The sequence below is a fragment of the Hippopotamus amphibius genome, chromosome 12 (genome assembly GCF_030028045.1).
Source record: "Hippopotamus amphibius kiboko isolate mHipAmp2 chromosome 12, mHipAmp2.hap2, whole genome shotgun sequence".
Classification (NCBI taxonomy): Eukaryota; Metazoa; Chordata; class Mammalia; order Artiodactyla; family Hippopotamidae; genus Hippopotamus; species Hippopotamus amphibius.
The window spans coordinates 87,958,388-88,095,095 of NC_080197.1; the positions used below are offsets into that span (position 1 = coordinate 87,958,388).

General features: G+C 50.0%; 8 protein-coding genes and 1 non-coding gene across 18 annotated transcripts; 5 read left to right on the plus strand and 4 right to left on the minus strand.

Annotated features, from left to right (window-relative positions):
* Positions 1-11,345: 11,345 nt before the first annotated feature.
* Positions 11,346-14,432, minus strand: WNT1 (Wnt family member 1). Its single transcript, XM_057704011.1, has 4 exons — positions 14,299-14,432; positions 13,316-13,569; positions 12,357-12,622; positions 11,346-11,870 (listed from the first exon to the last, which is right to left on the minus strand). Exons 1-4 carry the CDS (start codon positions 14,400-14,402, stop codon positions 11,382-11,384), a joined length of 1,113 nt encoding a protein of 370 aa, XP_057559994.1. The 5' UTR covers positions 14,403-14,432; the 3' UTR covers positions 11,346-11,381.
* A 6,793-nt stretch (positions 14,433-21,225) lies between these two features.
* On the plus strand, positions 21,226-27,320 carry WNT10B (Wnt family member 10B). 2 transcript variants are annotated; one of them, XM_057702778.1, is made up of 6 exons: positions 21,226-21,478; positions 21,837-21,956; positions 22,844-22,963; positions 23,086-23,348; positions 25,136-25,509; positions 26,128-27,320. In XM_057702778.1, the coding sequence occupies exons 3-6, from the start codon at positions 22,890-22,892 to the stop codon at positions 26,584-26,586; spliced, it is 1,170 nt and encodes a 389-aa protein (XP_057558761.1). In that variant the 5' UTR covers positions 21,226-21,478; positions 21,837-21,956; positions 22,844-22,889; the 3' UTR covers positions 26,587-27,320. The 2 variants fall into 2 exon arrangements, with proteins under 2 accessions (XP_057558761.1, XP_057558762.1); XM_057702779.1 differs by lacking the exons at positions 21,226-21,478; positions 21,837-21,956 and having other exon boundaries at positions 22,751-22,963.
* Positions 27,321-31,907: 4,587 nt separating this feature from the next.
* Positions 31,908-51,084, plus strand: ARF3 (ADP ribosylation factor 3). Of its 3 annotated transcripts, XM_057701349.1 has the most exons (7): positions 31,908-32,125; positions 44,162-44,401; positions 45,228-45,338; positions 45,572-45,696; positions 46,262-46,419; positions 49,173-49,227; positions 50,954-51,084. In XM_057701349.1, exons 2-6 carry the CDS (start codon positions 44,254-44,256, stop codon positions 49,195-49,197), a joined length of 567 nt encoding a protein of 188 aa, XP_057557332.1. In that variant the 5' UTR covers positions 31,908-32,125; positions 44,162-44,253; the 3' UTR covers positions 49,198-49,227; positions 50,954-51,084. The 3 variants fall into 3 exon arrangements, with proteins under 3 accessions (XP_057557332.1, XP_057557331.1, XP_057557333.1); XM_057701348.1 differs by lacking the exon at positions 50,954-51,084 and having other exon boundaries at positions 49,173-49,357; XM_057701350.1 differs by lacking the exons at positions 46,262-46,419; positions 49,173-49,227; positions 50,954-51,084 and having other exon boundaries at positions 45,552-45,687.
* Positions 51,085-53,569: 2,485 nt separating this feature from the next.
* FKBP11 (FKBP prolyl isomerase 11) lies at positions 53,570-60,173 on the plus strand. 3 transcript variants are annotated; one of them, XM_057701346.1, is made up of 6 exons: positions 54,385-56,294; positions 56,480-56,545; positions 56,885-56,972; positions 57,269-57,302; positions 57,647-57,717; positions 58,222-59,926. In XM_057701346.1, the coding sequence occupies exons 1-6, from the start codon at positions 56,166-56,168 to the stop codon at positions 58,332-58,334; spliced, it is 501 nt and encodes a 166-aa protein (XP_057557329.1). In that variant the 5' UTR covers positions 54,385-56,165; the 3' UTR covers positions 58,335-59,926. The 3 variants fall into 3 exon arrangements, with proteins under 3 accessions (XP_057557328.1, XP_057557329.1, XP_057557327.1); XM_057701344.1 differs by lacking the exon at positions 58,222-59,926 and adding an exon at positions 59,935-60,169 and having other exon boundaries at positions 54,723-56,294; XM_057701345.1 differs by lacking the exons at positions 56,480-56,545; positions 58,222-59,926 and adding an exon at positions 59,935-60,173 and having other exon boundaries at positions 53,570-56,294.
* Positions 60,174-60,528: 355 nt separating this feature from the next.
* On the minus strand, positions 60,529-68,358 carry CCDC65 (coiled-coil domain containing 65). Of its 2 annotated transcripts, XM_057701342.1 has the most exons (8): positions 68,045-68,358; positions 67,291-67,458; positions 63,538-63,707; positions 63,005-63,143; positions 61,979-62,176; positions 61,557-61,775; positions 61,039-61,191; positions 60,529-60,925 (listed from the first exon to the last, which is right to left on the minus strand). In XM_057701342.1, the coding sequence occupies exons 1-8, from the start codon at positions 68,174-68,176 to the stop codon at positions 60,608-60,610; spliced, it is 1,497 nt and encodes a 498-aa protein (XP_057557325.1). In that variant the 5' UTR covers positions 68,177-68,358; the 3' UTR covers positions 60,529-60,607. The 2 variants fall into 2 exon arrangements, with proteins under 2 accessions (XP_057557325.1, XP_057557326.1); XM_057701343.1 differs by lacking the exon at positions 67,291-67,458 and having other exon boundaries at positions 68,045-68,335.
* A 20,737-nt stretch (positions 68,359-89,095) lies between these two features.
* On the minus strand, positions 89,096-89,229 carry LOC130834204 (small nucleolar RNA SNORA70). Its single transcript, XR_009048595.1, has one exon. It is a non-coding gene; the product is annotated as a small nucleolar RNA SNORA70 (small nucleolar RNA).
* A 6,298-nt stretch (positions 89,230-95,527) lies between these two features.
* Positions 95,528-102,215, plus strand: RND1 (Rho family GTPase 1). Its single transcript, XM_057702673.1, has 5 exons — positions 95,528-95,730; positions 96,545-96,632; positions 99,297-99,406; positions 100,273-100,407; positions 101,114-102,215. The coding sequence occupies exons 1-5, from the start codon at positions 95,611-95,613 to the stop codon at positions 101,357-101,359; spliced, it is 699 nt and encodes a 232-aa protein (XP_057558656.1). The 5' UTR covers positions 95,528-95,610; the 3' UTR covers positions 101,360-102,215.
* Positions 102,216-105,581: 3,366 nt separating this feature from the next.
* On the plus strand, positions 105,582-121,645 carry DDX23 (DEAD-box helicase 23). 3 transcript variants are annotated; one of them, XM_057701796.1, is made up of 18 exons: positions 105,594-105,659; positions 106,275-106,396; positions 110,668-110,876; positions 111,299-111,409; positions 112,793-112,886; positions 112,997-113,062; positions 114,967-115,105; positions 115,393-115,526; positions 115,666-115,778; positions 116,023-116,166; positions 116,264-116,489; positions 116,796-116,941; positions 117,303-117,480; positions 118,223-118,465; positions 118,905-119,056; positions 119,285-119,393; positions 120,150-120,324; positions 120,742-121,645. In XM_057701796.1, the coding sequence occupies exons 2-18, from the start codon at positions 106,340-106,342 to the stop codon at positions 120,963-120,965; spliced, it is 2,520 nt and encodes an 839-aa protein (XP_057557779.1). In that variant the 5' UTR covers positions 105,594-105,659; positions 106,275-106,339; the 3' UTR covers positions 120,966-121,645. The 3 variants fall into 3 exon arrangements, with proteins under 3 accessions (XP_057557781.1, XP_057557779.1, XP_057557782.1); XM_057701798.1 differs by lacking the exon at positions 106,275-106,396 and having other exon boundaries at positions 105,582-105,659; XM_057701799.1 differs by lacking the exons at positions 105,594-105,659; positions 106,275-106,396 and adding an exon at positions 108,221-108,239.
* Positions 121,646-122,538: 893 nt separating this feature from the next.
* CACNB3 (calcium voltage-gated channel auxiliary subunit beta 3) lies at positions 122,539-135,050 on the minus strand. Of its 2 annotated transcripts, none has more exons than XM_057701801.1 (13): positions 134,875-135,050; positions 127,692-127,814; positions 127,346-127,468; positions 126,768-126,883; positions 126,411-126,475; positions 126,190-126,209; positions 125,911-125,991; positions 125,640-125,698; positions 125,362-125,471; positions 124,914-125,065; positions 124,608-124,703; positions 124,334-124,483; positions 122,539-123,913 (listed from the first exon to the last, which is right to left on the minus strand). In XM_057701801.1, exons 1-13 carry the CDS (start codon positions 134,914-134,916, stop codon positions 123,599-123,601), a joined length of 1,452 nt encoding a protein of 483 aa, XP_057557784.1. In that variant the 5' UTR covers positions 134,917-135,050; the 3' UTR covers positions 122,539-123,598. The 2 variants fall into 2 exon arrangements, with proteins under 2 accessions (XP_057557784.1, XP_057557783.1); XM_057701800.1 differs by lacking the exon at positions 134,875-135,050 and adding an exon at positions 131,481-132,090.
* Between the last annotated feature and the right edge of the window lie 1,658 nt (positions 135,051-136,708).

Sequence of the window (136,708 nt, forward strand, 5' to 3'; positions counted from 1 at the left end):
GTTTCAATCCCATCCTGACACTGATTTGCTGGGTGACCTTAGGCAAGTCACTTCCCCTCTCCAGGCCCTGTAATATGTAAAATGAGTGAGCTCTAATGTCCATCCCTGGTGTTTTGGAGTCCTTGGGGAGGCTTTTAACTCATCCTCCCCTCCAGAAGCCAGGACAGTTAGGAATAAGTGAATAGAGTTTGGGAGTCCCTGGGTGGCTTCATTAACACCTGCATTCACTCTCAATTCAAGAGACTGTACAGGGTTTGCAGAAGAGCTGAGTAAGTGGGCAAGGGCTCCTATTCCAGTCTCTCAGGTTTAGGTGTAGGATCCCCAAAGCAGGGCAGGATGGTGGCCTTGTCACTGTCCCTGGCTTGTGGTGGCCTGAGCTGGGGAGGGAAGGCACCCAATGAAGCAGCTTGGGACCTCTTTAGGCCTTCCCCTTTTTCTACTCCCCAGTGGTCCTTAGTGATGCTCTGAATAGTTACCACGATTTCCCACTCAGGTGGTATCACCCATCTGAAAGAACCCTGAGAATGTCTTGCATGTCTGCCTCTTCCAGAAGCCAGCCAGGGAAGGAAGAGGGAGGCTGGTCCCCAAAAGCCTGTAGGTGTGGGGTGTGATACTCGCTGTAGCCACTACGGGGCGCGCGCAGGTCGCGGATTTCCCTGGTAGCTAGTCCGCGAGTCCCTCCAACCCCGGCACTGCCAGTTAATCAATTGCTCCCTAGTTACTGCGCGCGGGTCCCCCTCCTTGCGTCTCCAGCAGTGCGAGATCGGGAGCAGACCTCTGGCCTTGCAGACCTCTGGAGCGCGCGGAGCCCCTCTTTGTACTATCACACCAAACGGCTTGGGACACAGACGCTGAAGTATTTTTTTTCTTCGATCTCGGACACCGCCTCTGTTCTATTTACTAGCCATGTGAACTTGGCCAAATCACTTCACCTCCCTGAGCCTCAGTTTCCTCATCCGTCAAATGGGGGTTTAAAAACACCTACCTCGCAGGGTTGTTGTGAGGACTTTATGCGATAATGTATGTAAAGCGCCTTGCACAGTGCCTAGTACACAGTAGGCGCTCAATAAATCTAAGCTTCCCTTTGTCCGACCTCGGCATCTTCTTCCTTTCACCTACCCATTCCCCATAGTGTCCCTCCCCCAGAGCTCCTGCGCTCCTTCCTGCTTGGTGGGCTGTTTAGGAGACTCCTTTCTTTGATGGAAACTCCCGGCCCACCCCTGGCTCCCCCAGTCCGGACTCTCCCTTCCTTGCCCCCCACCCCACCCCCGCTGGCTCTTCCCATTGCCCTGATGCACTCCCCCAACCCCCCATTCCGGGCAAGGGTTGAGTCAGCCTGGGTAAATTTAGCCGCCGACTAGGCAGGCGCGGGGGCTTCGCTCAGACTCAGTCGCGAGTCCTGGCCGGGCCCTCGGCCCCGCCTCTGCCCCCCACCCCCACGGAGTCCTGCCAACTCCAACTCAGGCTCAGTGTTCAGATCCCCAGCCCCGCTCTCAAACCACTTATAGTTTTGGTCTCCAATTATCTCAGTGTCACTCCCCACCCGACCCGGAAAACTGGGCAGGACGAGGAGGGGGGAGGGGGCAGGGTAGGGAGGCTGCTGGACGGGCTCTGGCCTTGGTTTGTGGAATGGGGCGGGGGTGGGGGGTCGGGGGGTGGGGGGCTGGTCCTCTTCTGGCTTTGAACCTAAATGGAGCACATTGGTCAGTCACCCAGGAAGGTCCTCCCAGAACCTGCCTGGAACCCACACTGCCAGGTTTCAAGTTAGCTCTTACTGGAGGAAGTAAAGTAAGTGGGGTTCACCTTGGGCAGAGATAAAAGGTTCCTGAGTTCTGTCTCCCTTCCACCTACAATTCTAACTTCTACCCATTCTAACTGCTATTTACTGAGCACCTGAGAGGAACCTGGCACTGAATTGGGCTCCAGGAAAAAGATGAGTGAGACCTGCCTGACAATGGGGTGAAGATGAAGACACACAAATAATGATCGATTGAGCAGTGGGTGTTAAATACTATAAGGAATCAAACAAGGCAGATTGTATGGATTTTATGAGATCAGGAAAGTCTCCACGGAGAGGTGGCATCTGAGATAGAATTGGGGGGAAAGGGTTCCAAGTAGAGGGAACAGGAAAAATAGAAGCATGGATATAGGTAAACAGAGTATGTTTAGGAAATCGTCAAATGATCTGGTTCGAATGGAGTTAAGGATACATTCAGAGGAGTTGTGGAAGATAAAGACAGGAGTGAGAACTGGGGCCAGGCTGGGGTGAGCCTGGTCCCGCTGAGGGGTGCGTGCCTTCGACCTCCGGGCCTGAGAAGAGGATGGACTTCAAGCTAGGAGGAAGACTGAGGAAGACCAGGGCAGTGGTGAGAGCATCTGCCTCGATTTTGCTGTAGCCCAGGGGGCTCCATGGCTCTGGGGCTGGCAAGGAGAGGTGAGCTGCATGGCAAAGTGTAGGGACTGGCCCTGTGAGGTGGACACCACTATGCTTGCTGCCTGGGCCTTTTAAAGGCTGAACACACAGGAGGCCAGTTTCTAAGATCTTACCCACACTGCTATCCTTGTTAGAGAACTATGGTAGTGTTGCATTCAGAACATGGACTCTGGGACCTGGCAGCCTGGGTTTAAATCTTGCATTTACCTCATACTAGCTGTGTGACCTTGGCAAATTACTTAACCTCTCTGTGCCATGGTATCCTCAGTTATAAAATGAGGTTATTAATAGTGCTTTTTTTCATAGGCTTGTTGGGAGGATTAAATGACTCAATATGTAAAGCACTTAGATCAACACCTGGTACATAGTAAGTGACATGTAAGTGTTAAGCTCTGATTATTATTTCTCTCTAGGGCTATTTCATTAGTGTTGGGATATCAGGCTAGGAAATGGGAAGAGAGAAGTAGAGGTAGGGGAAGAGGAGAAACAGGCAGTAGAGGCCGAGAGGAGAGGGGATCACTGGGGTGGAGACAAACAGCCCCTTGAATGGGTGAATGATGTACTGGGAGCACTTGGGTGGTTAGTGCGATAAGATGTCAGTGCAGTACCCCCTCCCCCAGGACTTCCTCCATTTTTGCCTAAAGGTGGAATCAGCACCAGCTGCTAAAGATCTGGGGAGAAAGGGAGAGAGAGAGGAGAAGAGGAGGAGCTAGTGCAGGTCTGGGGGCCAGCCCTTGGTGAACCATATCTCAGACTGGCCCTGCAGGGCCCTGTGGGTGGGAGGCTGGAGGCTCCCTGCTGTGAAAATGACTTCTAAATCTGGCTGTGTCTGCCAGCCAGCCAGCCTCAAGACAGAGGCCACAACTACCTCCCCCCCGCCACCCCACCTTGGGACAGCCTCATAGGTCAGGAGTAGGGACGGCAATGCTAGAGGGTGTGTGTGTGGGGGGGGGGCAGCAGCCCTCAGGTTAGCACAGGATGTTCCTGCCCTCCCAATAGCCAGGTTCTTCTCAGGGAAGCCCTTTTCTGAATGCGTCCCAGTTAATATGGCTTTACAGGAGCTAAGAATCCCCTCCCCCTTCAGACTCTCAGGAAGGCCCTGGGACGTCCCTAGATGGGCCACAAGTGGGTAAGTGAAACAAAGAACCAGGCCGTAACTCTGGAGTGTGTGTATGTGTGTGAGGAGAAGACACAGAGAGATGGCTGAAAGTGAACACGTAGGTAGTGGGCAAAATGTGTCTATGGGGAGGAGTCGACATTCACTCACTTATTCATTTATTCACTCACTCACTAAACACGTATGCAGGCTCTAGGGACACACAAGAGACTGGGACACATTACCTATCCTCAGGGAGCTCCCAAATCTAGGCTGTGTGTGAGATAGGGGAAGAGATGTGCACGAGGAAACCCACAGAGTCATCACAGTGCAGGCAGTACAATATACGTTGATGAGGGCATTCTAGAGGGTCTAGGGGAGCATGAAGGAAGGAACAGCTCCCAAACCGTGACTTCTGGGGAGTCAGAATATACCCAGGCTTCTGGGAGACCAGTCACTGAGGGTGCACATATTAGTGAAAGAAGGCTCAACCTGGACATGGGTCTCTCCTCTGCATGTCCTGACATGGGGTAGGCTCTCTCCCCTGAAGCCCCTGGTACTACATAGCCTTTTGTGAATCTTTTTAGAGAAAAGTTGTTTCATTCATCCATCGATCCATGCATGCATCCATCCATCTATACATCCCACCCATCCATTTATCCATTCATCCACCAACCTATCTGTCTTCTTTCCATCCATGTATCCATCTCTTCATCCATCCATCCATCCATCCACCTATTTTAACTAGGGCATATGATGTGCCTAGCTCAGTGCTGCAACAGATGCCAAGATGAACAGAACAGAGAGTCCATGTCCTTAGTAAGCTAGAAGCCAATAGGAACATGAATAATATACACAGATAGCCACCCATGGGACAGCCAGTGTGTGCTGTTAACAAAAGCCCTGCCAAGAAGGTGCTTCAGGAGGCAGGGCCGCTTTGCCAAGGGAAATTAGAAGAGCTCCAAGAGGAAGGTAGGTTTGAGATGGATTTCAGCAGGGAGAGATAGGGAAGAGGTTCATTCCAGGGTGTGGGTGAAGGTAGAGAGGTGGAAAAGCACACAGCTTTCACTGGGAACAAAGGCACTGGGGAAGGCAGAGTTGCAGAGGGATGGGATCCCAGAATGATGTGTGGGAGCCAAATCATGAAGTGTCCCTGGAAAACAAGGATAAAAAAAACATTCGAGCTTTAGTGAGAGGAATTGAGGGAGAGGTGAGGGCAGAGAGTTTTTGTAGAATTCCCTACTGGGCCATGAGCTACGCATGCATGCTTAGTGCCTTTGATTTAGCGCCATGTTGCCTACAAGCTTGGCCTGGGGCAGGCTCTCAGCAAACGCTGGCAGAACGAAGGAACAAATGATAAAACTGTGACACAGGAACACTGGCACAACAATTCAGTGTCAATATATAGGGGGAGGGGTTGCTGCTGCCTGGTGTGACCATCCTCCCACCCTCCCCTCAACCCCCAGCCCCACCCCCCTACTAGGGAGGGACGACCCTTGCTTCCTTTGCTGGGGTCTCTCTAGGAGCGCTCCCAAGAGGCACCACAAGGTGGCGCTGTTCCAATTGTAGCACTGAGTCCTGCCAAGGTCCTCGACATCCGCAGCTGGTGAAGTGCCCATTCAAGAACCGCCCCAGGAAGGTCAGAACTTTCTTTCAGCAAGTCCTGAGGCGGAATGAAGAGTCTGCGTGCAGCTACGGAAGAGTCGACAGATCTTAACCCCAATGAAAGTACAGTCCTCACCTATCCATTCATTTGACAGGATTTATTATGTGCCAGGTACAGTGTTAGGCTCTTGAAAAAACAACAGTGACCAAGACACAGTCCCTGCCCTCAAGGAGCTCACCATCTAGTCCTGTCCAAATCTTCCTTTGCTATCTTTCTCTCTCCCTCTTTCTTTCACACACACAGATAAACACACACCTGTTCCCCAGGGCCAATCCCTTTGACCTGGGAAGCCATCTCCATGTGAAATCTACTCTTTGGCACTGCTTACCCCTTCAAATCTAAGTTTCTCCCTAAGGTTATTGCACGGCCACGTTAGCGTGAGCCCTGGATGCTCCCTCCTGGGATGGCTCCCCTTGCTCTTTCCCTGAGCTCCCTCACTAGCTCTTTCCTATTCTTTCTCCCCACATCCCCCATCATACCCACACTACTCCGCCAGCCCTGACAGCTTTAGGGACCTCCCTAAAGTACACCTGGCATGGGATAGGGCCTCCTAATACTCTAGAGTGCTGAAGGCTACAGGGACATGAAGGTGGATCCACAGAAGGGCTCTGGGAGACCCTGGCGCCACCAACCCAGAGGTGGGGCCGTTGGAGAGCCCAGAATACCAAAGACCTCAGAGACATGCCCCTCTGTGGCTTGAGGGCTCTGGCAGCCAAACCCATCCCCAGACAGGCTGCCTTCTTTTCTGGCCTGCTTTGGAGGGATCGGGCCTCTCCCTAGCTGCAACTGCATACTGGTTGGGAGGTGAAGCATTGTGGGACATGGTCCACTTTCCCATCATGCTCCAGGGCTCCACTTAGCCCACGGCGGGTTTGGGAGAGGAGAGGAGGGAGGGTTGGTGCGGAGAGTGGGAGCCAGGCCCATCGAGGTCCCGGGAGTGAATACCGCATTGTTGGCCAGGCCAGAGTCACAGATAATTACCTCAATTAGTGACAATGGGAGAGTAATAAATACAGGCTTAGTGTCTCCTACCCCACCAGGGCTCCAAAGATTAATCCAGGCTGACGGGCGGGCCCTGAAAGGCGTGATGGACAATTCATTAAACTCCCCAAATGCCGCACAACCTGGGCGTGAAGGCTGAGTTAGCCCCCTGGGGGCTGCGCCTTTGTCCCGATTGTGTGTCTCCGCCACAGCAGAGCCGGGCAGCCCCCAGAGAGCGGGGAGGTGAGTGGGGCTCCCCCAGCCGGGCCAGGCGGCGGGGGGATTAGGCCTCGGTCCGGCCCTGGTTGCCCTGGCACACCAGCCCGGCCGGGCTGGAATGTCCGTGGTGGGGAGCGCCGAGCGGAGGGGCGGGGCCGACAAGGTGGGGTATGGGGGGCGCACAAAACCGGGGGCAGGAGGAGTTAATTAGACGCCAGCCGAGGAGGGCCAGGGGCCACAATAGGGCTGAGGGGCTGCCAGGGACGGCCCCTTCACTTCCGAGGATTAATAGGGAGGAGAGAGAAGGGAGGGGTTTGGCTATGGGGGAGGAGAGCTGGGAGCTTCCCAGGGTGGCACTGCCCCCTCTTGCCCAGCTTGGCACCTACTTGGCAAGTGACTGGGAGGCAGGAGGCTCTGGCAGCCTGGGCAGGCGCCCCCCAGCATCCCACAGAGTGGCTCTTTCTTCCTTGTGTGGCACCTACATTGGTAGGATGACTGGGCAGGGAGGAGAGAAAGGACCCTCTCATTTGTCAGGGAAGTAGTGGAGGCAGGAATGTTTAGGGGCCCTGTTTTCAATGTCCCCCCTCACCCTGCCCAACTTATTCTGAGAGAGAACCAGGAGCCTGAAGCTTTACCCTTCCTGATGAGGCTGCCAGGTTAAAGCCAAGAAGTCTGTAGGACGGGCTGGAGCTGGTGTGAACGTATGGGAGTAGGGGCTGCTGTGTGCATGTACATGTACGTGCATATGCTTGTATGTGTGGACATGCTCATGCACAGGGCCTGGCATTCAGCAGGCCCTCTGTTAATATCTGTTGAGTGAATGAATGAACTTTGGTATTGGGTGTGAGGAGGAGAAATGGCACTGGGCTCCACCATGACACAGAGTGAATGGACTTGGGCCCTTTCATTCTGAGCTTCCAGCCACGGCCCAGGGAGGATGGGGAGCCCACCTCTGAGCAGATGAGCAAATGTCCAGGAAAAATGAAGTGGCAGTGGCTCCTTCCCTTTGAAAAGGGGGGGAAAAAATGCAGTAGCCTCTTGGAAGCCCCACTTCCTCCTAGGCCCCAGGGAACAGGGCAGCCCTGGCTCCTCCCTAGGAGCCACCCCACCCTATACCCTCCCAGGGGATGACAAGGGAGCGAGTTGGCGGCAGTTCCCTGGGCATATTTATAACCTGCTGCTCGCTCACCAGCGTCTGCTTTTAGCCCAGACGGGGGAGGGGCAGGGGGGTGGTCTGTCTCATGCTGGGCGCCCTGGCTGGGTGTGGAAAGAGTGAGTAAGGGTGAGTGGTGGGCAGCTCTGCATGGATATTCCTGCTCACACCACAGCCAAACAGCTTATTTTCTCCTCATTTTGTTATTTTTCTCCCTCTGGCCTGGAGAGGAGGACTGAGCCAGCCTGAGGTGGGGGGTGGGTGCTGGACCCTGGGGTATTTGCAGTCCCACTGACAGGGTTTTTCCAGGGTGCGTGTGGCAGGGTGTGTGTGGTGCCGGCTTGCTGCCCCCCCGGGGACGGTGCAGGCTCAGTCCTCTCAGCTTTTCCGCTCCCCCCGGGTATTTCAGGACGCGTGCCTCCCTCACTCACGGAGGCCCACCCTGTGTCCGGGGTCCCTGCCAGTCTCAGATCCCACCTGAAGATCAGAGGTGGGTGGGAGGATAGCCTGGGTGGACATCAGGACCATTCCTGATAGTACTAGCCCATGGTGACCCCCCTGAGCGTGCTCTGGGCCCTAAGACGTTTGTGAGGCCTCTCTCTAGGCACAGCTGCTCTCCTCCCCAGGATTTACCTGCCGGTGTGAGGATGGTACGGATGATCACCATAAATAATTAGCTCCTATACAGTGCTTTGCAGATCCTATAGCAATTTTGCTTGCTTTTTTCATTTTTATTATTGCATGTCCCCTTGAGGGCCCAGCCCCATTCTTGTACTTCCCTACCCTCTCCCTTGAAGTCCCAGTGCCTGGAAGTGAAGGGCCTCCATGCTGAGGACTTGAGTATGGGAGTCTGTCCTTAAGCCTCATACACGTGCAGAGGGCTTTACACGTCACTGAGCCTTCACTGCACCGCGCCCATTATCTTGACAATATCTGTTGATGTGTTTGATTCCCTGGCCAGACTGTAAACTCCTCCAAGCAGGCTCTGTGACTCATACGTCACTGTAATCCCAGCATTTGGCATATGCCCGGCAAGGAAGAGGTATCAGCAAGTGTTCAAAGGACCCAAGGTTTCACGTACATGATCTGTCTGAACCTGATCACCTTCCTGAAGAAGACAGGACCAATAGCCATCCCTGTTGAATAGACAGAGGAACTGAGGCTGAGAAAGCAATGGATTTTTGGAAAGTCTAGTTAGGACCAGGACAGGATTCGCTTCTTCCATTGCTCTTCTTCCAGCTCCTATGTGTCAGCTCAGCTCAGAGCCCCCAGCTTCCAGATCTGAAAGCAGATACTGATTTTACTTCTTAGAGTTAGAAACTAGGCAAGAGTTGTTGGGGACAACTGCCAGCCCTGCTGCTTTTCCCAAATCTGGGTATCGTCTAGCAGGGGCCCAAGCCCTCTCTCCTGCCTCTGGCAGCCCATTAACTTCTGCTTTGGGATCTGGGGGATCTAATAACTCATTGAATTATAGACTGGACATTCTTTGCAGAAGATTCTTTACTGGAAACCCAAGGCCTGTCAGGTGCCTTCTACCTAGGATCGATAAGATTTCTATTCCTCCCCCTCAGCTGCCCATCAAACCTGAGCTGATGCTAGCTTGGTGGATGGAGAGAAAGGAAAAGGGATGTCACTGAGGGTTGAGCAGCTCCTGGCTCCACTTCCCTACCCCCCACACATATCCCAAAGGCCAACAGGGGTCAGAGTTCACACAGCCAGGGAGAAGTGGGAGGCAGCAACAACAGCCAAAGAGTCCTGGGGGGAGGGGGACATTCTCTAGTAGGCTGGTGTCAGTTGTTGCCCTTGGGGGTGGGGTGCTTCATAGCTCCCCCTGCCCTTTGGGTCCTCCCCTGGGGGGAAGTGTTAGGATTAGGGACAGGCATTAGAGCTTAGGAAGCTGTTAGTGTTTGTCTGAAGTTAGGTTAAGGCTAAGGTTAGACCTAGACCTAGGGAGAGGGAGTGGATTAGAGTTAGAGGTAGGTTTAGGGCTGTGGGCAGGATTAGTACTCTCCTCCAGTCTGGTGAAATGCACACAAAGGTATCACATTGGTGTTGCTAGTAACAGAATCCTCATTTGGGCTCTTCATAGGAATGGCTAGCTTCATGGTTTGGTTACAAACCACACTTGGGTTTCCTTTCGGTTACACTGGTTTAAGTCTAGCCTCTATTTGGATTCTAACCCTTCTGCTCCTTTCTTCTTCCCCATTATCATCTCTGAGCTTTTGGGTCCAGGAATAGAGCCTATCACCTGTTACTTGGATCCTACTTAGCCCAAGGTTTGGAAGCCGGCATCCTAATATAGCATTTCCTTATCTTGGGAAGGGGCGTGGCTTCCTCATCGCCCAACACCCTGACCACAGCTGATAGCTGATACCCTGGTCCCCAGATTGGCTTTGGGGACCAAAATCTTTACACCAGGAGCACAGCACCCTTTCTGTTTGGGTCTCTCTTTCTCTTTCTTCTTTGGTTTCTTTTCAGAACACCGTCATAGCTATCACTCAGTTGTGGTGATTTTCACAACAGCTCTTCTACGTAGAAAAGGCAGGCTCCAAGTTTGTTTGTTTAATCCCCACGCAGCAAGGGAAGAAACTGAGAAAGTTATGGACGTGCCCGATATCACACAGCCAGTTGGTGTTCAAATAGGAAGAAGGATCCTGCAGTGTCTTTTGGCTCCTGACTGGGTTCTTCTGGAGATCTGGATCCCCAGTGGCCTCATTAGGGTCATCCCCGGGGACAGAATCTCAGAGTCCTCTTCCAGGGTCAGGAAACCAGTCCCCCCAAAATGTATCCTATTTGTTTAAAGGAGGCAAGCAATATTGTGTTCTGGATTCAAGGAAAAGCCACCAAGTCATTGATAAAAATAGAGATTTTATTCTGCAGAGGAAGATACTACATTGGTGGGGGCGAGGAGCCACTAATAGCTACAGTGGAAGGAAATACTGATCCCGGTATGCAAAGGCATCTTTGAGAAACTGGGGAGAGGAAAAGAGGGGTCAGAAAAGGCTGGAGGGCAAAAGGAGAGAAGAATGGAGAGGGACTGGGTTGGGGTGGAAGTGGTCTCTGCAAACCGGGCTGGGACCCAGCACAATAAATAGTTTTATTTACAACAACCAAACTTGTGGCTTTGTGTCCACGTTTCAGTGCAAATTATTTACACACTGATGAGGAGGCAGGACAGGAAGGGGGTAGGAGGTGGCCGAGGGAGGCATGGCTCGCAGCTGTTCAATGGCTCCATGTCAGAGGCTGGAAGAATGGGAATATTTCTGCTGGGTCCCCCAACCTCATTTTCCACATCACCACAGCTGCCCTTCCGCCCTGGAACCTCCCTCTTCAGCTGTAGGTGGGGATGAGAAAGGCCCTGATGCCCAGGTGTGTGTTCAGGGTCTGCACCCTTGGCAGGAGAATGAGAAGGGCATATGGGGACTTGGAGAAAAAGGAGGATAAAGGAGAGGGAGAGAGGCAGGCAGGTCCCTGGCATGGTGGAGGAGGCAGCGCTACACCTCAGGAGCTGAACCTGATGGGGGAGGGGACGAATCCTTCTCTCACCTCCTGGCCAAGCAGGGGGCAGTGCAACAAGGGGTCTCCCGCGGAGATGGAGGGAGGTAGGTCCGGGGCAGGTCCATCAGGATGGCAAGAGGGTTCATGCCGCCCCAGGCAAGTGGTTTCAGGAGTCCCCAGGTAGCAGGAGGTGGGAGAAATGATCGGATACGTAAGAATCGCGGAGTGTGGCTGGAGGGACTGGGTGGGCGCGGATCCGGGTCTTAGGTTCCAGCGAATGAGTCTGGGGGTGGGATTGAGGAGAACGCTCCTAGGGACGAGTCCGCGCAGCGCCTCACAGGCACTCGTGCAGTACGCGAGTGTGCGTGCAGTTGCGGCAGCTGACGTGGCAGCACCAGTGGAAGGTGCAGTTGCAGCGCTCGGTGACGCGCTGCGTGCGCGTGCGATGGCCCCGGCCGCAGCAGAGCAGCTCGCAGCCGTCCAGCGCGGGCGACGAGCTGTTGCAGGCGCGCCCCGCCGTGCCCGCTGTACCTAGGCGCCCGCTGTATGTGCAGAAGTTGGGCGATTTCTCGAAGTAGACGAGGTCGTGGGGGGAGGGAGGCTTGTGCGCGGGGTCCTCGGGCTCGAGGCGCAGCAGTTCCGCCCGCGAGGCACGGTTGTTGCCGCGATTGCCGTAGAGGACGCGTGAGGCGCCGTCGAAGCGGTCCCGCAGCACGTCGCCCACTGCGCGTAGCGTGGGCAGCCGCATCCAGCACGTGCGCACAGTGCACGAGCCGGACATCCCATGGCACTTGCACTCCTGGCGCATCTCGGAGAACACGGTCTGCGAGAAAAGGAGAAGAAAGGGTGTCCCGGGGCCACCGTCGGAGCCTGAGCCACCTTCCCAGATACCGCCCCCTCCCGGACGTTGCCGGGACCTCAGCAAAGGCCCACGCCCAGCCGAGCCCAGAGGAAGGGAGGCGCGAAACGTCCCGCAGAGATTTGGATACCAAGCCCAATTCTGCTCCTCCCGGAGAATCTGTCTCTGCCTCTCAGCCTTATTATTTGAACCTGTGCAGTGGAGGGACTGTAGGCAATACAGTCTATGGGTTACATGACTTCTAACCTCTCCGTTGTCAGCCACTATCTCTTCCATTCTCTGCCTTCCTTCCAAGCCTCCGCGCCCTCCGGACGCCCTCGCCTGGTTCCTTATCCTAATCCCTGTCCTTACCACCGACCATTACTTCCCAAGTTCGAGGTTAGCCTCTACGAGGGACTCCGAGATCCCTGCCATTCCGTTTCGGGTGCGGAGGCCCTCAAGCCCGCTCACCGTGCGGCCCGCCTCGTTGTTGTGAAGGTTCATGAGGAAGCGCAGGTCCCGCCCCTTCTCCCCGGAGTCCACAAACTCCCGGCCAAAGAGGCGGCCGAAGTCGATGTTGTCGCTGCAGCCCCCCCAGTGCCAATCGGGGCCCCCAGGGCCGCGCCGCCGGTAGTCGCACGTGCAGGACTCGATGGAACCCTCCGAGCAGGAGCGCGCCACCGAATGAGTAACCCCGGCCGAGGTGATGGCGAAGATAAATGCTGTTTCCCTACAGCCTGTTGGGGAAGGGATCGGGGATCAACGAAGGGGCACGCGGGGTGCAGCAGGCACCTTCAGTGGAGGGCTTGGGACCCTTGAGTCCCACGCCCCAATTCCTTCCTTAGAGTCCTGAAAGGCCGGCGACCGGCGGTGTTAGGAACCTGGTCTCACGGAGAAAGCACGTGCGTGGGCACGCAACCACGTCCACGCTTGTAATCAAGCGTTACTGAGACTCAGGGCGCCTTTTGGCTCCTCCGTGGAAGTGGGGCAGCCCCAGAGAGAAAAGCCGAAAAGAGGCGAGCGGAAGAATTCTGCGCCGCCAGGACCTCTCTGCAGCCCAAATTTTCGGCTCGGCCCACGTCAGCGATGCAAGCCTTGCTGGGCTGGAGGAAGGACACACGCCCGCAGAGAACAGCTTCCCAGGCGCCTTTGAGAGGGGCTGGGGGACAGAGGTGGCCAGCCAGCGTCCACGACTCGGAACCCCCTTTCTCTGGGGCAGTAGCTCAGAAACGTTAGCTTCATGCGGGAGGTGCACGGCTTGAAAGCCCCTGGTAGAACGAGTCTGGCCCAGAACTAGTGCTGGCATGAAGCTCTTGGCGGGTGTGACCCTGCAGGCGCCCCGGACATCTTCCCTACACTTGCCCGCCCGTGCCCTGGGGGTGACCCCGCGTTCCCCTGGTCCCGGAAGCGTCGCCTTCCTGGGTACCCACCTCGGTTGACGATCTTGCCGAAGAGGTGGGGCCCTGAAGCTGTGGGACAGTTCCAGCGGCGGTTCCGGAACTGCCACTTGCACTCTCGCACAGCACTCTGCAGCCCCCCGCTCACACTGTGCAGGATCCCCGGGTTCTGGCGGATCAGCCGCCGCTGTTTGCGGCTCAGCAGCTGCAGACTGGGCTCGAGTACCAGTTGCAGACTCTTGGAGTCGGTCAGCAGGTTCGTGGAGGAGGCTACGTTTACGATGCCCCTGGTGAGACGCGTGATAGAAGCTAAAGCTCTGAAAGAGGGACCTGCGCCTTAACCAGAAAGGTCATGCCCACCCTGTCCTCTTCCTGGAGCTATTTGCCTGCGAGAGCTGCAGGAGATCAAAATAAGGTAAGGATTCCTCGCTCCGGGGCTCACTAGTTTGAAAGGACTTGGCGTGCAGCGTTTTGTGTTCCCAGGAATCTTAGGGCTGCTCGGGGCCGTGCACCCGGAGCTGGACAGCAGAGGCATGGAGAACCGGAGACTAGATATTCACCTTGGCTCTCAGAGCCTGCTTCCGGGCAGCCTGGTGAACAAATCCTGGCCTGCCGTCCATGCCCACCCAAGGCGTGAAATGCTTGGGAGTTCCACCCTCTTCTTGGCTTCTTTCTGAGTGCACGCCTGCCCTTTTTCTCCGGAGGCTGGGAAACCTGTGGTGTGACTGCCGCTGTAAGGCTCGGTTTGGGGCTCTTGGAAGAAGGGCGGTGCTAGCTGGGAGTGGGCTTCCTGCCTGGAGTATAGTGGGCCACCGGGCGGACCATTCACCCCACTTAAGCAGAGCTGGATTCTCTGAAGCAGCTCCGCTCCAGAGCGCCCCTCGGTGTCTCAAAGGGAAGTCAGAGCGCTGGAGGGAGCCTGTCTGCAGACGGATCCCAGAGCGTGGGAGCTGGATGGGGCTGGCCCCTGGCTCTGTGCCCCGAGACAAGTGGCGACCCCACACCAGCTCACTTACCACCATCGGCCACTGCTGTTGGCGGCCAGGGCTGCAGGCAGAGCGGCCAGTGCCAACAACAGCGAAGCAGAAACCCAGCCAGGCAGCAGCGCCCAGTGCCCCATGGCCTGCCCGGCCTTGCCCGCTCTGTGCTGCAGTTGGACGGCTTTGGCTGCTGCCCGCGGCGGTGGGACGGGACGCGGCGGTGGCGGCTGTGGCTAGAGTTCGCAGTCTGGCTCTAACAGCCCTGGGGGCGGGCGACGGGCTGCATGGCTCGCGGTCCCAGCTGGTGGGCTGAGGCAGCCACGGCGGGCGGCACCGCCTCTTATAGTTGCGGCGCTGGCTGAAGTGACGATAGGAGGCTGCCCCGCCGGACCGCACTGTGGCACCAGGGCGCACCGGTCAGGGGCGCAGACAATGGGCAGCGAGCGGGGCCGTGGCTCCCGCCCGTCTGAGCCGAGAGCTGACGGGCTGGCCGTCGGGGCTCACCCCCGCCCCCTGCCCGGTGGCTCCCGCCTCCGGACCTGCACTGGCCGCCGACCCCTCCCCTTGGGGCGCCCTCCCACGCGCGCCCGCCTCACTCCTCTCCGCGTCCGGAGCCCGTCGGGGACCAGCGTCCGCCAGAGGGCGCGGCGACCAATGTTCTGGGGGGACAAACTGCCGGCAGCTCAGCCGCTTCGCTGCCCGCTGTGGGGCTGTCCCCTCGACGCCACCCCAGTCCCGGCCGGCGGCTCCTCTCTCCGCCATCCTGAGCGGAAGAAGGAAAGCTGTGGTTCTGGGCAGCGACTCTGGGGAGACGCCTCCCCACCCGGGAACCCCCGACGGCTGGACAGGGAAGGAAAAGGGGGAGACTGGGGTGGGGTGGGGGCTGTGGTCAGGGAAATCCCAGAGGTGGGTTGAGGGGATGAGCGGACTACACAGAGCCCGGCCATGGAGAGAAAGCTGAGGCAGTCGCAGTTTGTGCTTGTAGGGTGAGCTGGAAGGAGCACATAAGTGGGTACGTATGCCATAAGTGGAACAGTGCAAATGAGACTGTGTGTGAGAATGTGTGTGTGTGTTCTGAGGGTGCACCCTCATGTGTGTCCTCATGTACAGACACTCCATGTTTGAAAGAGGAATGTTAGCAGCCTTTCCCAAGAATCTTGGAACTTTGCTCAGGTCAGAAGGGGTCATCTAGTCATCTTGTCACAGCCACCACCTGGGGCAGTGCATCATCTCCTATGTGTCGGGAAGGAGGTGGCAGCTATGTCAGGAGAGACCCAGAAGGTTGACTGAAGAACAGAGAGTGTCTGGAACTGTGTGTGGAGGTGGGTGGATGGGTGGATAAGTGGGAGGTTAAATATGCATATGTGTGTCACTCTCATCCTGTGTACCTTGTGTGATCCTATAGTGTGTCACCCTGTGGCATGCGTCAACGTGTGCATGTCACTGGGGGAGGGAGGACTAAGCCTGTAACCAAGGTGGTATCAAGATGGATGAGGCCTGGAGTGGTGGCATCCCTGAGGACTAGGCTCAGAAAGGAAGGGCAGTGGAGTCGGTGTCAGGTGTGTGTGTGGAGGGGCTAAGAAGAGAAGGACTGCTGGCTAAATTGAACCCAGAATAGGAAACTTGTTTCTCCATGTTTCCGCTTCTTTCTGAAACTTTCTGCCAAGTTTCTGTCTTCTCCCCCCAAAATTCTGACTTTCTTCACTCTCACCACGCCGGGATACCTAGAGCACCTGCAACCATCTCACCCTTTGTACGCTTTTCTCTTCCCTTCCCCCAGGACTCCATCTCAGCCTCAAGGCCACCTCTGCCTCCTATCGAACAAGTGGCAGCTATTCCCTATGTGGGGGATAGGGGGCACTACTAGCCTGGTTATCATGCCCCACCACCACGCTCAGATGGCCCCTGGAAGAGGGAGCATCTCCTCCTTTACCTCTTTCCTCTCTCTCCATTTTACAGAGGAAAAACTAGATTAGGCAGTTGTCCAAGGGCCACACAGCTAATAAAGGAATAAATGGTAGATCTGGGTTACAACCCAGACTGTTTTGACTCAAAGCCCATGCTCTTTCCACCTTACCAGCTGCTCACGAATGTGCAGCAATAGCAGGCTGGGGACTCTTCCTAAAATTGGCAGATAAATTAAAATGGTCTTTAGGATCTTCCTGCCTCCCTTTAAAAAAATTTTTTTATTTATTGGGATTTCCTTGGTGGTCCAGTGGGTAAGACTCTGCACTCCCAATGCAAGGGGCCTGGGTTTGATCCCTAGTCAGGGAACTAGATCCTGCATGCATGCCGCAACTAAGAAGTCCTCATGTTGCAACTAAAGATCCCACATGCTGCAATGAAGATCCCATGTGCTGCAACTAAGATCCTGTGTGGCCCCCCCAAAACAAAAATTATTTGGCCGTGCCAGGTCTTAGATGCAGCACTTGAGATCTTTTAGCTGTGGCATGCAGGCCCTAGTTCCCTGATCAGGCACGGAATGCCGGCCCCTGTGTTGGAGTTCAGAGTCTTAGCCACTGGACCATCAGGAAAGTCCCCTGCCTCCATTCTTGATCCTCTCTTTTTTTATCTCCCCTGCCTTTAGGATGCTTTTTGACTGAGTAATGTACCCAGGCCTAATCCTAAAGAGTTCCCAATCCCAGAAATGACCAGGCTTCCCCTCCAATGCAGGGAAATCACCTTAAGGAATAAATGCCTGATGTTTAATTAATCTTCCTGGGGTATTTGTGTTTTAAAAGAGATGCATTTAACCCAAATGAAGCCTGATGGAGGTTATTTTTGAGGGGAATATCTTTCCCAGGCCCTTTGCCCAATCCAGTGTACTTGGCCCCTCCAAGGATTTGACCCTGAGGGACAAGGTGTACTGGCCTAGCATCCTCCACAGGTCTAAAAGCCAGGGGCCTCTGCAGAGGCCACCCAGCACAGAAGGCTCAAGTAAATAGACAGTGTACCATGGGCAGCTTGTCCTTTGTCCCTTAGGAGTTTCTTCCCTCTGGGGCCTGGGTCACAGCTTTTGGCTTGGTAGGTTGATAAAACCCCATGGAGGAGAGAGCTGGGCTCGAAGACAGGGTAGTCCTGTCTGTGGCCACTGGTGACAAGCAGAGGTGAGAAGAGAGGAAAGAAGGATTCAGTATCCTTTGTTCCACCATTCCACCCACCAGGAATAGTAGGGAAGAGTGGGAGGGCTCTAGGTCTGGTCACACTCTGTATGACCTGGCCCAAATTTCTATTTAGATCAAATCATCACTCTATCAATTGTCCTCTCTTTCTTTTCTGCATCATCAACTTACCTCTCTACTGGATCATACCCATCAGCATACAAATATGCTGTAATGTCTCCTATCTAAAAAACCCCAAAACTTTGTTTGACTTCACATTACTACCCAAGATTGCCCCCATTTTTCTGCTTTCTTTTCTTTATTCTCTCTCTCCACCACCCGAATCACACCTTTGAACCCACTAGGTTTCCTTATCAAAATCATCCATGACCTCCATTTTGCTCTACAGCCAAATCTCAGTTCTCATCCTAACAAACTTTTTAGGAATAGCGGAGAAAGTTGAACACTTCCTCCTTGAAATATTCTCTCTTGATTTCTGGAACACTGTTCCTACCTCCCTGGCTGCTCAGCTTCTGTCTCTTAATCTGGTTCCACCTTTGTACCCAATTTCTACCTGACTCATTGGACTGCACCCCAATTCAATCTGGAGCTTCTTCTCAGACTATACTCACTCCTTTGGTGAACTATCCAGTCTCATGCTCCCTACTTTTATCTCTGGCCCTGAACTCTGGACTTGCATATCCAGCAATTGAATAAACATCTCAAAATGTACAATGTCCAAAACTGAGCTCCCGATTCTTCCCTTGCACCTGCTCTTTTTTCAGTCATCCCCACCCCAGTAAACGGCAACCCCATCCTTTCAGTCGCTCAGGACAGGAATCTTAGAGCCATCCTTGACTTGTCTGTTTTCTTACACTCTATGTCAAGTCAGCTAAAAAAACAAAAAGTCCTGCCCTTCTCGCCCTTCTCTCTTCAAAATGTATGTAGAACCTGATCCATTTTACCATTCCACTCCTACAAAGCTGCTCAGAGTCACCGTCATCTCTCTCCTGTACTATTGCGATGGCCTCCTAGCAGTTCTCCCTGCCTTGATCCTTGGCCCCCATAGTCTATCTTCCCCAGAGCAGCCAGAGCCATTCTTTCTAAAACAAAGTAAGATCATTTCATTCTCTGCTCAGAATTTTCCCATGATTCCCTGTCTCACTCAAAGGAAAATCTTTCTTTTGCCTACAAGGCCCTGTATAACCTGACCCCGCTCCTTCCTTGTGCTCTAATTTCATCACTTACCACTCTCTCCCCTGTGGGTTCATCTCTCCAGCCACACTGGCCTCCTTGCTAATTCCTTGAACACACCAAGTAAGTGTCTGTCTCAAAATCCTTGCACCTGCTTTTCTGTCTTCTGTAATGCCCTTCCTCAGATACCTCCAGGGATGTGTTCCTTCCTTTTTCTTCCCCCGGTATAAAATGGAATTCCACTACCTATCTCCTGTACTCTGCTTTATTTTTCTTTGTATCACTTTTGACCATGGATAACTTTGAAGGCTTGAAGTAGGCAATCAGTAGCAAGCTACCCCTCCTTGAAATCGGAATAAGAGAGAGAGATGTCAGAGGGGAGAGAGGCTTTACCTTAATGGGGCCTGGGGAGGAAGCAGGGGACCAGGGCTGAGAGTTGTGGGCAGAGAAGCCTACCTTCCTCTGAAGCACCAGCAGGTGGCACTACCTTCTTGGGCTGGGAAGGCATCAGCCTCTGGTAGAGAAGGGGGCAAGGTTCTGTCGAGGGTAATCTCACAGATATGTTGGGGCCAACTGCTGAATATGGGGAGTTTCTCGAGAGTCCAGCGTTGTCGGGCTGCGGACCCTATGGTGCCTCCGAGTGGTGGCCTGTGGTGCTGCAGCAGAAGGCGTGAGAGGCGGAGGGTGGGCAGCACAGCTGAGCTCACTGCCGCCGCGGGCGCATCCATCCCTCCAGGGCCTATAATTTGGGTTCCCCGTGCCTGGCCGCCCCTATCAGTGGCTCAGCAATAGATGAGTCACCCGGGACCCCGGGCCAAGGCAAACACGGGGGGGAGGAGGCTTTCGACGCTGCGCTCAGCTTTAGCCACCGCCTCAGTTGCTTGATCCCCCAATCTCCAGGGGCTCCCACTCTTTTCTCTGACCCCCGCCCTATAGGGCCCCAGTGTTCTTCTAAGATTGCTCTTGATCCGTCCATCCCCATGATCGGAAGGCGGCCCCCTACTCTTCCCGTCGAGGGGAAGGGGGACCAGCTTGCTCCCATTCCCTCCCTGAAGTAATGACAGCCCCTCACTTTCCCCCTGCTGTCATGGCCCCAACCCTTGTCAAGGTCTCTCTGGTTCCCGCCCCTCTCCTTTCCTGGAGCTCGCCGCGTGCTTGGGGTATTAGGCAATGGGTGTGTACCCGCAGCCCTCTCCAGGCCCCGCCTGCCCCACCACCCTCCAGCCGCCTGCGGGTCAGTGCTCAGGCCAGCCGGTCGGACTGAGGGCACTGGGGGCCAGCTGAGGCCACCCAGTCTGCCTGCCTGTGGCCTCATGTCCCAGAGCTGGGCTTCTGCAGGGAGAGGGAACAGGAGTATGGGTCCTTGGACCTGGGACAGGCCAGCTTGAGGAGTCCTGGGGTCACTAGAAAGTTGGAATCTGTGGTAGCAGTTCTGACCCTAGCCTTTCCTTGGCACTTGACTATACTGCAGCCCGACAAGGGTAGAATCAGCAGGAACAATCCGAAACCCGAGGGAGACCTGGAGACACATGGAGAAATCCGAGTATCCAAGAGGTCCCTGTAGGAGAAGAGGGGTGAAGGAAACCTCGCTCCCCTCCTCCAGAGACTTAGGTAAAGTTCCAGGCAGACATGCAGGGAGAAGAACAAGGACACTGGCAAGAATCACTGAATCTAGGTGTAAGGATGAAAGCTACTGAGACAGGGTGCAGATTCTGGTGGCCTCAAAAGTCACACATGGTTTGGTTCTTGGTCCCTAAATAGGAAGGAGGGGGAAGAGCTCTAGGGCTCCTTCTCCTGTACTCCCCTCTCCTCCAGAGGTGGGAAAGCAGAGAAAAGCAAGCAACCCTCTGCTGTCCTAGCTATCCAGTGTTAGGAACCATGGCACTTTCACCTCCCCAGCCTGCTTGAGGCCTGGCACATAAAGGTGATCAATAAATACCCCCAACAGATGAAAGTCATTAATCTCTCTCAGACGGCTTTGCCCCCTAGACAGCAGTGCCCCCTGCAGCACAGGGCAGGACCTGCAGCTGCACAGACTGGAGGCTGGCTGCCCAGCAGAGCTGCTCGGCCACTACCAAGGAAGAGATGACTGTGGCTGTGGGTTTCAGTCCCATGGCTCTGCTTCCCCCAGGGGCCCTGTCTCTGAGTCAACGTGCCAGTCTTGGGCACACGGGGCCAGCCGTGCCTTGGGCTGCGGTCTGGCGGGGCGGGGGGCGGCTGGGAAGCCTGGGGCCCCTCTCTGGCAAAAATAGCCCACAGTGGTTAGAGCTGGGAGGGTGAGTCAGGCAGGAGCGCAGTGGCGCCTAACCCCTTCGCTGCCGCTGGAGCTCCCTAAGGTGGTTTGCCTCCGTCTGTGCAACCCAAGATCAGGCTCTTTCCCTGGCTGTCCTTGGCTGGGCTCAGTTTGGGATTCCGAGGCCCTCCTCATTCCACATGAAGCAAGTCTGCGAGTCTGGAGCAGGAATATGGGCCACCCGGAGCGCAGACCCGGGATCCTAGGAAGGGCAGGAGACCTCTGCTGGCAAGGATGCCTGTAAGCCAAGGGAAGCATTGGGGCAGGCTGAAGATCTCTGGAGCTACCTGAGCCTCTGCTAGAGCCAAACTCTGAGGCCAGAGCTGACCCCTCCCAAGGGGCAGGCGTAGGGCTGGGAGGTGGGCGGAAGCCAAGCCACCCAGAAGGGAGCTACTCCTGTCGGCTCCAACTGCCCTGCAGTGCGCTCTCCCTGAGGGCTCTACCCGAGACTGTACAGCAACGAAAGTTCAGTCTCAGCTCCATTTTCATCTTGTCAAAGTCACCTTCCAGCCATCCAGCTATCGGTGGGGAAACTGAGGCAAAGAGAAATGACCACGTGGGACCCAGGTCCTGGCTCCCTAGTCTGGGTCACTGCACCCTCCTTGCAGCCTTGGCTGTCCCAGGGCAGGTGAGTGGAACTCTGGCCACCTCCCCCTTCTGTGGGGCCAAGCCTGAACCCAGGCGTCGGGGGAGAGGGTGTGTGTGTACGCTGGGAGGAGGGGGAGCGGCTGGGTTCCCCGGGTCAAGGCGGGGAGGGGGGGTGCGAGGAGCGGGGTGGGGATGCCCGGGGCTCGGGGAGGGGCCGCCGCTCTGTAAGCCTCGGCAGAGCCGCCGGTAAGCTCGGCGTGAGTAGCGCCAGAGCCCCCAGTTCTTTGCTTACCCGCTCGCTAGCTTTCTCGATCACTCCCTCCTTCCTCCCTCCCTTCCTCCCAGCGGCCGCGGCGGCGCTGGGGAAGCGGCGAAGAGGAGTGGCCCTGCCCTGGAAGAATGCGGCTCTGCCGAGGGGGCAGAACCCGACGCAGTCTCCCCACGGTTTGAACAGCCCGAGCCCAGGCAACCCAACCGCGCCGGTGGTGGTGGCGGACTCCGCACCAGAGCAGCTGGAGGTAATTGGAACCGGGAAAGCAGGGAGGGCAGGGACTCGCACATGGGGACGAGACAGGCACACGGGTAGTCAGACGGACACGCATCCGCTCACGGGGGCACAGAGATGCAGAGACAGCCAGGGATCTTGCCAGAGATAAAGACACAGCAAATAAAGGAGCGGCCCCAGATTTGGAGGGCAATGAAAGGAGAGCGAAGGGGTGGGGACTGAGACTGGGGACTTGGTGGGGACCAGATGGGCTACGCGAGGAGGAGGGAAACGTGTAGTTAGGAAAGGTGGCAGATGAGGAAGAGGAATCAGCTTGCACCACGGTCCTCGCCTTGACTTTGAAGCACCTGGAGCCTCTCCTCGCTCCCTACTGGGGCCGAGGGGGGGAGAGTGGAATGGGCAGCCCATTCCTCCACCCTTTTCAGGGGAGCTGCTGGCCTTAGACGGCACCTGGAAGTGACACACCCCCACCCCCACCCTGCCGGCTGTGGGTGGTGGGGAACCCCCTCGTGCAGGGCAGCGCTGTGAGTGTATGAAGCTGTATTGGGCCGGGGAAGCCAGTCTTGGGGCCCTTGAAAAGGGAACGGTGGGCAAGGTAGTGGAGAGCTGTTTGTGAGTCTATACATCTGTTTGCACGTGAGCGTGTCTGTGGTGGGCATTGTGTTTGGCTGGGTCGGCTCCAGGGCACTGGCAGAAATCTCAGCTTCTAGGTCCAGACTCTTCCTTTGGGGCCCAGGTACTCTGGGAATCAAGGGGTGATCCTTCTTGTTTTGTTTGAGCAGGATGAGAAGGGTCAGTGGGCTGGCACTGGTGAATTAGGAGCCCGAAGGTGGGCATTCTTGGGTCGCGCAGGCGAGCCACCCTATTCCGGAGCCCTCCTTAAGTCACCCTGTCCGGCAGGCCCTGATCGATCTGCCCACCGGGGCCTTCGGGCCCGGGAATCGACATGCGGGAGGAGCCCCGGCCGCGACCTCCGCCCTCGGGCCTCGCGGGTCTCCTGTTCCTGGCATTGTGCAGTCGGTGAGCAGTTCCCCTGTCACCCAGGCCACGAGAGGAAGCCCTGGGCTAGAGGCGGGGCGGGAGGAATCGGAGGGGGCGCGCAGCCTGGACCGCAGACCCTGAAATGCCTTCCCGGTTCCCAGGGCCCTAAGCAATGAGATTCTGGGCCTGAAGCTGCCCGGCGAGCCGCCGCTGACCGCCAACACCGTATGCCTGACGCTGTCGGGCCTGAGCAAGCGGCAGTTAGGCCTGTGTCTGCGCAGCCCCGACGTGACGGCGTCGGCGCTTCAGGGCCTGCACATCGCGGTCCACGAGTGTCAGCACCAGCTGCGCGACCAGCGCTGGAACTGCTCCGCGCTCGAGGGCGGCGGCCGCCTACCGCACCACAGCGCCATCCTCAAGCGCGGTGAGCCTGACCGGGCGGGTCTGCGCCGCCGCCGGGGCTGGGGGCGGGGGGCAGGCCGAGGCGAGCGGAGGCGGGAAGGGACCGGTTCAGGACTCCGGGAGGGGCCTCTCCGGGAATTACCCCTGGAGCCGCGCGCGGAGTAAGGTCTGGCCACCCGTGCTTCCGACTTTCACCTGCCGCGCTGCCGGCAAGGCAGCTGGGTCCTTGCTCCCCTACCCTAGGGCCCCCCTTTCCTGCCTCCGTCCAGCTGATCTGGGCTGCACCTGCGAGCAAGAGATGCCCCCAGCCCTGAAAGCTTCAAATGCCCCCCTTCTTCCCCTCCCTCAATTTTCTGCTCCTCCCTCTCTATGGAACAAGCCTAGGCTGGCGTCCCCAGAGCCTCAGCGGGGGTGGGGTGACGCCCCCAACCGTTTAAGGGTTAAACCTACTCCCCTAATTACTGGGGTTCCCAGGAGCAGAAGCTGGGAACAAAGACCCTGATGGCTTTGAAGCCAGGGAGCATCCCCCTCCTCTGTGCTGTGGGGGCCCCAGGTGGCTTTCACCAAACAGGTGAGGAACGGCTGGAGGGGTGGAGAACAGGTCACTGCCGGGCCTGGTCTGGGGGCCCTGGTCTGAGAGGCAGCCCTGTCTCTTGCCAGGCCATGCCCGAGTTTACTCCCTAGAGGAGTTAACATCCATCTCAGGCTCAGCCCAAGGGTGGGGGCAATACTTTGGGGACTACGGGGTTAATAGGCAGCTGCCATCTGTGGGGGAATTCCCAAGACGTGTGCAAACAGCTTCACCCCTGGAGGGTTGGGGTTGGGGGATCAGGAGGCTGGGCCAGGAGCCCTGCATCCTGGGGTAGGAGAGGCCTGGCCCCTAAGAAGGTGCTGTCTCTCATCCACTCAGGGCTCCAGAGAGCCTCTGCCTAAAAGAAAGTGAGGGACCCCCTCCTTTTCCACAGGGCCCTGGTGCAGGGGAAGCCTTTGATGCCCGAATGAGAAGCATGTCTATCTAAGCCTGGGAAAGGCTTGTCATCCTGAGCCTCTGTGACCCCCAAAACATAACAAAGAAGCCAGCATTTTAAGAGGGCCTTAGGGAGAATCACTCACGCCTCTCTCCCTCTCCCAATGTTTTATAGAGTAATAGCAGGTTAGGATAAACATAAAGGGCAGTCTTAACGGGCAAATATAAAACTAGAAACTGGAAAGAGGAAGGACAGCTCCACAGCTCCAGTACTTTGGGGCTGTTGGGGCAGTGGAGGGTAGATTGGTTAAAAGACTAATTAAAATAACCTTGAATTAAACACATACACACACATGCACGCACGCGCGACACACACATGCACGCACGCGCGACACACACATGCACACAAAAGCAAAGGCCTTGGCTTCCACCCCACCTGCAGGGCTGGGGAATTTCTAAGGCTTTCAGATGTAGAACTAAGTGAACACATCTTCAAAGACCTCGGGGACTCTCTCTCTTAGTCATCTCTCAACCCCAGGGGTCTTTCCCTCTAGGCTAACTCTTTCATCCGCACCTGAAAATCCCAGACTTACAGAGCAAGAATGGGCCTCAGGGGTGTTCTCAAATCATTGTCTGTCTTTATAGATGAGGAAACTGAGGCTCTGTGCTTTCCGTTCCCTTCCTTCCCTTGTGACTTGCTCCCAAAGTACTCAGCCGGTGAATGGCAGGATCAGGAGTCAGGAGTTTCTGGCATTGGAGGGTGGCTGTTTATTTCCTTTGGCCTCCTTACTCTCAGCTGCCTGTCAAACTTAACCCTACCATCACACTCTTTTCATTCCCAGGTTTCCGTGAGAGTGCTTTCTCCTTCTCCATGCTGGCTGCTGGGGTCATGCATGCGGTAGCCACGGCCTGCAGCCTGGGCAAGCTGGTGAGCTGCGGCTGCGGCTGGAAGGGCAGTGGTGAGCAGGATCGGCTGAGGGCCAAACTGCTGCAGCTGCAGGCGCTGTCCCGGGGCAAGAGTTTTCCGCACTCCCTGCCCAGCCCGGGCCCTGGCTCAGGCCCCAGCCCTGGCCCCCAGGACACATGGGAATGGGGTGGCTGTAACCATGATATGGACTTTGGAGAGAAGTTCTCTCGGGATTTCTTGGATTCCAGGGAGGCTCCCCGGGACATCCAGGCACGAATGCGAATCCACAACAACAGGGTGGGGCGTCAGGTATGTGTGTGCGGCTTGTCCTGGGTCTCCCTAGCTTTCGGGGCCTGGATGGATTTTGGGAGGCACAGCAGAGTAAGAGGATGAGATGTGGTGGGTGACTGTCACTCACCAGCTGGGTGGCCTGGAGCAGAGCAAGTCACTTAACCTCAGTTTTGCATCTGTAAAGAGAGTCTAATGATACCTACCTTACAACGTCATTAAGAGTGAGCTAGCAAATAGAGCACCCAGAATTGTGCCTAGTCCTAGGCAGGTGCTCATTACATGGTAGCTATTATTATAGCTGCCTTCCTTACAGAATTTAGGGGTGCTCTGGGCTAGACTGCCTGGTTTAGCAGTGCTCACTCTGAAAAGAGCAATGAACTGGGAGTCAGGACAACTGGAGCTTAGTCTTGTTGCTAGCTAGTTACTAGCGGAATTTCTGTTACCAGCTAGTTGTTGAAGACGGGCAAATTATACTCTGCTCTGACTTCAGTTCTCCAATGAGAAAACGAGGGAGGTGGGCTGTTAGCCAGCCTTCTGATATTTCATTTTCATTTTTGCCTCTGTTCGGCCCTCTGTGCCCTCCCCTCTCCTGTGCCTCTGCCCTCCCCTTTCACCTCCTCCCTGCTGATGCTCTAGGTGGTAACTGAAAACCTGAAGCGGAAATGCAAGTGCCACGGTACCTCAGGCAGCTGCCAGTTCAAGACCTGCTGGAGGGCAGCCCCAGAATTCCGGGCCGTGGGGGCAGCCTTGAGGGAGCGGCTGGGCCGGGCCATCTTCATTGATACTCACAACCGCAACTCTGGAGCCTTCCAGCCCCGCCTGCGTCCCCGTCGCCTCTCAGGAGAGCTGGTCTACTTCGAGAAGTCTCCTGATTTCTGTGAGCGAGACCCCACCGTGGGCTCCCCAGGCACGCGGGGCCGGGCCTGCAACAAGACCAGTCGCCTGCTGGATGGCTGTGGCAGTCTGTGCTGTGGCCGCGGGCACAACATGCTCCGGCAGACACGAGTTGAGCGCTGTCATTGCCGCTTCCACTGGTGCTGCTACGTGCTGTGTGAGGAGTGCAAGGTCACAGAGTGGGTCAACGTGTGTAAGTGAGGGTCAGCCTCACGGCGGGGCTGGGGAAGGGGCCGGGCACCTTTACAGCCTTTTGCTCTGATTTCTGTCCAGGGTCAGTCTTGGCCCCTGGAAGCTCAAAGTATCTGCCTGGAAACAGCTTTGGGGGTGGTAGGGGTCAGGTGGAGTCTGTGATGTGTGGCCTTCTCCCCCACAGCAGGAAGGCCTCGAGGGGGAGCTGTCACCCTGTTGTACTCCTTGAACATCTGTATGGACTAAGATGAAGTGAACTGTATTGCCGGCCTCTACCCAACGTGGGGGTCCCTTTAACTCTCATTCACACTCCTTTTGGCTGGGGAGTCCCTATGGTTTGACCACTCTTTTCTTTTGAGGCACAGCCCCAGGCATTGAGTGGAGCCATAAGACCTGAATCCAGAAAGAGACCACTCACTCCTGTTTGCTGCTCCCAAACTCCTCTGCTGCAGCCTGGGCCCCCTCTTACGGAGTGATGGGAGACGGTGGTAGAGAGGTTTTTCTTAGGGAAGGGACAGCGTGCAGGGCACTCGAAAACTCTGAAAGGTGTCTGTCTAGGCCCTTAGGGAAACTGTCGCCCCCAATTCAAATGTTAAAGGGAATCCTCCAAAGGAAGAATTTTACCTAAGACTCTCTGAGCCTCTTTTTCTTTCTTCAGCAGGAGGGGTGGGAATGGATAATTTATTGTACTGAGACTTGTTCTTGGTTTTCATTTGTAACAAAAATAAATTAAGTTACTGGACTGGTGAATACAGATGGTGATATTTCTACCCACACTTGGGATCCCAGCCCTGACTTCTTTTCCCGGTGAATTCTCTACCCTCCCACACGCAGCCACTTTATGTATATCATGCCTGGTTCCACAAAGAATTTGAAATGGTCTTCAGGTGACTTGGCAACTTTTAGTGTGGAAAAACCTGGGCGGGGCAGGGGGACTTCTAGGTGTGAGGGTCTAGAGATGTAAACATAGGCCCTATTTACTTTGTCTGTGCCTCACCTCCAGATTTTGCCTTGGTCACTGACCTAATACAGGGGTTGGCTTTTTTCTTTTTCCCCGGCTGTAAAGGGCTTGATAGTAGATACATTAGGCTTTCGGGCTTTGTTGAAACGACTCAGCTTTGCCATCATTACTCAACTCTGCTGCTGTAGATCAAAAGTAGCCAAATGGGCATGGCTATGTGCAATAAAACTTAATTCACAAAAGTGGACTGCAGGACTGGATTTGGTCCTCTGGCTGTGGTTTGTTTTGACCTCTACCCTACACCATGAGGTCACCTGCATTCTGGGGTTTTCAAGTCCAGAAGATGTCTCAACATTGAACCTGGACTCGAAAGGGCAGGTGCTTTTCTCTCTGGCTCCAAATTAGAGACTTGGGGATAGATACAAGACGAATGGGAAACATATACAAAAGGTTTCTATGCTCAAAATTGGAGGTTTTTGCTCTGGAAACCAGCAAAACCAGAAGGCTCTCCCACTGAATTACTTGCCTATGTAGTTTGTCTTTCCTTATTCAGAGCTCTTCTGCATTTAATCTCAGTAAAACAATTCCTTTATCTTTTAGGAGATAACCGTGACTAGAGAAAACAGAATTTCTTTTATTTCAATTCCAATTTCTTTCTATTCCTAGCCCAGAATCATTGAAAGTAAACAATTATCTTTCAATTCGAAAAAGGAATCTGCATCACAAATTTAGAACTTTACAAAAAATGAACATTTATGGAGTTGCAAGATGCTGACTCCATCTTGGCCAGGGGATGTAGAAATAGCCCTTTTCACTCCTCTAGGCAATAGCTATATCTGCTACCCAAATTACCCTTAGAATCAGGTGAAATGATGGTAGCAACAGGGTAGCAAGGACAGCAAGGGGTGTTGGTTTAGGGCAGTACTTTATGGCAACACTTTATGTCCTAAATTTCTACTTGCTCACTGAGAATTCACGGTTTGGAAATTTGATGGAGGTAGGCCTTTAGGTACTGACTGAGCCTAATGTATGTGTGGGATAGTTGGGGAGAGGGGGATGCAGCTAGAATAGATGTAGGGTATAAGAGAGAATGATGATAAGAAATATCCAGAATGGGAATTGTTTATATTCAGGAAGAGGGAGGAGGATGTCCAATGAAATCACAGCAGGAATATTTCAGTTTTTCCCCCTATTTCCTTCCTCTGTGCTCTCTTTGGCTCTTTGTAGCTTTCTCTCTTCTTTCGTCAGACACACTCTGTGGCAAACTTAAGCCCCAAACCACAACCTTGAGAAATTCCAAATGGATTTTGTCAGCAAGGCCAACACCCCCCTCCCCACCCCTGCTCCCGGCACACGCGCTGGGCTCAGGCCCAGGCCTGGGGTCAGTGACGGGAGTGGGAGTGTGCAACCCACAGAGCGGGTGGCTAAAATTTCAGCTTTAGTTGGTGCCAGTGGCAGCCAGAGGGAGGGAGAAAGACTGGTGAACTGTCAGGCCTCTTGGCCTCCTTCGGCTCTGAACGGGGCTCTTCTCCTCTTAGCCTTTCAAGTGGCTGGGGCGCTGGGGAGTGGCCAGCGGAGCAGCACGCCCCGCCCCCCGGCCCGTGCTCCTGTTTGCTCATGGGAAGCACCCAATAATGCTGCAACAGACACTTTCCTCTCCAGACCCCAGGGGGTGAAGGATAGAAGGGCCGGGAGATTCTCCAGTTCCATTCAACAGTTCTGACTTCAATACCACGGTAATTGCTGCAACCACAGTAGAGGGTCACTGTTTCCATCCTTCTGTCACACCTGGTTCCCAAACTTGAGAGGATCTGAAGACTTGGGCAGGAACACTGACAGGTGTCACCGCCTGTCAGAGTCCCATAAGGCGTGTTAGTGTGTTTGAAGCACTAGCAAGGGCAGTTGCAAAGCATAATTTTGGTGATCAGTGTGTGGGTGTAACCTGATGGAGAGTCCTTAGAAAATTCTAGGAAAAGAAATGAAAAGAGTAATTATGTGGAGGTATCACAAGGCCCATTCTAGGAGTCTGTGGTAATACTGGAGGAGTCCTGCCATTTAAAACACAGAGCTTAGGAGGGCAAAGACCCTTAATGGCAACAGCCCAGGACGGATGCAACTCTGTTATAAACATGCTCCTTGTTATCCATCTCATCCTTCACCATTTTTTTAAAACAATTTATTGGAGTATAGTTGATTTACAATGTTGTGTTCGTTTCAAGTGTACAGCAAAGTGAGTCAGTTATACGTATACATATATTCATTCTTTTTCAGATTCTTTTCTCTTATAGGTTACCACAGAATATTGAGTAGAGTTCCCTGTGCTATTCAGTAGGTCCTTGTTGGTTATCTATCTTATATATAGATAGTGTTAATCTCAAGGTCCTGATTTATCCCTTCCCTGCCGCATTTCCCCTTTGGTAACCATAAGTTTGTTTTTGATCATCCTTCACCATCTTTTTTTAAAAAAAAGTATTTTAATTTTATTGGAGTATAGCTGATTTACAATGTTGTATTAGTTTCAGGTATACAGCAAAGTGATTCAGTTATACATATACATGTATTCATTCTTTCTTAGATTCTTTTCTCATGTAGGTTATCATTCATCCTTCACCATCTTAAATTATGGTCCTCGACTTGACATTCTAGGGTCCGTGTTATTCTGAAGGTTAAAATAAGAGAGAAAACAAACTGAGGGGACTTCCCTGGTGGTCCAGTGGTTAAGACTTCACCATCCAATGCAGGGAGTGCAGGTTTGATCCCTGGTTGGGGAGCTAAGATCCCACATACCTCACAGCCAAAAAACCAAAACATAAAACAGAAGTAATATAGTAACAAATTTCATAAAGACTTAAAAAAAAAACTGGGATGAGAGGAAGGAACTGGTGAATGCATACACCAGGGATTGATGGGGTAGACAGAGTGTAGCTATCTACCAGTCTAGTTCTTCTTGGAAGGAGACAAGAAACAAGGCACACACACACAAAATCAAATTAAAAAAGCGACAATTTTGGCCCAAGCTTTTGGGAAGAGCCATGTGTTCCCTTATACAGGTGGTCCCAACTTACAATGGTTCAACTTAGATTTTTTTACTTTATGATGGTGCAAAACTGTCATGCCTTGAGTAGAAACCGTAATTTGAATTTTGATCTTTTCCCAGGCTTTTCAGTATGATATTCTTTTGTGATGCTGGGCAGTGGCATTGAATTGCAGGTCCCAGTCAGCCATGCCATCGCAAGGGTAAACAACTGGTACACTTGCAACCATTCTGTGCCTATATAACCATTCTGTTTTCCACTTTCGGTATAGTAAAGTATTCAATAAATTACATAAGATATTCAAAATTTCAGCACTTTATTATAAAATAGGCTTTGTGTTAGATTATTTTGTCCAACTGTAGGCTAATGTAAGTGTTCTGAACATGTTTAAGGCAGGCTAGGCTAAGCTATGATGTTTGGTAGGTTAGGTGTAAATGCATTTTTGACTTAAGATATTTTCAACTTATGATGGGTTTATTGGGGTGTAACCCCACTGTAAGCTGAGGAAGATCGGTACTGCTGTAAATGAGGAAAAAGAGTATTTCAAGAATCTTCTGTTCTTAGCATTACTAGCGCCCTTCTTGTATCACAGCCGTGACTATTCCAGGGGAGTTTGCATGTCTAGACCAGGTGCAGAAATGAGTGTGAGGAAAGTGGGGGTGGGCAGGAATAGAGAAACACGGGTGCAAAATCCTTGTTTCCTTGTAATACTAAAATTCATCTTCATCTAGGTGTACTTTCTCAAGACACATCTCTGAATACTAGTCTTCAACAGTTTGTCTTTCAAGTTCCAGCTTCCTAACTGGCCCAGTGTCCAGCTGTTTCCTTCAGTCTCTTAAACTTATCACTCTCCCTCTTCCCTATGGAAAAGGTCTCTTGATTCAGAGCCCCCGCCCCAAACAACCCATTCTTAGTAGGAGTAGCAACACTGATGCAGTGAGGGCTCTCGCGAGGGTGCACGTAGCTCTGGTTAAGAAATGAAGTTGAGAGGTGAAGGGGTAAGGTCCAAAGCGAGGGCTGTTCACTCATACTCTGCTCCTTCCTGACTGTGCCCAAGGAGCCCCAGTCTCCAGTGTGCCCACTACGCGGCCCCAGTCCTTAAATAACAGGCGTGGCCCTGGGGCTAGGGATTCTCACCTCTGCCCCCACTGTCTCACCCCCATTTCCTAGCTCCCGCCTCTGCCGCCCGCAGACTCCAGCCCCCACATCGGCCCCCACCCGGACTTGGACTGGAACACCCGCTGCCTCTGCTGCAGCCGCTGCCATGGTGATGGATCTCGCGAGAACGGCCGCTCGCCGCCGCGCAGCTCTCGCGCGATCAGGGAGGTGGGAAGTATCCCGGTCTGGGGGTGAGGGTGCGCTGCACAGCTCCTGTCGCCGTCGCGGCTTCCGGTGCTAGGTGGAGGGAAGGAAGGAGGGAGCCGGGAGCGGGGCCAGGGGAGCCGCAGCGCTGAAATCGGCTGAGGGAGGCGGAGAGAGTGGAGCGAGAGCCCAGCGAAACCTGCGGGGGCGGAGGCGGCGGCCGCAGCGGCAGAGCTGGGAGCAGGAACAGGTGAGGAGCCGGGAGGAGGGAAGGCGGGTCCCGGTAGAGGAGAGGCTCGCGGTGGGGGCTGAGAAGATAGGTCCCCCCCCGCCCCCCGCTTGCTCGCCCGGCACTGCCTGGTGTGGGGCGGTGTGGTCCTTCTCACCAGAGAGCTCGGAGAGGAGGCGCTGGGCCAGCCACACGCCTGCCCCCGCATTTGAAGGACGCGGAGCTGGGGTGGGGGTGGGGGTGGGGGGCGCACACGGATTTGTCCTCCTCCTCGCACAAGGGGGCGACCTGGGCTGCAGTTAGGTTCCTCTCGCCCGCGGGAGGTGGCCTTTTGAAGGGTTGGGGTTGAGGGGGAGGAAAGCAGTCCAAGGTGAGGTGACGCGGGGGCGGTGATGGCTGTGTTGTATCCTTTTGCTATTTAAAGGGCTAGGGAATGTCGCTTTTTCTCACCCCCTCTCCCCCTCCACCTCAGTAATAGACCAGAGAGAAGCCTTGCTATGGTGACACCCCCTCCCCCCATCGTGGGGCAGGGGTGCGTAGGGGGTTTTGGGGATTAACAGCTAACACAGGCTAGTGGGGCGCCCCCGGGGCACTATTATGGTGAAGGTTGCGCTTTCGGGTCTTGAGAACCGCACGCTGGGAAGAGGGTAGCAGGTGGGGAGCAAGAGGAGAGGAGGCAGGAGTTGGGGGAGGGGGATCTGATCTTGCTTGGAGAAGAGAGGTGGTGCCTTCCTCCCCCAGGCGAAGCGGGGGCGGTCTCACAGGAGGAGGGAGCATCTTGTCACTGGCTCTGAGTTTCTGTCTTCCAATCCGCTTTCTTTCTTTAGGAAGTACCAGGATTCCCGGAACAGAAAATGGAGCCATTGCTTACACCAATTTTTTAAGTGGGGGGGGGGGGGGGGGGTGCGGGTGGGGGCGGTGTGGTATTCCCCGTTAAAATCGGGCCACTTGATTAGCCAAGTGGTAGGGCCTCTTTGGGGAGATTTCCCTTCTTTCCGGTTGTGTTACTGCTGGTCTTTCTCTGGCCAGACCAGGAGGAGTGTGGTATGTGGTCAGGAGTGAGAAGAAATAGTGAGGTCATTGGGTGAGGGAGAAGTGTAACTTAAAACCTGTCTCTGTCGCTGTTAGATTGGGTCACCCCTAGTCTATGGCATGAAAGTTTTATTTGGTAGGAGATCTGCTGCAGGAGTCTGATTGCTTGGGTCAGTGCAACAGGACAGTCTAGTCTCTGCATGCTTCCTTACCTGTCTCTAATCAGGTGGTGACAGTCTTTGCTGCCATTTTGTCTTGAGCTTGTTGTTGGGGTAAGTGTCTCCACTCGCTATGACTGGAGTGGGTCAGTGAATTGGTCATTGTACATTAGACCAGAGTTTGAATAACATGTCTATAAAAGCTCATTCTAAGAAAGAAGCTGATCCACCTTTCACATAGTGGATCATTGACCTTGGATTCAGCTGGGAAGGGTCCTCCTGTATCACATATTCACATGCCTCCTGCCTCCCAGCACAGAGTTATTACCTTGCATAGTCAAAATTTTTATGTGTATCTCTTACTTTTCCAAAGAGAAGAAGCCTTTTGAGTGCAGGAATTGGATCTCATCTCGTATCTCCCACACTTTCTTGTGCACACAGTAGGCAGTCATGATAAATAGAGGATGTGAATGAATAGAACTCAGGTTTTCTGACCACAGTTTAAGGAAAGAGGAGGAGAGGGCTTGGCTGTCAGAGAGAGTGCCTGAAGATAGCTGAGTGAGGGTGTAAAGGTCCTTAGCCTTTGTGATTAAGAAGTCTTGGTCTCTCCACCTTCTTGAGAGGCACAAAACAGTCATGGATAATGAAAGACAGACCCAAAAAGAAAAGTATTAGAACACAGTCATTTATCAGAAATCCCAGGTCTCCTGCTTCCCCACTGTGAGCAAAGGGGTCTCTCCATTAGACCTGAGTCCTTCAGAGTGTTGTCTACAGATTGGGATCTGGTAATTACAGAGAAGGGAGCCAGTGTATGTATGTGGTGCCTGGCATAGAAGTGGTGCCAGTGAATGGTAGCTGCTATTATTAAACTTAATGCAAGTGTAAAGGAGGGCAGACAGCATGCTAGAAAGAGTGGAAGTTAAGTCTTAAGTGCACAAAGGGTCATAAAGTGTTTTCATCTCTACTGCTCTCTTCCACTGGAGTTATAATAGAGGAAATGGACTCAGAGGACAGTGGGCGGGATTTGTTGGTTAGAAGGAGGAAGTTCTTTAAAACCAGGTTTGTTAAAGCTGAGTCAATAACTAAGGGAAATTGTGGAATCTGCTTCCCCATATACCTTAGAAATGGATGCCAAGAGTCCTGAGACTCAAAACACATCACTGTGTTTGGCTCTCCTCACCATTTTTTTTTTTTAAATCGAGGTGTAGTTGACTTACAATATTGTGTTAGTTTCAGGTGTACAGCATAGGTCCCTTCACCATTTTTGTTGCAAGTGAATTTAGAGGCAAAATGGTGAGGTAATTAAGAGTGTGGAGCTTGGAATCAGACAAAATTGAGTTCAAATCCTGCCTCTGCCAGTTACTAGGTGTATGATTTTCATGAAATTATTTGTCCCCTTGTAGCTTTATTTTCCTCATGTGGAAAGAGTGTGATAATGATAGTGCCTATTCGTAGTGTTGGCATGAGAATTAAATGAAAAGACACATGTAAAGCACCTAGTATTACACAAAGCACACATAGTAAGCCTCAAGTAAATGTTAGCTGCTATTAATAATCACCATCATAATAGTAATAATAACATGAGCACTCAGGGCTGCCTTAAAAAAGAGGGGATTTACAAAAGAACAACTTGCTGCCTGAAACGCCTATGTGGAGGGATGATTGTTACCATGACTTTCTGTGCTGGTCGTAGGCTTATGAGCAATGAAATCTTTTTTCAGCATCAGCCTCACAGAGGCAGCTCCTGTTGCCTGAGTGGGAGGTGAAACTGGGGCCCTGAACCATCAACTTGGATGTAGGGTGAGGGTGTAGAATAGTGTTCATGTTAGAAAAGTCAGTGTGACTCTGAGGTAATGGTTGACTTTTCCATAAAAGAGCATCCTGATTGACCTAGGTTGGGCATTTAGATTCTTGGCTCTCATTATTTTACATCTCAATTAGTATTTCAGCATCCTCCATTTCCTGGGCCACTCTTTTCACTTAGTCATATCTCCTATAAATGTCTGCCTCTGGGGGACTTCCCTGGCAGTCCAGTGGTTAAGAATCTGCCTTCTGATGCAGGAGATGCAGGTTTGATTCCTGGTCGGGAACTGAGATCCCACATGCTGCAGGGTAATTAAGCCCACGCGCTGCCCCTGTGCCCTGGAGCCCGCACACTGAAACTAACATGCGACTCAGCCAAGTAAATAAATAAATTAAATAAAAAAAAAAAACCTCAGCCTTTGTTTCAGTATGTACTGTATTAAGATCCAGAGCTGCAGTATCTGTAATTCTGTCTATTATATCTTTTCCAGCATCTATTGCAAATATAGGTAGAGTGCTAATAAAGCTTTTCGATAATGAAAGGACATGGGGAGCGTTTAGAAAAAGTTCTGCGAATGTTGGAAGGCTTTATAGTGTAGTCTGGGAAAGAACTGACTGAGGGAGGGATTCTATGAAGGTGTTAGAGATTTGTCATGGACTTCTGCAAAGGATCTTCTGTATCATATGGGCTAGAAAGGAAATGGCTCAAGATTTCAGGGATCCACCATTATCACCATATTCCTGAAGAAAGGTGAAATGACTGGGCGTGGCAGATCTTAGTTCCCTGATGGCCAGGGATTGAACCCGGGTCCCCCTTAGTGAAAGTGCAGAGTCCTAACCACTGGACCGCCAGGGAATTCGTATAACCTGTCCTGTATGAGCTTAAACACAAGAGTGTCAAGCAAGAATGTTTAAATTTCAGCATGATATAGGATGCAGAAGAACATTTGGTCTCTGTTGGAGTGGTTTTGTCCTTTATCCTCCCCTTTTTCTTAAAAAAAGCAGTCGAACCTAACCTTATATAAAATCTTACTTGAAGTCTAATACATAAAATGGATAAAAGTGCTGCTGCTGTGGTAGTGGTGGAGAGTGGCGGAGCATAATTAGAGCCTCTCATATAGTTCTCCCTTTCCCCCAGGCAGGCTCTGAATCCCATCCAAGGAACCCTAGGGCTCTGAGAATATGGACGCCACTTCTCCAGTTTGTCAGATACAGGAAAAGAACTGGAGATCACCTATAGAATACTGTCTTCCTCAACCTCACAAACGTTTGCCATCATCAGTAGAACCATGTTCAGCAACAAGCATATCAGTCACTAGCTACAGATCAGTCATGGAGCTGGATGCTGGGAACATGAAACATGAATAAGGCATGGTCCCTGCTGGCAAGGGACTGAGAGTCTAGTGAAGTACTTCCCAAACTTTTCCCCACCATGGTATACAGAGAAAATGATAATGGTGAAGCAGGCATAGCTGCTTGCAACCTGAGATGACTGGCCCATGGGCTCTAGCCACCCTAAGAGGTGGCTCTTATCCCCCAAGGTAGGTGATTCCCTTGTCTTCTGTATCCTTAGGCTGCTCTATGATGGGTGGCCTTGTCCACATGGCCACCCCTTTCATCTGTTCACTGGCAATTCCATCTTGACCTGCATGGTGGGACCAGATTGGGGCAAAGGTTAACTGGGGCTTTAGGCTGATTATGCATGAAATTTCAGTGATTTTGTAATTAGGAAAGTACAGTGTTCTGGATACCCAGGGCTGTAGATGAGGGCATTGGAGCAGCCATCGAATATCAGGAGATGGTGCAGTTGTAAGCTGGTCAGATTCTAAGAATAGAGCAAGCTGAAAGCTTGGTGAGAGGGTAGTGCCACAGTGTTCCAAGGAAGCAAAGGAGTCTAGCTTTTAATCTGGTCACTTTTATCTAGCAAGGTCATGTATTCTGAAACAGACCTGATTCTCTGTTCTGACTCACTTGCTGAGGGTTGTCCATGGGAAAAGCCATACCCTTCCCTAGTGTTCCCGTCTTTATCAGGGCAATTTAGGATCCTTCTTCATTTGATGTTGTGGCCTCCTTCGGTTATCCTATACTGGAGTCTTCCTCTAAGACTAGAAGGGAAGTTGGTGTAATGATTATGGCTTGAGCCTAAACGCTGCTAGGTGAGTTAAATGGAGGCTAATTTTAGTTAGTATGTTCTAATTTATAACAAGGTAAATCGTTGATTGCCAAGTAGCTAAGTTCAGTAGGTATCTTTCAGGCCTTATCTTAATGTGACCTTTTTACAGCCTTTGACCCACCTTTTTTTTTTTTCCCCTTTTGCTGTTCTTTCCTCATTGGTGTCTCTGATGTCTTACTCTCTTGATTTCCTTTCTACCATTTTGGGTGCTTCCTACTCTCTTTCCTGGCCTCTTTTTTGCCCACTGCTTTAATTGTTGATGTGCCCTAAGTTTCTGCCTTTGGCCTTTTCTCCTGTCTCATTGTACACACTCTCCCTAGATATATCAGTTAGGATGTATCAGTTGCAAAAGATAGAAAACACACCTGTAGCTCAGTCAGAGGATTTATTAAACATATAACAAGAAGTCTAGGTGAAATAAGCCAGACACAAAAGGACAATTATTGTTTGATTCCACATTTATGAGGTACCTAGAATAGTCAAATTCAGCAACAAAGTAGAGTGGTTGTTTCTAGAGGCTGGGGAGAGGGGGATTATTGTTTAATAGGTACAGAGTTTCAGTTTGGGAAGATGGAAGAGTTCTGGAGATGCATGGTGGTGATAGTTGCACAACAGTGTGACAATACTTAATGCCACTGAACTGTACACTTAAAAATGGTTAAAATGGTAAATTTTATGTTATGTATATTTTACCACACACAGAAGTAGTCCAGGGGTAGAACTGTTTTTTTGTTTTTTTTTTTTAACTTTTTTAATATTGGAGTATAGCTGATAAACAATGTTGTGATAGTTTCAGGTGCACAGCAAAGCGACTCAGCCACACATATACATGCATCCATTCTCCCTCCAACTCCCCTCCCTTCCAGGCTACCACACAGCTGCCTTTTTTTTTTTTTTTTTTTTTTAAATCCACCAACTTGACAATGTTACTAAGGACCCAGGTTTTTCCAGTTTTTCTGCTCTGATATCCTAGTGTTCTTACGTCTGTCCCTTCGTGTCCCCAAGATGACTCCAGCGTCTCACCCTTCTAATCAATATCCAAAGGTTAGACGAGAACATTAGCATATGTTCTTTTTTAAGATTGAGGAAAACTTTCCCAGGTACTCCCAACAGACTTTCCTTACATCTTGTTGCCCAGAATTAGTGCCTGACCATTTGTGACTCAGTCACTGGCAAGAGAAATGGAATGCCCACCTCCTTTCAGCTGATCAGTTTTCATACCCTAGGGCTGGGGAGGGGTAGCTCATACCCACTCCCTGCCAACATCTGAACAAATTAGGGGTTCTGTTAGAAGAAAGAAAGGGAAGATGGCTGTTGGGGTGGCAGCCAGTAACTGCTACCATCCCGGATCATCTTGGTTCCTTCTGGGGTTTCAGTTACTTCCATGTAGATGATTCCATATACCCAGACCAGACTTTTCTCCTGAGCTTCATACCTTAGCACCTCAAAATTAATGTTAATCTAAAAATAAACATCTTCACTCTCAGATCTGTTCCTCTTGTGTTTCCTGTCTGAAGAAGTACCACAGGCCAGAAAAATCGTCTTTGACTCTTCTCGTCTTCCTTCCTACGTTTAATCAGTCATTAAATCCTGTGGATTCTACTATTTTGATGTTTCAGATCTGTCCTCTTTATTGCCACCTCTGTTTCAGAACTTTTGATTTCTTATCTGTGTTACTATACCTCTCAAGCGGTCTCTCTGCCTCCAGTCTTTCCCCCTTTTAATTTATTCCCTAAACTGCTGTCAGAATGGTCTTTCTATAGCACGTATCTGATCTTGTTACTCGTATGACCTTTAAGGCCCTTCATGATCTAGCTCCTGCTTCTCTCTCCAACCTCATCCCTCCCTTTTACTCACCGTGCTGTGTCCTCCCAATTGCACCTGGCTTTGGCTCATAAATGCTCTAACTCAAGTCTTCATGCCTGTGCACACTCTGTTCCCTCTCCCACCTTCCCTATTCCTTAGTGTCTGGTTACTTCCTATTCTTCCTTTGAGAATCAGCTCACGTGTGACCTGAGAATCATGTCTGGGAATCATCCTTTATCCTCCAGTCTTGATTAACTGCTCCAGCTTTCTATCCTCATAATACTATGTGCTTATCCCACTCTTATCCTCACACTGTAATCCTCTGGTTCCTAGTCTTTCTCTCCCATTGACTGAGTTTCATGAAGGCAGAAACTATCTTCCTCTGTATCCCTGGTTCATTATACTCAGTAAACGTTTAATGAATGGATGGAAGCTGACATCAGAAGCTGTTTCTTGGCTTTGGGAAATCTTTGAGTCTAATAGAAGTCATTGAGATACTAATCTAGGAGTTCTTGTGTGCTGATTACAGTGCTGTTGAGGCAAAAATTTGGAAAGTTTACAGAGGTCACAAGCCAGCTGCACTAAGGAAGCTAAATATAGGCAGACCGTGCTTTGGTTTCCTTAAATTTTTTCGTCTGTTCCATTGGCTGTGCTAAAGAATAGCATCTCTGTTAGTGATAACTCAATTTGAAGACTGGGAATAAAGCTGCTTTTAGTGCACCCTCCCTGGGCAGCAGAGGGTTTGGGAGGCTCTGGTCTTCCTTTCCCTGGGCCCATGCAGCCTGAAGAGGAGGTGCTGGATCAGGAGTCCCCTCAGGACACATGCCTGCATCAGGAGTGGGCAGTGTGTATGGCAGACTGAGCTGTGACTCTCAGAATCACCTGGAGGGTGAGGCAGGCATACCTGAAGTCAAGATGACTGAACAGTCAGTGACAGCAACAGCCTACCCCTCCTGGCGGGTGGGAGAGAGGGATTGTGGGCAGTAAGTGATCGTCAGTGAGGACATCCTCAGGTGAGGCTTCAATCAGCCAGTGTGCTTGATTGAGCTCCTGCAGTGTCCCACATGGATTGCACCGGAACACATTTTTCGAGTTCCTGTTGTTATTTTTACCACTGGTAACAAAGTTTGTAACTGTAAGATGGAATGTTGAGACATCCTCTTTGTTAATAGAGATATTAGTATATTCCCTTTTTCATCTTGAGCCACTCACTTTCAGTTTTAACTGCTTTCTGTTTCTACCAGCCCATAGAACCCTGGTATTTTGCCCTGTTGACACAGGAGAGCCATCTGTGGCGAAAGAGAATAACTATAGACTATACAGTACACAGGGAAACAATCCAGGGTTTGTTTGTTTGCCATCTGCTTCCCAGAGCTTTTTCTAGGGATGCATTATGGTGAAAGTGAGAATTGGCTATATAGCCATAGATTTGTGTTCATGGCACAAAGCTGAAAGTTGCCACCATCCTGGTGGGGGAGCAGCATGCTGTCTGGAAATAGGCGGGGACAGGGAAAGCCAAGACAAGAAAGCCAACACCCCCTTTGGCATGTTCATCTGAGTCAAGCTCCTGATTAAATTAAAGAAGAGTTGGGCTTCCCTAGTGGCGCAGTGGTTAAGAATCTGCCTGCCAGTTTAGGGGACATAGGTTCGAGCCCTGGTCTGGGAAGATCCCACATGCTGCGGAGCAGCTAAGCCTGTGTGCCACAACTACTGAGCCCACGTGCCACAACTGCTAAGCCCACATGCCTAGAGCCCATGCTCCACAACAAGAGAAGCCACCACACTGAGAAGCTTGCACACCACAGTGAAGAGCAGCCCCCGCTCACCACAACTGGAGAAAGCCTGCGCATAGCAATGAAGAGCCAACACAGCCAAAAATAAAATAAATAAAATACATTAATTAAAAAAAAAAAGAGGAGTTGTAATGTCCATTAATTTCAAGGCCCTGGGCTGCCATGGGGGACAATGGTAACTATTGGAATATTTCATTAGTCATCTATCAGCCTCACTGAATACTCAATGGCAAGAGAAAATTTTTTACCACTTTTAGTCTTCTAGTCCTTTCATGGCTTTCCCGAACCAGTCTTGGGGTCAGCATGTGTGGAAAATGGCCAAGAATTGACAGGAAAGCTAAGCAACCATCTGTGCATTACACAGAGGTACCAAGTACTGCTAGGACAGAAGAAATGATATAAGGACATCCTCAGATGAGGCTTCAGTTAGCCAATGTGCTTGATGGGACTCCCTCAGTGGGCTTGGCACTGGGAGCAAGGAAAGATCCAAAGGCGTAGTCCTTGCCCATGGCGAGTACACAGTTAAATTGGGGAGACAATAAATGTACGGATTTATAAAAGAAGGAAAAACTCCATAACATAGTGCCACTTGAGTGGTTCAGATAATTCAAGGGCCTTTGTGTGGCATGCCAGAAAAGAGAAATAAGTGTGACACTGGGATCAGATTTTGAACCAAGACTTTCGCATGATAGCTTAGCAAAGAAGCAGACCAAAGGATAGTGTATGCATGTTCTGGGGCAAGGGATATCTTTCAGCCACTGCTTGACTCACAGTTGGTAATCATTTAATCAGCAAGATAAATGTGTGGTATAAATTCAGTTCAGAATCTGGGCCAAAGCCTGATACCTAAGCTTTAAAGCAAAGTATCGTCTGGAGCTGAAGGAAAGGACACCCAAGCAAGAGACAAGATAAAAACAAGGAAGATTTGGGAAAGGTATAAATTTCTGGAAGGGATGGCAGCAGAACCAGAAGTCTGACTACCACAGATTACCAGGGTTGGTGGGATATGGTCTTATGAGTTGGGCAGATGTCCCCTCCTGCCTCAGGAATCCTCTGGAATCTGTCTGGCTGGGTGGTTGAGGCAGGATGGGCAGGGAGGATGGCTAGTGGGCGACTTGGCTGAAGTTGAGGCCAAAGTTGAGCCAGGCCCTCCCCCTGGGGTGTAAGCCCTCTGGGTCAGGGGCAGGGCTCATCCGTGGAACCTACCCGGAGCACCACTCCTGGCTCATTAGTGGATGTCTGGGGAGGCCTTTGAAGATGAAACACTCCATAAACACTCATTGTTTCTGTTTTTTGGACAAACTAGTACTTTGGTCTCCAGAGACTGTTGATCTGGCTCCTTTGTACTAGTCTGGAATTCACTGCAAACTTAGGAGAGTAGGAAACAAACAAACAAACCTGAAATAGTTTTTGAGAAAACAAACTAAACTCCCACCAAACCCCCTGCTTTAGCTTGTAAATAGGATTCCTCTGCATCTACCTTTCACATTCTTGGGTTTGGGTGCACTCTGTCTTGACCTGTTCTTTCACTCGCTGGGTTTGGGGGGTGTGTGTGTGTGTGTCTCTGGTTCCCAGACTCTGTAGAGAGTGCCAGCAGCTGGCATATGGTGATTGCTGAATAAGCTGCCCGCTGACGCATGTCTCCCGCAGGCACAGAGAACTGGTTGGCACGAGTGATTCTGAACCCCCGTTTCATTATTGTTTCAAAGATTCATTTCTGTGGCTGTCTTGAGCCATAGAGAAGGGAGGGAAGAAGAGAGGGAATGAATGACTGATTCTGTCTGTCCGGGGCAGCGGGTGGGATGGGCAGATAGATATTTTGTACTTTTGTAGTGTTCTGACTGCTCCCTTCATTTTTCCCTGTTACGTACCAGGCAGAAATGTCTAACCTGAGTGAGCTGCTGGTGAGGTCAGTAGAGACCTTGGGAGTTAGTTCAGTTATTCAACTACTGTGTGCCAGGAGCTAGTCAGGGTGCTGGGAACACAGCAGGGAACAAAATAGATAAGGAGCTGAGATTATAGTAGGAGGAGAAACACAGTACAGCAGGAAACAAACATGTAACATGTCAGATGGTGATAAATGCTATGAAGAAAAGTAAAGTGGGATAAATGGGGTGGAGAGTGGTGTGGTGTGTGTGTGTATAGGTGGTTGATAAAGTGAGAGTCAAACAGATGCCTGCAGGAAGTGAGGGAGTGCTCCATGAAGGTTGTCTGGGAGAGGAGCATTCCAGGCAGAACGAATAGCAAGGACAAAAGCTTTGAGGCAGGAAAGTATGGGGGAACTGGAGTACGCACAGGGGAGAGTAGTAGGAGATCTGATGAGAGAATTGGGAATGCAGATTGTGCTGGACTTTGTAGGCCACGGTATGGCTTTGGGTTTTACTGAAAGGGAAATATGAAGCCCAGAGAGAGGGTTTTGAACAGAGGAGCAGCATGACCTGGTTTTGGTTTTGAAATCAGTCTGGCTGCTCTGTGGAGAATACACTGAAGGGGGTGGAGCAGAAGCAGAGAATGAGCTGACCGCCTCCTCGCAGGTGGCCATGTGGAGCAGCTGTCCTGGGATGGACCACGGTGAACCTGGGGCATACCTGGCTGAGGAATGAGGGGCAGCCTCTCCCCACCCCACCTCCCAGCTCTTAGTGCGCTGTTACATGAACAGGGCATGACTTTAGCAGCTGGCATTTCGCAGAGTGGAAAAGATCAGCCTCTTTTAGGAGTGCTGCTTTCTCGTCTCTTCCTCATTAACTTTGGTGTGTGGAAGGAAGGTGTAGAAATACAGGAAGGGAAGAAGCAGAGTCTCTTGATTAGAGCTGAGAGCATAAACCTTGGGAAACTGGCAAGCCTGAACCTTGTCAGGAGTCACAAAGAGCCACTCCTCATCCCCCTCCCTCCTCTCCCACCCTTTCCAGAAGTCTCAGGGTGAGGTTGGGGGAGGGAGGGGCATTAATGATCTCCCGGTGCCTTGGGGTATCGTGTAGATTATCAGGACTGAAGGGACTTTAGAAATCATCTAGTTCAACCCCTTCCATTTACAGGTGCAGATAAGGACAGGTGAAATAACTCATCCAAAGTCACATGGATAGGTTCCTGGCAGAAGCAGGGGTCCTGCGTGTTCACTGCTTTGTCTCTGCTCCCAAAGGCTCCGGATGTGTCTGAGTGGGCCTTGATCTTCATAGTACCCTCAGGCACTCAGTTTGTCGTGAAAGAACACCAGCCATGACTTTGGCCAGTGCTATTAACGTGAAATCCTGACAAGCACATGGCGGTAATGAGTTTGCATTTCTTTGCTTAGGATCAAGTCCTCTATACCAGGGACCGGGCCAAAAGCAGACTGCTACTGCCCCCGCTGCACTCTGCTACCCTCAGAAAGCGGCTGCTGTGATCATGGGTAATATCTTTGGAAACCTTCTCAAGAGCCTGATTGGAAAGAAGGAGATGCGCATCCTGATGGTGGGCCTAGATGCCGCAGGGAAGACCACCATCCTGTACAAGCTAAAACTGGGCGAGATCGTCACCACCATCCCCACCATTGGTAAGGGCACGGCTCGGATGTAGGCTTTCATGCCAGCTGCTGAGCCAGACAGGGGGCCTATTCCTATAGCCCCCACCTGGCCACCAGGCAAGTCCTTGCAGTTTGTGGGGTTTAGAGAAGAATGATTATTTAGCTTACTAGCAGGTGCTGGGGCTGCCATTTGCCCACCTACCCTGACCCTCTCTGATGCGGGAACTTCCACAGCCTGGCATCCAACAGTGGCCCTCAGGCACTGAGCTGGTTTGTTCTCTGTTGTTCGAAAAGCAGGTGAAGGGCTTTGATGTTTCTGCCAGAGGCCTGGAATTGCTTCAGTTTAGATCCTCGGTGGCCCTGATCCCAGTTAAGACCTGCCTGCTGGAGGGAGAACATTTGCCTTGTAGAGGCAGCTGCAGATCAGCAGCAGCAGCAGCTGGTTCTGTATTTGGGGCTCCAGGACTGTAGCTCACTTCTTGTCCTTCACTCTGCCTCTCAGGCCCCACTTCTTAGCTGAGACAGACTCCGGTGGCCAAGGTGCAGGAGCGGCTGAGTCATCTCTTTTGCAGGAGGGAGAGGCAAAGACTGAGAGAATGAATGGGGAAGGTTGTCTCACCCAGGTGATTGTAAATCTCTTGACTGTCCATCTTCGTCCTCTTCCGCGTCTTCTCTTAGGTTTTCTTTTGGGCCTTTACCCTGCTAAGTCAAGGAACACCGAGTCTGAGGAAGCCTTTGCTTTCTTTTAGGACATGACCATGGCTGGGGTAAACAGAAACAACCCACCAGGGCATCATTTGCAGGCCTGGTGTTTCAAGCCAAGTGACCGTTGTCTGTTGTTTGTTTTTTTTCAAAGGGTTCAACGTGGAGACAGTGGAGTACAAGAACATCAGCTTCACAGTTTGGGATGTGGGTGGCCAGGACAAGATTCGGCCTCTCTGGAGACACTACTTCCAGAACACCCAAGGTAGGGCATGTGAATTGCCTGTGGACTGGCATGGGTTGGTTGGGTGTGAGCAGAGAATGTGGCTATTGTTCTTGGTTATTGGTAACCAGCTCTCGCCCTGCTGCATTTCCTAGGGGTGGGAGACAGGGAGAAAAGGGAGCAGGTATTTGGAGGGTAAAAGGAGGGTGTTTTCTCTTGGTGGGGGAGGGGAGTTGATCTGTCGTCTCTGTGCAGCCCATGCTCTGCCTCCCTAGGGTTGATATTTGTGGTCGACAGCAATGATCGGGAGCGAGTAAATGAGGCCCGGGAGGAGCTGATGAGGATGCTGGCAGAGGATGAGCTCCGGGATGCTGTGCTCCTTGTCTTTGCAAACAAACAGGTGTGACACCTCCCTACCCCCGGGTTTGAGAGAGGGCAGCCTGGCTGTAGAAATCATGGGGTCTTGGGGCTTATTGTGTGGGAAGCCCTATGACTGTGCTCTCAGTTTTGAAAGTGTGGGAAATATCATTCGCTGCCTTCTTTATGCTCCTCTTCTTGTTCCCCCCATCCCAGCTTTAATGAGCAACATCTCCATCCAGAGGGACTGGTGTGGTAGATACTTCACCTCCAATCCCTCTTTTATCTTACCTATTGTCTACTTTAGTGGAACTGCCCTCAGTCTTACGGCCAGACAGATCTGATTGTTTGCCCGGTCTGAATCACCTCTCCACTTCCCTACCAACCCCATATTTGGTTTCCAGCTCCTCAGTGGAATGACCTTTAGTGCCTTGGATCTGGAGTTCTATGATGATTAAATCCAAAGTAGTTCTTTAGGATTTTGCTCTGGGTTCCTGCTCTGAAGGAGGAGGAGAGGGTGCTGGTACACAAGTCTTTGGTAGATGGGTGCTCTAAAAGCCTTTGAAAGATCCTGAAGCTCCTTTTTGTGTGTCTCCCTTGTGCTCCAGGATTTGCCTAATGCTATGAACGCTGCTGAGATCACAGACAAGTTGGGCCTGCATTCCCTGCGTCATCGCAACTGGTACATTCAGGCCACCTGTGCCACCAGCGGGGATGGGCTGTACGAAGGCCTGGACTGGCTGGCCAATCAGCTCAAAAACAAGAAGTGAGAGCCAGACAGCCCTGTCCGACCACCCCACCCACCCCTACTGTCTCCCTGCCCCAGCCCTCCCTTTCCTTCCTGTTGCCAGTGTGGCCAGGGCGCTGGGTATCATGTCCGCATGCCCAACAAGAGCCTTGCCTCCCCTGCCCGCCACCCCCTGTCCATGACCACTCCCCAGTTGCTGTCCTGATGATGAATCATTCCAATTTACTGGATTTAAAACAAAAACAAGGTTGTTATGGTTTCATGGGGTGGCCCCATCCCCAAGCTCTGGGGTTTGGGAGGTGGGATGGGGTATTCTCCCCCGTTTGCTTCCTTTGGCTCCGGTTGCTGTGCTCTTGGCATCTGAGTCCCTTCCCTCTCGTCATAGGCCCCTCTCCTACTCCCCATCTTCCTTTCCTTTGCTGCTCTCCCCCTGTTCTACATGGAAATTGCACGGGCCTCTCTTTGTGTGCGTGCATGTGTGCGCGTGTATATACCTGTATAGAGAAATATATATGGGGGCCAAGGCGCGGATGGAGGAGGTGGAGCGCAGCTCAGGGCTTGGAGCCAGGACACTGCCCACTCTCGCCTATCATCTGCTCCTCCCATGTTGGTGAGATAAGGGGAAGGAGGTAGAGAGAAGGCTGCCCCAGTCCTGCACTGGTTCCTCTCCTCTGCAGGTAGGCTTTCCTGGATGATAGGACAGATGTTGGATTTTCCGCCACCATCTTCCTTTATCCCTCTCTCCACCCCACTTAGGGCAGGGGAGTGGCATTTATCTGTAGATGACTGTTCCCAAGGAGATGCCATTCTGCCCTGCCTTTTAGTGGGAAGGAGAGAGGAACCCACTCGCTCTTATCAGTTCAGCGTGTTCAACTGATCCTCCCCCTCATGCTTAGATCTGTTCCTCAGGAGCTTGAGGTGGGAGGTAGGGATAGATAGCAAGACCACGGGGTGTATTTGGGACCCAGGGCACTGTGGAGAGGGGCTCAGGTTTTCCATCTTCATCCTCTTTTGTTATTAGGAGAAGGCGAGACATAGATCAGTCCTATTCCTGCCTTCCTGTCCCCCCATCTTCTGATGTTGGGGCTGGGTGGTTCGTCTGTTCTTTGTCAGAAGTTTTCTCACCCTGGTAGTTCTGCTGGCCTGACCAGAGCAGGCTGGCTGGTTTAATGAGGAGTCGGGGAGTGGAGGTGACCTAGCAGACCTCAGCATCTATCCCCCTATTCTCCAGTTCTCTCTAGTCCAGGATGTGCTGAAGGATGAAAATTTTCTGTTTCCAGACCTTCAGACCATCCTGCTGTCCCTCCCTACTCCGTCCCAGCAGTTTTCGCTGCCCTCTTCACCCACCCCATAAATGGATCTGGGCATTGGAATGGAGGAAGTAGGGCTCTGAGTGGTCATTGGTGCTGGTGGGATACAGCGGTCTTCAGAGTCCTCCCTTCATTATTATGTAGTTGTTCAGAAGCTGCTGCTACCACGTCTCTGTCTACAGGAGGCGCTTGTCCCTGAGATCCTGGCCTGGGTCCCAACTTCTGCGGTTTCTGTGAAGCCGTGGCTTTTCTGTGGGCTCCTGTGTGTGCTGGCTGCGCCCTGAGCTCCAAGACGGCCACCCATAACCTTTCTGCTAACGTCAGGGCCCAGGGCCTCCATAGCATGGCTGGGGGACCCCTTCCCAGAAGGGCTGTCCCAAGCCCCACCCCATGGGACTAGGCTTCCTGCCACCTTTGTCTAAAACAAGCAGATCAGTGCCCCCCACCCCACCCCAGACTGAACTGTGAAAGAGAGGTTCCGGGGTGTCTCCCTCAGTGCCAGCTCCTTAGTGATGTGTTACGTACCCAAGATGCAGTGGGTGTATGCAGGTCTCTTGCTCTCTAAGCCTGTGTGTGTGTGTGGGTGTGGGTGTGGGTGGGTGTGTGGGGGGGGAGGGGGGTGCTGGAGCTTCTGTTTCAGTTCAACACGCGTTCACTCCCCTGACCCCGCAGATGCTTCCCTCCACACTTTTTCTTTGCCTCTGTCTCTATTTTGTCAGGTTTTTTTTTTCTTTTTTTTTGCTCCTGCTCCTGTTGCCTCTCCCCTCTTGAACTCTCTCCTTTGCCTTCTCCACTTGGTCACTGCTGTTGCCTGTTTGTCTCCCCTTTCCTTGGTCTTTCCTACTTAGGATTCCTCATTCTGTATCTTTGTGGTTGGTGAGGACTTTGCCTCTTCTCTCGTCTCACTCCATCTGACCCTGCCTAGTTAGATTCCAGTTCCACATGGGTTTTTCTTATTTTAGACTCACCCCCACCTTGGTTTGGGGGAGCTTCAAAGGACTAGTGGGGCTGAGGGTGTCAGGAAGCCGCCTTGGAGGTTGCCTGAGTGCTGCTTGAGGATCTGTCCAGCAGGGGGCAGTACGTGATCTTGGTCGTATCCCAGGCTGCTAGGCCTTTGGCAGGGGCAGTCCTTTCTACACTCCCATTCACCTGAAAGCTCTTTTGGGATTGGGTGTTTCATTGCATTTCTGCCCACTCCCTCTCCCACCCTCCTCTGGTAGGTTTAATTTTTTGCTTTCCTTTGTTCCAGCCTTTCTTGTCCCTGGGGATTTCCCCTATTCCCCCTAAAAGTTTGTGGTGTTATAGTGGTAACTGCAGTTCTGAACTGGTTTTTCTCTTCTTTTTTCCTCCTCTGGAATGTAGACTGTGTATGTTTAATAACTCACCTTCTCTCTCCTTGCTCAAATTGTGGGATACGCGATGACTGTGACTCTGGTTGGAAATTAAACTTGTTTTCTGCAGCTTCGGAGCAGACCTTCGTCCTTGATGTGCAGCTGCCATGGGACAGTGTTTAATGGTGAGGGTAGTTCTGCTTCTGGTCTCGCTCTCTGGGCTGCTCTTTCTCTCAGCAGAGGGGTAAAGTGTACCCTTGACTGGGGAGAGTGAGGTAATGGAGGAACTCAGGTTCATCTCCACATTGCTTACTATTTCCTGTCATACCCCAAAAGGGAGCTTAAATGAATTGGGCCCCAGAGTGTGAGGGCTTCATGACGTTGCCTTTCTAGTTGTATAGGGTTTAACCCTGAACTTAGCCATATTTATCACCTTTTAGTAGACATTAGGGACTTCAGTAGCTTGAGGGCCCTGAACTTGGAGTGCCCCACACTGCCTCCACTCTCAGATCTCCCCAGACCTGTGCATCAGGTGCTTCTAGTTGGAACAGGGTCCCCTCATCCATGGATTGGAGTCTGCTCACCCGTCTAGTTCTGGACTTTGGCAGTGAGTAAGTGAAGGGTAAAGGTCTGGGAAATATAATGAACTTGATCCTCCTTACAGCTGATGGCCCTGCATCACCTCTGCTTTAGGTGTGTGGTTCCCCATTGTCAGGAGGCCAAGCCTCATCCAGAGATAATATTTAGAGGAAAAAGATAAGCCTCTGCCCTCCCATCTCACTCCCACCACTACTGTATTCCTCTCCTACTATTACTCAGGCAAAGAAAGGGGTGATGCTACCCCTGGGAAGCTGGGGGCAGGTGGTGCGGTCTGGGTGAGCCAGGCAGCCCTTCCTGACTTATGCTTTCTTAAGCTTTGAGGACAGAGGTCTTCCCAACCTGATGTTGTAGGAAAGGGACAGGATTTAGGCATGTAATAAATTTGAGAGCCCCAAGTACCAATGTGAAGTATATAATTTGTATTCAGTTACCTCCCTGCTGCCTCCCCTGGCAATTTTCCTTTTTAGCCCCTCTCTTGCTATTAAAATAAGCCATGACTCTCAAGGACCAGTGCTTCTACCCTTATGAAACCCTTAAACTACTCCAGCCAGAGATCGCTTTATTAACCCCTTAAGCTTTGAACACTGCCCACTTACCCCTCAAAAATCATCCTTCTAGGCTTTTCAAAAATCCTGCTTGGTGACTGAGGTTACTGATAAGTTAGGAGCACTTTTCCAAGTACATTGTTTGTATACTAATAAATAGGTAACGTCTAGAGCTACAACCTCACGTAAGATGATAATGGAGAGGACTTTAGCTGGATGGCAGGCCAGTCAAGGGTCTTTTGACCCCCAACAACTTGGGGAAGAGGATGACCTAGTCCCTCTGTCCCTCAGTAATCAGTCTAGGATGCCAGGAACGAGTTGGAGGGAGCTCTCTTGTGGCAGTTGCTTAAACCTTCCAGCTTTGGGAGGGCAAGGGGGAGACATGGGGAGATGAGGAGGAGGCTTAACCTGGAAGGTAAATGTTTAGCATCCAGCTCTTAGGACGCAACCTTATCTTCTCAGAACACGAATAGCTCTGCATTCATGGCTCGGCAGAGGATCTGGGCCTAGGATCCACGTCAGGATAATCTGGGCAAGGGAGCTTCTAAAATGAGCCTGGAGAAAGCCAGTGGAAGGCCTTGGATTGGTCCAGGTGGAGTGTAGCAGTGACAGGGAGAGTGAGTGTGAGTATGTATGACTTTCCCAGACTAGAGGTATAAGGTCTGAAGGCTCTGGGGAGTCACCACATTATTTCCAGTTTCAGGTACCTAGATTGGTCAGAGCAGAAAACTGACAGGTATTTATTTTGTACCTTCTATGTTTCCAGACCTGTGCTAAGAATGGAGTCAAACCACAGTACTGAGGGAGAGACCAGGGAATCTATTTCTAGGATGCTCTGTAATCCTGTGGGATAACCATAGAGTACCGCGTGGGGTAGTGAGAGTTGGGGAGTGTGTAGGGGGGATACCTCCTTGGAGCAGGGAGTGGTGTCTTTGTGCAGGTAGTCATAATACTACGAACAGCCTCTTTTCCAGTTCAGAAGGGTGTGGACGTAGAAGGGTCAAAGTCCAGTTCTCTACTTTGTAACCCAGTAACTGGAGGTTTGGAGTATCAGACTGGTCACTGGGGAGTCATAGGATCCAGGTGCCTTTTTTCCTCTGCAGGTTTTTCATTCAGATTAGGTTTCCTGGCCCTGATGACTGGGATGGGTAAGGATGACCCTGAGTTCCTAAGCAAAGGGAAGAAAGGGTTAGGTCTGAGGAAATCTGAGCCTTGAGTATGTTAGAGGGCACAGTGCTGCTGAAGGCACTGGTTGGAAGTCTGGAAGTGAGGACCTTGGGCCAGGACTGTTCACCATCGAGGCTTGAAGGTAAGTACCTCCTTGTTTGTGTCACTATGGCCAGGGCTACAGAAGAGAGTATCTGGGCTCTACTTTAGGAGCAGCGCTGGCTTCTGAGCTGAATGTGGTAGAGTAGAGGGGACAACACGCAAGCCAGAACTCTGGCTATCTGTGCCCAGAGCTGACCAGTTCTGCCCATGCCCCCTTCCTGCCCCGACCCTTCCTCCAAACCAGGCGCATTAAGAGCTGTCTCTGAGGAGGTCTGGACAGTTAGTCCGGGCCAGGCAGGAGGTTTGAGAATGAACTTGTCCACCTGGCACTCCCTCCCACACATTGTTGAGAGCTGTCCTAGGACAGAATTGAGTACAAGGCCTTTTAAGGGTTGAGGGCTTAGCTTGGGGATTTGAATCACAGGGATTTAGATGCTAGCTTTTTTCTGAGTTCCGAATATAGGAATACTGCCTTTAGGTAACAAACTGGAGATAGAGAATCAGTTTTGGCCTGTGCCAGATCTTGCACTGATGGGATGATACATCCTGAGGTAGAACAGCCAAAGGGGAGAGTGGGGGAGGGAGGTTAATGCTTCATTCCTGGTTGTGAGTGCATAACCATACCTAAAAAGAACACATCTAGTCAGCCAGGGTATGCATGCTCCTGAAAATTTGGTATTCAATTTTAAACCCAGATTTGTAAATGCTGACTCACAAACTTTTTATTTATTAACAATCTGTTAAACATATTAAAACCATTTAAAAAGTAGTGCCTTGCTTACTATGTGGCACATAGTGGGCACTCAACCTTGATGAATGAAAAAAACATCATTGTCCTTGACCCAGCTGGACATGCTGGGTGCCCCATGAGTCTTGGAAACCAGGGGCCTGTGGTAGTTTCTCCTACTTGCTGACACAGACACCTTTGAAGGTAGAAACCTTTCCAGTGGCCCTCTGATTAACTTGTGCCTCGAGTCAGGGTTGGGCCAACTCCCCTACCTTTCCCAGGACCATCTCTCACCTTTCTCCTGTCCTTCATGTTCCTCCTAGCTTAATCCAAGGAGAAAGCTCCTTCTTCCATGTTCCCTTCTGGGTCCAAGAGGGCTTGTGCTGCCCTCTGTGGGCGATGGTGTCTTAGTTTTGCCCTTTTCTGCTACCATCCTCTCTCACCTCTTCCTGTTCAGATTACCTACCAAACAAAGCCCCAGAGCTGGACCAGACAGTAGCCGTCCACCTCCATGTCAGCTGACGCCTCAGTGCAGTATGCATGGTCACCCCTTTGCTCCAAAACTTTCATTGAGTTTCCACTGCCACTCAAGGCTTTCCACAACCAGCTCTTACTTTTCTCTCCCAATTACCTCTGTCTGCTCTTCTGGCTAAATCCCATACGTTTACCCAAACTGGTCTGTTCATTTTTTCCAAATATCAGGCCCTCCACCTTTATACTCTTTCTCACTTCTTTAAAAATACTACTTTCCTTTAAGATATTGCAAAGCTGCCCATGACCTCTCCAATCACAAGGATGTTTTTCTTCCTGGTCTGGCTCCTTTAGCTCCACAACTCTCTCAACACCTCCCACACATTGCCTTTGATTTGCTGTATGTCATGTTCATTCATTCAGTATTTTAATTTAAAAATTTATTTTTATAACCAAAATAATTTTTATTGCAAAAGAGCCAAATAATACAGAGATGTTCAGAGCAACATGGAGAACTTGTTCCCCTCTGCTCACTCTGTCTCCAAAGGTAACCACCCTCAGCTGTTCGGTGTGCATCCTCTAGTTCCTTTTCTAAATATATGTATCTACACATATTTGGGGAGGGATTAAAATATAAAGGGGCTCATATCACATCTATTATTCTAGCTTTTTTAAAGTATGTATGTTTGTCTCGGAGCTTTTCTATGTTAGTATAGTTAGGTTTTCCTTTTTAATGGTTTCTCAGTATTATATAGTATAATATTTACTCAAAGCATATTTGGAATCTGTTATATGGAGGGTATTGTGCAGCTGGCACCTAAGGGACTCCAGATATGATCACAACCTTGCCCTTGCCATCAGTGAGCTCGCTGTTGAGAGGGGGAGGGAGGAGCGGGAATACACAAATAACCACAACACAAGGGAAAATACAGTAAAGTCTCCAAGTATTTGCCTGAAGTTCAAAAATAAGAGAAGTCACTAATAGCTAAGGGGATCAGGACTTAACAGAGGAGGTGATCTTCAAGCTTGGCTTGGAGGGAGCTTGAAGGTGAAGGAAGAGCGTGAGTTGCGCACAGAGATGAAAACACACAATGCAGGTTCATCTGATGCCACGAGCGTGGAGGGGATTTGATTCAATTTATAAACATCAAGCATCTAATGTGTCAGACATCATACTAGGGAATGAATATAGAAATGAGAAAAATGAGGTTCCTGTCTTTAAAAGGCTTTCAGTTTAATGGAATCAAAGCCAAGTTTGGAAAGGCAAGTTAAGACGAGATGATGAAAGCTGTCAATTGGCATTCAGGTAGTCTGAATTTAATTCACTGGACAATGTGGGGGCATGGCAGGCTTTTTAGTGGACAGGTAGGTAATATGACTGAAGCTGAACAGATAGCAGCAGGTGTACAGAATGGGCCAGAGTAGGGAGAGGCTGAGGCTGAGGGGCTTATTACTCTTTTGTTGTTTGTTTTAATAAGATGGAAGTTCATTTCTTTTTAATTTTTTGGCCACACTGCGAGGCATGTGGGATCTTAGTTCTCTGACCAGGGATTGAACGTGTGCCCTCTGCATTGGAAGCACAGAGTCTTAACCACTGGACCCTCAGGGAAGTCCGTGGAAGTTCATTTCTACCTCAGTTAAAAGGTGTCTAGTGGTAGGCAATCCAGGACTGGTATGGTGGCTGTATAGTTATCAGTCTCTGATGACTTCTTTTTGTTCACCATCCTGGCATGTAGCTTACATCCTCATGGTCACCTCATGATCTAACATGGCTGCTAGAATATAATTCATCTTATCTATATTCATCTCACCTATATTCCAGGCAACAGAAAGAAGGAAGGGAAGGAGACTGGGGGGAGAAGGTGGACCACTATGACACACTTCTTAGTTAAATTAACTCCCTTTAAGCAGCCTCCCTGGAAGTCTAGGACAATATTTCAGACACTTTGGTTTATGTCTTATTGGCCAGAACTTAGTCATGTGGCCTTATCCAACTTTAAGGGAGACATGGAAATATAGTTTATTTGTGTTTGATTTTTCTTTCCTTTTTAAAAAATTTGAGATATAATTTGCATAAAGTGCAATGCACAGATCTCATACAGTTTGATAAGTTCTGACAGGTATATACCCATGTAACCCACATCCCTAGAATTCCATCACCCTCAGAAATTCCCTCCTGCTGAGGGGGCAACCCAAAAGAGAGAAATAGTGAAGGTTTAATTAGGGTGGTGGCCATGGGAACGGAAAAGAAAAAGCTGGAGAGGCCGTGGAGGGAGAATCCAAAGGAGGTTGGTTGGATGTGGGGGGTGAGAGAAGAATCAAAGAGAATGCTGATAGCAGAACTAGGAACAGAGACAGGAAATTGGGAGTGAAGTCTAGATTGTTGCAGGTGGGATGCAAGGAGAAAGAGGAATGAGTATGGTATCGTGTGTGTTGATTTGAGGTGGTCAAACATCCAGCTGGAGATACCCAGTACACAGTCACGTCTAGAGCTTGGGAGGGCAGTCAGCTCAATGGCATCATGGACCAGAGAGATGCTAAAGAGGACAAGGCCTAAGAAGTGACCCAAAATATGGTGACTGTGAGCTCACCCATGACTTCTGAGGGAGCAGAATCCAGATACCCAAGGCCTGAGTGGGCAGTGAGGGCTTAAATCATGCAGAAGGGGATTGGTAGGGTCACCTCGAATAACTTAAAAACTCTTTTTAAAAACCGAAGCCCTTGCACACACATAGAAGGGGTGTCTGTAGCTGCCCATTTCACAAGTTTGTTGATGAAAGGGGAAAGGAAATGGTAATGTAAGAGGAAAAGATCAGGGATTCACCCCATCCTTAGAGTAAAATAGCCCCGTGCTCATTTCAGTTACTCTAAGGACACCCTGCCTCCTTTTGGTTGTATGCCCTCCAGAGATTAAGCTGAAGGGCTGGATGTGGGAGAGGGATACAACCTTTGACGACTGCTGGAATGGGGTGAGCCAGGCAGCCAGACACTGCCAGGATACGTGTGAGGACACATGTATCTTTAAGAGGAAAGAGCACAGCGCACACTGGCTGGACTCAGGTAGTCCTGGGTTTGAATCCGGCCTCCGGCAACACTTAGCTAGATGACCTTGAGCAAGTTACTTAACCTGAACACCCAGTTCATCTGTAAAATGGAAACAATTATGCCTGCCTATCAAGGTGGTTTTGAGGATTACAGACAAGTGTCTGGAACACAATAGGTAGTCGTAAATGGGCGCAATTAATGTGACCCGGTCCCTCGCTGTGGGACCGAACGGCTAACAGGTCAGAATCGGCAACCGCGGATCTCAGAGGGCAGGGAGAGCTCCCGCGGCCTCCTCCCGGCAGGAGGTGGGGACACGGCGGAGGAAGGGCCGCAGGAGGAGGAGCTGGCTCGCGTCGCGACCCGCCCCGTCCCGTCCAGTCTGGCCTGGGCGCTGAAGGAACTGCGGTCCTAGCAGCTGCCACCCACCAGGCTGTCCTGGGCGCCCCGTGCCTCCCCACCTCCAGTCATGACCCTGCGCGCCTCGCTTCTCCCGCTCCGGCTGCTGCTGCTGCTGCTGCTGAGCGGGGCGGCGTGCCGGGCTGAGGCTGGGTTCGAAACCGAAAGTCCCGTCCGGACCCTCCAAGTGGAGACCCTGGTGAGGAGGAGAGAGTCCCCGGCGGGCGCTGTGGAGGTCGGGCCTTGTGAGGAGAATGCCGGGGTCCCAAGGAGCCTGGGAGCGGGGAGGCAAGGAAGTGCGGGGACTGAATTGGGGGTGCCGAGTCTAGGGGCAAGAACGGGATCTCTGGAGGAGCCTCCGTGACTCCTGTAGTGCGATCGTAGGTGGAGCCCCCGGAACCGTGTGCTGAGCCTGCTGCCTTTGGAGACACACTTCACATACACTACTCGGTGAGGGGCCTGGGGGGCCGGGGCGGGGCCCTGCTGAAACACGTCAGCTTTGGCTTGGACACGTGGCAGGCGGTTCGGGAGTAACTCCGGCTCTGGGGTCCTCCAGCACGTGGCGGGGGGGAGGGGTGCTTCTCTTCCCTACCCTTTTCCCCTCCCTGCTTTTCTGCCAGTTCCTCCCGGGCCCTGAGAAGTGAAGGGTGGAGGGTATCTCCGAGAAGTACCGGCCCTTTTGGGGCTTCCTGTTCCTTTCTGCCCCGAGGGAAATGCTAGTCTGCAGTTGCAAGGTGTGTGCGCGCCCTGCTGGGAGGGAGAAGTACTAGGTGTGCTCTTTCCCCCCAGGGCAGCTTGGTAGATGGACGCATCTTTGACACGTCTCTGACCAGAGACCCTCTGGTTATAGAACTTGGCCAAAAGCAGGTGATACCAGGTATGTGAGCTGTACCTCCCATTCCTCTTCTTCCCAACCTAAGCCCTTTCTTAGCTTCTTCAGCCCCTAAGCTACAGTGCAAATGTCCTCTGGAGTAAGACCCCAGGGCTCTACCAGCCATCTCCTGAGGTTCAAACCCCACTTCTAGTGCTCCTCTTGCCTCATACCACCTTGGAAGCCAGAGATTCCAGAAGTGGGGAGCTTAACTGAGGGTCAGAGGGGAGCCTTTGATCCTCCTCTCCTGGGATTTGGGGAATGTAGGTAGTTTCCTATTCAGTTGTGTCTTCTTCCTCAAGGTCTGGAGCAGAGCCTTCTAGACATGTGTGTAGGGTGAGTATCTTGGTAGCGGTGGGCTTGGGTATGCCCTTTGCATGGGTGGAGGCTGTCTCTGCTATGCCAGCTCCTAGAGGAGGTGGGAGAATGGGCCTTAGCTTCCTACTGGGCAGGTCCAGGTCATTGGGCATTGAGGCTTTGGATGAAGCCTCAGGCTTTCTGGTGTTGAGACATGTGGGGGGATGGACACCTTGGCTGATCAACCTGTTTGGTGCTCAGGTGGGAAAGTTCATATTTTGAGTGTGAATGTCCAGAGGGTTTTGTTGGTGGGGCTTCAGATGGACTGAGATGGCTAACCCACCTGGTCCCACCTTGGCTATGACCCACATTCCTTCCCTCAGAGAGAAGCGAAGGGTAATCATTCCTTCTCACTTGGCCTATGGAAAACGGGGATTTCCACCGTCTATCCCAGGTAATCTGACTAGGCCTCTCTCTTTGACTATCAAAATACCCAGCCCCAGGGGCTTCCCTAGTGGTCCGGTGGTTAAGACTCTGCACTTCCAATGCAAGGGGTGCAGGTTCAATCCATTATCCAGAAACTAAGATCCCACATGCCGCACTGTGCAGCAAAAAAATAAAAACAAAACAAAACAACCAGTCTTAGTCTAAGAGCCATATACCAGGAGCTATGCACTTTGTCTGGAGCTTGAGAAGGTCTAAACCAAGTTTGCTGAAAGGTACAGCAGTGGCTGAGGCCTCCTTCTGCAGGGCCACCTTTTTCCACCTCAGATCACCAGCAGGGAGTAGAGACATATAACCTGTTAAAGCCACCTGGCTTGTCCTCTGGCAGCCAGCAACTTTTTAGAGAGGAGACACCTGCTTGAGTCACATGGGTCTGCTGCCTGTGCCACCTCTCTGAGAGCTGTGTACTTCTTTCCTGCCCTCTTCCTACAACTCCAAACCGTCGTGTGTGCAGTTGGCATGGCTTCTCACCACATCTCCACTGTTCCTTTCAGCCTCCACCAGGGAAGAGATGGCGAAGATGATCATAGTCAAGTGATTCAAAACAAAATAAAAAACAACTTTTAAAAGCCAAGCCTACCCCCTAATTTTAAAAGCCCTCACAGGCCACTGCTGATACCTATTTTTGAAGGCCTGAGACTGGACAGATTTCCCAAGATGCGTATCTCTTGCTTTTGGTTATAAGAAATGTTCTGTTAGCTAAAATGAGCTGTACTTCAGCGTATTGGGATAAAAGTTCTTATCCTAGTTCCAGCTTAGGTGGAGACCCAGAGAGAGGGTCAGGGACTAAAGGGAAATTCTTTCACCCAAAGCTCTGTTACCTTCTCATTTCCAGCTCTGCCGTTTGCGTTGCTCCCCCAACTCACTCCTGTTCATCCCTCCACTCCGTACTTCCTAAACCACATGCTTTTTCCTCACCAGCCCTTATGTTGAAAGACCCTTTTTTTTTTTTTAAACAATCACATTGAGTGTGCTTATTGGTTGGTGAAATTTTAAAATCTAGTTTAAATCCAATTAATTTTAGCCCTGCAAAGATTCTATCCATGTGGCTGTTTAGAAATGGAATACAGTTAGTACAGAGGTTCTCTAACTTATAAACGGACTTTATAAGTACTTTTCACAGAAAGTTTTCCTGTCCTGTCAAAGAACTGTCAGTGAATACAAGCCGCACTAGTGTATTTGAGGTAAACGTGACTATCACTAGATAGCCTCCTCTGCCTCTGCCTTTGTTTAAGAGAACTCAGCCCCAGATCTAAATAGGCATTTCTCCAAAGAAGACATACTGATGGCCAAGAGGCACATGAAAAGCTGCTCAACATCACTAATTATTAGAGAAATGCACATCAAAACTACAATGAGGTATCACCTCACACCAGTGAGAATGGGCATCATCAGAAAATCTACAAACAGTAAATGCTGGAGAGGGTGTGGAGAAAAGGGAACCCTCTTGCACTGCTGGTGGGAATGTAAATTGATACAGCCACTATGGAGAACAGTATGGAGGTTCCTTACAAAACTAAAAATAGATCTACCATATGACCCAGCAATCCCACTGCTGGGCATATACCCAGAGAACACCATAATTCAAAAAGACACATGCACTCCAATGTTCATGGCAGCACTATTTACAGTAGCCAGGACATGGAAGCAACCTAGATGTCCATCAACAGATGAATGGATAAAGAATATGTGGTACATATATACAATGGAATATTACTCAGCTGTAAAAAGGAATGAAACTGGGACATTTGTAGAGACATGGATGGACCTAGAGACTCATACAGAGTGAAGTGAATCAGAAAGAGAAAAACAAATATCATATATTAACACATATATGCGGACTATAGAAAAATGGTACAAGTCAACTGGTTTGCAAGAGAGAAACAGAGACCCAGATGTAGAGAACAAACATATGGACACCAAGTGGGGAAAGCGGGGAGGGTTGAGGGGGAATGGGGAGATTGCGATTGCCATATATACATTACTAATAAGAAAAAAAATACCAAATTGTACACTCTTAAAAAAAAAAGAGAAAGCCCCACATTTAAATCTTGCTAGCTTTATAGTTGTTGCTGTGGTGTGGTCTGCCCTCCCTGTTTTCGTTCAGATTCTGAGTCCTGGATAAAATGCACAGGGATTCTAACCCTCACGTCCTCTCTGCCTCCAGCGGATGCAGAGCTGCATTTTGATGTGGAGCTGATTGCACTGATCCGAGCTAACTACTGGCAAAAGCTGGTGAAGGGCATTTTGCCTCTAGTAGGCATGGCCATGGTGCCAACCCTTCTGGGCCTCATTGGGTATCACCTGTACAAAAAGGCCAGCAGACCTAAAGTCTCCAAAAAGAAGCTCAAGGAAGAGAAACGAAACAAGAGCAAAAAGAAATAATAAACAATTTTAAAAAATCTTTGCCTTTTTCACACGATGCTATCTGCGGCTACCTTTGTAAATGGGAATAAGGTAAAGGGCTGGGGCAAAAGGCATTCTTAGTTGGGTCTTGCCTGGCATGATTGAAGACTTTGGATCATTTCTCCTGCCCTCCTAGTCCTGTCTTAACTTACCCCAAGGACCATAGGATCTCTGGGTCCTGAAGGTATGTGTTTTGACTCCCATGGTGTCCTGACTAAGGAGTCACATCAGTGAGAAGTAAGCCTCAGGGTAGTTGCCTAGCTATTCCCTCTACCCCCTAGAGCCACTGTATTCCTAGTGTCCTCCAAGTAGACTATTCTATCCAACATGGCAAAGATATAAGGAGCTCATACAATCCATGGAGATTTTTAATAGCGAAGTCCTCAGGTCTCTCAAAACATTCTATGGGATTGAAAAGAGATTTTCTCCTTGTATCACAGGATGTGGGAGATCACATGGGCTGCTTCAATGGTGTTGTAAGTGGTTGGAGGTTTTTTGTCACCTGGCTGGGCTGTAGGCATGGACGGGGGCTGGGTTAAGTTGCTGCGATGATTGACGATGAAGAGTGGGTTGAGCTGGCTCAGCACTTCATCACTCACTGAGATGCCATCCAAGTACTGCTTGAGCATCTCCCGCAGCTTCTCATTGATTTCTAACAACTGGACACGTCTGTGTTGAAGGCTCAGTTGCTCCAGTTTCACTTTGTTGTACCTTTTCCAGAAATTCTCCATCCCTATATAGTCCATTATCACCTGGGAGTTGAGTTAAAGGGAGAAGGTGTGTTGTAGGACCCGTTAGCAAGGGCAGCCCAATGCTCTGTCATCCCCAGGCTTGGGCGGTGGCCTTCGGGCCCTAGGAAGCTTACCTTTCCCAACTCCTCATTAAACTCTTTTGGGTCAGTTTTCTCTATCTCCTCCTGTTCCTCTGGAGTCAATACTGATGAATAAAAAGGCAGCACTTTTTCTTCCTCTGTTTCAAATTTCCTACATATTTCAGCAAGTTTAAGGATCTTTTCACCCTATTGGAAGCAAGAAGAGACCTTTTATTAGGAAAGGGGTGGGGAGGGGAAATAGTGGAGTTGGTTCCCCTGCTTCAATCCAGGGAAAATACTTATCCAAATGGGAGACAAAAGTAATAAAGACATCCAACACAGAGAGCTATGTGCCAAGCACCATTCCAAGTATTTTCTGTTCTTCTAAAATTCATTATTAACTCATTTAATTTAAAATGTGAGAGGAGAGGCAACATGGAATAAAACAGGCACTGCAAGTGTGCACTCGGGCAGGAAGCAGGGGGAAGCCCTCTGTGTCTCCCCAACCCCTTTCACTTCGCGGGAAGCCGGGTTCCTTGGTTTTCTCCTGGCTGCCCTCTCCCCTTTGTTACCTTGTCGACAATCTTCCTCAGGGCCTTGAGGGTGGCATTACTTTGCAGAGTGAGTTTGACTAAGTTCTCCTGTGATATTGCCCGGGCCTGAACCCTCTGGGCCTTAAGTTTTCGCAGCTGTACCAGGACCAACTCCTTGTCGTCACGAAGGTCCTGGTTCTGTTCTTCAGTCTCGCGGCTGTGCACCATGATCTTGCCTTTTAAAATAAGTATGGAATCCTAGAGGAACAGGGGAGATTAGAGGAAACACTTGACTAGGTGAGGGTCTTCAGTGAGCAGGCAAAAGGACTGTCTGGGGGACTGACATCAGAGCATACCATCTTTCCCCAGCCAGTGATAAGGCTCAGTGGAAACTGGGGAAAGAAGAACAGGGGATAATGGAACAGTTAAAGCAGCGAGTCTTTCAGGTTGGCTGCACTAACCTGTAGTCTCTGTATTTTTTTCATCTGGGCTTCAATCTCTTTGGAGCTCTTCTCGTCCTTCACCTTTAAAGTCTCGAAGGCAATCTTTCGATCCTCTGTGGCATCAGTGTAATTCTTGAGTGCATCCTGGAATCTTCTCCACAGATCTTCTACTATATTCTCCAGTTGCAGTCTTAGAAAGTGCTTCTCTTCTAAATTCTGGGAAGTGGCCCCAAAATAGCCAGTGCTTGGAATTACCCTATTAGCGTCCTTTCACTTCCACCAGCAACCTCCCCCTCTTGAACTGTTTGTAGCACAGCATGGTGCAGAGGTTGCCAGTGAAAATGCCTACAGAGACCAGGCAGAGGATATAAATAAGTGCTGCGGGCTAGATGGCAAGCCAGAAAGGAAATGCTCCACTGGTGTGGGGGGTGGTGGGGCACAGCTGCTCAGCTCCACATGAATGTTCCCATTGGGAAATGTGGCCCAATGTTACCAATCTTTAAATTTTCCAAGGGATGCTGAAATTTTGGATTTTTATGTGAAATCTCCCAATTTTTAAATGTAGAAAGCTTATAAAAATTTGTTTGCAACATTATGGGGCAAAATAAAAACAAAGCACCTCACCCCTCAAACCCCGGTCTGCGGGCTGGCTAAGTGTGCAGCCTCCAGGGTGGTGAAAGCTCTTGGGGCCAAGGGACAGGAGAACTGGACTCTTCCCCCTGGTGCTACCACAGACCAGCAGCATGACTTTGGCAGGTCATTTTACTTCTTTGGGCCTTAATCTCTTCATCTACAAATCAGGGGTGAAGCCAGACGATTTCCTTGGTGTGTGTCAGCTCTAAAATGCATTTCCTTGACATTTCAGCATGGTCTTCCCTCCCCACCAATTTTCACAAAATTACAAAAAGCAGTTGGGATACCTGCAGCAGCAACAGGCATTTTATTGACTATGTTGGTTAAAGGGATCTCTTCTAGCTCTACTAGCCTTGAGCACTTTTCTCTCACTTCTCTGCCAGCTCCTGCCTGTCTGTTCTCCCTCTGTACCTTGTTTTTGAGATCGTCCCACATGCTCTGGAACTCCAGCTTGCTTTCATACTCAGAATCTATGTAGTTCTGCTCCATGGCCATAAAGACATCTTGTAGGTAGTGAATCTCTTTTTCATGTTGGTCAAGAATTGTCTTCCTATAGGAGATAAGATACTGTCCCTGCTCTGAGGCTTAAAGCATATGGACCAATAATGACAATGTAAAGCAGTATGTAATAAAACTATATGAATGGTACAAACTCTTAGGTACTGAAGAAGAACAGAGGGAGAGTGGGTTCTGTTCTTTTCAGGGCCAGAAAGAATGAATGATTATTTTGATTTTTGAATAGGTAATACATTCATATGATACAAAAATCAAAAAGTACAAAAGGCTGCAGTGAAAAGTCTCCTTCCCATCCCTGTCCACCATGTAGGTAGATGGGTAGGATCTGATAGTTGAAAGTGGGTGGTTGCTTACAGGCAGCATCTTGACATAGGCTCTAGGCATTCTCCTGGGCTCAACCCCCCATATCTCCTCTTAGGCCCCCATACCTTTCTGTCTCAAACTCCTTGGTTAGGGTCTCCAGTTCCATGTTGTAATTTTCCTCTAGGAGGTTGAGCCGGCATCTCTGCAGGGCCAAGAGCTGGTCGATGTTATGCAAGTGGCTGCGCAGGGCATGGGCATACTGCTCCTCGGCTTCTGACAGGTCCTTTGCTAAAGACTGGGTAAGAAACACAGAGTTACCATTTTGGCTGAATGGCACCTGTGTGAGAAAATAAAAAGGTATTCGGCTGGCTAGTTCCTATCTTCCCTAGTTCCTGAAGCCAATTCTTTGGCTCTGGGAGCTCCGGTTCTCTCGCTTTTGAATGTGAGAAGCCAGTGCTGGTGGAGGGGCCATGTGAAAGCATTCATTCCAGTCAACAGCCCAGTTGAGCTCCCAGCAGACAGTCAGAATCAACTGCCAGTCATCTTACACATCCCGCTCAGTCAAGCCTTTAGATGACTGCAGCCCCAACTGACATCTGACTGAAAACCCGTATGAGAGATGCCAGGCGAGAACCTCCCTGGTAAGCTAAGTCAACCTACAGAACCGTGAGAGAGTGAAATAAATTGTTGTTGTAAGTCGCTAATTTAGGGTGGTTTGTGATGTAGCAATAAATAAGGAGAACACGTCCACTAGCAGAAAAGAGACCGTGTGAGCATCAATAGGATAAGAACTGCAATGGATTAAAAAATATCAAATGTTTGATTATGAGTTTATCAGGATACTTAAAAATCAGTTACCATTAGAGGATGCCACACAACTTATCCTTTTTTTTTTTTTAACTGGTTTATAAAGGGAAGAGAAAGAGTCAAGCATTTCTTATAGAAAATATACCCCTGGGTAACTGAATGGTAAATGCTAGTATCTCTTTATAGAAGTATGCAAACTCATAATGCAAACTAATATATGAAAAAATGATGCTACTAGAAAATCAGCATTTTGCAACCCCCAATGAATTAATGGATAATCAACAGCTGCTAACATCACAAATGTGCCTCATAACAGAACACACCACCTGCAAGCTTCTAGATCGAATTACCAAGACACACGAAATACCGAGGACAAAGCAACATGTTAAACTACAATACAGAATACTATGCAGTTGTTAAAAAAAAAATGAGAAGCTCTTTATGGGCTAGTGTGGGACAATCCCCAGGATATATCACTAAGTGAAAAAGGCAAGGGCAGAACACTATGTAATACTACCATTTGTGGAAAAAAAGGTTTACTTGTGAAACTATATAATTATTGGGTGGGGCATTGGGGGGCTGAAAGGCACCAGTGGGAGGGAACTTTTCTCTCTATATATAACTTTTTTATCTTTTGAATTTTGAATAATGTGAGTGAATTACCTATTCAAAAAAGTAAAACAAATTAAAATTAAAATGAATGAAGCAAAAAAGCACTTACCCAGTGCCCACATGATCCACTCACTGTAAACTACCATATTGCTAGCTTTTACATGTTTAGTATGAAAAAGATCTTCTGAAATAGGTGCTGATGATGGAAGACTATTCACTCACTCAACAAATGTTTACGAAACCTGCTATGTACCAGCACTGTGCTGGATGCGGAGGATTCAGAGATGAAAAGACATTCTCACTGCTCCCAAAGGAGCTTGACGTCTTACAGCAGGAAAAGTTATATAAACAGAAAATTACAACAAATTCTGAAAACAAAAATCAAAAAACAGGTATAAAGTTCACATTAAATTCCCATTTTATAAATTCTGAAAAAAATTTACAGCATAACATGGAAAATGCTATGAGGATGATTTCCCAGTGACAATGGGATATAAAGGACTGAGTGCCTATAACTGACTAAGAGCACTGGGGAAGGCTTCACAGAAGAGACGTCATTTGTATCACTCTTGAAGGAGGAGTAAGAGTTTGCCAGGAAAACTAGGGAGATAGGGAAAAGAGAATTGCAGATGAAGGGAATGGCATGTGCAAAGGCACAGGAAAGAAGGCTGGCTATGTGAAAGGTACAGATAGAGGCTAGATAATGAAGGGCTTTGATGTTCCTTCCAAGGAATTTTGATTTTTTCTGTAGAATAGGGGAGCCACTATAGAGATTTACACAGTGGAGTAACAGGACCAGATATTTGTGCTACATACATACAATGGAATATTACTCAGCTGTGAAAAGCAATGAAACTGGGACATTTGTAGAGACATGGATGGACCTAGAGACTGTCATACACAGTGAAGTGAGTCAGAAAGAGAAAAACAAATATTGTATATTAACACATATATGTGGACTATAGAAAAGTGGTACAAATCAACCGGTTTGCAAGGCAGAAATAGACACAGATGTAGAGAACAAACATATGGACACCAAAGGGGAAAGCGGGGAGGGTTGGGGGGGGAACGAATTGGGAGACTGGGATACCAAACTGTACACTCTAAATAGATGCAGTTTATTGTAAAAAATAAACAAAAAGTTAAAAAAAAAAAAAAAGAAAGATAATCCTTGGGACTTCCCTGGTGGTGCAGTGGTTAAGAATCCACCTGCCAATGCAAGGGACGTGGGTTCGATCCCTGGTCCGGGAAGATCCCACATACCGCAGAGCAACTAAGCCCATGTGCCACAACTACTGAGTCCATGCACTGCAACTACTGAAGCCCAAGTGCCTAGAGCCCATGCTCTGCAACAAAAGAAGCCACTGCAGTGAGAAGCCCGCACATAGCAACGAAGAGTAGCCTCTGCTTGTTGCAACTGGAGAAAGCCTGCAAGCAGCAATGGAGACCCAATGCAGCCAAAAAATAAATAAAAATTAAAAAAAAGAAAAGAAAAGATAGTCCTGGTGGTTGTGTAGACAATCATCTGGAGGCAGCTGAGCACAAAGGCTGGATAATAAGAGACTACTGCAAGAGAGACAATGCCCAGGTCTCAACTACAGCAGGAGAGCAGGGAAGAAGAGCAGGGTGTGACTTTGAAAAGTATTTAAGCAGAATATTTATACAAGACTTAGTAACAGAAGTCAGGAATGGAAGCAAAAACTAGGATGATTCCCAGATTCCTGGGTTGGGTGATTTGGTGAATGGCACCAGCCCCCCAAATAGAGAGTATGAAGAAGATCCGATTGTGGAGGATGGGAAATGGGGCTGGCCAGAGAAGGAGGAGCTCATGAGTTCAGTTTGAGGACAGCGAAACAGCCAGGAACAGATATCCAGGGATCCTGAATACAGGGATTTGGAACTCAAGAGAAAAAATTCCCTCGGAAAAAAAAGATGGTATGTACTCAACTCAAGAACCTCCCAGGAGCATAAAGTTGTTTGGCTGAATTGCTTAGAGATCCAGAACTGCTCTTACTGATGGAGATCTTCTCAACCTCATCCAGGGCCACTGAAGTTGAATCAGAGGCCAAACAGAATTTGGTTAAATCAAGCACTGGAGTGGGAATCAGGAAATCCATGCTGTAGTCACAGCTCTCTCGCTGACTAGCTGTGTGACCTTGGGCAAACTGGTTCCCCTCTCTGGAACTGAGTCCTCTCACATTGAAATGAAGATATAGGACTAAGTTCAAGTCATTGGGTGATGTCTACTGTGCCTCACAACTCTACTACTGTATAGTACTGGTTTGAGGCAGTAGATGACCAAGCAGAATGGCTCCTCTAACAGAGGGAGAGGGATGACAGCTCAATATTCTATTTTTCATTTCATGTGTCTTGAGAGGGCTTTAAGATTAATTCACTAGGCCCATTCTATTGAGATCAAGACAGCCATATTCAAATGTTTCTTTGGGAAGAGAGCTTGCCTTGATAACACTGTCCTTGCAGTCCACCACGCGTTCAAATGTTTGGCTGAGGATCTCAATGTCCTTATGAAGCTCTCTGGTCTTGACTTCCCGAAGGACTGTTCTCCACTGTGTGTTAATCTTATTAAGGTTCAGAGCACTGTTGTGTTCCTCCTTAGCCAGCTTGTCCTGTGTGAACGAATAAATAACCCCCCACCCCTCCCAGAGGTCAGGGTTAAAAGTCCTGATATGGTATAACAAACAAGATCACACTTAGTTTGTCAACTGACATCTTACCCTTTGTCTTTTCTAAGGGACCAAAACTCCTGATGGCTAATATTCAGGAGTTCCTGTTCTTGTTTTGGGAGGGTCTGAAGTAAGACAGGAACAGCTCAATGACATTTTAGAGAGGGCTAAGGTGAATTTCCTTCTGAGTGGAGGCATCAGAGCAGGATGTTGTTTGTAATGGCCCATCTCGAGGGAGAATATCAGAATTTCAGACAGCTCAGACATCTGAGAGCACCTACTGTCCCAGTTCTGGGGCTCAGTAGTGATTGTCCAGCTCTATCCCACTTTCTTCCCTCCATGCTTCATAGAGAACTTCCCCTTCCCCCAGACAATATTGCCTGAAATCTAAGTATATCTGGGTGTTCAGATTTCCAGAGGAGGGGAGGGTAGCATGAAAATGAGGCTACCACAATGACAGGGTCAGGGCGGCAGGATCAGTGCAGGGGGTGGGTGGGGTTGGGCAGAGAGTAATGCAAAAATCCATCACCTTCAAGAACTGGTTCAGGAGCCTCTCTTTCTTCTTGACCATCTCCTCCTCTGCCAGCAATTTCTGCTGAAACAGAAGCAGCTGCTCCTCATCCGACAGGGGCATCTTGGCCTTTTTCTCTTTCTTAGACATAGCTGGATCTGGGCGAGGATCCTCCGCCTGCCACGGCCAGCGCTAGAGGGGATAGGAGGAAAATGTCCCCAGAAAGGAGGCTTCTGGAACTGCCCCTGGAGAGTAGTGGCACCTTAGATCTCAGACCTCAGGCAAGAGAGAGCCTGGGATAGCGGTGAGGCAGGGCTCCCAAACCAAAAGACGCATCTCCGTCTCCTAGCAACGGGTATCTCGCTAAGATGGCGCTGTAACAGCTAGCAGAAGAGGCCCTGGCTTGGAGCGCCCTCTGTCCGCTGGAGGACCGCAGTCAGTTTTTTTGAGAGGGTCTTTTGACTTCTCAAAATGTCCAAAAACAAGTGAATGGTAGACAAAATATGCTCTTTCCATATAGTGAAATACTGCTCAACAGTAAAAAAGGAACAGACTATGCATGCATGCATGCTACAATGTGGATAAACCACAAAAACATGCCCAAAGAAGCCAGATACAAGAGGCCACATATTGTTAAGTTTCCATTTATGTGAAATATCCAGAAAAGGCAAAGCTATAAAGATGGAAAGTAGACTACAAATTGCTTGATGGGGGGAGGGGGGAGATTAACATTAAATACACATGAGAGATCATGTTGTGTTGATGAAAATGTTCTAAATCTGATTTATATTGGACTTGATGAATTTGGGTTAAAAAAATCATTGAGGGCTTCCCTGGTGGCACAGTGGTTAAGAATCTGCCTGTGAATGCAGGGGACAGGGGTTCGATCCCTGGGCCGGGAAGATCCCACATGCCACAGAACAACTAAGCCCATGTGCCACAACTACTGAGCCCACACACTGCAACTACTGAAACCCGGGCACCTGGAGCCCGAGCTCTGCAGCAAAAGAAGCCAATGCAATGAGAAACCTGCCACCACAATGAAGAGTTGCCCCCACTCGCCACAGCTAGAAAGACCCCCTGCACAGCAACAAAGACCCAACACAGCCAAAAATAAATAAATAAATAAATAATAAAGACTGTAAAAAAAGTCATTGAATTACATACTTGAAAAGGGTGAATTATGACATACAAATGTGCCTTAATAAAGTTGCTTTAAATGTGAGATATAGTGCCTGTATTGGTGTTCTCCAGAGAAATAGAACCAATATTCTAAATATATAATACATAATATTTAAAATATAAATACTAAATATATTTAAAATATAAAATATATATCTCCATCCATCTGATGTTTCAGTCTAAGTCCAAAGGCCAGAAAAAACCAATGTCCCAACTCAAGCAGTCAGGCAGGAGGAGTTCCCTCTTGCTCAGCCCTTTTATTCTATTCAGGCCTTCAACTGATTGGATAAGACCCACCCACATAAGGGAGAGCAGTCTGCTTTACTCAGTCTACTGATTCAAATGTTAATCTCATCAAGAAATACCCTCACAGGCATACCCAGAATAATGTTTGACCAAATATCTGGACAACTTGTGGCTCAGTCAAGTTAACACACAAAATTTACCATCACAAGTCCACCACTCATCAATACACATCTTTTTAAACCATACCTAATCTGCAAATAAAGACAATAACAAGGTCATAGTACTTAAATATTATAATATAAAGTCAATACATTTTATATTACATGATAGGGAATAAGAGGGGGGAAAACAAAGATATTTTATTTTTATACACAAACATATTCATAACAAAACAAGGAGGAAATATAACTATTACAGTCCTGTAATTACAGAAATTACATTACTGTAACTGGTCATGTTGTTGTACTGGAAATTTATAACTACCTTCTTCTACTATTCATTCTGCATTCTTTTTGCCTTTAGCAAGCACCTCAGCTGGTCATGGTTCTTTACCTGGTGGGGTGACCCAAACTCTCATTTCTGAAGGGTCTGGGCCACTAGTAGTCTGCCTGGATTGCCACTATTGCTGGTACTGTAACTGAGTCTCCAAAAGGCCAGTCCACCATTCTATCAAACCAGCTGCTTCAGGATGGCAGAAAACATGGTAAGACCAGTGAATTCCATGAGCATGGGCTCTTTGCCACACTTCATTTGCCAGGAAGTCATTTCCATGATCAGAAGCAATGCTGTGTGGAATACCACGATGGTGGATAAGGCATTCTGTAATTCCACAGATGGTAATTTGGGCAGAAGCCTTGCATGCAGAGATGGCAAATGTGTATCCAGAGTAAATATCTATTCCATTAAGAACAAAACACTGCCGTTTGCATGATGGAAGTGGTCCAGTATAACCAACTTGTTCACCCAGGGGAATGGTACCATGCAGGGGGGCCCAGTGCTGGTCTCTGCTGCTACCAGATTGGGCACTCAGTGATCGCCTTAGCCAGGCTGACCTTGGTGAGTGAAAGCCCAGGTAGCTGAGTCCATGCATAACATCTTTCCTGGCCACAACGGCTGCTTTCTTCATAGGCCCATCGTGTGAAGACAAAGGTGGCTGGGAAAAAAAGATCGTCTGGTATTCACGTAACAGGTCATCCTATCCACTTGACTATTAAAATCCTCCTCTGCTAAGGTCATTCTTTGTGGGCTTTTTCTTGGAACACAAATATCTTCACACTTTTTTGCCCATTCAGAGAGTTTTATCACATAGCTCTTCCCCAAATTTCTGTGTCACAAATTTTCCAATCATGTTCCTTCCAAGTCCCTGACAATTCAGCCAAGCCATTGGCCACAGCCCAGGAGCTGATATATCAATATAACCACAGGTCTGGCCGCTTCTCCTTTCAAATGAAGTGAACAATCAGGTGCACTGCTTGACGTTCTGCTCACTGGGACAATTTCCCTTCACAATGTACTTCAGGATGTCCCCAAAAGTAGCATTGCAGCTGTTCACTTGTGGGTGGTGCCTGCATATTGTGCAGTATCATCAGTAAACCAGGCCTGAGTCTTCTCTTCTTCCATCAACTGATTGTAGGCAACTCCCCCTGAGGCCATGAGTGCAGGCTGGAAGAGAGAAGGTTGTGGAGGCCATGAGAATTTGGACAATTTGTTCATGTAATTTACTTGTGCCTTCAGGGCCTACCCAGGCCTGATCTCTTACATACCACTTTACTTTTTTGATGGAGTGCAGCTTTGCACACCCAATTTTATGGCTTGGTGGGTCAGATAACACCAGTTCATGATGGGCAGCTCAGGTCATGTAGTAATTTGGTGGTCCATGGTTAAACATTCAGTCTCTACCAAGACCCAGTAGCAAGCCAAGAGCTGTTTCTCAAAAGAGGAGTAGTTATCTGTGGAGGACGGCAGGAATTCCTTCAAAATCCTAAAGGCCTGTGCGGTGATTCACCTATAGGGGCTCCCAAAGGCTCCAAACAGCAACCCCGTCTGCCACTGCCACTTCAAGTACCATTGGATCTACTGTATTGTGTGGCCCATGCAGCAGAGCAGCTTACACAGCAGCTTGACCTGTTGCAGAGCCTTCTCTTGTTCTGGCCCCACGCAAAGCTGGCAGCTTTTCAGGTCACTTGGTAAATGGGCCAGAGCAACACACCCAAATGAGGAGTAAGCTGCCTTCAAAATCTGAAGAGGCCCCGTAAGGCGTTGTGCCTCTCTTTTGGTTGTAGGAGGGGCCAGATTCCACAACTTTCACTTTATTTATTTTTTAAATGACACATTTTATTTTTTTAATGTAAATTTATTTATTTATTTATTGGCTGCATTGGGTTTCCATTGCTGTGCACGGGCTTTCTCTAGTTGGGGCAAGTGGGGGCTACTCTTAGTTACGGTGCACAGGCTTCTCAGTGCTGTGGCATCTCTTGTTGCGGAGCATGAGCTTTAGGTGCTAGGGCTTCAGTTGTTGCAGCACACAGGCTCAGTAGTTGTGACACACAGGCTTAGCTGCTCCACGGCATGTGGGATCTTCCCAGACCAGGGATCGAACCCGTGTCCCTTGCATTGGCAGGCAGATTCTTAATTGCTGCGCCACCAGGGAAGTCCCACAACTTACCCTTCACTTTAGAAGGGATAGCTCAATGTGCCCCACACCGCTGGACCCTTGATATTTCACTGAGCTGGAAAGGCTCTGAACTTTAGCCAGATTTATTTCCCATCCTCTGGCACAAAAATGTTTCACCGAGCTTCCTAGGTGGCGCATTGGTTGAGAACCCGCCTGCCAAGGCAGGGGACATGGGTTCGATCCCTGCTCCAGGAAGATCCCACATGCCACGGAGCAACTAAGCCCGTGCACCACAACTAAAAAAAAAAAAATGTTTCACCAATAAAAACCAATGTCTGCAGCTGCAGTAGTTGCTACTTCTTACTCACTAGGTCCAATATGCATAATGTCATCAGTGTAACGGGCAAGTGTGATATCTTATGAATGGGAAGGTGTCAAGCAGAACATCATGCACTATGACCAGTGTCAGGGGAGGACTCCAACTACATGGAGGAAGAGCTAAGAGCATCACAGTGCTGGCCACCAGGAATAGAAGTCTAAACACTTCTGCCCACTGCATCTTGATATCAGAGTTGCCAAGGAAGACAATGTAGTCAAGCACTGGATGGAACAGTGCTTTACTCACAAAGAGAAGAGACAGAGAAAGATCGATTTCAATAGCGGGTGCTGGTCCCTGACGGACAGTTGGTCCCTGCTGGAAGTCGATGCTGGGCAATTGGCCTACATGAACCCCCTCTGGTGCCAAGTAAAAGGACCCCTCCTCCTCCCCTGTAGAATCTGAAATAGCTGGGGCATGCCTGAGGACTATTGATGCATTTGCTTAAGCAGAACAAAGGAGTACACATTGAGCATGAATGAGAGACATATTCCTGCACAAGGTGATAAGCCCAGCACAGGCTGTGTAAGCTCTTTACTTCTTGGTAAGAAAGTGTTCCAGGCCGAAGGTCCATTCCTTTTCTTTTTTTTTTTAATAAATTTATTTATTTATTTATTTTTAGCTGCACTGGGTCTTTGTTGCTGCATGGGTTTTCTCTTGTTGTGGCGAGCGGGGGCTACTCTTCGTTGCGGTGCACAGGCTTTTTATTGTGGTGGCTTCTCTTGCTGCAGAGCACGGGCTCTAGGCACGCGGGCTTCAGTAGTTGTGGTGTGTGGATTCAGTAGTTGTGGCTTGCAGGCCCTAGAGTGCAGGCTCAGTAGTTGTGGCACACAGGTTTAGTTGCTCTGCGGCATGTGGGATCTTCCCAGACCAGGGAATGAACCCGTGTCCCCTGCATTGGCAGGCAGATTCTTTTCTTTTTTTTTCTTTAAGAACTTTTATTGAGATACAATCGACATACAATAACTGCATATATTTAAAGTGTACAATGTGATTTTTTTTCTTATTAGTAATATATATATGGCAATCCCAATCCAATCTCCCAATTCATTCCTCCCCACTTGGTGTCCAGATGTTTGTTCTCTACATCTGTGTCTCTATTTCAGCAGGCAGATTCTTAACCACTGCACCACCAGGGAAGTTCCCCAAGGTCCAGTCTTACGTTGCTGAGTGGGGGTTGAAAGATTGTGAGCATGATACTGGCCTTTCCAACAAAAGGTGATTGAAATCCCTGTGAACTAAGTGATGACATAGAGCTTTAGAGGTGATATACACCTGAGCTAGAACCATAAGGGTGTATTACTGGCCTTGCCAGATGAAAGCAAACTGCTTCTGGTGGTCCTCATTGTTAAGGATGGAGAAAAAGGCACTTGCCAGATCAATAGCTGCATATCAGGTACCGAGGGGTGTGTTATTTGGGTCAAGCAATGAAATCACACCTGGCAACTGGAGTCACCACCTGGTTAAGCTTACAATAATCCACTCTCATTCTCCAAGATCCATCTGTCTTCTGTACAGGCCAAATAGGTGACTTGAATGGTGATATGGTGGAAATCACCACTCCTGCACCTATCGAGAACTTAATGATGGGGACTTCCCTGGTGGCGCAGTGGTTAAGAATCCACCTGCCGATGCAGGGGACACGGGTTCAATCCCTGGTCTGGGAAGATCCCACATGCCACAGAGCAACTAAGCCCGTGTGCCACAACTACTGAGCCTGTGCTTCAGAGCCCTCTAGCCACAACTACTGAAGGCTGCGCGTCTAGAGCCCATACTCCACAAGAGAAGCCACCACAATGAGAAGCCCACACACTGCAATGAAGAGTATCCCCTACTCACTGCAACTAGAGAAAGCTCGCGCACAGCAACGAAGACCCAATGAGCCAATAAGTAAATAAATAAATAAATAAATAAATAAAATTAAGAGTAAAAAAAAAAGAAGAAGACCCAATCTCTTCTTCATTCAAAGAGCTCTGGGTGTGTAAAGTGACTCAAGTCTGAGAATTGATTGAGGGGCTATGACTCTGTTTTTATGATTCTGCTAGAACTTTTCTGCTTATATAGATCGAGTGAGAATTTAATAGGCTTCCTATTTAGGTCACTTCTAGAAACACCATGATCAATATCAATCAATGTTACAGGTCTTTGTGAGTTAGATATTCTGATTTCTGCTTTGAATCTGCTATCCGTTAAGGTAGCCACTCTCACCTGGCCTTTGGTGATTGAGTGCTGCCACATAACCCGTGCAACCCTGTGATCTGATTACTGCCTTGCATTTATGCTTTCCAATTCAGTGGTTTACCTTTTTTTAAAAAAATAAATTTGTTTATTTATTTATTGGCTGCGTTGGGTCTTTGCTGCTTGAGGGTTTTCTCTAGTTGTGGCAAGTGGGTTGACTCTTTGTTGTGATGCATGGGCTTCTCACTGTGGTGGCTTCTCTCGTTGCAGTTGGGGCATGTGGTCACAGTAGTTGTGGCTCTCGGGCTCTAGAGCGCAGGCTCAGTAGTTGTGGCACATGGGCTTAGTTGCTCCGTGGCTTGTGGGATCTCCCTGGCCCAGGGATTGAACCTGTGTCCCCTGTGCTAGCAGGCAGATTCTTAACCACGGTGCCATCAGTGAAGTCTGGTTTACCTTTTCAACTTCTTAACTTTTTAAAATAATTTAATTTATATACCATAATATTCTTCCTTTTCCTCTTTTTAATGTTTTGCTTATTTTTAACCAACAGAATATTTTAAAAATTTAACATAGTCAAACATATTAGTCTTTTCTTTTAGGCTTACTGTTTCTGTTTTGTATGCTGTTTAAGAAGTCTTTTCCTATCCTAAGGTCATGAAGACAGGTTCCTATCTTATTTTCTAGAGGCTTTATTGTTCTGCCTTTTACATTCGTATCTATAATTTACCTGGAGTCGATTTTTGTCTATTGGGATTTTCTATATGCCATGGGTATATCTCCTCACTGTTCTGCACTGTCCCCTTTGTCATAAATCAAGTGTCCATGTATATGTGGGTTTCTGTTTTGGTTCTTTATTCCATTGGCTTATTTCTATAGCCTTGAACCAATGCCACACTGTCCTAATTATTATAGCTTTAGTATAAGTCTTGATATTTGCTAGACCAAGCACTCACATCTTATTCTTCTTCTTGAAGATTCTTGGTTGTTCTTGGCCCTTTGAGTTTCTATACAAGTTTATAAATCAGCTTGTCAGTTTCCATTAAAAACCCTGTCACAATTTTATGGGGGATTACAGTGAATCTCTAGATAAGTTTGGGGGGAATTGCCATCTTTACAATATTGAGTTTCTCAATTCACAAACTTATATATTCTTCTATTTGTTTAGGTCTTCTTTAATTTCTATTAATATTGGTATATAGTTCTATTAGAGGTCTTGAATATATTTTGTTAGAATTATCTTTAGATACTTGATATTTAATTCAAATGAAAATGGTGTCTTTTAAAACTTACTTTTTCTGTTTGTTGCTGATTTATATGAAATACTAACTTTTGAAAGCTGATCATATTGCTAAACTCATTTTTTTAAAATAAATTTATTTATTTATTGGCTGCATTGGGTCCTTGTTGCTGCACGCGGGCTTTCTCTAGTTGTAGAGAGCAGGGGCTAATCTTTGTTGTGTTGCGCAGGCTTCTCATTGCGGTGGCTTCTCTTGTGGAGCATGGGCTCTAGGCACACGGGCTTCGGTAGTCGTGGCTCCAGGGCTCAATAGTTGTGGCTCACCTGCTCTGAGCACAGGCTCAGTAGTTGTGGCGCACAGGCTTAGTTGTTCCGTGGCATGTGGGATATTCCCCCATCAGGGATTGAACCCATGTCCCCTGCACTGGCAGGTGGATTCTTAACCACAGAGCTACCAGGGAAGTCCCTAAACTCATTTCTTAACTCTCATAATAATTTATTTGTAGATTTTCTATAGATTTTTAAAGATTATCTGTGAATAATGACAAGCTTTTTTCTTTTTCTCAAATCTTTTATTTCCTTTTCTTACTTTCCGCACTGGTTAAGACTTCCAGGATAATGCTAAACAATAGTGAATAGTAAAATGGTAGGGGACATTTGTTTTTTATCTCAGAGGGAAAGCTTTCAACATTTCACCACTAACTGTAATGTTTGCATATAGGGATTTTGAGGTTATTCTTTATCAAATTAAGAACATCTTTATTCCTTAGTTAATTAGGCTTGATTGTTTTAAATAATAAATGGATGTTGAATTTTACCAAACACTTTTCTGCATCTATTGCTCTGCACTGCCCCTGTTGTCATAAATCAATTGTCCGTGTATGTGGACAAAATCATTTGATTTTTCTCCCATGTTTAGTTCATATAGTGAATTACATTGATTTTCAAAGGTTAAAATAAGTTTTCATTTTTGGAATAAGGTGAACATAGTCATGATGTATAGCTTTTATGTATAGCTGGATGCTATTTGTTTCTGTCTTGTTTAGGAATTTGCACCTGTGGTCAAGAGTTTACTTTTCCTTTCTTGTAATGTCTTTATCAGGTTTGGTATGAAGGTTATACTTGCCTAATAAAATGAATTGGGAAGAGCAGTTTTTCTCTCTATTATTTGGAAGGATTTATGTCCAGTTGGCTTTAAATGTTGCTTAAATATTTGGTAGAATTCACTAGTGCCACATCTGAGCCTAGTATTTAATTGGTGGGAGTTTGTAAGATAAGAGCTTTATTGAGATATAGCTCGCATGCCATACATTCATCCACTTAAAATGTACAATTCAATGGTGTTTCGTACATTCACAGGGTTGTGCAACCATCACCACAATCAATTTTAGAACACTTTCACCACTTCAAAAAGAAACCCCAAACCATTAGCAGTCACTCCCCTTTTGTGGCAGTGTTTTTAATTATAGATTCAATTAAGAGTTTTATGCTTCCTTCATGGTCAAACCCAAGACCCACACTTCAGGACTAGCTTTTCTCGGAGACTCCTGCCCCAGGATCAGTGTCGGCAAAGGAAGAGGCACTGACCATCTGTGGCACTGTGCTGGGTCACAGAAAGAAGATGAGCGAACAGGGCAATGAACCCAGGCTCTGTAGAACTCTGAGTTTTAGCACCAGGTTAGAGCTGATTCTTTGAACAAGCTTAAATTCTGAATCTGCATCTTTGCCTGCCAAATGGGGAGAGTAATATCTTATTTTTCAGAATTGGGGTGGGACAAATGAGAGAAATGTGTGTAAAAGCACTTTGAAAATTGTGAGGTATTCAAGTATTATTGAAGGACTGGCAATTTAGCTGAGACACAAATAATAAATATAGAAACATAAGCATGTGCTACAATACATTTCTGAGCACTCACTGTGTGCTACGCACTATATTAAGTGCTGTGTATGCATTACCTCATTGGAGTCTTACAATAACCCTGTGAAGTAAGTGCTGCTATTATTTTTATTTTACAGATGAGAAAAGTGATGCTTAGAGGGATTAAGTAACTCACTCAAGGTTATACAGCTACAAAGGACAGCCCATCAGGAGGGGTTGGTCAGTTTGAGCTGACTAGTAGCCCGTGAGAGGACAGCCTTTATGGTCTGTCAGGGAAGCTGCTGCTCTTCACAGGGTACAAGTTATTCCAGTAACCCTTTATAAAGCAATCCCTCCCCCACCCTGACGTCTCTCTCCTTCTCCCCATCTCCCCATAATTTCTGTGAACGTTTTCTCTTTGCCCTGCCTATGCACCGCACCCTGAAATTCAGATTCTTCTCATAGCTTCACAAATCAGTTCTGGGATGGGTGCAGAGGCTACTGTTTCCATGGTGATGTGGGGAGGCTGATACACCACACGCCAAGTGTAGGCGATGCGGAGAATTGGCTCAGGATCCAAAGGTGTCCAGGAAAAGAGATCGATGAGAAAGCCAAGTCTGAGTGACTGGACCTCCCTTTGCGCTCCAGAAGGACTTCCGCCCCCACCACACCCCCTGCCCTCCCCAAGCTCCTAATTTGGGAGAAGACCGTAGGAACCCTGGTATGGGAAGCGGTGGGGGCTTCAAAGCAGAAGCCACCGCCTCTGACTTGTTTGAAGACAAACCCTAGTTCTGATGGGAGCGACTGCCCAGTTGGAGGGCCGCCTCCTCCTCCCCTGGCCCCTCTGCCTCACCTCGCTCTCCTCTTCCCTGCTCTGATCTCATTCTTTGAGCCACCGCCGGATCGCTGAAGGGGAGCAGGGCAGCCAGCAGGGGGCAGAGTCTCCCTCCGTCAAAGCTTCTGCGGGACTCCATCCTCCCTGCTCCTGCCACCCCTGTTCTCAACCGGATTATTTTCAGCTGACAGGCTGCAAAGGCGCAGTAGGTGGATTTCAGGACAGGAGATGAGTTCTGGCAGGGGCTGTGAGTCTCTGAAGCGCCAGGTTGGGGAGAGGGGGTTTTTAGCGCTACCGAGCCAGAGGCTGAAGCAAGGGCACTTTAACTTTTACCGGCAAAGGTTTCTTCTGAGTTATTTCTTGATCCGTTGAAAACATGAAAAACACCCTAACCCCGAAGAGGAGGCTTAGTCATACATCTAATAACTGTTTATCGAATATCAACGATTATATTCACGGATGGATGCATCCAATCAAAAACAAGCCTTTACGGAATGCCTACACAGTGGTTCTTAACCTTTGGGGGGTGGGGGAGTGGGGGCGGTGGCGTTATATATCCTCTGAGATTATGATAAAAAAAGACAGACTCTCCCAGAGAGAATGCACGACAAATCTACAAACACGGTCCTGTGATTTTGGGTGCCTCATGACCTCCTGGGAACTCCTCCTTGGGCCCCAGGGTTTAAACTTGCGGTTTTTTTTGAGCCCGTGCTGGGCACTGAGGGTACAATACAAATTAGGTAAACATGGTCCCCACCCTGCCTGAGCTTGACATGGGGAATTCATTCTGGCTTATACATGAGTAAACTTGAATTTGATGCTAACTAGAACAGTGTGTTTATGGCCTGTCAATTATTAAGGAGAAGGGCACATTGACCAGAAGTAAAGAATGTCCATATTAAAAATAAAGATTAAACACCTCCCTTCCTAGGCAGCCAATGCTGGTACTCCTTTGATGATAAGACTCCCTTCCCAGGTGCCAAGGCCATGCCGACTCACTGTGTATGTGGTGATCTGGGGGTTTTTTTGAAACCTTGAAGGAATGTATCCCTGACTTGTTTTATGTTCTTTGTTCTGTGTGGAAAACTATCCTTCTCCAGAACAGTTCCTCAGACTTCCCTGAGAGGAAGTCCTCAGTTTGGCTCAAGTAAAACTTTTTTCTTTTCCTATTATTGATTGTTTGTTATTTTCCTCAACACAGATAAACAAAGAAATGCTTAAAATACAGTGGGGAAATGTAGGTGCTGGGAGACCAGGGCCCTGAGGGACAGCTTCCTGGAAGAAGTGACCGGTAAGCTGAGACCTGAAGGAGGAGCAGGAGCTGGCTGGGCAAAGGCCTGAGGAAGCACGTGTTGGGCAGGGAGAAAAGCACATGGAAAGGCCCTGAGGAGAGAGGACAGCCAAACCTGAGAAGCCGACAGCAGGCCTGTGTGGCTGGCTCAGAGATGCCAGGCAGAGAACGCATGAGAAATGGGGTAGAGGAAAAGTGCCATATGTAGCCCCTGGGATGCAACACAAAACAGGGAGACAGCTGCTGCCCTCAAGGACACCGGCAAGGAAGCTGGTGGTTATGCTGCAGAAGTGCAGGTTCAACCCTGGGAGCGAGCATAGGCCGGTGTGGGAAGCGTGCGGGAGGAGCTTTACACTCAGTCTTGGGGATCAGGCCCAGGGCCCAGGACATGATGCTTAGTGATATATTCGGTGTATTCAGAAGCAGCCTTGGCTGGAAAAGCAGGTGAGGAGAGAAAGCAGTAGACTTGGCCCCCGGCTCCCTGCTGTATAGCCTTAGGGGTGGAACTGGAAGAGCCCTGGATGAAAAGGGGAAGCAGATGTTGCAATGATTTATTGCCAGTGATTTACTTAAACACTCATCTAGTTCTTACTATATGCCAGGCAGTGTCCTAAACACTTAACAAATTTTAATTCCCAACACACCTAGGAAATAGGCCTGATGATCAGTGTCATTTTACACGTGGGGAAAATGAGGCACAGAGCTGTTAAGTGCCTTGGCAAGATCAAACAGCGAGTGACAGAGCCGCCACCGGAACCCAGGCAGGCTGGTTGCAGCCTGTGCTCTCCACCACTGAGCTATGCTACTTTCTTGAAAGGAAGGCAGTTGTAAGAGCTAAGAATTGAACCTGGGCATCCCACATAAAACAGGTGAGAATTCTACCATTCTACTTCCTAGGACACTGATAAAGTACTAGGAGGCCTGCTATGTGGGAGGTCCCAGGGCAGTGGGAGGAGCCACGGGAAATGGTGGGGACTTGCAACTTTGGGGAGTTGCTAGACTAAGGCCGAGGATCCAGGCCTGGAGAGGGGCAACTAGCTAAGTGAGAAGGTCAGGGGACCTGATAACCTGGAAACTCCTACCGTGGCCCGTGAGAGCCAGCCCCTTCCTCCCTTATCAATGTCATCTCTTGCCATTCTCTCCTCACTTACAATGTTTTAGTCACGCTGTTCTTTCCTGCCCCAGGGTCTTCTTACTCCATGTGGCCTCTGCCCTGAACCACCCCACCCCCTGCACACGGACACAACCTCCTCACCTTTTCCCAGGCTGACCCCCACTCATCCTTGAGATGTCAGCCTCACTGTGGGTTCTTCAGAGAGGCCCTCTTGGATCCCACCTCTGAATTGGATCCCTTCTGTTATTCTCTCATAGCAGTAACCTATTATTTCCCTTTATAACCTATATTATAATTTGAAGTTATAGATCCAGTTGTGCTTTAATGCTTGACCCTCCTATTAGACCACAAGCTCCGTAAGGGCAAGGGCCCCACCCTATTCTCCACTATAGACCTTGCTCCTGGCATAGTGCCAGGCACCTATAGACGCTCCATAACATTTTGCTAAATGAGTATAAGAATTTAGAGGGCTTTCAGAGGTCTACTGGTCCGATGCGTCTTTCCCTCTACTGTGTGCCCAGTAGGCAATCATCTACTTTCTCCTTGAATATTCCTAGTGTCAGAGAACTCACTACTTCACCAAGAGGCCCATTCCATTTTTGAAGAGATTTAGTTGTTAGAAAGTTCTTTCTTTTTGCAAAAACATCTGACTCCCTGTTACTTCTTGGTTCTAGTTTGGCCCTCTGGAGCTAGATGCAATCAAGACAGTCTTGTAAGCAGTTGTAGACAGCCATGCTTCTCGCCCCCTCCACCCTCAAGTCTTCTCTGTGCCACTTAAACAGTTCTTTCAGCTTTGGAAACGTGGTGTCTTAACCCTCTCCACCCTGGGCCCTTTTCTCAAAAAACACCCCCTTTGGTCAGCATTCAGAATGTAGCCTGACTTACGAATTATCACCACCCCCCCGCCCCAGCCACTCCATCAACTGGGGTGCAGGTGCAGCAGGAAGATGAAGAGAGGGAGGAGACAGTGAGAAAAGACAGTTGTTTCTTTCTCTCCAGTGTAGCTGGGGATGTGCTTCTCCAGGAAACAATATCATTAATGATGGTTGGGGCCCCAGGCTAGTCCTGAACCAGATGTGTCATTGTCAGTTGCATTCTGGGTCAAGCGGCCTTTCTGGACCCATTTAATACCTTCTCTCTGGGAAAAATGTGTTTGGGTTCCAAACAAGCAAGTTATATATAAACCCTTTAGATAACCAGCTTACCAATTGGGAACTGCTTCCAGAGAAGTATTTAGGTAACACCGAGTGGGAGAGTGAAGGGACGAGAACAGAGTGGGCTTGCTCAGAAAAGTTTCCAAGAGGTTTTTGAAGCAAAGGCGGGGAACGTGGGAAGGCACACGGGCTTTAGAGCCAAACAAACCTGGGTTCAAGTCCCGGCTTTGCCACTTCCTGACTGTGGTGAGGTGCCTCTCTCTGGAAAGTGAAGACAGGCATTGCAGAACTGCCTGACACACACGTGCTGATGAATGGAGGTGCGGGGACAAGACCCACGACCTGCTGCAGACCCTGACCCCATACGCAGCGGTCCCACGTGCAGGGGCCCCCGCTGATTACAGGGAACCATCCGCTGCCTTCCCTAAAGAGATGTCCCAAAGGCTGGGGGGTGCAGAGGGGGCTCCAGAGGGGAGTTGGGGGACAAAGTCATTGGGGGGTCTGCGTCTCCCCAAAGACACACTGTTCCTGTCGCGGTGTGTGTCTGCCTGGGCCCCGTGTGGCTCTAGCGACTGCGTATGTCCCGATGACAATGCATGCTAACGTCCTGCCTGTCAGTGGGAGAGTCCCCTCCGCCTCTCAGGCTCTGTTACTCAGCTCTTTGCAGTCCCCTGCCTTATCGCTTAGCTGTCTGCCCTCTGGCCTCTTCCCTTTGTGTACCAACTTGGCTGGCTTTCTGCTCTGGGAGCCGGGAGGTGCTCAGGTCTGGGCAGTGCCTGGCTCCAGCCACCCGCCCCCACTCCCTTCCCCTCTCCCTGAGCGTTGCCCCACCCCCCTTCCTCCATCTCAGGCAGACCCCTTGGTTCTGGAAGGCCCCTTCCCACAGTTCCACAGAGAGGGGAGGCTGGACTCCTTGGCTGGTGCCCCCTTTTTCTCACCTTCTGGCCCCCATTCCCATCCCTGACGAGGCCCCTGAAGCTTCACTGGTCTAGGCTGGAGGCAGCTCCTCTCCCCATTGTCTGACCAGGATTTGGAAGCTCTGGTTTCCATAGCAACCCCTGGGCATTTAATTAAGGGAAGAGGCCTTCCTCTCTTCTAGTCTGGGCAGTTCCAAATCTCTACCCGAAAAGGATACCCTGAGGGGGTGAGGGAAAAGCATTGTCCTCCAAGATAGCACAGTTGTGGCTTCTCCACGGAGCCCATTACAGCTTTCCCAGCTCACCCCCTCCCACCTGCCAGCCCTATCCCCACCTGGCACCAGAGCAGGAGACCTCTCCAACGAGCCAGGGCAAATCCCAGGTCCCAGAAGAGCAGGGGTTTGGGGACACAGGCTATAGCTGTAAGCCACCTCCTCCCCTGGCTTTGCTTACTGGATTTGTGGATTGGAGATGGGATGGGGTGGGGTGGAAGCTAATTCAACACTGGCCCTACTATCTAATTGCTCTTTGAATCCCTGAAACGGAATATAAAATGTTGTATATAAGTTCATTATAAGGGTTTTCCCTGGGTACTGGGTACATAACGTTCATCAGATGCGCAAAAGGATCTGTGATCTCAAAAAGGTCCCTAGATCTGCCATTTCCTAGCTGTGAGACCCTGGGCAAGTTACTTAACCTCTCTGTGCCCCTGAGTCCTCATCTGTAAGAAACATCATAATTCTTACTTCACAAGATTGTTGCTATCTGGTGAGCACTTGGCAAGGGGTGATTCTTGTTATAATTATTATTACTATGAGGGGGGGCTAAATGGAGGACCCCACTTCTTATTCAGTCAGCACCCACAGCCCCCCAAGGTGACAGGTCTGCCCCCTCAGTAGGAGGCATTCACCTCCTTCCTCCTCCATCCCTCTCCCTGCCCCACCCCAGGCTGCTGGAAAGTGCTCAAGACTCTGATGGGAAGCTGGCAGCTTTCAAGAGCCTCGTCATGAGGTGGAATTTCCAAGCTCCGGTCACCGGTCACGGAGTTATCCCAGTTCCTGAAATTCCTGACTCTGATTTCTCAACTGTTGCCATGACCACTTTTTCCCATTTCTGGTTACGTTACTTTGAGTGTGTGTGTTTCCTTTTCACTGTATTTTTAGACTTTGGAAAAAATAAACACAGTTCACACACTAGCACCTTCCTGATCTTTTGGTTTTTCACAGGCATGGGGGTGGGGGCATTTCTTTCCATGACCGTTCTTCAACCCTGCCCCTCCCTACCCATTCTTACCTTCTGTTGAAAATTTCCAGACTTATCCCACCCATCTCTCATCACTGCCTCTCCCATGCCCTCAGCACCAATAAATGTCGATTGTAACACGATTCTGAACTGTATGTGTCTCTGGGTCTTTCATCCTTTCTGTACTTTTGTTGCCCTCTTGTAAACGTCCCCCACTGTGGCATTTTTCCCCCTCCCTTCAGAAGAGGCAACTGTATTTCTGCAATTCCTGGCTTGTCCTACCCTGATTCAAAGGAGGAGCTGGGGAGTCACGTGAACCTAGAAACCTGCACTCCACCAATCAGGTTTAGGCTTCACCATCAATAAAACAGCATTTACCTAATAGAGTTGTAGAGAAGTTTAAGTGAAATGATGCAAGGAAAGTATTGAGCACAGTGCCTTGTAGGTGGCAAAGGCCTTGATAATGGAGCTATTATTCACTGGACCTGAGAGTCCTCCAGGACACAGGGCTATTTCTCAGCCCTCTTTCGTTCAACTCTGTCCACATGCCAGTCGGAGTCCTGGCGCTGGACTTGGTGCCGCCAGTGTCTGAAGACACAGGTGATACTGAGAGGCAGCAAAGCAGAGGTGTGGGAAGGGCTGAGAATTAGATTTGTGAAGCAAGAGAAAAGAATTTGGATTATTCAATCTGGAGAAAACCGGAAGAAGGAAGGCAAGGCTCTTGATAATAATAGACTTCAGAACTCTCTGGGTCAAATTCTGTTTTCTCTCCCTCAGGGAAGAGGAAGTGGTGGGGTTAGGGAGATGAAGACTGCTAATCAGGAGCATGTCCTAGCTGTGGATGAAATCCTGGCTCAGGAAATCCAAAGTCCCTGCCAAGGAAACCAAGGCTCACAGAGGTTGGGTAAGGTCACAGGGTAGTAAGTGCCGGGACCTGGACCCAGACCTCAGCCCACTGAACACAGAGCCAAGGCTTTCAACCAGCATGCTGTAGCCAGAGGATAGGGGCCCCAGGGTGTCAGATGGGATGGCAAGCGAGCCCTGTGGAGACTCCCAGTTTGCTTAAGATTCCTAATCCCCGGGAAGTGCTGGAACGAATGTGAAGTAATGCAATGACTGCCATCCCCATGTGAGACGTAAGGAAACTCAGTGAAAGACTGAGTAACTTACCCAGTTCACATATCGAGGAACCCCTGGGACCAGGATTCAAACGTGGGCTACGTGGCTTGAGCCTGGGCTCTCCACCCGTGCTGCCTCCGGAAGTGTCGCGTCAGGTTTTGAATCCGGTGGGGCTGACTCCTGAGCGGGGTTGCTAATGAAGTCCTGTACCACCTCTTGGACACTCAGAGGACTGAGGATTGAGTGAGACAATGCAGGTAGAGCACAGCACACAGGAAGTGCACCAACATGGTTGTTCGCGTTATGTCTGGCTGGCTCCAGTTCTGCCTTTCCATTATTTGCTCTGTGCCTGGGTTTATACCCTTGGTCTTCACCAACCTAGAAGCAAGTACCTGTACTTCCTCGGTATCTGCCCTCAGTCAGTAAACAGGGTTGTGGGTTAACAGGTGACTGCCTGACGCTCTCGGTCCCACCCACTGCCAGGCTCTGGTTACCTGGAGCACATCGTCTGGCGTGCCCTGGAAGACTGCACTGCAGGTGAGCCAGAAGGCTCCCAGAGAGCAAGTCCAGCCTCGCACTTTGTAGGTGAGGATGCTGGGGCCCAAAGACAGAGAGAGAGTCCGGATCAGGGTCATTCATTTGGTCCATCAATATTCACTGAGTGGGACTTCCTGGTGGTGCAGTTGTTAAGAATCCGCCTGTCAATGAAGAGGACATGGGTTAAATCCATGGTCCAGGAAGATCCCACATGCCTCAGAGCAACTAAGCCCATGTGCCATAACTACTGAGCCTGTGCTCTAAAGCCCGCGAGCCACAACTACAGAGTCTGCGTGCCACAACTACTGAAGCCCACATGTCTAGAGCCCATGCTTCGTAACAAAAGAAGCCACCGAAATGAGAAGGCTGAGCATACCTCAACGAAGAGTGGCCCCTGCTCACCGCAAATGGTGAAAGCCCGTGCGCAGCAATGAAGACCCAACGTAGCCAATAAATAAATAAATAAATTTGTTCAAAAAAATTCACTGCGTACCTGCCATGCTCCAGGCACCACTCTAGGCACTGGGGATACGGCAGGAAGCGGTACTGAAAAGGCCCCATCAAGTCCACCTGATCAGAGTGCAGGAGAAAGACAGTCATCACTCAAAAAATAGGTAAACAAAAAACAGAAGCCAGAAGAATATAGTAGTGACAAATGCCAGAGAATGTGAAAGGATGTGGTCAAGTGGCTAGTTCAGTTGAAGTGACCTCTCTGGGCACATACACCAAACTGAAGAACCAAGGGATACAAAGGTACCAGTGGGGACAATCAAGGAGCAGGGCTCTCCCAGCAGAGGGACAGCAGTGACAAGGCCCCAAATACAAGCAGAGTACATTGTACTTAGTAAGGGTGACTGTTTCAGGGAACTTTAATTTCAACATGAATGTGTGTATGTGTGTGTGTGCTACAAAGATGTATTTATATGTAAATGTATATGTATATAAAGTGTGACTGTGTATATGTTTTGGGCTGTGACTTGTGACAGAAAAGTTTGAGAGCCATGATTGGAGGAAGCAAAAGTTCAGCATGGCTGGACCATAGTGGGAGTGGGGAAAAATGCCAGTGGCAAGGCAGGTCATGTCTGGCTCTAAAAGAACCTGGATTTTATTCAAAGTGAACTTGACCCCATAGGAAGACTTAAGCAGAGGATGGACGTGACCTGTGTAGTTTCTTGGGTTTTGTTTTGTTTTGGCTGCGTTGGATCTTCGTTGCTGCGCAGGGGCTTTCTCTGGTTGTGGAGAATGGGAGCTTCTCTTGTTGCAGAGCGTGGGCTCTAAGCACTCAGGCTTCAGTAGTTATGGCACGCTGGCTCAGTAGTTGTGGCACACAGGCTTAGCTGCTCCACAGCAGTGGGATCTTCCTGGACCAGGGATTAAACCTGTGTCCTCTGCATTGGGAGGTGGATTCTTAACCCCTGAGCCACCAGGGAATTCCCTTGGTTTTGTTTTTAATCTTGCTGTTTAGAAAGAGAGAAACTGAATCTCCTTATAGTCATTTTCCCATCAAAACAGTTTTGCCTCGCTTTTGCAGTCGGGAAATTTGGGGGCAGAAAAAGGGAAGTTATACTTCTGTCCATCTTTGCCAGATCAAGGACCTCCTGGAGAGGCCTGGGAGAGTGGATGCACAAAGGTCCCCAGGGAGGCTGTAATGAAGGATGAGCAGAAGGAGCCGAGGGGGTAGAGGAGGATGAGGAAATGGCTGGACCTGGGAAACTGGAAAGAGAGTGTCTGGTTTAGGGTTCACATCACTTCCCAGCTGACTCCCATGTTCCTAAGATCCTTTCCTCCCACAAAAATCCTCCTAGCATGAGTTCTGTGCCTACCACTCCCTCAGCAAGTGGCCACTTTGGTCCTGACCAAGCCCTGGTGGTGGCAAGAGAAGGCAGGAAGCCCTACATGCTGTGGTCTTGCCAGTGTCCTGTGCTCCGAGTGCCTATTCCATGTGTGGTGGCTGCCCTCACTTTGGCCACATTCTGCTCCTCTGTTCCCCACTCCTAGCCCCCAACTCAGCCCAAACCAGACAGAACAGGGCTTCTTAAGGAGCACTGTCTTTGCCATGTCCCCGTTTCCCCTCCTGCCCCATCCTCAGCCATCTTTTTCCTCCTAATTCGTAGTGTGGTTCAGGTAGCTTTTTTTTTTCTTTCTCCTCCTATACAGGCCTTTACACACACACACACACACACACACACACACACACACACACACACACACACACACACACACACACATTCACTGGTCCTCTTCTTCCATCTCTTGCTTCCATGCCATCCCATTCTCCTAGAATATTCCCTATACCCTGGCCCATCTCTCAGCATCTTATTCTTGTTTTACATCATAGCTCAATGCTACTTCTTCCAGGAAGTTTTCCTAGAAAATTCTCTTTCCTTTTGTTTCTCCTTCTGATCTCTCACCAGATTCATGTAGCAACATCCAGCTCCCAGGAAGAGGAGGAGAAGAGCACAAAGAAAGAAAAGCCCCAGGAATGGGTCTGGCCTTCATAGCAAGGCTTTGGTTTTGTCCTATGGAACATAACACTTCCACAGAATACCAACATCAACAAGGCCACCGGATAACCATGAGACAGATTAAGAACGAGACCACTCCGTAGTCACTTCCAAACACAGACAAAAACAAGAACATTGTCCAAATCACAAAAATGAACAAACATCTTCCTAATCTAGCTAATATGAGTGGCCGCTGCGCCTCGACTGATCACAGTGTTAGCCCTACTCCGTTCTTTTTCTCTTTTTTTTGTTTTTTGACAGGAAAGTAGGATTTATTGGTGAGTAAGGAGAGGACAGAGTCAAGGCTCTCATGAGTGCAGGGCCCGACATTTGTCCAGAGGGCCATGATTAGGGTTGTATTTGACCCCTTAGGCATCTGAGATGAGCCACTCTTCTGCCACCACGTTTTCAAATTCATCTGCATTAAACTTAGTACTCCCACTTCTTGGAGATGTGGATCTTCTGGCAGCCAGGGAACTTGAACTTGGCCCTGTGGAGGGCCTCAATCACATCCTGCTTGTTCTGCAGCTTGGTGTGGTTGGACATTATGACTTGCCCATGTGAACCCTGGCCACTGTGCCCTGAGGCTTTCCAAAGGCACCACGCATACCTGTCTGGAGCCTAGATTGGGGACAGCATGCCAGTCATGAATGTCCACCGGAAAGGGCTATCTCCAGGGTCTCTTAGGGCAACCCACATAGGCAACAGGCTTCGTACACTACCGAGGAGGCTGCTGTTTGCAGCCACTGCACGCCGGGCCCCATGGGGCAAAGGGCACAGTTGGCTTAATTGGCTGCCAAAACCCTACTTCATTCTTATTTAAGGTACCCAGCTGTAGACTCCGTCAGCTTCCTGACAGCCTCAAACCCAGAGCAAACTTCCCTGACCTCTCCCCGAATCAGCAAATATAAGTCCAAATCCTAAGCCCTTTTCCGGGATGTCCCACAGTTCCACCATGGTGTGAGTTATTCTCCTTATTGAAATGAGTCCACCAACCCAATTTTGTTCACCTACAAGAGTCTGCTGGTGGTCTTTGGCTGGAGGGCATTGGCCATCAAGAACAGCATGCAGGTATACTTGTACGTAGTTTTAAAACTACAAATGCCTATATTTTGGATTTTAAGTGTATTTTATGATATCTTAGTATCAGATTTACTTTCCTAATTATATTCTCAGGCAAAATGCTCCGCCGCCCTGAATCATCTGCTCCAGCTGGTTGCATTGCTTCCTCAGTCCCTGGACGAGTTTAGCATTTCCCTGCATCCGTCCTCTGCCCTTGCCAATCTTACATCAAAATTGAGGTCCAGGTGAAACCACCCTCTTTCATAAACCTTCCAGGCTTGCCTAACCAGATCTGACCCCTCCTTTCTCAGCACTCCTGCTGCACTTGGTTTCAATTCCTACCAGGCTTTTGGTTTATCTCCCCCTCATAGCTGTAAACTCCGTGAAGATGGGGGCTGAGTCTTAAAAACTTGGTTAGTACTCTAGAGGCTGCTCCAGCTAAAAAGCCCAGTCAAAGCGTCAGGCGTTCCCATGGCCAGGAGCCAGGGATCCCTGGGATCATGAGAAATTATGGTTTAGAACTGAGAAATGGAGCACCTAAGTCATATTAAGGAGGGGAGAATGGGACTTGCCCTGCTAGATTCTTGGGGGATGCAGGTGGTAGAGTGCCTGGGGGTTCTTTGTAAGGATCCCTAGGGCAGAGAAAGTACTGGGTTTGTGTACCCTCGGGTAAGACTCAGAGTGGATTTGAATTTGCTACTACCCTGAACACCTTGGTGTATTATGTCACTGTCCCAGATAAGGACCTTATCACTGTAATCAGAGCCAAAAAAGATAGGGCAGCCCTGAGCTTTGAACACGTGGTACACACACACACACACACACACACACACACACACACACACGCTATCCAAGCTAGTGTTTTTTTTTTCTTTAGATATTTATTGGAGTATAATTGCTTTACAATGTTGTGCCAGTTTCTGCTATACAACAAAGTGAATCAGCTGTATTTATACATATATATCCCCATATCCCCTTCCTCTTGAGCCTCCCTCCCACCCTCCCTATTCAACCTCAAGCATCAAGTTGATCTCCTCAGGCTAGTGGTTTTGTTTTTGTTTTTGTTTTTGTTTTTTTAATTAATTGATTTATTTTGGCTGTGTTGGGTCTTTGTTGCTGCCCATGGGCTTTCTCTGTTGCGGCAAGCGAGGGACTAACTCTTCTACTCTTCCTTGCAGTGCTTGGGCTTCTCATTGCGGTGGCTTCTCTTGTTGAGGAGCATGGGCTCTAGGCACGCGGGCTTCAGTAGTTGTGGCACGTGGGCTCAGTGGTTGTGGCTTGCTGGCTCTAGAGTGCAAGGGCTCGAACCTGTGTCCCCTGCATTGGCAGGCAGATTCTTAACCACTGCGCCATCAGGGAAGTCCCCAGGCTAGTGGGTTTTAAACTGTATTCCCTGAAGTTTGTTCCTTAGAGGTATCCCAGGAGGAGAGAGGAGCTGGAGGGAGCCCCACCCCAAGTCCGTAATTCTGATTCAACCAATGCAGTTTTGTTTTTCATCTGTTTTTTGAGTTTTGGAATTCTACATAAGATTTAATTTGTAAAGGAGTTTATTATCAATACATGTTAACAACACCATGGAGATGCAATCAGCAAAATCCAGAATATTGGCATGACTAATGAGCTTGCACTCTAGAGCCCATGAGCCACAACTATTGAGCCCATGTGCCACAACTACTGAAGCCCGTGTGCCTAGAGCCCATGCTCTGCAACAAGAGAAGCCACCACAATGAGAAGCCTGCACACCACAATGAAGCCCCGACTTGCCACAACTAGAGAAAGCCCTTGTGCATCAATGAAGACCCAACACAGCCAATAAGTAAATAAATAATAAATTTATTTAAAAAAATCCAGAATATGGAAAGCACTATAGAATAAACAACCTGGTATTTTCATCAAATAAACTGCCAGAAAAAAAAGAGATGGAACCTATGAAATAAAAGACACTTGAGAGCCACATCAATGAAATTCAATGACTGGACCTTGTTTAGATTCCAATTTAACTAAACCAATGTGTGACACCATTGGGGAAATTTTAGCACTGACTGGATATTTGGTGATATTAAGGAGTTATTTATTTTTAGTTGTGATAGTGGTATTTTAATTATGTTAACAAAGAATCCTTTTTTTTATAGACGAGTACTGACAACTCTATGGTTTAAATGACATGATGTCCAAAATTTGTTTTAAAATCATCTAGGACTTCCCTGGTAGCCCAGCAGTTAAGACTCCGCACTTTCAATGTAGGGGCTGCAGGTCTGATCCCTGGTCGGGAACTATGATTCCACATGCTTCACGGTGCACCCCCCAAAAAATCATTTAAAAGAATTAATAAATAAAAAATAAAATCGTCCAGTAAGAAGGTGTAGTGGGGAGAAGTGGGTGGGTATAGATGAAGCAAGAGTGAGTGTGTGGATGATTGTTGAAACTGGGTGATGGTTACCTATGGATTCTTTCTATTATTCTTTCTACCTTTTTATTTTTTTTTCATAAATTTATTTATTTGTTTATTTATTTATTGGCTGTGTTGGGTCTTTGCTCGAGCTTTCTCTAGTTGCGGTGAGCGGGGCTACTTTTTGTTGTGGTGCTAGGACTTCTTTGTGATGGCTTCTCTCGTTGCAGAGCATGGGCTCTAGGCACGTTGGCTTCAGTAGTTGTGGCACTTTGGCTCAGTAGTTGTGGCTCACAGGCTCCAGAGCACAGGCTCAGTAGTTGTGGCGCGCACGCTTAGTTGCTCTATGGCACATGGGAACTTCCTTGACCAGAGATTGAACCCGTGTCCCCTGCATTGGCAAGCGGATTCTTAACCGCTGCACCATCAGGGAAGTCCCTGTTTCTACCTTTTTAAATGTTTGAACATTTCCACACAAGTTAAAGGAGATTCCGTAAAGAAGATTTGGAATTATAAGCTTATTTTTAAAAATGTAACAGCTTTATCAAGATATAATTCATATACCATACAATTCACCAACTTAAACTATACAATTCAGTGGTTTTTTTTTTTTAAGCTCTTTATTGGGATATAATTGCTTTACAGTCTTGTACCAGTTTATAAGGTACACCAAAGTGAATCAGCTGTATTTATACACATATCCCCATATCCCCTCCCTCCCGTGACTCCCCCCCACCCTCCCCGTCCTGGCCCTCTAAGGCATCACCCATCATCAAGTTGATCTCCCTTTGTTATACAGCAACTTCCCACTAGCTATCTATTTTACAGTTGGTAGTATATATATGTCTATGCTACAATTCAGTGGTTTTTAGTATATTCATAGAGTTGTACAACCATCACTACAATCAAATTTAGAGGTTGCATCATCCCAAAAAGAAAGCCCGTACCCATTAGCAGTAGCTCTCCATTCCCCAAGCACCTACAGCCCTAGGCAACCACTCATCTACTTTCTCTTTCTTTGGATTTGTTCTGGACATTTCATACAAATGAAATCATATAATATATGGCCTTTTGTGACTAGCTTCTTTTAGGATAACATTTTCAAGTATAATCTTTTGTTTTTCTGGTCTTGATAGGAAGGAACAACCTTGTAAATTTATTACCCTGGCTTTGGATTTTTAAATAAAGACACTTGGAAGAGGTTTAAACAAACTTGGGAGAGGGAGTCTACTGCATAAAAAAAAAGGCTAAAAAACCCTTCCTTCCTTAGTCCAAACCCCTCATATTACCTTCAAGGAAACAGGAGCCCAGAAAGAGAGGTGACTCCCAAACACACGCAGCTTGTTAAGCACAGAGCTGGTCTAACACCCAGTCCAGCTGAATTTGGCTCCATCCTCCTTTCATGTTGCCATGCTGCTTCTGAACACACTCACTCACACACACACCACTTTTCCCACCAAAACTCATAAACATGTGACCCACAAAATATCTTCTGAGACACATGTTGAGAATCAGCCCTGATGGGGGCTGTTCCATTTCGCAGCTCAGGCTTTCTGCTGCCTTCCTCTGAAATGCAGCCACTCAGGGAAGAAGCAGTGTTAGCACCAGCTCCCAGAATTTCTATCTCAGTGAACCTCAGGAATGACAATCTTGTTAGAAGCCAGAAGAAGCTGTTTGCAGAGCAAGGACACTTTTTACTTACTTGAGTGTTTACCTGGAGTGCCTCAGATGGGGGTGTGTGGAGGGGGAGGCTGGTAGAGAACATGGGGGAGAGAGAGAGCTAAAGCCTTTGGGGCTGCCATTCGCGGGAACACAGTTAAGGGTTAAGAGGCTGTATGGGAACCCCACTGATGCCTCTAGAACTGGGTCCAGATGAGACTGAGGGAGGAAGACACCAGGAAAAAGTTAGGCTGAGGGAGAGGACTCTGGGCTGAGGCAGTCTGTGATCTTACAGCTGTTCTTGGAATGCTCCCAAAACATATTTATGGGCAGCTCGGAGAGGCGTCAGGCTGTTGGAAAAGGGCAAGAAGAGGACAAATTCTATAGACAGTACATTACCTGAGTGCTGAGGATGAGGCCTGGGGAACGGTAGGGGGAAGAAACTTCCAGAGAGCCTGCCTGACAGAGGACGGTAACCAGCCAATGGTAGCATCTGGATAACTGTCTTTCTACCCTGGAGATTCCCTGAGCTGATTCCTGATCCCTGGAAGGGGAGCCTTAGGAAATGGGCAGAGGACAGTGCAGGACTTAGCCCCAGGGCCCTCAGCCAAGCAACTGGGACTTGGAAGCCATAGGCTTTGATGGGAGGCACACTGGCTAAGCTACATTCTCAATATACCCTCCATCCTCCTACAATGTCTATAGAGGGCATTGGCAATCTTATTCTTAGAGATCTGGCCCTTTGGGTCCAGGGAAGACTTTTAAACATCCTTTGTAACAGGGAAAATGTCCCTGGATGGGGCAGCAGTGATGGTGAATTAGAGTAAAGCTCAGATGGAACAGGACCCAGGCCATGCTATAGAGGTGCTGGGCTTGACAAGGTGAAGGGACCTGCAGAAGAAGTCTGGAGTGCTCTCACTATTGCCCAAGGTCAGTCTTACTTCAATTCCTGATCCCCAGGAGGCCTCACATGGGCTGTTTTGGTTCCTGAGTAATCAGTGGGTTATTCAAGCTGCAGACATACATCCCATGGTTCTGTGTAGCAGTGAGGCAGTAAGATGAAGGGCTCTGAGGGCAGAGGGCTGGCAGGCAGCTACGTAGCTTATCCCAACCTCATCTTTCCCTCCAGCTTCCTAATCCCAAAGTCCCAGGCTCAGTCTTCCAGTCTGGACTTTAACCAGGTGACACACGCAGTACATCAGCGTCATAGGTGTCAACCTGAAACTGGACCTGTGCCTGATTCATCCAGGAAGCTGAACCCAAGCAGCAGAACAAACATCCCTAAAACAGCTCCTGCCAGGCCTGGGGTGAGAGGTTGTCTGGCCAAACAGACAGCTACTTTGTTTGTTTTGTACTCCTCGCTCCCATCCCCACTGGCCAGACAACTTCATTCCTTTCTCTCTGCCCATCTCTGGGTCAGGAGTTTTGTGGGTTTTTTCCAGATGACACAAGAAAGCTTTTTAATTTATTTATTTTTGGTTGAAGGTGATTTCTGAGGAAGAGACTTGGGTATTGAAAGGGGTCCAGCAGGAGATTCTGTGGGAACTGATTTGGGTGAGGATTAGATGGAACAAAGGGGTCAGAGATTTCTGGGAGCTGGCTACAATTTAGGCAAGTCCTGTTCTTCTTCTGGGACAACTCCCTCTTGACCTCACTATCCACACGCTTGTCTAGTTTATTGTTTTTGACACTGATTGGTGGACACTCAAGACCATTAAATTTTGCTTCATTCCCTCCCGCCCCTACTCCAATACAAATGCAAAACAACGTGGGAATCCCCTTTCAGAGGGCGCAACGGTGCAGCTTTAAGAGAAAGGGAAGGGAAAAAGAGGGCTCTGACTCAGATCCTCCTGCCATTGGCTGCCGGAGGGGATCCCACCTCAGGGATTGGCTGTGACAGAGTCCGCCTCCTCTTGTGATTGGCTCAGCCAGGGCAATATAAGGCGGCTGTGCCGGCCTCATTTTCAGTTGGAGAGAGGCAGGGAACTCGCCTTGGCGGTTTTCCGAACAGCACCTGGCGCAACCCTCTCCTCTCTGAATCCGAGTACAGGTCCTGCGAAGGCTGCAGCCATGAAGGAGAGACGGACCCCCCAGCCAGTTGTGGCCAGATGTAAGCTCGTTCTGGTGGGGGATGTGCAGTGTGGGAAGACAGCTATGTTACAGGTGTTGGCGAAAGACTGCTATCCGGAGGTGAGCTGCTCGCCCGCCCGCTGACCAGCTTTCCTCCTTGCCCGCGTGCTTGCTGGGGATAGATTCCCACCGGCCCAGGGGAGCTGTCTCACCCCACCCCACCCCTCCGCATCCTCCGCAGCTTTCTGGCTGGAGGACCGCCCTGCCTTAGCTTCCCCTGAGACCTGTTCCACTTCTGCCACCCCGCTGGCTCCTCCTCACCTCTTCACCCATAGGTCCTGGATCAAATCCCCTCCTACCTCCCTTCATCCTGGAGTCTGCTCTTGGGAGAGGGAACTGGAGGCATTTGAGAGTCTGGGGTTTCTTCTTGACGTAATACCTGCCCGTCCCTTCATCCATCCTCAAAGGTTCAATGCCCTTGTCCCCAGGCAGGCTTCTGCTATTCTTTTCTGCTGCCCTTCTGGTCCAAGCGGCTTGTGGGGAGAAGACAAAGAGCTAGAATTGGCTCTTGTGGTTCTGAAATTGGGAGACAGACAAATCTGGGGACAAGAGGAGTTCGTGTGTGTGTGGGTGTGTGTGTGTGTGTGTGTGTGTGTCTTCCTGACCATCTAAGATATGCGGGGGGAGTGGGGGGGCTTGTCCCTGGCAGGAAGTCATTCACATTTCTTACTCTGATGGAGCAAAGTGCCTGTGCCTCTACACTCCCCTCCCTCTTGTTCCGTGTGGTCCCTCCTGCCCCAGGTAGCCCCACCTCTCTATCTCCTGCTACTTTAGTGTCTCACTAGGGTGAGTGGCTTCTTGTGTAGACAGCATTAACTGAAGGGTTACGAGGGTAGGGGCACCCAGGGTGTGAATAGTTCCTCTCTTTTCACAGACATATGTGCCCACTGTGTTTGAGAATTACACAGCCTGCTTGGAGACAGAGGAACAGAGAGTGGAGCTCAGTCTCTGGGACACCTCAGGTAAGACTGTCCCTTTCCACCCCTGCTGGTCTGCTGCAGCTGCTGTCTTTTAGAAATTGTTTCCCTCTTTGATGGGGAGAAGGAGTGTGATGCCTGCCAGGAAACTGAAAGAAGGGGACCTGGAGATTCTTTGGTTGGGGGTGAGGGGAAGGTTTGGCCAACTCAGCTGGTCCAGGGGTGCAGAGTGGATGAACCCCAAAAGCTACTCACTTCTCTGGGTCTGGCTCCATCCTTCAGAGGACTGGGATGGTGAGGCTAATGGACCCTGGAAGACTACTGGAGGAGGCAGTTAGGGTTTCTCTGTTTCCACTCCCTGCCATCCAACACACGCACACACAGCCTTTACTGCCCCAGAGCAAAGCCAAATAAGAGGCAGGAGGCAGTGCTGCTGGATGCAGTTGTGGTTGAGGCAAGGAGACAAGCCTGCTACACTTGATCTTAGCCAAAAGGCCGAGAAGCGATGAGACAAGCCTGCTTTGGGGGAAATATTGCTCCTGACTCAGTTTTCTCTCCTGCATTCCATCTCGGGCCACTGCTGCCTGCCTGCCTGCCGGCCTGCCGCAGCTCAGCCCCACTGTCATACCTCTGCGGCTGAGGGATGAAGCGATACATCGTCAGTGTTTTGGAGGGTGGGGGCTTAATATGGGGCATGGTCACATTATACATAGTGGGGGGGGTTGTTGGCTCTGACTGGGCTGAGGTAGAAGATGCTCTGTCTTTCTGGAACGTAGAAAGCACTATGTTTCAAGCCTCTCATCCCTAAACCTTTGGTGCTCGTCTATCCTTTGCTTTGATTTTGTCCCCTTCCCATTATCTCTTAACCCCAGCCCTTTTTCAATAGACTGAGCTCAGAGTCATAATTAAGGACTAAAAGCCAGGAATAGGAGAAAGAAAAGAAAATCCACTCCTCTCCAAAAAAATGCATATTCAGGCTGAGTTTAAAGAGGAACTATAAATCACTCAGGGTTTCCTGTTCCATAAAAACATGCCATCCTACTCCTCCAGAGAACTGTTATTCCCATCATCCAATTTGGAGGTCTGGAAAGATTGGAGGTAGAGGATGGGTCATCAGAAAATGAGACTTCCCTTTGCTGCCCACTCCCCAAAACAAAACAGAAATTCCTCAACCTGCTATGCTTTCCTCCGTTGCAGTTACAGGGGTTGGGAGGCAGGATTCTGATTATCCTGGACTGTGCTATGCTGGCTGGATTGGACTGGAATGCAGCTTGGCTGCATGATGTATTTTCTTCTGCTGTATTCTGCCCACCTCTCAATCTTCCCAGAATCTTACTGCAGCTTATCTCTTTTCACTACCACCGCCCCAAAGAGCCCCTCCCCCTCCTCCCACAGTCAGAATGCAGCCCTTGAATCCCAATCCAGATAATGGAAAATCAGCAAGGTGGTCTCTATTCCCTGTGTCGCATCCACCACCCCGCCTTGCCCCAAGTTCTGAAAGGTTGCAGGCTATCAGTCATCCTCAAACTCCCTCTTTCAGATGAGGTGCCGACAAGGAAGGGGGAAAGGCAGTGGTGTGTGGGATGGGGCATCCCAGCCTTGGGGCCAGGGTTGAATCTGTTCCCATTATTCACTTGCTGGCCTTAGGGGAGGGGGATCTCTTGGAGCCGGAATAGAGGCCTCCTCCCCTCCCCCTTCCCCAGTGCTGCAGTGCTCCCTTTGCTCAGCAATGCCTTGATAAGACCCCACCTCAGAGAGGGATGGGGACCGATTGCTGAAGGAGCAGGCAGCTATCCCAACTCCCCTTTACTCCTTTTTTTTTCCCCACAACCAATCCCCCCGCCTCAGCTTGGATTCCCCCAAGTTTCCATGGTGATTGCGGTTCAGGGAGAGGGGCTGCTTGCTATTCTGAGCACGAATTGTCTGGGTTCCAAATCTGCTGCTGTTCCTTCCCCAGGGTGGAGGGGGCAGGCTCAACCCCTAGCATTCTCCCATATTGGACCACCTGGGTCTGCACTGCCTACTCCCCTCCCAGCGAAGGACCCTTATTCAAGCCTCTAAATCCCAGCTATTGGTGCTACTGTCTTTGAGAATGCCTCCCTGAGATCATGGGATAGGGGCTCCAGCTTTCCTTTTGCCCTTTTCAGTGTAAGCTGATTTGGGTGGGAGGAGGTGTGGGACACTGAATTCTTGATGCTCTCCCTGTCCTGCCAGCCTCCTCGAGTTCTGACCCCATGGCAGAGAAGCAGGGCAGCCAGTTATATAACAGACAGATTTGTTTCTTCAGTGGGGAGACCCTGGAGCAGAAGAAGGGAGCAGAGGTTGGGCAGCAGGCAGACTCTAGAAAAGAGACCTTAAATAAGGCCTGGTCTCTCTGCAGGGGTAGGAGCAGCTTCCCCTGGGACTCAGAAAACTGGTGGACCTTCAATTAAGTCCACTGTAGGAGACTCAGGGCCAAATTATACTCCACCCTCTCCTTTTATTTTGCCCCCTTCCCCTTTTTCAGGGCTAAGGAAGATGATATTCTCGCACTGCCTTCTAGCAGGTGGTCAGGTCCCAAGCTTCGTGCCGCAGCACGTTCCCCTGGGAGATGGGTGGGGCCATCTCACCTGAGGGACCAAGCATGATATTCCCAGGGCTCTTGGGTTTGGGCCTGTAGGGGGCGGAAAGTGCCATGGCTCACCATCAGCTCCCACTCCCCTCTACCAGGATCTCCCTACTATGACAATGTCCGTCCACTCTGCTATAGCGACTCGGATGCAGTATTACTATGCTTTGATATCAGCCGTCCAGAGACAGTGGACAGTGCACTCAAGAAGGTAAGACTGGATGAACTCTGCCATCTCTAGCTCAGCCTGAGAAAAGAAAGGAATCTTAGATGTCATCTAATCCCCTCTTGTGTAACAGCAAGAAACTGAGGCCAGGGAAGGAAGAGATTTGCCTGAGGCCACACCATAAGCTACAGCTCTGGGACTAGAACCCACATCTCCAGTCCCCTCTGTACCCTGCCTTTGCCCCCATCCTACACTGCTCTGTCAGAGGCCCAGCAAGGGAGGGTGGTGTTGGAGACTCAGGAAGTGAAGGATTGAGAGTAGAGAACCTTCTGGTGATATGGTTTGAGGGTCAGGGAAGGGGCCTTTTGGAGGCAGCTTTTGTAGACCTTGATCCCAGGCTTTCTGGACCAGGCAAGCCAGGCAGGTCTGAGCTGAACTGCTGGTAGGAAATGCCTTGTTCTGAGTAGCAAGGTCTGCCCATACTGAGGAGTCCCAGGAAAGCTCGTGGAACTAGCCTCGTTTCCCAGAGGACTCTGGGATTATCTCCTTCCCTTGGAAAGAGACGGGTTGGCTTCTTCCTGGCTTTCTGGACTTGTGAAGCCCTTTGGGTTGAGGGGCAGCCCATGCCCCGTATGCTTGGCAGAGGGTGGGGGATTTGCTTCTGCTCTCTCTGGTGACTGGGCTGTTAAATTTGGGGACAGACTCTTGGGTCAGCACTCCTGTGGCCCCAAAGCCCTTATGGGCAGGAAGATGATGTAATTAGTGCAGTGGTGATGCTGTGACTCAGAGGGAGGGCTGAGTTGGTGATAAACTGGATGGTTTGTGACGTTGCCAACTGGGCTTCTCTGGGTGTCCGTCAGCCACTGACTCTCCTTCCTTCCCCCTTCCCATCTTCTTGCACGGCTCTTCAGTGGAGGATGGAAATCCTCGATTATTGTCCCAGCACCCGTGTCTTACTTATTGGCTGTAAGACAGACCTGCGGACAGACCTGAGCACTCTGATGGAGCTGTCCCACCAGAAGCAGGCACCCATCTCTTACGAGCAGGTGGGCGTGTGTGTGTGGTGTGTGTGTTGGGAGATGAGCTGGGGAAGGCTACAGGAAAGGGCTTGAAGCATGGCCCTTGCTCACACTTTCTCACTATGGCAAGAGAGAATTGGTATTCTGTGGGGCCATCTGTAATCAGCAGACTAGTTACTTGGATAGAGGTGGTGGGTACAGTTTACCCAGATGCATGTTATAGTTTGGCAGGTGAGCCATTCCTGCCAGTGTGTGCCAGTGTTTCTCAGGTGGGTTTTTTTTTGTGGACCACCTGTGTTAGAATCGATAGAGGTGCTTGTTAGAATTCCTGACTCCGTATCTATAGAGCCACTCTGGGAGAAAGGTATGGGAATTGCATTTTTAATCAAGTCCCTGGATAATTTCTTATTCGCATGGGAGTGTAAGGATCATTTCTCTTAAACCAGTGTTTCACACTACAATCATCTGGAGTGTTCTTAAAAATACTAACACCTACGCCTACCCCCAGAAATTCTGATTTACTTGTTCTGGCATCAGTACGGTTTAAAAAGGTATTCCAGGTGACTTTAAGGTGCCGTCAGGCTTCGCCTTCAGAAAATAGTCAGCAGAGGGTGGTGGTGGGAGACTGGCAGTTGGGTCCATCAGAGCAGCCCTGGGGAGGACACTCCCCTTAGCAGGCAGTGTTTCAGAGCCATTTTGGATCATGGCATTGATGACCTAACGTCCCCCACAGGGCTGTGCCATAGCCAAGCAGCTGGGTGCAGAAATCTACCTGGAAGGCTCGGCTTTCACTTCAGAAAAGAGTATCCACAGCATCTTCCGGATGGCGTCCGTGGTGTGTCTGAACAAGTCCAGCCCAGTGCCCCCGAAGAGCCCTGTCCGAAGCCTCTCCAAGCGACTGCTCCACCTCCCCAGTCGTTCCGAACTCATCTCTTCCACTTTCAAGAAGGAAAAGGCCAAAAGCTGTTCCATTATGTGAAGTGGGGGTTGGAGAGGGGAGACGACCTCCCACTTCCTCCCTTGGGTTGCAGAGGCACAGGGAGAGGGAGGAGGAGACAATTTAGGACACTGGACACGAGTTTTTCAGATGGCCACGGTGAGGGCTTGGAAGGAGACAGGAATGGGACAAGGAAAGAGCCAGGCCCGGCTTGAGGACCTGACACTGAGAAAGAACCATCACACCCCAAGCCAGGCATTAGGTGGTGGAGGGGCGGCTGCCCCAGTGCCCTCCACTCCAGAGGCAGGAGAGGTGTGGGGGTTTGGAGGGCATGTTGGCCTCATGGCTTTGGTTGGGGGCCTACAGGCGCCTCACCTTCAGCATCATGCCTCTTCCACACAACGTTTCCATGCAGGCCAGGGGATGGGAGGGGTCCCTAAGCCCTTCCCCTCCCCTCTGAGGAAGCCACAGAGGCGTGGAGAGTGGGGAAGCCAAGAGGCATCTCCTTTGGGAGCTGAGCCCAGGTGCTTCGTAACTGGTAACTGAAATCAGAAGGGCAGGAGCTGTTCAGAGCCAATAAGAAGGAAACCTCATCTTTGCATAGCCCATGCCTCATGGAGAGGTGACATCATACATTCACATGCTTCTCACCTAAGTCCCCAGGGTCCAAGGGAGAAGCCCCAGACCCCCTTCTCTTGCAGTGTGGGGGTGGTGGTGCTGCAGGAGGCAGGGCTGGGTGGGGGTCACCAGACTTTTTCTGCCCTTAGGGCAGTATAGCTGGCATTTGTTTTATAGACTCTTGTCTTTGGAATTGGGGGGAGGGGGGAGTGTTTCAATCTGTTACATGTTCTGTGTTTAAAGAAGAAAACCTATTTATTAATGAAAAATATAATACATATAAAGAAGTTGGCTCCACATTCCTAGTTTCCTTCTCTGTTTCCTTTGCTCTTTGCTAATGAGGGAACGCTGTCCTGGGTTCTTCCTGTGGGTTGCAGAGTGGCTGCCTCCACTGTTCCCTGGCACCTCCAACAAGGATCTCCTGCCTTTCTCCCCACCCTCTGCCTCATCCCCTTCCCTACCCAAGTCCTGCTAAGCCAATGAAGATCTCCTTAGCTCTAGAGCAGGGTTTCTCCACCTCAGAACAAATGACATTTTGGACTAGATAATGCTTTGTTGTGGGGGCTGTTGTGTGCACTGGAGGTTGTTTAACAGCATCTCTGGCTTCTACCTGCTAGGTGTCAGTAGCACCCCTGAGTTGTCACAACCAAAAATGTCTCCAGATACTGCCAGAGGTCCTCCAGGGCAAAATCACTCGTGGTTGAGAACCATTGCCCTAGAGAGTCTCGAGGAGAGAGACAAGGTTGAGGGGGATCATCAGAAGGAGATCCAAACTGCTGAGAGCCCAACCCCTGCAGAAGGTGGACAGACTGAAGCCAAGGCTGGGAGGTTCCAAGCGTTCTGGTCTCTTCTGAGGTCAAGGCGAGGTGATGCTTTCTGCTTTCTTGAGCTTCCGATTCCATGGCCTGTTGGTGGCAGCTCAGGGGCCTTAGTATCCCTTCACTTCAGCTGCTTATGGCTCTTTTTTCCAACTTTTGTATTGTACTGGAAATAAAAAGTTACTGCGTGTTGAGTACTTACCATGTGCTCAGCATTGTGCTGAGTGCTTTACCTGCATTATTACATTTTTTCAATTTAGTATTTAAAAAATTTTTTTATTGAAGTATAGTTAATTTACAATGTTATGTTAATTTCTGCTGTACAGCAAAGTGATTCAGATATATATGTATATATACACATATATTCTTTTCCACATTCTTGTCTTAAACTCCCAGGCCCAAACTCCCAATCCTTCTCTCGACATTATCACATTTAACTTCATAAATGAAAGTAGCTAACATTTGTTAAATGTTTACTATGGATCAGGGCTGCTTATACGTTCTTTATATGTTGCTTCTTCTGTGATAACCCTATGGGGTACTACCAATGTCATCCTACACACAGGGAAACTGAGGTTCAGAAAGATTAATGTGCCTAAGGTCACACAGCTAGAAAGTGATAGAACCTGGATACAAATCCTGGCAACCTGGCTCCGGAACATGCACCTTTTTTTTAAGTTTAACCATTTAATTTTTTTTCACTTTTTAAAAATTGAATGAGTCTTCAAATTCTGTAGTGCTTTATGATTTTCAAAAGTTCACACACATGATTTCATATAATCCCATAATAACCCTTCCCCTACCCCTATTTTGCCCCTTCCCTCTCCCCACTGGTAACCACTAGTTTGTTCTCTACAGAACATGCACATTTTACTGCTCTGCTATCCTATCCTGTAAGGCAAATGGTATTATTACCCCTATTTTATAAAAGAGGAAATAGAAAAGCCAGTGATTCCACATAACTTGTACAAGATCTGGTAAGCAGTAGAGTCAGGATTCAAACTCAGTCTCAGTGTAGTAGAGACTGCTATTTACTGTTAGCCATGTGGTATTTAAATAGGAGACTCTCTGCCTACGGTCATTACTTGAATGTAGTCCCTCTGTCTCCATCTCCAAAGATGCATGCATATTTGTGAAAGAACCAGCAGAGTAGGACAAACCATGCACATATCCTTTAAGCTCAATGTCTTACATGTGTCGTGAGAGAGGTGTGTGCACAAGTACTAGGCGAACTCTGCCACTATGAACTTGAACAAGCTTCATCAACTTTCTGAGTCTCAATTTACTAATCTTAAAAGATGATTGAGAATGGTAGCCTTGAAATGGGGAAAGAGCATCTACTCTGAGGTTAAATGAACTTGGGAGTTGAATCCTGGCTCCATTCTTTTAACTATGTGGACTTTGAAGGCATGATGAATCTTTCTGGGCCACAATCTCATCAGTAAAATGGAGATAATGCCCATCTTGTACTGTTAGAAGAACAAGTAAAATAAGTAATGTAAGTTAAGTGTCCAGCACAGAGTTGGGTACTGGAGATATCGATATTTAGTAAATAGCAGCAGCAGCTCGACACCTTTGGTCTGATGGTTAGTTCCATATTGTGAGTGGAGAGCCCTCCAGTGTTCATTGGGTGAATTACACCTGACAGATCTCAAAGACAACTTTTACCTTCTCTCTTTGAGGTCCAAGTGGGCAGCTCAAAGGCTGCAGAGTTCAAAGGCAGAAGTGTGAACCTCCCAGGGTCACTTTGGGCCTTTGTGAGTGAGGTTCAGAGCTTTAGGATTATTTGGGCCTATCCCAGGCTGTGCTTCAGTAGAACTGAACACATTCAGAGAGAAAAACCAGACCTAGAGCTACATGCGACTGAAACCAAAAAAGCTGGTGATGGGAGAAAGGGAAGTAAGGAGGCATCAGTTACTTCCTGGTATCTATCTAAACCGTCCTCGAAGTTGCCAGCTTTTTTGTTTTTGTTTGGGAGGAAGGGGCGTAGAATTATGAACCATAAGACCAAAGAGAAACAAAGTGAAAGTACAATTTTGGGGGAAAAAAGTTCATTGGAGGACTGAAGAGAGGGAACTAAGAAAAAGAAAGAAGAAAAAGTAGTAAGATAACTCAATAACGGGGCAAATTCCAAAGAGCAAGAAAATGAAGAAGGCAGGTCCTATCTGGAATGTTGAAAAAACCACGTGCCACAGCCCAGGGGATACCATCCTTCCACGGGGCCTTTGTAATCCAATGTGTGGGATCATTTTGAGTTGTCATAGTAACCAGGGTGTTACCGCGGGGCCAGGGTAGCTAAAATGTCCTCCTAAATCTAGGATAGTCTCACACAATGAATTGTCCCACCCTCATTGGGAAACACAAGGCTGCTCCTGTAACTGAACTTTCAGTTTGTCCACCTGTAAAATGGGGTTAATAATCCGTCTCAAAGATTTTCCGTAAAAACGCTTTTCCACAAACGATAATTTATTCTTGTTACTGTAGTTGCCAGTTATAATTACGTGCTATTGCCATCTAAGGAAGGCCTTAAATTTCTCCGTTGTAAGCCAAAGGCCATCGTGTCGTTAACTGCAGTTTCTAGGAAAACCAGCAAATTCCAGGAGAGCTGCACGCGAGGAGAGAAAAACATTTTGAGGAAAGCCGACCCACGAAAATCTCTTCCTCCCCTAGAGTGTTTGGCGAACCACATTGCCCAGAGGCCCCCGCGGCGCAGGGCTGGCGCTCGCGCCGTGCATTCTGGGATTGGTAGTTCTCAGGCCCTTGTCGGCCTGCTCCGCCCAGCACCGGGAACTCGCCTTCCCAGCCTGCCGCGCGGCCGGGGGAGCAGCCCGGCGACCAGGAAACGGGAAAGATGGCGACTGCTCCGCGACGTTGAGGCCGCGTTAGGTGGTTCGGACTCAAGAGTGGTGAGTCTTGGGCGATGGAAGCGGTTTCCACGAGCTTGCAGAGAAGGCGAGAGTGAGGGTACAGCGTTGGCTCCTGTCTCCGGGATGAGGCGGGGAAGAACGCCTCAGGGAAGGGGCACGAACTTGGAAAGCTCTGGCGGGCAGAGCGAAGGGGCGCGGGCCCCAGGCGGAGTGTTGGCTCCTGGAGGCACAGGACAGGTCCCTGGACGATGTTACGGGTCAGACCTTTGCCCATGCGCACAGCACCTGTGATACCCTCAGTCCGACCTTATTCCTTCATGTTTCGAGTAGCCCTTGCTCCATCCAAACTGAAACTCTGGCTTTTCTCCCAGAACCAGTCATGCTTTCCCGCCTCTGCGCCTCCTGTATTATTTCTTTTGCCGGGAAAGATTTCTTTCCGGCACCTTCAATTACGCATCTTCAATTTCTACCTATTTTTAAATGCTCAAGAGCCACTTCCTCTACAGTCTTTCCAAATTTTCTTTTACAAGTGAAAGGAAATTTCTTTGAACTCCTGCAATAATTCATCTGAGCCTGCATCTTGGTATGTGTCTCATACCCAGTGTTGTTTTGTAAGCTTGCTGTGGACAGGATCTTCTTGATTTCTTTTTGTAGCTCGCACAGCGCCTCGCACGGTGCCTTGCATATAGTGGATGTTTGATAAGTACATGCTTCATTGAATGAAGAAAAGACTCTGCCCCTGCCCTACAAAAACTGAGGAACTCAAAGAGGTGGAGGTTTGTGATAAGTAGAACCTATAATAAAAGCTGCCTGCATTTACTTATTTGCACTTCTCATTCTCTTGTAAACTCAACTCCACTCAGGCTTCTACTCCCTCCATGCCATTGAAACAGCTCTTGTTAAAGGTCACCAACCATCTCTGTTTTTCCAAATGCAAGGGTCACTCCTTTATCTCCTAGTCTTTCTCCACTTGACACAGATAACCACTCCCTCCTTGAAACACATTTTTGGCTTCTGTGATGCCATACTTTACTATTTTTCTTCTTTCTCACTTTCTGTCGTTTCATTCCAATTTTTTCCGCTGGCTCCTCCTGCGCCTGACTTCTAAATGTTATAGTGTTCCAGAGCTCAATTCTGGGTCCTCTTCTGTTTTCTTCTTTAACTAGAATGCCTACTTAGGTAATATGATTTAGTGTTCCATGGCTTTAAAAGCCATCTGTATATTGATAACTCAAGTTACTGTCCCCAGACTCTCCTGAGTTCCAGAATTGCATTTTCAGCTGTCTTTCTGGAATCTCCACTTAGTTTTGTTACATACATCTTACACTCAACATGGTCAAAATAAAACTTTTTATTTCTTCTAAATCTTTTCCTTCCCCAGTCTTCTCAGGTCACTAATGTACTGTGAACCATTTAAGTTGGTCAGACCATAAATTTAGGTGTTATATTTGTGTCTCCTCTTTGTTTCCTCCCTTCATCAGCTCTGCCTTCATCACATACCCTGAAGCTCTGCCTTCAAAATATGCCCTGAAGCTCTCTACTTCTTTCCATCTCCATTGCTGCTTTCCTAGTACAAGTCACTGCCATCCCTTGTCTAGACTACTGTAATAGCATTCTCAGTGGTTCTGTGTCCACTCTTGCCTCCCTACCATATATGTTTTTGCAAGTCATCAAAGTAATTCTTTGGAAATGTAAAGTAAGACCACATCACTTCCTGTTTAACATCTTTCTAAGTTTCCCACTGCAGTTGGATTAAAATCCAAGTTCCTTTACCCTGGCCTAAAACACATTTCCATTATCTGACTCCTGCCCACCTCCCTGAACTCATCTTGAATCAGTCTTCCCCCTCAGTCACTGCTGCTGAGCCACAGCAGTCTGTTTGTTTTGTCTGCGCAGCTTGCAAGATCTTAGTTTCCTGACCAGAGATTGAACCCGGCCCTGACAGTGAAAGTATCCAATCCTAACCACTGGAACTCCAGGGAATTCCTCACACAAGACTATTTTTAATTGGCAAACATGCTAAACTAGTTCTTGCCCCAGTGCCTTGCTGTCCCTTCTACCCAATAAATTCTTTTCCTTGATTTTTGTAGACTCTTTCTTTCCCATCATTCAAGTCTCAGCTTACATGTCATCTAAAAGATTCTTTCCAGAGCCTTCTGTTTCATGTTCATACTGCTCCCATCACATCACCCTGTTTTATTCTCTTCATTAGCACTCATTACTGTTTGAAATTCTCTTATCTTTCTGCCTGTTGTCTGCTTCACTGGAGTTTAAGCATTGTGAGATCAGAGACTTTGTTTTGTTTACTGCTGTATCTCTAGTGCTAGAATAGTTTCTGGCACCTACCAGGTACTCAGTGAATATTTATTGAAAGAATGATGATGTCCAGGATGCTTTATAGAGGAGATAGCCTTTCCTCTGGATTGTTTTCTTAGGGCTATAAGTGGAAGAGACATAAGTATAGTTTCCATATGATAGGCATGATGTACTGGCAATTTTGAGGTAAAATGGGTTGTCTCCACTGTTTTTTTGTATTTATTTATTTAGCTGCGCCAGATCTTTGTTGCGGAGTCTTAACCACTGGACCACCAGTGAAGTCCCTGTCTCCACGTTTTGAAAGTACTACTTGTTCATTTTTCTTTTCTCTTCTTTACATACTCTCCCTTCTTAAAAATATATGGCAGGAATTACATGGGAAAGGGGGTTTGTAAGCTAAAGCTTAGGGAACTTTTATTTCATTGGAACCGTTTGGGGATAAAGTAAGTTCTGAGAAATATATCCTGAGGCTTCAGGATGATGATGGTGATGGTGGAATAGAGGCAGATTCAGATTTGCTGTCTGTTTAATGCCTGGCTGAAGTAGATTTTGTAGTCTGAAGGGCAGTTGACAGTGTGGCATGGTGTTCAGTGTCCCCTAGGCAGGATGGGGACAGAATGAATTCCTGCTCACACTTTTCATAGGACTGGATCATAATCAAGGCTATGAAAATCTGAGTAGGAATTGTCAGTCAGAATGTCTGTGACCTCTAGTTTTTGGTACACTTCTTCCTCCCTTTCTCTCTCTTTCCCTCCCTTATTTTAAATTCTAAAATAATTATATAGATTCACAGGAAGTTGTAAAACCAAAGTGCATTGGAGGTCCTATGTACCCTTCACAAAGTTTTTGCCATTGCATAACTAGAAGTACATTTCTTCTTCTTCTTCTTTTTTAATTTATTTGGCTGTGTCGGGTCTTAGTTGCGGCTCTCGGGATCTTCGTTGTGGCATATGGGCGTCTCTCTAGTTGTGGTGTGCAGACTTTAGAGCGTGTAGGCTCAGTAGTTTCCTTGCGAGGGCTTAGTTGCCCTGAGGCATGTGGGGTCTTAGTTCCTTGATCAGGGATCGAAGCCGTGTCCCCTGAATTGGAAGGTGGATTCTTAACCACTGGACTACCAGGGAAGTCTCTAGAAGTGCATTTCTTTTAATCTGAGTAAAAGTGAGTTTCTCTGTCTGTTTGAATTTAGGTTTCCTTGAGGTGCTGATCATAATCCCAAATCTCAAAGTAAAACTCCTTTTTTCTCTTTTGAGCTTTCTTTATGAGTGCAAGGGAACTTACCTCCCTCAGATGTGTATGTGTTGACTGATCCTGGTGGGCTGGCAGACACAATAGACTCCTCAGATAAAAAATACAAGATGTTGGGCTTCCTAGGTGGCACAGTGGTTAAGAATCCGCCTGCCAATGCAGAGGTCACGGGTTCGATCCCAGCTCCAGGAAGATCCCACATGCTGCGGAGCAACTAAGCCCGTGTGCCAAAAAAAAAAAAAATACAAGATGTTTCTAGAGATAACTAGTGTACTATTCATTCACTAACATTTCTTTTAATACTCTTGCAGTCTAATTGTAAAATAAGGTATATTCATTGTATACTTCTGGAAATGAATATATACCAAAAGGAATCCCAGAGAAACAGTATCGTTTTGGGACTTCCCTGGTGGCGTAGTGGTTAAGAGTCCACCTGCCAATGCAGGGGACACAGGTTTGAGCCCTGGTCTGGGAAGATCCCACATGCTGCAGAACAGCTAAGCCCGTGCACCATAAGTACTGAGCCTGCGCTCTAGAGCCCGCGAACCGCAACTGTTGAGCTCACATGTCACAACTACTGAAGCCTGCACGCCTAGAGCCCATGCTTCACAACAAGAAAAGCCACTGCAATCAGGAGCCTGTGCACCACAATGAAGAGTAGCCCCCGCTTGCTGCAACTAGAGAAAGCCCGAGTGCAGCAACAAAGACCTAATGCAGCCAATAAATAAATAAATAAATAAATAAATTAAAAAAATAGTATAGTATTAATGAATAAGAATGGGCCTCTGGAGAACACCATAATTCAAAAAGACACATGCCCTCCAGTGTTCATTGGAGCACTATTTACAACAGCCAGGACATGGAAGCAACCTAAATGTCCCATCAGCAGATGAATGGATAAAAAAGATGTGGTACATATATACAATGGAATATTACTCAGCTGTAAAAAGGAATGAAACTGGGACATTTGTAGAGACATGGATGGACCTAGAGACTGTCATACAGAGTGAAGTGAGTCAGAAAGAGGAAAACAAATATCGTATATTAACACATACATGCGGAATATAGAAAAATGGTACAAATCAACAGATTTGCAAGAGAGAAATAGAGACCCAGATGTAGAGAACAAACATGGACACCAAGTGGGGAAAGCGGGGAGGGTTGGGGGGGAATGAATTGGGAGATTGGGATACCAAATTGTACACTCTAAATATATGCAGTTTATTGTATGTTAACTATCTCAATAAAAGGTCTTAAAAAAAAAAAAAATGGGCCTCTGGAGCCAGACTGCCTGAAACTCTGACATTTAACACCCATGTGTCCTTAGGCAAATTACTTTATATATCTGAGCTTCAGTTTCTTCATCCATAAAGCAGGCATACCAATATATCTACCTCAGAGGGTTGTTTTGAGATAAGTAAATTATTCGTAAAAGGTTTAGAGCAGTTACCTAGTACATCATAAATACTCCTTTTACCCATGGCAGATGGCAGGAGAGCTGGCTGACAAGAAGGACCGTGATGCATCACCTTCCAAGGAGGAAAGGAAGCGATCTCGGACTCCTGACAGAGAACGGGATAGAGACCGAGACCGGAAGTCCTCCCCATCTAAAGATAGGAAACGGCATCGTTCAAGGGATAGGCGTCGAGGAGGCAGCCGGTCTCGTTCCCGTTCCCGTTCCAAATCTATAGAAAGGTAAAGTAACTTTGTGTTCGTTACGTGGAAAGAGAGTGTACATTTCAAACTTCGTTATTCTTGGCTACTCTGATGCCTTCATATTAGGGCATTAGTCTTTCATACATTTCTCTACACCTAGTGACCCAGTAGTTCTTAAAGGTTAAGAGGGAACTTGTAAGATGAAGGTCCAGATGATCAAGGAAGATAGTTCATATGTTCACATGGTCCTATCATTGGAGTGTTGTACTACAAACACTTAGCAGTACAACTCTTGAGTTCTAAGACCTTCTTAGAATTCCCTCATAACTTCTTGGGAAACACATTTTCCAATTTGTAAAATATTGCTTTGGGTAGAAAAGAGCATGGGAACCTTCTTAGGGCTGCAGTGAAGCAGGATACTCAGGAAGTGCCATGTGATTTCTTAATTGTGCTGTCTTTAGAGAACGCCGGCACAAAGAACGAGAGCGAGATAAGGAGCGTGATCGGAATAAGAAGGACCGAGAGCGGGATAAGGATGGGCACAGACGGGACAAGGACCGCAAGCGATCCAGGTACCTGAGGGGGTGGGAGTGGGCTTTAGGGCAGCGCTCCAGTCACTTCCTCTCTGCATCTCAGCTGGCTCAGCTTCGTGGGAAAGTACATTTTCCATAGCGAATTCTATTGGTAGTTATTGCAGAACTGTCTTTTTTAGAAGGCACATGTCTTCTTTAGAAAGTATAACCAGTTAGTGAAGTCACACCCCCCGAAGGTCAGCTTGTTCTTAGGATTTAGAAATCAGTTTGAAAAGGTTACCAGCCACCAGAACATTCCTTTCCATTGGACCATTCAGTTTTCTATCCAGAATGTACAACGTGTATTTGTTGGGATAGCTTACTGCGCCAGTATCTTGATCTCTTTGTTCTGGAAACTTTCTGAACAAAGTTTTTTTATACCCTGAGTGTGTAGGTTAGAATTCAGGGCAAAGGATAGAATTCTCATAACAAATACAGAGGAGTTATTTGAGATCTCTTATATATTAAGCTTATAGCAGGTGTGGGGAAAAGATTGCTGGGACTGGTAGGAAGGAGAAATGAGGAAAGGACATATATAGCAGTATTTGAGAAGGGTGTATGTGGGTGGCCATGTTGGCTGAATTCATTGTGTATTCTAAAATGATGCAGGATTTTTTTTTTTCTTCTGACATACATAAGCTGTTTGGAGGAAATTTTTTTTTAGTTGAAATATAGTTGATTTACTATATTGTGTTAGTTTCAGGTGTATTGTAAAGTGAGTCAGTTATATTTATATATGTATTCCGATTCTTTTCCATTTTAGGTTATTACAAGATATTGAATATAGTTCCCTGTTGTATACAGTAAACTCTGCTGTTTATTTTATATATTGTATCTATTATATATATTGTATCTGTTAATCCCATACCCCTAATTTAGCCCTCCCTGCCCCTCTTCCCCTTTGGTAACCGTAAGTTTGTTTTCTATGTCTGTGAGTCTGTTCCTGTTTTGTAAATAATTAGTTTGTGTTTTTTTTTAGATCCCATATATAAGTGATATTGTATGTTTGTCTTTGATTTCACTCAGTATGATAATCTCTAGGCCCATCAATTTACTGCAAATGGCAATTTTTCATTTTTTTTATGGCTGAGTAATATTTGGAGGAAATATTTTTGGTATCAGTAGCGAAGATCCACTTGCCAGGAGAGATTAACCTCAGAAAAGGAGATTCAGGTAGAATGGGGCCAAGACAGGGCCATCATTAGGATTCAGAGCAGGCACAGTGTGGCCAGGCCTGCAAAGGGAGCTTCAGGGCATGTTGCATGACTGTGTCTTGTTGAGTCGTGGGAAAACTTCCATCCTCTTTTGTGGGGCTCAGTCTGAACCTCATCCAGGGGCTAGAATAAGAGTGATATGGACCTTTCGTGTTCCTTTGCCTTAAAGTTTATCTCCTGGCCGAGGAAAAGATTTTAAATCTCGGAAAGACAGAGACTCTAAGAAGGATGAAGAGGATGAACATGGTGACAAGAAGCCTAAGGTAAAAAGAGAAAGGATTTTTGTCCTCATCTTCCTCTTCAGTTCAAGCCTGACTTTATTCTTTAAATGGAGAGAGCCTCTATGGACTGAAGTCCTGTGTTTTATCTTCAGGCCCAGCCATTATCCCTGGAGGAACTTCTGGCCAAGAAAAAGGCTGAGGAAGAAGCTGAGGCAAAGGTAAGAGCTTGAGGGTCTGTAATTAGTTGGCTTGGGCTACCATGACAGAACACACGGACTGAGTGACTTAAAGAACAGAAGTTTATTTTCTCACAGTTCTGGAGGCTAGAAGTCTGAGATCAAATGGGGTTGTTTCTTCTGAGGCTTTTCTCCTTGGCTTGTAGATGCAGGTCTTTTTTTTTTTTTTTTTTTTAATTTTATTTATTTATTTATTATTTTTGGGGGGGTACACCAAGTTCAGTCATCTGTTTTTATACACATATCCCCGTATTCCCTCCCTCCCTCGACTCCCCCCCACCCTCCCCGTCCCAGTCCTCTAAAGCAACATCCATCCTTGAGTTGAACTCCCTTTGTTATACAGCAACTTCCCACTGGCTATCTATTTTACAGTTGGTAGTATATATATGTCTATGCTACTCTCTCACTTCGTCTCAGCTTCCCCTTCATCCCCCGCCCCCCCAAACCTTGAGTTCTCCAGTCCATTCTCTGCATCTGCGTCCTTATTCTTGTCTTGTCACTGAGTTCATCAGTACCATTTTTAGATTCCGTATATGTGAGTTAGCATACAATATTTGTCTTTCTCTTTCTGGCTTACTTCACTCTGTATGACAGACTCTGGGTCTGTCCACCTCATTACATATAGCTCCATCTCATCCCTTATTATAGCTGAGTAATATTCCATTGTATATATATGCCACATCTTCTTTATCCATTCATTTGTTGATGGGCATTTAGGTTGCTTCCATGTCCTGGCTATTGTAAATAGTGCTGCAATAAACATATGGTACATGTTTCTTTTGGGATTATGGTTTTCTTTGGGTATATGCCCAGGAGTGGGATTACTGGATCATATGGTAGTTCTATTTGTAGTTTTTTAAGGAATCTCCAAATTGTTTTCCATAGTGGCTGTACCAGCTTACATTCCCACCAACAGTGCAGGAGAGTTCCCTTTTCTCCACACCCTCTCCAGCATTTGTTGTTTCCAGATTTTGTGACGATGGCCATTCTGATCGGTGTGAGGTGATACCTCATTGTGGCTTTGACTTGCATTTCTCTGATGATTAGTGATGTTGAGCATCTTTTCATATGTTTGTTGGCCATCTGTATGTCTTCTTTGGAGAAATGTCTATTTAGGTCTTCCGCCCATTTGTGGATTGGGTTACTTGCTTTTTTGGTATTAAGCTGTGTGAGCTGCTTGTATATTTTGGAGGTTAATCCTTTGTCCGTTGTTTCATAGGCAATTATTTTTTCCTATTCTGAGGGTTGCCTTCTAGTCTTGTTCATGGTTTCTTTCGCTGTGCAAAAGCTTTTAAGTTCCATGAGGTCCCATTTGTTTATTCTTGATTTTATTTCCATGATTCTAGGAGGTGGGTCCAAAAGGATCTTGCTTTGATGGATGTCATAGAGTGTTCTGCCTATGTTTTCCTCTAGGAGTTTTATAGTGTCTGGCCTTACATGTAGGTCTTTAATCCATTTTGAGTTTCATTTTTGTGTAGGGTGTTAAAAAGTGTTCTAATTTCATTCTTTTACTAGATGCAGGTCTTTTATGGAGGTCTTTTCCATCTTCACATGCTCTTCCCTCTGTGTATCCAAATCTTCTCCTTATAAGGACACAGTCACATTAGTTTAGGGCCCACCCTCGGAGCCTCATTTTACCTTAATCACCTCTTTAAAGGCTTTGTCTCCAAATACAGTCACATTCTGAGGTACTGGAGGTTAGGGCTTGAACATCTGAATTTTGAGGGAGACAGTTTAGCCCATAACAGAGTCCTGGGCCTATTTGTATTTTCCTTAACAGGTTTAATGCCTGAGCAAGTATTTTTGGGCCCACTGCCATCTTGCCATCAGTGATGTGAATATACCCTGTTCCCAGATACTTTGTTTACAGTTGTAATGTCTTGTAGCCCAAGTTCCTCTCTAAAGCAGAACGAGAGGCTGAAGCCCTAAAGCGACGGCAGCAGGAGGTGGAGGAGCGGCAGAGGATGCTTGAGGAAGAGAGGAAGAAAAGGAAACAGTTCCAAGACTTGGGCAGGAAAATGTTGGGTTCGTTTTCTTATCCTGTGTTCCCTAGACGGGGTAGGGAAGGGTGGGGTGGGATTGTGTTGTCACTCAGGAGAGCTAGAAACCTGTTTGCTCTGAGTTTGGAAGACAGAAGGATGGGGCAAGTTTCTGAGAAAAACATTTTTCTGTTAGGTCTCCATTTCCCTTGTATCATAAACCCCCCCCCCCCCTTTTTTTTACTCATTTGGTGTCTGTTGTCTGGATCTCCTCCATGCCTTCTTTTTTCTTCCACTGAGTTCTTCTGCAACTTTGCTTTCTTTGGTCTGCAGAAGACCCTCAGGAACGGGAACGTCGGGAACGCAGGGAGAGGATGGAGCGGGAGACCAACGGAAATGAGGATGAGGAAGGGCGGCAGAAGATCCGGGAGGAGAAGGATAAGAGCAAGGAACTGCATGCCATTAAGGTGCAGGCCTCGGCTCTGTCCTCATTGCCCCACCCTCCTCACACACTAACGAGGTTTAGTTGTTTGGCCATTCTGATCTCTGTATGTGAGGTTTGGACCTCCTTCCGTTTCATGGGCTTTGTGTTCTGTCCCTGGGCAGGAGCGTTACTTGGGTGGCATCAAGAAGCGGCGCCGGACGAGGCATCTCAACGACCGCAAGTTTGTCTTTGAGTGGGATGCATCTGAGGACACTTCCATTGACTACAACCCCCTGTGAGTGTGTTCGGGCCTCAGTGCTAGGGCTTTTAAACTAGGCAGGTGCTAGAGAGAACCAGTGACTACAGAGATAGAAGAAAGATAGGCTGGGATGGGGAGATGGGTAAAATAGTAGTTAGCCAGCCCTCTGGGTGAGGAAAGACCCCAGCCCGAAGGAAACCAGTGCATGTTGGTAGTTTACCCCTCCATCCTTGTGCTTAGCAGCTCCTTCTCTTTTCCTCTTCCTCTGTCTCAATCCCAGGTACAAAGAACGGCACCAGGTGCAGTTGTTGGGGCGAGGCTTCATTGCAGGCATTGACCTAAAGCAGCAGAAGCGAGAGCAGTCGCGCTTCTATGGAGACCTAATGGAGAAGAGGCGGACGCTGGAAGAAAAGGAGCAGGAGGAGTGAGTGGTCAGGGCTACGGGTAGTCGGGCAGAGCCAAGTCTACAGGAAGGAGATGGAGGATACAAACCCCCATTTATTCCCCATGTCCTGCTCCAGGGCCAGACTCCGTAAACTTCGTAAGAAGGAAGCCAAGCAACGCTGGGATGATCGGCATTGGTCCCAGAAGAAGTTGGATGAGATGACGGACAGGGACTGGCGGATCTTCCGTGAGGACTACAGCATCACCACCAAAGGTGGCAAGATCCCCAATCCCATCCGATCCTGGAAAGACTCTTCTCTGCCTCCACACATCTTGGAGGTCATCGATAAGTGTGGCTACAAGGTAAGAAGGAGCAGATTGGCCCAGAAAACCTGGCGTGTTCCCAGATTCTAGAGGGTACAAGCTTGAGAACAGAGAACTTTGTTCCAAGACTGTTTGGTGCCTTCTCTGCCAGTGGGCACCAAGGTGACGTTGTCTCTCATTTTCTGGTGAAAGTATTGTTTGTTGATTGTGTTTCTTCTCGGGTCCCACTCCTGTTCACTGTGCTTGGTGTCCTCCCATTGTGCTAGCATATGTGCCCACTCTGTCAGCAGTAGCCCAGCTAGTATAATCTTGCCTGTATCCATTCCTGTCTCTGGGTCACTGCAGGAGCCAACACCTATCCAGCGTCAGGCAATTCCCATTGGGCTGCAGAATCGTGACATCATTGGAGTAGCTGAGACTGGCAGTGGCAAGACAGCAGCCTTCCTCATTCCGTTGCTGGTCTGGATTACCACTCTCCCCAAAATTGACAGGTGACGTTAGCTGACACCAGTTAGGGTGGGTTTGGCTGGGTGGGAAAGGTGAAAATGGCAAAGGAGCATTTGGCTTTCTTTTTAAGTATAATCAGAAGCCCCCTTCTTTAGTCTGGGTCAGATATTGGGGAATAATTGGATCATGATAGCAAAGAAGTATATGATTTTATTGCTGGCAATGACCACTCCCTGGAGAGGCTGGCTATCCTGGAGTCTGATTTTTAAGAGTGATTGTTACATTCTTTTCACACTACCCTCCCCATTCCCATAGTTGCCCTTAGGAGTGACTTTGTCTTGTTCCTGATTGTGGTTGGATGAGAACCAAAGCTCATGAAACTGTGGGATGCCCCATTTACCACAGGATCGAAGAGTCAGACCAGGGCCCTTATGCCATCATCCTGGCCCCCACTCGTGAGCTGGCTCAGCAGATTGAGGAAGAGACCATCAAGTTTGGGAAGCCGCTGGGTATCCGCACTGTGGCTGTCATTGGCGGCATCTCCAGAGAAGACCAGGGCTTCAGGCTGCGCATGGGTTGTGAGGTTTGTTCACCTAGCCAGCAGCCAGCCTGTCACTTGGGAAGGCTCTCTGCCTGGGGACTCTGTGTCTGGTTTCCGCTGTAGGTGTACAGTAAATGAAGAGAGGGGCTGGTTTGTATATCTGTGCTTTTATGGGAACTTATGCACCAGGGGTTGTACTCTGTACGTCATTAACTCTCACAACCACCTTAAGAGGATAGATAATGGTATTTCCATTTTACAGATGAAGCTGAGGATTGGGTTAATAACTTGCCCAAAGTCACAGCTGGTGATGGGCAGAGCAGAGATTCACATCCGAAGGCTGTGCTCTTAGTCGCTCTGCTAGACCACGTCGTTGATTTTGTGTTGCCTTCTTCTTAGGGTAGGGGAGGAGAGCTTTTTACAAGAAGTCTGCTGTAGGAATTGAGTCTCTTCTGCAGGCTTCTTAGTGTAACCCCTTTATCCAGCCCCTTCCATAGTATCACTTAGTCTCTCTTCCATCTAAGAACGTTCCTATTGATGTTGCCTCTTCTGTCTAATCCCTGGACCTTACTCAGAGGCCCCATTCATTCCTGAAAAAAATCCAAGATGGCAGCAAGTGATTTCATGCCAGTTCTCAGGAACTTGCACTGCCAAACATAGCTGGAGGTTGGGGTCCAAGTTCCTTAGTACTGGGGATCTGTTGCCCAAGTGGGTGGGTAGTGCACAGGAGGGAGAAGAAAGCGGTGCCTGCTGGGGCCACACATGATTCCCCTGTACCCCCCAGATAGTGATTGCTACCCCGGGACGTCTGATTGATGTGCTGGAGAACCGCTACCTGGTGCTGAGCCGCTGTACCTACGTGGTTCTGGATGAGGCAGACAGGATGATTGACATGGGCTTTGAGCCAGACGTCCAGAAGATCCTGGAGCACATGCCTGTCAGCAACCAGAAGCCGGACACAGATGAGGCCGAGGACCCTGAGAAGATGTTGGCCAACTTCGAGTCAGGAAAACATAAGTACCGCCAAGTAAGGCTGCTTCCCTAGGCTGGGGAAAGTTGGGCTAGTTGCCAGACCTGCTTCAGGGCCCTTCTTGCCTTAGGTGGGCCCAGAGTACATGTTTCCAGAATAGCAAGGTGTGGCTAGCTACAGTCCTCTCACGATCCTGGCAGTGTAGCCTTTTAGCCCTGGAAAAATGATTCCGGAGAGAGTCCTGCTGCTCCCCACCACAGGTGCTGGCAGATGCCCTTGGCCCTTACTGTTGCCATAGGATGTAGAGTATTCTGCGGAACAGGCACTGAGGAGAGAACTGTGAAGGCAAAGGACAGTGTTTTGGGGTGCTGTTTCCTGTCAAAACTCACGCCATGGCTCATTTTCTATTCTTTAGCTTGGGCTGTGCTGCCTGTGCTGATGGTGGGATGTGTGATGTGTCTGCCTGGGCCCAGGGCTGAACCTCTTGTTTTCATAGACAGTCATGTTCACGGCCACCATGCCCCCAGCGGTGGAGCGTCTGGCCCGGAGCTACCTTCGGCGACCTGCTGTGGTGTACATTGGCTCTGCAGGCAAGCCCCACGAACGTGTGGAACAGAAGGTCTTCCTCATGTCAGAGTCTGAAAAGAGGTACGGGGGCAGTTGAGCCAGGGGAAACAGAATGGACAAGGGGCTTTTTTTAGTGTGAGTGGTGGCTGGAGGGTGACGGTTCTGCCACGTTGAAGAGCTTCCGTTTTACTGTGCAGAATTCGATGGGCATTGGAGATCCTGGAGTTGGCGTTTGTGAATCAAGGTTGGGCATTTCACTTGGAGTGAAGGGTAGTATGCATCTCATTTTTCTCTTCCTCTTCTCTCCAGGAAAAAGCTGCTGGCAATTTTGGAGCAAGGCTTTGATCCACCCATCATCATTTTTGTCAACCAGAAGAAGGGCTGCGATGTTTTGGCCAAATCCCTGGAGAAGATGGGGGTGTGTCTGGCAGGGGAGGGCAATGCCTGGTCTCTTTGGTGCTGCTTTCTGAAACTAGACGGGCCCCCTAGGCTTCTGCTTTCAGTGCTCACCTATTCTTGAACCTCTCCAGTATTTAACAAGTCAGGGTCAGAGGGAGAAGGGTGGTTGAGGGGGATAAAGAGGATTCGGTCAATTGCCGTGACTCCCTGTCCGTTCCAGCAGTGCTGGCCCCCGCTGCCTTGGGTCTTCCTCCAAGTGCGCTGGGGCCAGGGAGAGGTTTCCACTCACGTATCCTGGCAGGATCTGAGGATGTGGAGTAGAGTGGGTCGAAGCGTTTTGTGTTTGTATAGGTTTGGGAGAGAGGCTGGTGCGGTCAGGAGGGAGATGTTAAGTGTCCTTTACTCCTGATCCTGGTGTTTGAGGGGAAGGGTGTGTCTTCTCCACTCAGCACTTAAACTTCCTTAAATTTCTTGGTCCCTGCTTTCCACCCTCATCCCTTACCCTCATTCTCTCACTGCTTCTCATTTTCCTGGCTCCGTATCCTGCCCCTGATTGCTTTACCTTTGACCTTGCCCTGTCTGTGTGTCTCCCCGCTTTCTTCAGCTCATCTGTTCTCTCCTTACTTCAGTTGCCCTTATTCTCTCTCCTGCCTCCTTCCGCTTTCCTTTTCCTGGGCTGCTCTCTGCAACCCTCCCTCCCTGTCCACTCCCTCCTAACTTCTGTGTCTTTCCGTGATACCATGGCTCTGTCTTCATCTCACCATTCTTCCGACAGTACAATGCTTGTACACTGCACGGTGGAAAAGGCCAGGAGCAGCGAGAGTTTGCACTATCCAACCTCAAGGCTGGAGCCAAGGATATTTTGGTGGCTACAGATGTGGCGGGTCGTGGTATCGACATCCAGGATGTATCTATGGTTGTCAACTACGATATGGCCAAAAACATCGAAGGTAAGTGCAGGGGAAAGCAGCTTCAATCCAGGTAAAGGGATTCTGTGCCCATTTCTCCTCGAATAGCTCCACTGAGGAGGCTGTTGCTGCCAGCTCTCGCAGCTCTGAGCCTAGGGTTGCTCGTCCCAGGGAGAAGAGCTCCTGCCTTCTCTCTCTCCCAGCGCCTGGGATAGTGCTCTGTCTTCCAGATGTGGAGAAAAATGGAGCTGGCCACTCAGTCTTAGTGTGGTAGGGCGGCCACCAGCAGTGCTCGTGGGGAGAGCACTGTGGGCACTGCAGGTTCAGGCAGCACGAGCTGCATTTGCTGCCTTCGGAGGTGTGGTGGGGAGGATGACGCCTTCAGAAGTGGAGGCTTCAGACACTGCTCCCCAGGGGATCTGGCCTGGCGCCCTGAGTGACGTTCCTCCCCCTCCCCAGATTACATCCACCGCATTGGCCGCACGGGGCGAGCAGGCAAGAGTGGTGTGGCCATCACCTTCCTCACCAAAGAGGACTCTGCGGTGTTCTATGAGCTGAAGCAAGCCATCCTGGAGAGCCCGGTGTCCTCCTGCCCCCCAGAGCTAGCCAACCACCCCGATGCCCAGCACAAGCCAGGCACCATCCTCACCAAGAAGCGCCGGGAAGAGACCATCTTTGCCTGACACAGCACTCTCCCCACGGTTCGAGGCCATGCTCTGGAGCCTGTTCTTCAAGACCCTCATATCTCTTCCCAGCTTCTCACTCTTATGGGGGCTTAGTGAAACCATCAGACCCCCTGGCCCAGACCCTCAGGTCTGAAGGCCTGAGTGTGAGGCTGTAAAAAGAGAGGAAGCTGCTCTAGGAGGCAGGGAGAACAAACTACATAGGCTTTGGCGCAGCTCTGCCCCTGTGGCGGGCTCTGGGATGGCACTGGGCCATCAGCTCTTGCCATATATGGGGGCAGCCAATTGGCATTGCCTCCCAGACGGAACAAAAACCTGGCTGCCGGGCTGGGACTTCTTGGGCACAGACTTGACTGTGTAAGCTGCAGCACCATCGCTGCCCTGGATGACCCAGAGAATCTGGCACTGAGGATATGGACCTTGGACTCCTGTTGTCATTTTGACAGCTGTTTGCCCTTTTGGATTATAAAAACAAGTTGCGAGCCTTGTTTAAAGTTGTGCACGGCCCCTGTGCCAAGGGGTGCTGTGCACTCTGGGCATCCCTCACCCAGGGAATTTTTTTAGTAGATGTGGGGACAGGGTGAGCTGGCTGAGTCCATCTTGAAGTCAGAGTGAAATTTCTGTTTTCTATTCTCTGAGAAGATGTTTGTATGTTCTGAGAATAAATACACGAATATTAAGGTTGTGTCTAGTTCTAGCTCAGCTCATCTCCCAGGTCCTCGCTGGTCCCACAGAAGACGGGAGGACGGCATTGGGCACCGTGGGTTCCCTTGGGAGATGAAAGAAACTTGCATCCAAAGAAGAGCGTAGGGTCTAAGCTGATCGTCTAAGACTGTAGGAGGCATCTGAGGGGAAATGGAAAAGGCACTGACAGTGGGACCGTAATGCATCTTCCCTTCCCCGCTCTGGCTTCACAGAACTTGTAGCTCTGGCCTGGACATCCTCCAGGGAGCTTTGCACAAGGGTGAGAAAGGAAAGCAGTTGTGAAACTTTGGCAGGTGAAACACAGAACCGCTCTCCTACCCTGGTACAGTGTGCTTGACACCAAGTCTTCAGGACCTTTACTTGTGGCTCCTAATTGCCAAGCCCACTGCTCATAGGAGGTTGTGGAGACAGGCACCAGGGGCACCAAGGAGAGATGAGTTGGGCCTGGCTGAGTGTAGGTTGTGGGCTTCAAGGCCTGGGGCCTCCCCCAATACTCTTATTCACGTGTTCTTCCTTACGCATCAAAGAGCTAGGCAAGTACAGGGAGTTCACATTGCAGCTACTTCAGGACCTTTTTGGCCTGAGGGAGGGACAGTGTAAGGCTGCGACTAAGCCTCTTCTCCACCTCCCCAAACACGTCCTTTCTGTGCTGCTGAGCGTCCCTGCAGGCCCTGGGCATGAGGGGTTGGGTGAAGGGGTGCCTGGGAGTCTAGTGCATCCCCCAGCTCTGTCCCTTTCCCTTCCCACGTAATGGGTTCTTTGTGAGAGAAAGGAGGCCAGGATACTTCGTCACCTCCTCCAGACGTGGGCCATGCAGTGAGGAACTTGGCTACTTGAGCCAGCAGACAGAGAACAGGAGCCCGAGGGCCTGTGCGTGATGTTTATTAGTGATGACGGTGAGGGGGCAGGGTCCTGTGGAGCATGCTCTGTAGGTCACACACTAGAGCCATCAGGCAGGGGTAGCCGGGTAGACAGGGCCTCTGGGGGCTGTCCACTGGGTCCTATTTCTCCCCCTCTAACCCAAACTTAACAAACAGCAGCTATGAATCAGGGAATAAAATCTGAGGCCCATATCCCCCAGGAGGCATGAAGGCCAAGAAGAGAAATGACAGGATGCAAGAGCAAAAGAATGAGTGGGGCGAGGAGGCCCCTGAAGCTGGCCATACGTTCTCCGCTACACACGCCCTCCCTTCCCAAACCCTCCATCCGTGTTGGCTCTGCCATTCGGCTTGACCATGTTCCTGGTCCCTGGTCCTTTCAGATGTTAAGAAGCTTCCTGGCAGGTGAGGAGAGCCCTTCCCTTCAAGAGCGTCAGCTGTGAGGGCCTGGCCCTAGCCCAGCCTGCCTGTGCTCCAGCCTTGTGTGTGGATGCCCCACCCCAGCTGATGGATGGGAGTGCCACCCTGTTGGGCTTTGATTGTCTCATTTCTAATGTGTGGCAGTGAGGTGAGTGGAGGCCCTCAGACCCCAAAGCACAACCCCTGAGTCCCTTGGGTTAGGACTGTACCTGCCCAGGGAACCTTGTTTCTTCCTCGTCATGCTGCCCACACCCCACCTTCTTGTCACTTTGAGGGGGCATCCCTTCCCTGAGTCTGGTGGGAAGGCCCCTGCTAAGGGGATCCTGGCCTGAGGGCACTGCCCAGGGGGGCAGCTTCTTGTGCAGGAGGAGAGGAAGGTGCCAGGGGTGCAGCACACACAGCTAGTACCTGGAATGGGAGCCTAGGGGGTCACTGTGCCCAGGAGGTGAGGGGGCCCCCTGCTTCTCCCAGAACCTCGGGACTGCAGGCGGCCCTGGAGCTGGGGCTGGGCAGGGGGTTTTGGGCGCTGAGCCTAGTGCCAGCCTAATGCCAGTCTAACGCCAACCTGCCTGGAGCGGGGGCCCCAGCCAGCTGTGCCTGTGCCTGCCAGGGTAGGGCAGCAGGAGGCTGTCAGTAGCTGTCCTTGGGCCAGGGCCGGTTGCGCTGCCAGTTCCGGTCATTGTGGTTGTGCTCCGAGTCCTGGGCCAGGAGCCGGTCTTGGGGGTCGTGCCCGTTAGCACTAGGCAGCCCGGAGGTGTGTTGGCGGTGAGGCTGGTACAGGTCCTGGTAGGCATCTGCATAGTCCTCCTCCAGGTGGCGGGAGCTGCGCTGCGAAGATCCTGTCCAGGCTTGGCGGGAGCTCTCGCTGGCCTCATCTGAGGGCATCAAGCTGTCCCGCTCAAGGGGTGAGTGCTCCTCGCCACGCTCCCCTAGCAGCTGCTGGTTCTGGGGGCAAGACAGCAGCTCTACGTGAGGCTGTGTGGACCTCGCCTTGGCCTCCCTCCCACCCCTAGGAAGTGGGGGATTCTTCCCGCTCAACTCTCAGTCCCTAGGTACAGGAAATAGTGCAAGGAAAGAGAGGCATACTGGAGCATTCTTTCACTTCAAACACGGAAAACTCCCACACAATTCAGGCTCTGCCTTCAAGACAGACTAGAAGGGTTTGGAGAGTGTGTTTCGAGTCCCAGAAAAAGTAGCCTCTGATTACCCATCTCATTGCTTCATTCCCTCCCATCAGCAAGTACCTTCGCCCACGTGCCCTAGCTCTGCTCTCTGATCCTTAGGCCAAGGATGATCCTCTGGGCGGGGAGGGGGCACTGCTTTGGCTGGCTTAGCCTGAGCATCTGTGCTCTTGGAAACGGTTACCTGAAGTCCGGGTATGGCACTGGGAGGACCCAGAAGTCCAGGGCCGGGGGCTGGGTGGTGGGTGGCCCTCCAGTAAACCTCCAGGTACTCAGCCAGGTGCTCACAGGCATCCTCCAGCTGGTTCTCATCCAGAATCACATCAAATGACTCCTGGAGGGAAGGGAAGGGGGGAATGCTGGCTGCTTCTCAGCAGCAGCCCTCCACCCATCTCCATCACTCCCCGAGCCCTGGAAGAGCAAGAGTCGGCACAGGGGTCGTGCCACAGGCCACTCACTGGTGGGCACTGAACCAGCTTATCATACGCCATCATCTGTACAGTCAGGTGCTTCATCTGTGACTTCCCCCGGGAGCGGATGAGACGCTGGAGGACCTGAGGGAAGAGGGCAGAGCTGGGCCTAGAAAGAACTGGCAGGTCCCCAACTTGTGATACAGCATAAGGAGCAGGCGAGGATGACTCAGAATTGTGTTAAGGGGCAGCAGGAAAAGGATTCAGGAGCCCTTGGGCAGGGACCAAGCAGAGCTGTACAGCATTCTAGGAGGGCAGCCCTGTGGGCCTCCTCCATCACCGCTGCTGGCTTACCTTTGGTGAGGATACTTTGACAAAGACAATGATGGGGGCCAGTGAGGTCTTGGCCAGCTGTGCTGGGTGGTTGATGGTGTCGGCATCCAACACCACTAGCTGCAGGGATTTGGCCAGCTCGAATATGCGCTCGATCTCACTCTGTACTTCAGCTATGGAGGGAGGGAGCGAGCCGCAATGCTCACCAGTGGCTCCACCCCCTCTGACTCCAACAGGGCTTTGGGGGCTCCCAAGTGGTGGATAGGAAGGAATTGTAGGGAGAGGGTGTTCATCAAAGCCGGGGCAGGCAGAGGAACAGGAAATTGAGACTGGCGTGGGTTCTTGCCAATCCTGGGGCAGGTGGGGAAGAGGCTGGGCAGGAATGCAAGTTGTCGGGGAAGAGAAAGGTAGGAGGATGGTTCTCACTAATGCTTGAGTGGGCAGAGAAGCAGGAATGGGGACGTCTCACCAATGCTGGAACGGGCAGAGGAACGCTCAATGATGGTCCTTTTGCCAGGATTGTTGAGCACAGATCGCTTTGCCAGTGAGAGGTCCGCTGTGACTCGGGTGATGGAGATCCTGGGGTGCACATGGAGAAGTACAGCCCACCTCTAAATTTCAAGCCTAGGCCCCTTCCTTCCCAGGTCCTACCAACTTTCATTTTAGAGAAGACCTTGCTACAGGCATCTGGAAGGAGGCAATGATTTCTCCCTGGTTCTCATGCCTCCCCACGCCAGGGCAGCTTACCTGCCATCAAACCTATGTTTGAGGAAGTCGAAGAGAGCCTTCTGCATCATGTCTGTGACCTGGGTGGGAGGGGCAAGGGAAAAGGCATGGAATTGACTTGGGGCCTTCTCAGAGAGGGGCAGCATCCCCAGGTATGGCCTTGGAGCTCACCCCCTCCACACACAGACCTTGGGGGATGGATGGGGGGGAAACATCCCCTCCCCGCTGTCCCTGGGCCCTTCCTGTGGCAGGTTAGGTAGAGGCGACTCTGGGGTCAGGGACCTCCTCTCACCTCATAACCTTTCAGAGAGGGTCCCACCAGCACCACAGGCCGCATGGAGGGCACCACGTCATATGGGGGAATGTGTTCCGCCTGCAGAATTGACCTGAGGTCAGGCAAAATCATGGCCGTGTGGCCTGCCCGTCACCTGACTGGGGAGGGGCAGATTCAGAAGTTCTGGGCCCCCTCCCCTCTGTGTTCTCTTGCCCCTCCAACAATGACGGCCCAGAAACCTGTCCCCACAGCCAGAAGCTATGAGCCCCCCAAGCCCCGGTCCCTTCCCTGACTCACCTGCTTTTGCTTCTGCTTGGCTTTTTGGAAAAGGAAATAAAAGATTAAAGTTGGTGAAGGGGGGAAAGGCCCTGGGGGCATGGTATTCCCATCCCCAGGGGAGACCCTGGGCTTTTTCCCAGCTCCAACCCCTTCCCACACTGTTCACCTGGGAGAATCTCCCTTCCCCCTGCGTCTGAGTTACCCACCTACCCAAGACAGGTGGGTTGAGGGGAGACTACCTAGAGATGGAGGAGGGGAGCGTCGGTTGCCAATGTCGCTCAGGCTGGATGGGTTCCCAGATCTCCTGAGAGCAGAAAGGGAGGTGTGTCAGTGTGTCAGTTCTACACAGTATTTAATAGTTGTATACATCTCTTTATGTTTTAGCTAGTGAGAGAAGTGCATGCGACGTGAGCATGTGTGTGTGTGAGCTCTGGTGTGCGTGCATTTGTACCTGTGCACTGTGAGTGTAAATGCTACGTCTGAGTGTGCATACTGCATATTGGGCGCGGGCATGTGTGCACGTGTGGTGACGTGGACTGTGGGTAAAGTGCACATGTCTGGGGTGTGTGTTTACTGAGTCACAGCCCTGCTCTCACCTGGCCTTCTGCTCCTGCTTGAGCCGGATGCTCTCGAGGCGCTGGGGGCTGGGGATGAAGGCGATGTCCCCGCCCTCTTTCACTAGCCGCCCGATCCACCAGTCATTGCTGTACTTCTGGGAGGTGGGGTGGGGCGGAAGGGACGGTGAGAGGAGGCGGCCCAGGCCTCAGTCCTGGCTCTTCAACGTGAAGGAGCCAGGGAGGCATCCAGAGAGCTGGTCTGAGGAAGGCAGTGCAAGGGGAGGGGGGCAGGAGAAGGCGCCAGAAGGAGGGGCAGCCAGGTTTGAGACCCCCAGGATTGCAGCGTGAGGCATCACCGCTGTCACAGGGAACCTAAGAGGCAACTGATCTAACTGCTCACTTGTACAGAAATGGAGGCTGAGGCCCAAGCCAGGTCTCAGAAGGATGGAGACCCTGAGGATTAGGTCTCGGGTATGAGGGGTGTATGGGGGTGTGTTAAGGATAAGAGTTGAGGAGTCTGGGGAACTTGTTTGTAAATGAGGACTGAAGCAAGAAGCATGGGAACTGGGGCAAAAGCAGAGAAATTAAGTGGTTTCTATTTGGAGGGGGTTGGTCACCTCTTTAATGTGCAGAAAATCTTTGGCCTCAAAGTTGACTCCAGAGCCCTGGACTGGGCACTCTTCGTCCAGTACGCCACAGTAGCTGACATTGGTCCTCACAGCAAACGCCACAGGTTTGTGCTGGAGAATGGGACCATCGGTGCAAGTGAAGGGAGCCTCAGGGCACCCCTTCCAATTTCAGTGCCCCATCAGCAGAGGGAGGAGGCCCCATCAGTCCGCCCATCCACACACACACTCGCTCACACTCACATACATCCTGCCCATTGACTCCTCGAGACTCAGGACCTAGTACAAGTTTCCACCCAGCCTGGCCTGTCCTGTCCCCTAGCCGGCAAGATGATACCTTGGCCCTTTCAAGCTGCTGCTGAGCCTGGCTCTCCACTTCACGCCGGGCACTCTCCCGGTCCTCCTCCAGGGATACGTCTGAGTCCAGAGATGGGCGGCTGGTATAGGAGTCAGCTGAACCCTGGCATGGGGGAGAGGCTGTGACCGGTGGGCTCAGGTATAAAGGGCACTAGAGAGGCAACTCTGAACCCTACAGTGGTGCCTCCACTAACCTTAGCCTCTCCAGCTCCACCAGGGTGGCTGGCTCTGCCAGTCCCTCCTATCTCCCCGAGAAGGGCCCCAGTGCCTCTGGGGTTGCAGGAAAGCCAGCTCAACCCATATGTGCTAAGATCTGGGCCCCTCCTCCCAAGCCTATTAATACTGCAGCCTTGAATAGAGCCTTCACGTCCCTCCTTCCTCCCTTTTCTCCCCTTGACCATGTCCTATAAGGCAGAGGGAAAGTGAGATGTACTGAAGATGATACATTGGAGATGATTCGGAATCTTCGGAATCCAAAGACCCAGCCCTCCTGTTCACATCAGCCTGCAAAGTTGCCTGGAAAGTATTTCCTTAAAATGCCTGGCAGGAGTACAGCCAGCCAGGAACAGTCAAGAGACACTGGTTGGCATGGCACTGGTCCTGAGTGTCAGGATATAGCCGCCCGCCCCCTTAGGTCCTACTTCCCCCAGTCCCTACCCTTCCAGGGTAAAGAGGAGGTCACAGGGCTCCCAACTCCTGAAAGTTACTCCCTCTCTACTCTCCCCACCCCCTTCCCTCTCACACCTGTTGGGACAAATGGCCAGGTGTGGACAGCAAACAAGACATACTGAGAAGGCAACACAAAGCTATCTCCCTGAGCACAGGTGAGGTGGGGCCATGCCTCCCACCTGGCCTACATCTCCCCACCCCTTGCCCAAGGGGATACCAGCCTTGGAGGAAGGCTGTGTTGGTGCTAGGCAACCAGCCAGGAGCAACCCTGGGGGTGTAGGGAGGGGGTTTTTGGTAACCTGAGCCAGGAGAGTGTCGGAGTCCCGCCCACAGGAAGGGCCTTTGGGCAATGAGGGTGCTTTTGGAGGGTTGCGGAGCTCTCCTTCCAGACCAGAGGGAGAGGCACAATTGAACAAGGAAAGCTGGACCTTAGGGCAGGAGGACAGAAGTCAGGACGCCTGGGTTTCCCCCTCAGTCTAGGGAAAAGGGAGTCTTTTGTTTCCTGCTTCAGTTTCCCCTCTTTATAGGCAGAAACCTGAAGTGATACTTCCATCAATTCTGAGGTGCAGGTGGCAGAAATAAGGCAGGAGCCTAGATGAAGGGTCCACGTGGGAATGTACGTGTGTGTGTGTGTGTGTGTGTGTGTGTGTGTGTGTGTGTGTGTGTGTGTGTGTGTGTGTGTTTAGTAGAATGTCCTCAGGCTGAGGAACATTCCTTGAAGCCCACTGTGCTTCACCACCTACAGAAAGCAGTGGAGGCCAGATTCTTGGTGAGGAAGACAAACTCACACACCTGCCCCAGCCCCATGATGGGCAAGAGGGCTGGTCAGCCTGATGGCAGCCCAGGTCCTAGGGCGTAAGCTAAAGACAAGGTCTGTGGTAGACCCAAGGCATGAAGATAGCACAAGGAGGGAAAGTCCTCCAATTTAGGAGAATGTTCCCCATCTCTCTTGAGAACCAAATAAGGCTGGCTTGGCAGCAGGATAAAGAGCAGCTGAGCCCCAGGAAGAACCTCTGCACTGTCCGTCGGGTGGGGGACCTCCTTCCAGGGGCCTGGGGCAAAGGAGACACCTCTGTGGGAAACAGCTACATGAAGTAAATAGGGTCCAACAGGCTAGGAGGCAGAAGGCGAGGCAGGCTGACCACTCACTTCGATCAGATGCCCAGACCTGTTCTGGGAGAGGAGTCTGACCTTTCCTCTCCATTCTCCAGGCTCTTGGCCTAATTTAGTCATCTTTGTGTCCCTACCTGGGGCACCTGGGTTCCCTGGCCTCTCACCCTAAGAAGGGAATGACAGGATCTTTCCCTAAATGTTTAGTGAGTCGCTCAGAATGAAATCCCCTCTCCAGTATTCCCAAGTCCTCAGAGCTCACCCATCACCCAGGGAGGCAAGGGCTGCCCTGCCAAGCATACTCTGGGGTCTTGCCTCCCCCACCCCCTGCTATGCCAAAACAGCCAGAGGCTCAGTACTTTGGAGCTGCCAGGAGTTGGCACAGTGCCCTGGTGGTGCCCCCCTTGCCTGGTGAGTGTGTGGGCAGGCTGCAGCTCCACTCTTGCCTGGCACGGGGGAAGGAGAGGAGGGAGATGAGCCGTTGGATTTATTTAGAGCCTGATTTCCCTCCTACTGCTTCAGAGGGGGCCTCGGGGAGAGCAAGGAGCCAGGCAAGAGAAAGGAAAGTGGGGGGAGGGTAATCCAGGAACCAGAGAGAGGTGGGGAGCCAGTGATGGCTTAGCAGGCTGCCCCCAGCACCATCCACATAGCAGGCTTTACTTTGCAACAGTCCTAGCCCTCTCAACCAGGGACAGGAAGAACCTTTCAGGGCCCTCCAGCCCCACAGAGAGGCTCATTCTCAAGCTCACCTTGGCACCCTAGGCTGTGCCAGCTGTCCCTTCAACTGTCAGAAAGGAGTGTTCACCAGAGCCTTGAAAATCATCTGCTCTAGCTGCAATGTAATTAGCCCCAGAAGCCCAATGGGGAATTGGGCCCAGCAGGCGCCCAGTTCCAGAAAGCGACTGATAGCTGCCTATTCTGCGCCCTAGAACCCATCTATCCTGGACTTGGCAGCAAGAGGTGGGAGAAGATTCCAACACTCCCCTTTCAACTCTGGACTGCTCTACCCTCCACACCTATCAGGGACTCCTTTCAAGCCATCTAGTTGCTCTCATGAGGAGGCCTTCCTGGAGGATGTTTGACAGGAGGGACTGAGATGCTGCTGCCCATACTTGCCCCATCTTTCCAGGCACTCTCCCTGCTCTCAGCTCCGGGAATCACTGCCTAATGAGCTGATTTGTCTCAGTGGGTCAGGAGATAAAAGCAAAGAGGAGAATTAAATATTTATCAGTTGCCTGGTTCTCTGAGCAAAGAGCTTCCTCTCCATCCCCAGGCCCTCCATGCTGAGCAGGAGCTCAGGAGGCCCGCTGCTCTGAGGATGCCTCAGCAGGAGGAGTGGAATGGATGGGGCTCAGTCAGTTGGCCCACCCATGTGCTGGGGAACCAGTTTTCAGCTTGGGAGAGGAGCTGGGCTGGAGGCAGGGTGAGGAGATAAGGCAATGCGGAGGGATGGACAGCCGAAGGGGATAATGGAGGTCCTCAAGTTTTATGATCCTTCTCTCTGAAGAGGCGTATCCAATTCTCTGCTGTTCTCCAGGCTCCCTAATTTATCCTTCACTTGAGGCACAGGAGGTCTGGATTGTCCCCTTCTGCAAGAGCCCCAGCTTCTCCTGTAGCTATTATGTTCAGACCCCATACATCCTCCCTTGGGAACTCCAGACGTTGCATGAGGCCTCTCTAAAGCCTCTGTGCCCTCAGCCTCCAGCCCCTCCTCCCTCCACCCTTCTGTCCTGGGCTGTGGAGCCACCTGCTCCGAGCCTTTCCCCCACACCAGCCCCTCCTGGCGCACACCCGATGCCCCTTGCTCTAGGACTGGGCACTGGGGAGCCTCTGGCATGAAAACCCGTCTCCCCACTGTCCTGGGGCGCCCCCCTACACGCCCCGCCCCGCCACAGAGGCGTTTTCCAAAGTCCTGAACTGGGGGAAGGGTCCAAGGGAGAGGAGGTGTCACCCCAACTCCCCCACCCCCACCCTCCCCGTGGGCACTCACCGCCTCCGAGTCCTCAAACCCGGGCACGTAGGAGTCGTCATACATGGGGGAGTCCGGGTGGGGGGAAGCGAGCGGCGCCGGGGGCGGGAGCGGCCCGGAGGCAGGGGCGAGGACAGCGGGCCGCGCCCGGGAGATGCCACCGAGCCCCGCAGCCCTGCGGGCGGCGGCGGAGAGCGAGAGCGCGAAGGAGAGAGCGAGCCGCGAAGACCAGCTGCTCCGAGCTCAAATCACCGCTCCCCCCACCCCACCCCCCCAAACCCTGCCGGTCCCACCCCGAGCGCGGCTGAGGAATCTGGCGCCGGCTCCTACAACAATAGTGCCCGCCCACCTGACCCCCCCTCCCCTGGAGCGGGCGGGGGCGGCGGCGGGGGGCGCCGGCCACCCGGGGAGCCCGAGACCCTGCCGGGAGAGGGTGGCCGACGGGAGCCGGGTGGAAGGTGGGTGCCCAAGCATCTACGGGGCAGAGGGGCGGCGGGGAGGAAGGGGAGGAGAGACTGCGGGCGGGGCGGATCCAGGCTTGGAGGAGGCGGGGCGAGGAGAGATGCGGAGACAGGGACGCTCGGCAACCCAGGAAATACTCCGCCGGGAAACAAAGGGCTGGGGCGGGGGAGGGGAGGAGAGGGGAGGGGGCGCGGAGGCCGCCGGGGAGACGAGACACCACCGCAAAAGCGGGGGGCGCAGGTTAAGGGGAGGCAGGAGAGAGAGAAAGGAGGGACAGAGGCAGAGGGAGGAAGAGGGGACGCAGGGAAGTGGGAGATGGGGGAGACAAGAGGCGGGGCGGGGGCGGGGGCGGGCGGCAGACGGGGGAGGGGCGGCAGGTGAGAGGGCGGCGTGTCTGCGCCCTGGCGGCCCGGGAGGCGCCAAAAGCAAACCCCGCAGTGGTGCTGGGGAGGAATGGGTTTAGCGACCCCAGGCCAAGGCCGAGAAGGTAGCCCCTGCCCCCCCCCCCCGCCCCCAGGCGCTCTGCCCCCTCAGTGCTGGGACTCTTGCAGCAAAGGGCTTTGTTGCCCAGCCCATGCTGAGGGGGAGGATTGGGGCCCGGCCACCCTACACCTGTTGCGCGGGCAGATTTCATCCTAGTCTGGCCAGGATGGGGGTTCCCTTGCTCACTTCCTTGCCAAGGACTGTGCCAGGCATTGCCAAGGCATCGTGGGAACTGGCGTAGGGAGGGGCTGTTTTAGGCGAGCCTAAAGGGAGGGGGAAAGAAACCCGAGAGCTGAGGTCAGGGGATGGTTGTGGCTGGGACAGAAGGTGAGAGCCTGGCCACGCTGGGGTTGGGAGGGGGAAGGGCAAGTCTCCTGAGTCACTAGTGTAAGGGCAGATCTCCTGCTTAGCAAGAGGATGGGGGTGGGCTGGGGTGGCCAGTATCTGGGTTGGAGCCACATGTACCACTCTACCAGTCAGTCTCCTTCAAAGGGGCGCTAAGACTTGAGGTTAGAGGCTGAGCAGCAGCCTTGATGAAACTTCCTCAAAGATCCACCCATTTGAGCTCCAGAGCAAAATTATTCCTTTGAATTTTGTTTGCCTACCTACCCCTTTGTCCCCTCCCCGCCCCCGGGGGCTGGGGGCACATGTGAGATAGAAGCTTACACTTGGAGAGCTTTGGAGCTCAGTCCTTTTCCACTCCCAGTTTCTCACACCCAGGAGGGCGACTCGGAAATTTGCTTATCCCTTTTCTTCCTGGGCTACAGGGGACTTAGAAAACGAAAACTCTGACAGGGTTGGGTGAGATCTATGGTGGGAACCACTGTGTGTGGGAGAGAGAGAAGGACCACCCAAACCAACTGGCTTGCCACTTACATCACTGGTTCATGTTCCCTTAGCAAGAAAAAGAGAAGGGGCCTCATCTTAAGAGTGTCTTTGGGCTGCCTTTAGTCTGTCACCACCCTGTGAGTGGTGCAGTCCAGCCCTGCCAGGCATCTTCCTGCTGGATGTGGGGAAGAGCTTTGTTGGAGTCCCTATGGCTCACTATAGGGGAAGCAGTCCGCTTTCACGGTTCCCTCTCCTGAGTGCAGCACCATTTGGGGGTTGGTTATATTTTGGATTCTTCTGTATTGGAAGTTCCCAGACACTGTCTTCTCACTTTGTGCGCTCTCCCAGTTCCTCAGTATTCCTTATATCCTCTTTTATTCTCTGTCTCTTCAATTCCTTCTGTCCTTCCAGAGGGGCAGAAAGGAGGCATGAAATGTGAAACAATAAGACCCTCAAGGTGCTCTCTCCTGGGAGATGATTCTAATGTGAAGAAGACAGCTACTGGGGCTCCTGATTCTCTCCCCATTCTTGAATTTACTCTCCTGGCCTCTTCTTTTGGGACTCTTCCCACCACCAGGGTGTCCGTGGGACTGTAGGTAACAGTGGATCTGCCATCAACCTCACTTCTTTCTTACACACCTTGTTGTCTTTATCCCCATCTGGGACAGTGGTGTCTAGATCTCACAAAGCACGAATCGCCAGGCCAACCACCCCCAGGAGATGTGTTCAAGTTCCTCATACCTGGGCGCATCCCCTGGGTCCTGCAGGAGTTTCAGAGCCTCTCCCTGATTCCCTTCTCTCCGAGTTGCTAGTCACTGCCTCCTTCCATTTCTCACCTTACCCACACCTGCCTACTCTCGTTCTCATGCCAACCTAGTGACTTCCTGTCCTGTAACAGGACATGTGCCTGTCAGTATGCCTGTGGTCCCTAACCGCTTTTCTTTTCCCTGGTTGAGCATAGGAGAGAGAGCTGAGTTGGGAGGGGGTGGGGGGCAGGGAAGAGGATTCAAGGAGAGGATTCCTCCTGCCTTCCTCTTTCTAGGAGAGAGTCATTAGACTGGCAGCTGGCAGGTACCCAAGGCATGGAAGCAGGACGTGGGGGTGGGGGTTGGGGGAGCCCGAATAACCAGGTTTGGGAGTTGGAATTCTTGGGAGCCTCCAGAATGCATTCTGGCTTCTCCTGTAAGTGCACCAGGAAGCTGGAGAGATCCCAACCCCTCAGTGTTGAGTGGGGAAACTGAGGCAGGAGCTAGGACCTCTAGGAAGTCCTTCTCCCCAGCAGTATTTAAGATCTGGACAAAGCCAAAGCCCCTAGCATTTAGCTGCTGGGCTGCCCTCAGGGAACCCAGGGAGGGACACTGGGGGGAGCTTGGCAGACCCCTCCTCTCTCAGTCCTCATGTTAGCCCCTTTTCTGACTCCCCAGAGTCCTCCCCCCTCCCCCCATCCCAGTCCCAAGGTGCTTAGAAGCTGCCAGCACTGGCCGCTTCCTCCTTTCCTACCTGCCACCTCTACCCTTAGCCTCACCCACTCGGCCTCCCTCCCTCCCCCCCATCAATGCAGTGTCCCCCAAATGCGGGCCTCTTCCTAAATGGGAGTGGGGCTCTCCTCCCACCCACTGGGGAGGGGGACCCTCGCGTTTACCTCATTCAGCAGGAAGGTTGCACTGGAGTCAGAAAAAGACATAGACCAGGCTGGCGGCCTCTCCCCTTCCCCCGGGCCAGGGGCTCCGAGGCGGGAGCAGGACCCGGCCGCTGCTCTGCACACTGGCTCCCGCCTGCACGCCTGGCCTCGCCCCACGCCCGCTCGGCTCCAAAGGCTGCTCCCTTCCCTCTCTCCGGGTTCCCTCCTCCTTTCCTCCTCCCTCCCTCCCTCCCTCTCTCTCTCTTCCTTTCTCGCCGCCTCTGTCAGTCTCTCCCTCCCCTGTCGCCTTTCAGTCCAGCTCTCTCCATTTCCGTCTGTTCCTCCTCTCTACGGTGTCTGTTCTCTGTTCATCTGGGTGCCTGCCACTGTCTTTCCATCCCCATATCTCGCCTCCCTTCTCCGAACCGCCCCCCCCCCATCTTCTTCCTCAACCCCCTCCCCAGAAAAGGTAGGGACTCGGGAGCTCCCACCGCCGCAGGCAGAAGGGCGGGAGTAGCTGAAGGGCTGCCTGGACTCTGGGGCTTTAGGCGGAAGGTTGCTCTCCCGCCCGGCTCCTGCTCTGTGCGCCCAGCGCCCATCCTCCAGCGCCCGAGGAAGAAGGGCGCCGCGGTCCCAGCGACGGCTTCGACCCGTCCTCAGCAGAGGAAAGGATCGAAAGGAAGAATGCTTGTGGACAGCTCGCTAGCTCCAGCGTCAAGCGCCCCCTCTGGGTTCCGGGGAAGCCACGTCCATCCACCCGTCCCAGGCCCAGATCCGGTGGCTCCTGCGGGATCCAACGGGCGACAAGCCAGCCGGGATGCGCCCGGCACCCGGGAAGGCTCCACGGTCACTCCTCTCGCCTGGGTTCCGGGGCCGCGGGACTCAGCCCGCAAAGGCGAAGAGCGAGGCGCGCCGGCTCCTCCCCACCGGCTGCAGCGCCCCCTGGGCTCACTCGCCCGGCGGTCTTACACGCCCTCCAGGTGGTGGCACCCGTCCGGGCTCCCGCCCTGCCAGCAGGAGGCGCTGCCCCGGCCAGAGCAGGGGCGGCGCACCTCGGAGCCAGACCCCTGCCGAAGCCTCGGACGAACCCCTCACCCGCTCTTCTTTCTAGGAACTGCGGTCCCACCTCCAGACCCCTAGTCTGGGACTCCAGGCTGCACTCCATCCTCACCCCCGTGGGACTCCTTTGACATCTTTGGCCCTTGTGGGGCCCTAGGCCGCTCCTACCTCCATCCTGGTCTCCAGGGGCGCCCCCCGCTGAGCCCGGCGGCGTCCAGGCCGGGCCTGAGGAGCAGGGAGTACGGAGTCGCGGGACCGGTCCTCGGGTCAGTACCCCCTCCCGCCCCCTTCGGCGGGCACGTCAAGTAGGACAAGCCCAAGTTCTGGCGGGGGAAGGGGGGAGCACGGGTGTAGCCCCAGCCAGCTCTCTCCCTGCACCCTTGTGAGCGGATCAGCTTCTCATTGGTCCCTCCAAACCCCCAATATCCCCAGGCTGGACTCTTCTCCATACCAAAGACGGCGGCTGGAGGGAGGGGGCGGCCGACTCCGTTGCGGAGACAGAAACAACCTGAAGCGGAGTGACCCGGGGTCCCCAACTTCCCTCTTGGCATCAGTTAGAACCGATCAAGTTTTCCCTTTCAGATCGAGGGCGTTCCAGTCTCCTCCTTGGCCCTTCTTTTAACTCCTTTCCCCTGGGGGTTTCCGGACACCGCTCCCCCAAATCCGCCCATATTCTGGGGATCTTGGAAAACCTCCCTTCCTCGCTGTTCAGCTGACTCTGCCCTTGTCCCCACTCCAGAGGGAGCTAAATTGGGGGAAAATCAATTCTCCTCTTTCCATCCCCAGCTCCTCCGCA

Excerpts from the sequence above, each read along its gene's own strand:
- WNT1 (XM_057704011.1), bottom strand. The coding sequence starts at position 14,402 with ATGGGGCACTGGGCGCTGCTGCCTGGCTGGGTTTCTGCTTCGCTGTTG. Across the intron at positions 13,570-14,298 it reads AACAGCAGTGGCCGATGGTG|GGGCATCGTAAACGTAGCCT; the intron begins GTAAGTGAGCTG and ends GCGTCTCACCAG. Across the intron at positions 11,871-12,356 it reads ACAACGAGGCGGGCCGCACG|ACCGTGTTCTCCGAGATGCG; the intron begins GTGAGCGGGCTT and ends CTTTTCTCGCAG.
- CCDC65 (XM_057701342.1), bottom strand. The coding sequence starts at position 68,176 with ATGTCTAAGAAAGAGAAAAAGGCCAAGATGCCCCTGTCGGATGAGGAG. Across the intron at positions 62,177-63,004 it reads GGGACGATCTCAAAAACAAG|AATTTAGAAGAGAAGCACTT; the intron begins GTACAGAGGGAG and ends GCCACTTCCCAG. Across the intron at positions 61,776-61,978 it reads AAAAAATACAGAGACTACAG|GATTCCATACTTATTTTAAA; the intron begins GTTAGTGCAGCC and ends CTGTTCCTCTAG.
- WNT10B (XM_057702778.1), top strand. The coding sequence starts at position 22,890 with ATGCGGGAGGAGCCCCGGCCGCGACCTCCGCCCTCGGGCCTCGCGGGT. Across the intron at positions 22,964-23,085 it reads TTCCTGGCATTGTGCAGTCG|GGCCCTAAGCAATGAGATTC; the intron begins GTGAGCAGTTCC and ends CCCGGTTCCCAG. Across the intron at positions 23,349-25,135 it reads CAGCGCCATCCTCAAGCGCG|GTTTCCGTGAGAGTGCTTTC; the intron begins GTGAGCCTGACC and ends TTTCATTCCCAG.
- RND1 (XM_057702673.1), top strand. The coding sequence starts at position 95,611 with ATGAAGGAGAGACGGACCCCCCAGCCAGTTGTGGCCAGATGTAAGCTC. Across the intron at positions 96,633-99,296 it reads CAGTCTCTGGGACACCTCAG|GATCTCCCTACTATGACAAT; the intron begins GTAAGACTGTCC and ends CCCCTCTACCAG. Across the intron at positions 100,408-101,113 it reads CACCCATCTCTTACGAGCAG|GGCTGTGCCATAGCCAAGCA; the intron begins GTGGGCGTGTGT and ends CGTCCCCCACAG.
- DDX23 (XM_057701796.1), top strand. The coding sequence starts at position 106,340 with ATGAAGAAAAGACTCTGCCCCTGCCCTACAAAAACTGAGGAACTCAAA. Across the intron at positions 113,063-114,966 it reads AGGAAGAAGCTGAGGCAAAG|CCCAAGTTCCTCTCTAAAGC; the intron begins GTAAGAGCTTGA and ends AATGTCTTGTAG. Across the intron at positions 117,481-118,222 it reads GGCTGCGCATGGGTTGTGAG|ATAGTGATTGCTACCCCGGG; the intron begins GTTTGTTCACCT and ends TGTACCCCCCAG.
- FKBP11 (XM_057701344.1), top strand. The coding sequence starts at position 56,166 with ATGACCCTGCGCGCCTCGCTTCTCCCGCTCCGGCTGCTGCTGCTGCTG. Across the intron at positions 56,546-56,884 it reads CACTTCACATACACTACTCG|GGCAGCTTGGTAGATGGACG; the intron begins GTGAGGGGCCTG and ends CTTTCCCCCCAG. Across the intron at positions 57,718-59,934 it reads ATTTCCACCGTCTATCCCAG|CGGATGCAGAGCTGCATTTT; the intron begins GTAATCTGACTA and ends CTCTGCCTCCAG.
- ARF3 (XM_057701349.1), top strand. The coding sequence starts at position 44,254 with ATGGGTAATATCTTTGGAAACCTTCTCAAGAGCCTGATTGGAAAGAAG. Across the intron at positions 45,339-45,571 it reads CTACTTCCAGAACACCCAAG|GGTTGATATTTGTGGTCGAC; the intron begins GTAGGGCATGTG and ends CTGCCTCCCTAG. Across the intron at positions 46,420-49,172 it reads AATCAGCTCAAAAACAAGAA|CTTCGGAGCAGACCTTCGTC; the intron begins GTGAGAGCCAGA and ends TGTTTTCTGCAG.
- CACNB3 (XM_057701800.1), bottom strand. The coding sequence starts at position 131,525 with ATGTATGACGACTCCTACGTGCCCGGGTTTGAGGACTCGGAGGCG. Across the intron at positions 127,815-131,480 it reads GGTTTGAGGACTCGGAGGCG|GGTTCAGCTGACTCCTATAC; the intron begins GTGAGTGCCCAC and ends CCCCCATGCCAG. Across the intron at positions 124,484-124,607 it reads AGCTGGTTCAGTGCCCACCA|GAGTCATTTGATGTGATTCT; the intron begins GTGAGTGGCCTG and ends CCTTCCCTCCAG.